Source organism: Rutidosis leptorrhynchoides, chromosome 10, assembly GCF_046630445.1.
Source record: "Rutidosis leptorrhynchoides isolate AG116_Rl617_1_P2 chromosome 10, CSIRO_AGI_Rlap_v1, whole genome shotgun sequence".
NCBI lineage: Eukaryota > Viridiplantae > Streptophyta > Magnoliopsida > Asterales > Asteraceae > Rutidosis > Rutidosis leptorrhynchoides.
In genome coordinates this window covers 152057322-152201500 of record NC_092342.1, presented here as the reverse complement: position 1 = coordinate 152201500, position 144179 = coordinate 152057322, and positions in this window count along the sequence as shown.

Genomic DNA, 144179 nt, shown 5'->3' with positions numbered 1-144179 from the left:
TATAATATAGAGGTCAAGTACCTCGCGATGTAACCAAATGTAATGTTTTCGTCCAGATGGATTAGGATGGGTCATGAAAGTTTAGATGCAAACAGGTGGTTTTGGGTCTCGTTTACAGCTGCAACCGAAGACAGAATACGGTAACAATGAAGGTGAAGTGATGGTTGTGGTTGCAAGGTTGAAGTTGATAGTTGTTCATTATCATTTGTAACAGAAAAAATACAGCAGCAAACTCATTGAATAGGGACTGTTTTGGGATCTAGTCCATGGAATTGGTTGTGGTGTTCTTGATTCGTACAGGCATAACGGGAAGAAAGGAAAACAAGCTGTAGTAAAATAGTAATAATTGCAGGTTTTTACAAGTGGGTTTCGTGGTGTTTTACGATGGTGAAGGTGATGACGGGTTTTTCAAGTGGTGGCGGTTTAATGGTGGGGTTGAGGTAGAAGATGGTTGTCACGACCCACAAAATTTCGACTAATTTTGAACCAAACTCACGATACGATTTAATATTTTTGACACGATAAGAAAAGTCTGTTAGGTTGAGTCTCAAAAATTTTGAACTGTTTCATATATTCAATTGACTTTCGACTATTTCTGACGATTCACGAACAACTATTTGTAATAGATACATATATATTTTATTATATATATAGATTGTATGTATTTAAATTATAATTTAAAATATTGTATGCTTAAATTAACTAGATAAAATAAAAATAAAATATGGTATTATGATAATTATTATTTAAAACACATCTATATAAATAAAGTATGTTAAATATATATTTTGTAATTTCGAATCTATTTAGTAAAACGACAAGAACACTCAATTGTCATTCGATTGATATTAAGCAAGTTAAATTCGAACTTATGTAATTTTAAAATAAACGGTGATACGAAAATGAGTTCTATAAATTTTAGGCTTATTAAAAATGTAATTAGGAACTATTTGTTAAGTTTTAACACTTTTTATATTTTACTCAGAATTGAGAAGGACAGTTGATGTAATTTTTGTTTAATAATTAATGATCGAAGTTTATACCATAATGACCAAAATAAATAAAGGAATTTAATTTAAAATATGGGATCTTTTCTGAATACTTAATCTGTAAGCTGTTTAGCAATGGACTCGATATATCACTCCGTGATATTATGTCAACAGAGTGAGAAAATGAGCTGGATCCACGTTGATAAATTGTTTCTTTTGATTTAACTAATTGTTTTATTGTATTATATATACTTATATATGATACATGCATAAGAAGCTTAACACACATGTTCTTTGTCTCTGCCTTCTATTTTCAAACCCACTTGTTTCATATTAGTACATCCGTGAATGTAAAGTGGATTACTTTTGAGACTATTACTGTTTCCCTCCACCTCTTTTCTCTGACAGTATAACATGATTATGATACTATAATATATAATATGAGAATATATATGTATACATATATATACATGGGATCACACTTGCTAACCCACAAATATACACCATATGATTTTGAGTTTCATTAACAATCATCTTTAACTTCTTTCTCTTCTAGCATACTCAATAACCACCTTCACCCTATCACCTTCATCAATTGTCATTAAAACCGGCCACCACCTTTTGATTCCCTCTTGTAGTCGAGCCCCAACCACTATCGCCATTCAACCACCTTTCCTACAACCACGTTCTTTCCATGATCAAAAACATCTCACCTTCCACCGAACCATCGAATAATTTAATCAACCACCATCACCATAAATCCTACTCGATCATCAAACAAACAACCATAAAATCACCACCTTCACAATCAAACAACTACCATAAACAACCGCTACCATCGAATCTCTCTCCTCTCCCTCTCCTATTTTTTTTGTGAACCCACGATAAACGTATCATTCTATTTATTGTTCGAATCCTGCAATCACCTCAAGCCACCTTGTAAACCATGAAACCTGCGATTTTATTTCTGTTTTCCTGACAACTTCGAAGGCAACCATCACCCACTATTTGATTCTATTTTCTGCAGCCACAATCGCCAACCTCGCTATCATTAAAATCACCACCTACAGCCACTGTTTCCTGCCTCTTTCCACCGTTGTAAACAGCCATCGAATCACCACTAACCTACTGTTACCGCACCTTTCGATTTCTGTAACAATTATGAATATGATACGTGTTAATTGATTGGAATGATAAATGACTTTTTAAGAGAGATGATAAAAATAAAGTGTGATGATAATGGGTTGATTTAATAAGATGTTTGAACTACTCTTGTTGTTGTTAGTGGGGCTGTCGAGGATAAAGAGACTAGAAGACAATCGATATATTTTTTTTAATGTAACTGGGGTTAACTATCTATTCTTGGATCCTATATACAAAGTATATCTTTTCCTTTAAACTTACGGCCGACATCCAATCAAAATAACCTCACTTGCTTACTAATGAAAAAGGGAAACGTTTGATATTCAGAATTCCAGCTGGGCCACTATTTTTTTCTTTATGGATGTGTATTATTTAGATTATGGGCCGTGAACCTTGATCCTTAAAAACCTGCTATTGGGCCATCAATACCTATGGCAATAACGGCCTTGTCTGTTTTATGATTGATAATGATACATGATTTCACGATTATGGAGAGGAGGAGAAGGTGAGATCATAAATCCGTGATTTCCTGTGAAGACATACGATGATTGAGTAAGATAATGATTAGGTTATGATGGTGTAAGGTGATTATGATCATGATATTAAAATGGACCGAAGATTATGATGTTCATCAATAACACGATTTATGATAAGATAATGATAATTATGAGGATAATAATAATCTGATATTGATAAGAAATTAGTTGATGAGGAAAATCGATTAGTTTAGGGAGGCTGATGAAGAGAGAAACTGGAACAAGATATATATATATATATATATATATATATATATATATATATATATATATATATATATATATATATATATATATATATATATATATATATATATATATATATATATATATATATATATATTTGGTTATAGAATTATTTAGATAAACACAGATGGATCAAATGGTTGTGTAGTGTTGGTGATTAGCAGGAGGTCGCTTGTTCGAGTCCTGTCCCGGGCAATTTATTTTTTTTATGCTTCTAAGGTATTATTGGTTATTATCATTATCATTATTATTATTATTATTATTATTATTATTATTATTATTAGTATTATTATCATTATTATTATTAATTATTATTATTATTATCATTATTATTATCATTATTATTATTATTATTATTATTATCATCATCATTACTAAAAGTATCATTATTTCTAAATTTATCATTTTTATTAAAATTTGTATTATTTTTTTATCATTATTATTATTAGTATTATTAATATATTAAATAAAGATTTTCTATATAAAAATATATTTATGACATAAAACATAATTATATCAATATTTTTGTGATAAATATTAATTATTTATTTAAAGTATATATAAGAAATACATTTATTACAAATTAACTATATAGGATAGATAAATTAAGAATAAATTTGTTTGATTACAATTATATGTATTAATATACATAATTAATTTAGGTTCGTGAATCCAAGGCCAACCTTACACTTGTTCAATGATGTTATATGTATTTTTACTACGAAATACAGTATGGTGAGTTTCATTTGCTCCCTTTTTAATTGCTTTTGCAATATATATTTTTGGGTTGAGAATACATGCGCTGCTTTTATAAATGTTTACAAAATAGACACAAGTACTTAAAAATATATTCTACGTTGAGTTGTACCACTGACATTTTTCCCTGTAGCTTGGTAACTACTATTTACATGGGTATTGTAAACGCGAATCCTGTTGATAGATCTATCGGGCCTGACAACCCCAACCGGACTGGACGACCAGTATTCAACGGTTGCACAGTACTTCGTTTCGGTGACTACACTTGGTACGGTGTAGTGAGATTTCATAATAAAGGGAATATGCGACGTGATTAAATGTTAAGTATGGTTACCAAGTGCTCAACCACTTAGAATGCTTTACATACACTTGCGAGTGTATTATGTTTATGATTATGAAATCTTGTGGTCTATTAAAATATTGAAATGATTGTTATGATAAACCTATGAACTCACCAACCTTTTGGTTGACACTTTTAAGCATGTTTATTCTCAGGTATGAAAAAAGTCTTCTGCTGTGCATTTGCTCATTTTAAGGACATTACTTGCAGTCGATCATTGCAATGGGACCAAATGTTGATGACTTCGTCCAGGTGGATAAGGACGGGTTGTTACAGTTGGTATCAGAGCGGTGGTCTTAGCGAACCAGGTCTTGCATTAGTGTGTCTAACTGATAGTTGTTTAGATGCATTAGCAGGTCTGGACTTCGACCGTGTCTGCATGTCAAAAGTTTTGCTTATCATTTCGTGTCGAAAATTACCTGCTTATCATTCTAAGTCTAGACACGTCCTACTGCCTTTATTGCATAGATAGTGTACCGACAAATCCATATCTTTGCATATCTGCTAATTCATATCTTAGCGTATCTATTACGATAAACTTTGCCTGATATCTCCCGTAAATTTCTCCGTAATTTAAGGAATCCTGGTACTATATATATCTATGCATATTATGCATTGAGAATACCATCCAACTATCAGTTGCTGTCACTAAACGTTTCATACCAAAAATATTTATCTGTGATCGCGAAAGATGGCCTCTACGAATCGTCTAAGTTCCTCTGACTCCGAAGACAGTGTGACAGGAGCACACCAACCAATCAACTACCGTGATTACTGGAGAAGATGGGGGTGAGTTCGCGACATACTCACCCTATGGAGAAGGGAAGAAGGTACTCCATATCATGTACCGAATCTACCACCTAACCTTGGAGTACTCGACCCGCTCACCGGCGAACCTGTTCGCAACACCGTTTATACCCTTTTTGCGAGAATATTTCATCTTGAGACTACCATTAACGGAACTAGAGAAGATATCCGATCTCTACCTCACACTGATAACCAACCAGGGTTAGTAGAAGAAGTTAAAGAACTTCGAGCTCGAGTGCTAACCTTGGAGAATATGGTTCAAAACTTACAAGCACCAGCAGCATCACCGGCACTAACAGTACCACTAACAACAACATCCGCGTCACCAGCTTCGACATCTCATTCTGTACCTCGAGTATAATCATCGTTCTACATATTGTTCTACATCGATTATCTTCGCTCGACATGGCGATTACGTAATTTCTAAAGTTTTAGAGATTATGTAATCTAGTATTAACGATAAATCAAATGAGTTTAATATCTTATTGACTCATTAAATCCATGATTATATCTGAAGAAAATATATATGTATATATGTTTTCATAAAGAATGTAATTAATAATTCTTTTGTACAAATTGTTAATGGTGAAAATATTTTAACGGGTAGGTAATACCCGAGGAATATTTAGATTTCACATTAATAAGTTACACTGTACATTCTTCGAATCTGATTCAACGATTATTTAATATCCTACTTACAACTACCGATATACGTATGCGTTCATCATAGAACAACCATTTTCATTCAATTTCATATTTGGATTTTGACCTATCAGAATCCAACAAGTGGCATAACGAAGAAAACATTGGACAAAATAAAATTTGTTAGAAACAAACAAATTAACTAATTAAAATTCTGTTAAGGATCCACGCTAACTGTTCCTAGCTAACTGTTCCCAGCTAACTGATTACATTTTATTTATCGCAATTTATATTATCGCAATTTATATTATCGCAATTTACATTCTCGCAATTTTATTTATCGTCATTTAATTTCTGTTATTTACTTTTACGCACTTTAAATCGGGACACATGTACACAATACGTCGGATTAATACTGAGACCGGTACACGGGTCACGATACGTATTAATTAATTCAAATATTATATATTAAACTATATACGAACTATTGGACAATTGGACTGCTAACTTTGGACAATTAAAATGAATTAAAATATTGATTATAACATATGAAACTAAGCAATTCTTCAAGTTTGCCACTTGATTTCATCTTAAACCTCACTTGTATCTTGACGATCATAATCAGCGTTTAATCATCTAAAAACCTTCATTATTCTTGAAAACCCTCGGTTTGATAATCGATGATCCAGATCCGTTAACTTTGAAAATGCTGACGAAGCAGCATGTTGTCGATGGTCTTAATGGTCAAAAGTTTGATGATAAAGAAGGGAGTGTTGGGAACGCTCGATAGAAAATTTGGTACTGAAAAAAAAACGGATTGAGCTAACCATGAAGGAAACAAAGAACAAATACAAGGACCAAACCCTATATTCAAAGAATCCAGGTAAATCTGGATCCGATGAAATCTTTAGAGAATATCTTGCTCCGTACCCACGTTAAAATCTTGCGGAAAATTTTCTTCATCAACCTTCGAACTTAGAAATTCCAAAATATCATCGATATTTCTGAGGATATTTTTATAAATATTCTTGTTCGAAATTATCACCTCTTCGTGCTATTTGTATTCCATTATATTGGAAACTTCTGCAAAATCTAAGTATAAATTATGAATGAATTGTGGAGAAGTGTTGGGAACTAAAGCATGGGTTAGTATAATATAATGACGCTTGGCCAATGTAATTATATTACAGTAGGTCATGCTGAGTTTCTAATGGAACTTGATAAAGGATCACAGATCATACGTTTATCATGAACCATATTACATAACTCTTTCATTCTAATTAATCTCTGAACATATCAAGAAAATATATTCATGATAGTTCTATCTTCCGTGATGTTGATAAATTTGAAAATCAAATCGTGCTATCACTTTCCTTCCTGCTTAGAACTTTATAATCATTCAAAACTCTATATATACGAATTCTGGAACATTATTCGCTTGATTTAGAATATGGAAGAGAAAACAAGAGCATGGAGCTCCGAAATATGAGGGAAAATATAAAGCCCGACACCAACACAGAAATTATAAACCGTGTATATCAATACGTATTGCAACGTAAAGACACGAGAGAATTAAAAACATTATAACCCCAAGGTAATCATAGAAGTAAACAAATTCCTCTGGTGATAAATGAAATAGAAGAATGACAGAAGCGATAGTCAGGAAAATACAAAGTATTAGTACTGGATTCCGCATTTCCAGAATCTTTTGGAAGTATGAATTGAGTAAAGGAACGGTGAAAAGAATGGAATGAAAGAGGTTAATTTATAACAAAATGTCAGATGTAGTAATCGAGACAGATTACCGCATTCAATTATATAGGATACTAATTCTTAATTACCAAAAATTCAAATCTTTTATAGATTTCGAAGATTATCTTTAAATTCCTTGAATTTCGGAAATCCACCGTGACTATGTCAAAAGTTAAATCTCTATCTCAATCTTTTGTGATAGCTTCACTCGTACGCTTCACCTAATCGAATCGTTTTATCTATATTAGTCAATAATGATAAAACTCCATTTATCAACTCATATTAGTCATAAAAAAAAAACATTCTTATTGTTAGCCATGACGACCTCGATCAAATTTCGGGACGAAATTTCTTTAACGGGTAGGTACTGTCACGACCCGCAAAATTTCGACTAATTTTGAACCAAACTCACGATACGATTTAATATTTTTGACACGATAAGAAAAGTCTGTTAGGTTGAGTCTCAAAAATTTTGAACTGTTTCATATATTCAATTGACTTTCGACTATTTCCGACGATTCACGAACAACTATTTGTAATAGATACATATATATTTTATTATATATATAGATTGTATGTATTTAAATTATAATTTAAAATATTATATGCTTAAATTAACTAGGTAAAATAAAAATAAAATATGGTATTATGATAATTATTATTTAAAACACATCTATATAAATAAAGTATGTTAAATATATATTTTGTGATTTCGAATCTATTTAGTAAAACGACAAGAACACTCAATTGTCATTCGATTGATATTAAGCAAGTTAAATTCGAACTTATGTAATTTTAAAATAAACGGTGATACGAAAATGAGTTCTATAAATTTTAGGCTTATTAAAAATGTAATTAGGAACTATTTGTTAAGTTTTAACATTTTTTATATTTTACTCAGAATTGAGAAGGACAGTTGATGTAATTTTTGTTTAATAATTAATGATCGAAGTTTATACCATAATGACCAAAATAAATAAAGGAATTTAATTTAAAATATGGGATCTTTTCTGAATACTTAATCTGTAAGCTGTTTAGCAATGGACTCGATATATCACTCCGTGATATTATGTCAACAGAGTGAGAAAATGAGCTGGATCCACGTTGATAAATTGTTTCTTTTGATTTAACTAATTGTTTTGTTGTATTATATATACTTATATATGATACATGCATAAGAAGCTTAACACACATGTTCTTTGTCTCTGCCTTCTATTTTCAAACCCACTTGTTTCATATTAGTACATCCGTGAATGTAAAGTGGATTACTTTTGAGACTATTACTGTTTCCCTCCACCTCTTTTCTCTGACAGTATAACATGATTATGATACTATAATATATAATATGAGAATATATATGTATACATATATATACATGGGATCACACTTGCTAACCCACAAATATACACCATATGATTTTGAGTTTCATTAACAATCATCTTTAACTTCTTTCTCTTCTAGCATACTCAATAACCACCTTCACCCTATCACCTTCATCAATTGTCATTAAAACCGGCCACCACCTTTCGATTCCCTCTTGTAGTCGAGCCCCAACCACTATCGCCATTCAACCACCTTTCCTACAACCACCTTCTTTCCATGATCAACACCATCTCACCTTCCACCGAACCATCGACTAATTTAATCAACCACCATCACCATAAATCCTACTCGATCATCAAACAAACAACCATAAAATCACCACCTTCATAATCAAACAACTACCATAAACAACCGCTACCATCGAATCTCTCTCCTCTCCCTCTCCTATTTTTTTTGTGAACCCACGATAAACGTATCATTCTATTTATTGTTCGAATCCTGCAATCACCTCAAGCCACCTTGTAAACCATGAAACCTGCGATTTTATTTCTGTTTTCCTGACAACTTCGAAGGCAACCATCACCCACTGTTTGATTCTATTTTCTGCAGCCACAATCGCCAACCTCGCTATCATTAAAATCACCAACTACGGCCACTGTTTCCTGCCTCTTTCCACCGTTGTAAACAGCCATCGAATCACCACTAACCTACTGTTACTGCACCTTTCGATTTCTGTAACAATTATGAATATGATATGTGTTAATTGATTGGAATGATAAATGACTTTTTAAGAGAGACGATAAAAATAAAGTGTGATGATAATGGGTTGATTTAATAAGATGTTTGAACTACTCTTGTTGTTGTTAGTGGGGCTGTCGAGGATAAAGAGACTAGAAGACAATCGATATATTTTTTTAATGTAACTGGGGTTAACTATCTATTCTTGGATCCTATATACAAAGTATATCTTTTCCTTTAAACTTACGGCCGACATCCAATCAAAATAACCTCACTTGCTTACTAATGAAAAAGGGAAACGTTTGATATTCAGAATTCCAGCTGGGCCACTATTTTTTTCTTTATGGATGTGTATTATTTAAATTATGGGCCGTGAACCTTGATCCTTAAAAACCTGCTGTTGGGCCATCAATACCTATAGCAATAACGGCCATGTCTGTTTTATGATTGATAATGATACATGATTTCACGATTATGGAGAGAAGGAGAAGGTGAGATCATAAATCCGTGATTTCCTGTGAAGACATACGATGATTGAGTAAGATAATGATTAAGTTATGATGGTGTAAGGTGATTATGATCATGATATTAAAATGGACCGAAGATTATGATGTTGATCAATAACACGATTTATGATAAGATAATGATAATTATGAGGATAATAATAATCTGATATTGATAAGAAATTAGTTGATGAGGAAAATCGATTAGTTTAGGGAGGTTGATGAAGAGAGAAACTGGAACAAGATATATATATATATATATATATATATATATATATATATATATATATATATATATATATATATATATATATATATATATATATATATATATATATATATATTTGGTTATAGAATTATTTAGATAAACACAGATGGATCAAATTGTTGTGTAGTGTTGGTGATTAGCAGGAGGTCGCTTGTTCGAGTCCTGTCCCGGGCAATTTATTTTTTTTATGCTTCTAAGGTATTATTGGTTATTATCATTATCATTATCATTATTATTATTATTATTATTATTATTATCATTATTATTATTATTATTATTATTATTATTATTATTATTATTATTATTATTATTATTATTATCATCATTACTAAAAGTATCATTATTTCTAAATTTATCATTTTTATTAAAATTTGTATTATTTTTTATCATTATTATTATTAGTATTATTAATATATTAAATAAAGATTTTCTATATAAAAATATATTTATGACATAAAACATAATTATATCAATATTTTTGTGATAATTATTAATTATTTATTTAAAGTATATATAAGAAATACATTTATTACAAATTAACTATATAGGATAGATAAATTAAGAATAAATTTGTTTGATTACAATTATATGTATTAATATACATAATTAATATAGGTTCGTGAATCCAAGGCCAACCTTACACTTGTTCAATGATGTTATATGTATTTTTACTACGAAATACAGTATGGTGAGTTTCATTTGCTCCCTTTTTAATTGCTTTTGCAATATATATTTTTGGGCTGAGAATACATGCGCTGCTTTTATAAATGTTTACAAAATAGACACAAGTACTTAAAAATATATTCTATGTTGAGTTGTACCACTGACATTTTTCCCTGTAGCTTGGTAACTACTATTTACATGGGTATTGTAAACGCGAATCCTGTTGATAGATCTATCGGGCCTGACAATCCCAACCGGACTGGACGACCAGTATTCAACGGTTGCACAGTACTTCGTTTCGGTGACTACACTTGGTACGGTGTAGTGAGATTTCATAATAAAGGGAATATGCGACGTGATTAAATGTTAAGTATGGTTACCAAGTGCTCAACCACTTAGAATGCTTTACATACACTTGCGAGTGTATTATGTTTATGATTATGAAATCTTGTGGTCTATTAAAATATTGAAATGATTGTTATGATAAACCTATGAACTCACCAACCTTTTGGTTGACACTTTTAAGCATGTTTATTCTCAGGTATGAAAAAATTCTTCCGCTGTGCATTTGCTCATTTTAAGGACATTACTTGGAGTCGATCATTGCAATGGGACCAAATGTTGATGACTTCGTCCAGGTGGATAAGGACGGGTTGTTACAATGGTGGGTTGTGGTGATAGCAAAACAGAAAGCCGACGGTGGTGTTAAGGTTTGTTCATGGTGGTCGAATTGTTCATGGTGTTCTAAGGTGGTCATAGGTGCTTCATTAAGAAATTAGAAATCAAACAAAATAAATGGGTTTGTGGTGAGGTTTATGGTGATGATCTTGGTCAATGGTTGAGATGGTGGATGGGTGCTCGGTTGTACAGTAAGGCCGGAAGGTGGTTGTAGGTTATTGTTGAGGTTGAACATCAATTAAAACATATATAAGTAATTCATGTTACTGAAAGTTGAAGTAATTGTTCGAGTAGAAAGATAAAAGGGAGAAAGGTGATCTAGTTGGTGTGTGTGGGTGATATGCATACTACAACACAATATATAAATAAACTCTGTCAACTTATAATTGTAGAAAGACAACAAAAACCACAGTAACCTAAATAGTAACCGAATAGTAAACTCAAATGAATTAATCATTTAAACAGTTAAGCAGCCGTTATATTTGGATTACTTTACCGATAGTTTTCACGGACTGTGTATCGAGCGAAATCAGTGGCGGATAAAAGTGTTCAGAAAAATTCCATATTTTTAAATTAAGTATATTTATTTATTTTGGTCATTATGGTATAAAATTCGAGCATTAACTATCAAATAAAAATTACATTAATTATTCACTCAAACCCCAAGTAAAATATAAAAAAATTTAAAACTCAATAAATAGTTCCTAAATATATTTTTAATAAGCCTATACTTTATATAACTCATTTTCGAATCACCGTTTATTTTAAAATTACATAAGTTTAAATTTAACTTGCTTAATATCAAATGAAACATCAAACGAGTATTATAATCATTTAATATTTATTTTTAATATACTTTATTTATATTTAGAGATATATTTTAAATAATAATTATTATAATATCCTATTTTTATTTTATTAATTTTTTTAATAACAACAACATATAATACTTCAAATTATATTTCGAATTATTATTTATATATACATACACACATATCTGTTTACAATTAATTGTTCGTGAATCGTCGAGAGCAGTCGAAGGTCAATTGAATACATGAACACAATTCAAAGTTTTTGAGATTTCAACATTACAGACTTTGCTTATCGTGTCGAAAACATATAAAGATTAAGTTTAAATTTAGTCAGAAATTTCTGGGTCATCACATATAATGCCAAATATTATTTATCACATAAGGTTCAATTTTATAACCATAAGTTTAATTAAAAGTTCGTCGGGTCATAAATTGAGCCTCGGGTGTCGGTTTTCGACGAATTTTATATACATCCTCATCTAAACAACCAACCCGACACATTAGTGAACTCAAGAACACCCTAAGGTCAGCTCATAAGTCGTGACCTACAGCCATGAATCAAACATTTTCATTAATCCGATTAAAAACTTATTTTAGCCATTCCGAGTGATCTGTGGCTTGGATTTCGATGACCCGAACATGAATGTTCATCTAATAATTAATCCTAACCCAATGGTACACCCTAGAGACTGAAAAGATGGTCACAAAGTCGGACCCCAATAGATCAAATCATTTTTACATTTTAATTTCATCAAAACCCTAAATCGGGCATAACTTTTGATCCGAAACTCGAAATAACATGAATCCAAAGTCTAAAATTATTTTCTTGATGAGAGGAACTCATCTAATCACTTTATTTAATCAAAAACATCTGTTAAGTTTACTGATTTTATCAAAAGGTCTGATGTCCAAAATTAATCAAACCGAAATCATACATAAACGAGTATTTCTACGCATTAAATCATCAATACAACAATACACGAGTACTATATTATCATAATATGATTAAAAACATTAAAAATGAATAAAAATGAAAAATCTAGGGTTAGGATTTATACTCTAATCAAGAAATAAAAGATATGATCGCGTAGAGAACGATGCGGTGAATCCGATTACACTAAAATCCCTTTGAAATGAGTAACAATTTGATGAAGATGATGATGATTTTTGATGGTGGTGGTGACAGATCCAAAAGGGAAAAGAGAGGAAGAGAGAAAAAATTTAGAATGTGATTTAGGTTGAAAATGAATTATGAAATGGTGATTAAGGTTACTAGTTACAAAAATGCACAAAACACCCCCCTACAAAGGGGTTCCGATGAATGGTGTGGGGTAGGTCCAATTTATGGGCTACCTTGAAGTATAGACTAAAAGCTTTTAGCCCAAACGCTCGAACGAAGCCCGAAAAGCGAAAACACCGCTACGCGATTTAATATTCGGAAAGAACACGCACGCGCGAAAAATAAAATATATAAATACTATATATGATCATATGATATAAAAATATCATAATTAAAATAATTTGGATTTAAAAATCTCAAAAGTCTAACCGTTGGTTTGAAAACCGAAATGATTCGCCGGATAGATATCCACGACACGTAGAAACGTATAATTTTAAATACGAATACAAATATTCATATAACACATAATAAGGAATATACTATTACTAAAATAATAATATAAGTCATAAAAATGACGTGGCATGAATATCAATTAACGGACATTAAATAACAAATGGTAAAAGATAACGGAAAAAGTAGGGTCGTGACAGTATCTTCTCGTTACGGAAATTTCGTCCCGAAATTTAAGCGGGTGTAGGGGTTGACTCGACATCTGGGAATAAATGCGGGTACTTCTGCCTCATCTGATCTTCACATTCCCAAGTGAACTTGGGTCTGCTTCTGGCATTCCATCTAACTCGGACGATAAGAATTCTACTTTGCTTGAGTGTCTTAACCTCTCGATCCATAATCTCGATAGGTTCCTCAATAAAATGGAGTTGTTTATCAACATGAAGTTCATAAAGAGGAATGGTTTCATCAGCCTCGGCCAAACACTTCTTCAAATTCGATACATGAAAAACGTCATGAACAGTGCTAAGCTCTTGTGGCAATTTCAAACGATAAGCCACGGGTCCAATTCTTTCGATAATCTCAAACGGTCAAACAAATCGAGGATTCAACTTTCTCCACTTAGCAAAATGTACCACACATTTCCATGGTGATACCTTCAACATGACACGATCACCAACTTGAAATTCTAAAATTTTCCTTCTAACATCGGCATAACTCTTTTGCCGACTTCTGGCGGTTCTCAACCTTTCTTTAATCTGTACGATTTTCTAGGTAGTCTCATGAATAATCTCTGGGCCTGTGAGTTGAGCATCCCCAACCTCATTCTAACATATAGGAGACCTACACTTTCTACCATACAGTGCCTCAAGCGGTGCAGCTTTAATACTTGCATGATAACTGTTATTATAAGAAAATTCAGCCAACGACAAATATCTATCCCAACCATTACCAAACTCAATAACGCATGCTCGCAACATGTCTTCTAATATTTGAATGGTCCTTTCACTCTGACCATCTGACTATGGATGATAAGAGGTGCTCATATCCAACTTTATTCCCAAAGCTTCCTGTAAAGACTACCAAAACCTCGATGTGAATCGACTTTCTCGGTGTGAAATAATAGATACAGGAACACCATGTCTTGAAACAATTTCCTTCAAGTACAAATGAGTAAGCTTCTCTATCGAATTTGTTTCCTTAATCGGCAAGAAATGAGCTGACTTTGTGAGTCGGTCAACAATAACCCAAATGGTATCATAACCACCCACTACTCTCGGTAACTTCTTTTTTAAATCCATCGTAATACCTTCCCACTTCCACTCGGGAATCTCAGGTTACACCAAAAGTCCAGATGGTTTCTGATGTTCAGCTTTAACTTTAGCACAAGTCAAACACTTAGCCACATACGTAGCCACATCAGCTTTCAAATTAGGCCACCAATATAGCTCCTTAAGATCATGATACATCATTCCTGAACTAGGATGAATAGAGTATCTGGACTTATGAGCTTCATCTAAAACAAGTGTTAGGACCCCGAAGTTGTATAGTGTTAATGTGAAATAAGCTTAATTGATGGTTCCTTAGAGAAGGGCTATATAAGGAACCTAAGTAGTCCTAATTAGATAGCCATTGCATTGTAACTGAGTTCTAGAAGCTGTGGAATGTAAATCTTGTTAATTCTCTCTAATACCGAATCTCCTTCACACTTACCGAATCTCATTCTAACTTGTCTTTTCTTCTAATCTCAACATGATCTGACCTATCGTTTGGTATCAGAGCTTCCAGGGAGTGATATTACATCACTAGATCGATCCAGAGATTGAAGATTACAGAATCTGAACACTCTCGGTTTATTAAATTAGATTCGGTATAATAGAATCTGATAATCTGACGTTCAGATTCCTGTGATAAGTTCAGCGAAGGTGTATTAGGTTGATTAGAAAGAGTTTTAATCATCATTACAGCTTTTTAACATCAATTATGGAGAATCAAGTTGTTTTTTAGAGTTCGTGGCTAAAACTCTCGGTATTCATCGATTACAGCTTGATTCTGTAGTTAAGTAAAGATTTGAGGTTTCAGTTGTGATCGTGAGGTATTTAATCACATTTCTGACGGTTTAATTTCATCAATTCTTCAAGTTTTGAAGATTTGATACACATTCGGTATCGTAACTGCCATACAGAATCTGCTTCAAAGCTATTAATTCTCATTCAGTGTTGCAGATTGTGGTGTGTTTGTGATTCTACCACATTCGGTTTGGTCATACCTAGCTAAATGGTGTGATTTAAGAAAGGATTCGTTTGAATTCTAAGTATTCATACTTAGACTCGGTATTGTCAACTGCTACAGTTGACATTCGGTATCCTATACATTCGGTATCTTTGATATTTTGTGTGATACTAACTTGTTTCCTTGTGCAGTAAGGTTACAAAATCTAATTCAAAGGAATTGAATTGTGTTTGATTTCAAATTCATACAGAATCTGACTACTGAGTCAGATACCGAATTAGGATCTTGGTATCACTTAATTCATTAGTTTTAAGTGTTCTCAGGTTACAAATCTTGTGGTTACCGAATCTATACCGAATCTGGGTGTGTTACTTGTATTTCTGATCAGTTTCTGATAGAGAATCTGGTTTACCGAATCTACTACAGTACCGAATCAGTTACTGAATCTGAAATTTGTGTTAAATTGTTGTGATTTTTCATCTTAGATTTGAGTAATACCGAATCTTTAACGAATCTACCTCATTTTCAAGATGTCTACTCAAGATACTTTGATCATTGGATCAGATTCCTGTCGTCCAGTGTTTTTTGATGTCAAGTACACTCAGTGGCTTCACTGTATCACACAGTACATAGACTACAAGGGTGAGAAAGCAAAGTATATATTGGCTTCCCTGAGAGATGGTCCAGTTGTAGATTATCATCCGGATACTGGTATGCCAATTCCAGTCTATGAAATTTCTGGTGATAAACGTGAGAGAGCTCAGTGTGACATAGAGGCAAAGAACATTGTTATGCAAGCTATCTCATATGAGTTGTTTGAAAATGTTGATAGCAACACGACAGCAAAAGATATATGGGATGAGATCAAACGACAGCAAGACGGTTATGACGTAACAGATGTTACTAAACTGAATAAGGCTCTGGGATTTTATGAAGATTTCAAGCAGGAACCTGATGAACCACTCAAGGATACCTACCGTCATTTCAATGGTGTTCTTAATGAGTTGGAAAGGTGCAAGATCATAAAAGTAAATGCTGAAGTCAACATGAAATTTCTCAAAAAGCTCAATGTTGATTGGCTTCCTTATAGAACCATTGTTCGATCAACCAAAGAGATTGACAAGTTGACTATTCATGAGCTTGTTGGAGTTCTTATGCATTACCAACCTGAAGTGTCTAAACTTCAAGAAGGAAGGAAAGAGTCATCTCCAAGTGATCCTCTTGCTCTCATTGCCAAAAGGAAGAGAAAATCATTTACGATTTCTAAAAGCTTGTCCAAGAAAGTACTTGTTGAAGATTCAACTGATTCTGAAGAGTTGAATCTGTCTGATGTTGATGATTCTCACCTTGAATTAGTCAAGCTGGCAGCCATGTTCACAAAAGCCTTGAACAAATACAAGTTCAAAGGCAAATCAAGCAATCAACGCAAGAATTCATCATCTTCCTCGTACTACAAGAAAGCTTATCAATCAAAACAACAACAACGTGCTGATGATACAAAGAAGGATGATTCAATCTGTTTTAATTTTGGCAAAGATGGTCATTACTCTCATGAGTGCAAGATGCCTAAGAAGAAGGATGCAGCTTACTACAAGAAGAAAATGTTGATGGCTAAGATTGTAGAAACTGGGGGAGAGCTGAAATCGGTTGATGATACTTGGTTTAACTGGACTGACGATTCAGATTCAGAGGTTAACCATGCAAATATTTGCAAGGTGACTAAGCTCATCAAAGCTACGGAAGCAATGGAGAATTCTGACTCAGCATCTGATGATGATGAGGTACAATCATCTGAAATTCCACCTGATTTTATCAAAGTGCAAAATGACATGATGAAGAATTTGGTCTCAATGTCAAAAGAAGTCATGAAATGTCCCGTTCATATTGATTATAAACGTTCCATATTAATTGATTTCCAGAAATGATAATCTAAAATATCACACTTACACACTACCAATACATATTGGTTTATAATATTAATATGTTACAACAAAGTAAATCTCGATTGCAGTTTTAAACAATATTATACAAGCATGCTGACACCAAATCTTGTCCATATTTTAGCATGCAACAGCGGAAGCTCTTAATAATCATCTGAGAATAAACATGCTTTAAACGTCAACAAAAATGTTGGTGAGTTATAGGTTTAACCTATATATTTATCAAATCGTAATAATAGACCACAAGATTTCATATTTCAATATACATCCCATACATAGAAATAAAAATCATTCATATGGTGACTGGTAACCGACCTTAACAAGATGCATATAGAATATCCCCTATCATTTCGGGACTCCCTTCGAACATGATGAATTCGAAGTACTAAAGCATCCGGTACTTTGGATGGGGCTCGTTGGGCCCAATAGATCTATCTTTAGGATTCGCGTCAATTAGGGTGTCTATTCCCTAATTCTTAGATTACCAGACTAAAAAGGGGCATATTCGGTTTAATAATCCAGCCATAGAATGTAGTTTCATTTACTTGTGTCTATTTTGTAGAACATTTATAAAACTTCATGTAATCTCATCTCAAAATATTAGATTTTAAAAGTGGGACTATAACTCACTTTCACAGATTTTTACTTCGTCGGGAAGTAAGACTTGGCCACTGGTCGATTCACGAACCTATAACAAATATGTACATATATATCAAAGTATGTTCAAAATATATTTACAACATTTTTAATACGTTTTAATGTTTTAAGTTTATTAAGTCAGTTGTCCTCGTTAGTAGCCTACAACTAGTTGTCCACAATTAGATGTACAGAAAAATAAAGCAATATATATTATCTCGAATCAATCCACGACCTCGTGTATACAAGCCTCAGGCTAGATCACAACTCAAATATATATAATATTTTGGAATCAACCTCAACCCTGTATAGCTAACTCCAACATTACTACATATAGAGTGTCTATGGTTGTTCCGAAATATATATATAGATGGGTCGATATGATATGTCAAAACATTGTATTCGTGTCTATGGTATCCCAAGATTACATAATATATTAGAATACATGTATAATACAATATGAGTTAGCTAGGATATGATTAATATAGATTTGTTACCAATTTTCACGTAGCTACAACAAGAAAAATTATCCAATCTTGTTTTACCCATAACTTCTTCGTTTTAAATCCGTTTTGAGTGATTCAAGTTGCTAAGATTTCATATTGAACTTAAGTTTATGAATCTAAATATAAAGAGTATAAGTTTATAGTCAGAAATACAGTTTACAAGTCATTTTTGTAAAGGTAGTCATTTCAGTCAAAAGAACGACGTCTAGATGACCATTTTGGAAAACATACTTCCACTTTGAGTTTAACCATAATTTTTGGATATAGTTTCATGTTCATAAGAAAAATCATTTTCCCAGAAGAACAACTTTTAAATCAAAGTTTATCATAGTTTTAATTAACTAACCCAAAACCGCCCACCGTGTTACTACGACGGCGTATATCCGGTTTTACGGTGTTTTTCGTGTTTTCAGGTTTTAAATCATTAAGTTAAAATATCATATAGATATAGAACATGTGTTTAGTTGATTTTAAAAGTCAAGTTAGAAGGATTAACTTTGTTTGCGAACAAGTTTAAATTAACTAAACTATGTTCTAGTGATTACATGTTCAAATCTTCGAATAAGATACTTATACATATATGAATTGAATGATGTTATGAACATTATTACTACCTCAAGTTTTGTAGGTAAACCTACTGGAAATGATGAAAAAATAACTTGAGCTTCAAAGGATCTTTGATGGCTTGGAAGTTCTTGAAATAGAATCATGACACAAAAACAAGTTCAAGTAAGATTATTACTCGAATTATGATAGTTATAGTTATAGAATTTGAATCAAAGCTTGAATATGAATATTACCTTAATTTAGAAAGATAAACTACTATAAATAACAAAGGTTTCTTGATCTTAGATGATTACTTGGAATGTATTAGGAAACTTGGAAGTAAACTTGTAAACTTGGAAGTGTTCTTGATGTGTTCTTGAGTAATTGTTTTTATGATGATTATAGGTAATAACCAAAGCTTATATTTGATGATTTTTGCTGGAAAAATAGTAACTTAGACGTTCATGGAAGAGTGTGTGTGTTTTGAGAGAGAATTGTGAAGAAAATTGGAAGTGAAATGAAGTAGGTGGTGAGTGGTGAAGGTGAGTGGGGTTAAAAGGAGTTCTTGTTTTTGTTTGCTTGCTCATAAGTCATGCTAGTTGTCTAATTGTTGGTTCCACATGTTTGTTGACTATCTAGAGCTGCTAAGAGCTGAATTATTATGTGTATATACCAATAGTATATACGTCTAGAAGCTGGGTATTGTACGAGTACGAATACGGTTGCATACGAGTAGAATTGTTGATGAAATTGAACGAGAATGTAATTGTAAGCATTTTTGTTAAATAGAAGTACTTTGATATGTGTCTTGAAGTCTTCCAAAAGTGTATTATTACAACACAATACACTACATGTATATACATTTAACTGAGTTGTTAAGTCGTCGTTAGTCGTTACATGTAAGTGTTGTTTTGAAACCTTTAAGTTAATGATCTTGTTAAATGTTGTTAACCTAATGTTTATAATATCTAATGAGATGTTAAATTATTACATTATCATGATATTATGATGTATTAATATATCTTAATATGATATATATACATTTAAATGTTGTTACAACGATAATCGTTACATATATGACTCGTTTCGAAATCCTTAAGTTAGTAGTCTTGGTTTTACATATGTAGTTCATTGTTAATACACTTAATGATATGTTTACTTATCATTTATCATATTTAAACATAGTGTAACAATATCTTAACATGATTCATATGTATTTAGTAAGACGTTGTTATAACGATAATCGTTATATATATATCGTTTCGAGTTTCTTAAATCAATAAACTCATTTTATGTATATCACTCATTGTTAATATACCTAATGAGATACTCACTTATCATAATATCATGTTTACTATATATATCCATATATATGTCATCATATAGTTTTTACAAGTTTTAACGTTCGTGAATCACCGGTCAACTTGGGTGGTCAATTATCTATATGAAACCTATTTCAATTAATCAAGTCTTAACAAGTTTGATTGCTTAACATGTTGGAAACACTTAATCATATAAATATCAATTTCATTTAATATATATAAACATGGAAAAGTTCGGGTCACTACAGTACCTACCCGTTAAATAAATTTCGTCCCAAAATTTTAAGCAGTTGGAGGTGTTGACGTATCTTCTGGAAATAAGTGCGGGTATTTCTTCTTCATCTGATCTTCTCATTCCCAGATAAACTCGGGTCCTCTACGAACATTCCATCGAACCTTAACAATTGGTATCTTATTTTGCTTAAGTCTTTTAACCTCACGATCCATTATTTCAACGGGTTCTTTGATGAATTGAAGTTTTTCGTTGATTTAGATTTCGTCTAAAGGAATAGTGAGATCTTCTTTAGCAAAAAAATTCTTCAAATTCGAGACGTGGAAAGTGATATGTACAGCCGCGAGTTGTTGAGGTAACTCAATTCGGTAAGCTACTGGTCTGACACAATCAATAATCTTGAATGGTCCAATATACCTTGGATTTAATTTCCCTCGTTTACCAAATCGAACAACGCCTTTCCAAGGTGCAAATTTAAGCATGACCATCTCTCCAATTTCAAATTCTATATCTTTTCTTTTAATGTCAGCGTAGCTCTTTTGTTGACTTTGGGCGGTTTTCAACCGTTATTGAATTTGGATGATCTTCTCGGTAGTTTCTTGTATTATCTCCGGACCCGTAATCTGTCTATCCCCCACTTCACTCCAATAAATCGGAGACCTGCACTTTCTACCATAAAGTGCTTCAAACGGTGTCATCTCAATGCTTGAATGGTAGCTGTTGTTGTAGGAAAATTGATAGTGCTCCAAATGAACATATATTTAGGCGTAATATCCTTCCAATATGTAAAGATTTCAGTTGCAATTGTTCTATTTACAAGTGATATTCGTTTATATTAAATAAGTGCGAAGACAAAAGGCGAAAATGAAGATTTGAAGACGCAAACGTCCCAAAAGCTCAAATGTACAAGATACAATCCAAGTGGTTCAATTTATTGATAAGAAACGTCTAAAAATGATAAGAGTACAAGTTGCGGAACGCAAAGTACAAGATATTAAATTATACGAAAGGACGTTCGAAAATCCGAAACCGGGACATGAGCCAACTATCAACGCCCGACGCAACGGACTAAAAATTATGAGTCAACTATGCACAAGAATATAATATAATATTTAAATAATTATATAAATTATTTATATATTATATATATTTAAATAAAACGTCGACAAGCAAATGGCCAAAAGTTGGTGAGCTGGAGTGCGTTACTTCGCGATCTCGGAGCTGGAAGGCACAAATGCTTCGCGATCTCGGAGCAGTCAAGACCCAAAATGCCAATAAAAGGCCACGAAGTCTGCCGAGTTTTACACACCAATTCATATATCTTTCCTCTGTAATAATATATATATATATATATATATATATATATATATATATATATATATATATATATATATATATATATATATATATATATATATAGTATAAGTTAGTTTTATATTAGTTAGTTTGGGTAATGTAACGGTTATTTACGGGTTTTAAAGCCGGAACTCTGTCCGTGTAACACTACGCGATAAATACTCAATGTAAGTTATGTTCTCCTTTTTAAATTAATGTCTCGTAATTAAGTTGTTATTATGCTTATTTGAGCCGAAGTAATTGTGATGTTGGGCTAAATATTAAGACGGGGTTATTGGATTTTGTACCATAATTGGGGTTTGGACAAAAGACCGACACTTGTGAAAATTAGACTATGGGCTATTAATGGGCTTTATATTAAATTAACGATACCTCGTTAATTTAATATAAAGGTTACAATTTGACTTATCTATATATAACCACATACGCTAATCGGATACGATGGGCGGGATATTTATAAATACAAATTATTGTTCATTTGACCGGACACGGGGATGGATTAATAGTCAATGGACTCATTAAAACAGGGGTGGATTACATTCAAGGGTAATTGGTGTAATTGTTAACAAAGTATTAAAACCTTGGATACACACAGTCGATAACCTAGTGTAATCATTAAACAAAGTATTAAGACCTTGTTACAGTTCGAATCCCCAATTAGTTGGAATATTTGACTTCGGGTATAAGGTTAAATTTGCCGAGCAATTTATAATTATGACCGATGAACTATTTTGGACAAAAACCAGATAGGTTTCAAATACATCCAGGACAAAGGACAATTAACCCAGGGTAATAAATTATAATCAAAACGTCAAACATCATGGTTACGGAAGTTTAAATAAGCATAATTATTATATTGTTATTTATTTTACGCACTTTAATTATTGTCATTTATATTTACGCTGAAGTTTTAAAATCGACAAACCGGTCATTAAATGTTAAAACCCCCTTTTACATAATAATAATATTACTTATATATATATATATATATATATATATATATATATATATATATATATATATATATATATATATATATATATATATATATATATATATATATATATATTGTACAAATATAATTGTTTAAAAATATAGTGTAAAATAAGTCGTCTCCCTGTGGAACGAACCGGACTTACTAAAAACTATACTACTCTACGATTAGGTACACTGCCTATAGTGTTGTAGCAAGGTTTAGGTATATCCCATTTGTTAATAAATAATTAAAACTTGTGTTATTTGTAACGTATTTCGTAATAAAAATATATAACTATTTCGTACCCCATGCTGCACACATCAAGTTTTTGGCGCCGCTGCCGGGGACTCGGCAAAAAGCTATATTTTTAATTTATATTTTTAGAAATATATTTTTATATAATTTTTAGAAAAATAATATAAAAGTAAAAAAAAAAAACGCGTTTGAACCTACAACAACAACTGAACCTGCATACTCCGCGATCGCGGAGACATACCGACCAAATACCACGCGATCGCGTAGGGCTCTCTGACAGGTCAAACCACAAGCATTTATTACGGGATTAGGGTTTATTATTATAATTATTATAATTATTATTATTATTAGGGTTTAATTATTACATATTTTTATTATAATTTGTATTTTAAGTTTCAGTTATTATTATTTACAAATTTATATTAATACTTTTATATAAATAATATAAAAATAATATTTTTATAAAAAAAAATTGTATTTTCATAACTTTAAGTTTTATTATTTGTATCTTTTTATTATTTAGTACGTAGTTTATAATTATCGTTCGTAATTAGTTTTAAACTTAGTTTTTGCCGTTGTTATTTTATATTTCTAGATTTTTAGGCTTTGCCGTAAAATCTCTTAAGTGTTTTTTTCTTTAGATTAAGATTTAGGCGCTTTAGAATTTTGCGACGCAGTTTTTAGATTTTAGTGCCTAATTAAGTTATTGACGTTTTGGATATAGAATTTCTTTAAGCTTTAGTACCTTTAGGCGCAACTTTTTAGATTTAATTTTTAGACTTTTAAATTTCGACGTGCTACTTTCTTATTTTTATTTTTCGACCTTTTATTTATTTTTATTTTTTTTCGACGTTTTTCGACGCGTAATCTTTTTCTTTCTTATTTCTCGACACGCTAGTTTTTAAGACATAGATTTTTTATTTCTTCTCTAAAATTCCAAACGAAAAATTATTTTAAGCGGTTAAATTGATAGACATCCAAATTTTCTGGTTCATAGTAATAGTTGGATTTGTTAGTGGCGAGTTGTGGGCTTCCGATTTAAAGGGTCCTGGCTACCTGCTGCATCTATTGGCTATTCGAAACGTGGGCAAAATCAGAAAAGTCTATTAATTTGATAACTTATATAATTTTTAGTTTTATAACTAATAGGATAATTAGTAAATGCACCACATTGTAGCTAAAATTTGGTAATAAGCGCATTATGGAAAATCTTGAGAATATTTTGGAAACTCTTTATGACATACGAAATCAATACTCTCAAACGGGTGTTGATGACAATTCGTTCGGTCAATCTTGGATCACGAATGACGAAACAATAATTGATTGTGAAATCTGTGGAGATTATCACTCAACATGGAAATGTTATTATTACGTTCCTATGAAAAATTATGCACCCATAGAACCTGAATGGAATGATTATGAAGAATACAATTCAAATTGAGATTATTCCCAAGAATATATCCAAACTCAACAACCAGATGTCGAGGTAAATTATGTGTCTGAAAATTCTTTAGATTATATTAAAATCAAACTCGAAGAACTTGATGCTCAAAATGAACAAATGAGAGAGTTTGTAAATCGGCAAGCTGAAACTCTATCAGATTACACACCTGTTGATCTGAGGAGTCGTGTGCAAGAAAATCTCATATCATCGAATTGTGATGAATTCGAGAGCTCCGAAATCACCAATTATCCCAATGATACTTTCTATTCAGTCTTACCAATTTCACAACATATCGACACATTAGCCTCTACCGATGAAATCATCAATCCATCAATGGATGAAGAAGAAATAAGGGTGACAAATTGGTACTCTTGGGAAAACGATAACGTTGAAAACTTTACCCCCGAGACCAAAGTAGTGGGACCGATAAGTACCGTTAGTGAAGAAGAATTTGCTTCGATCCCGAAATTCACCATTCCACAACCTTCCAACCCAACATTCTCAATAGACGAGTCATCTACCGAAGATGAACTACGAGCTGTAATAAATAATGACACCTCGGATTTTACCCAATTGGGTAATAGAGGTGAAAACTTTGATCCCGAGAATAAACGGAAGGAAATGTTAGGAATTTTCCACCCTATAGTACGTATGTCGGTGTATATCGATCCATTTGACCAAGAACCAGAAAAGAGACATATCCATTTACTAAAAGCTACACTTAAAAAAGAATTAAGTAGTGACGATCGGGTGAGTCTAAACTTTAAACCCATTGATATATTATATACCACCCGAGATGTAAATAACTGGCTCACTATTCTAATTCGTGGAACTTATTCTACCGACTTCACATGTCGTCAGCTAAGTGTGGGGAAGTCTAACCCCACTTAACATTAAATTCGGGGTTCGGGTTAGCGCATAACTCGTTAATAAAAATGCACGATTAGGGTAAAAGACGTATTTTCAAATATTAGCAAACAGTTCAGAAAAGTAACCGTTTTTGAAGAAAAACATGTGTGATAAAACAAGAAGGAATGAACGATGAGGCGCGCCATCTATCATTCGACGAGCTTTGTAATTAAAAACTGGTATCTTTAACTACTTTTGTACACTAATCACCCTCATGAATTTATAATTATAGTCTGATTTCATGCAAATGAGGGCATTGCATGATCTCAAATGTGGGGAAGGGTTATAAATTCTCTCGGGTTTATACTTGGCTTATTTTCTAAATTTTATGAAAATTTGAAAAATTTTCAACTAAATGAATTCAAAATCATGTTTATACATATTTATGAACGATAAAACTAGGTGTTAATGCTGAAATTATTGTTACCTCGGAAAGGACATAAATTGAGAAACAACTAAAACGCTTGAATTTATTTATTAAGATATAAAAAGACGCATGAAAAAAAAAGCCAAGTGTGGGGAGAATGTACCAAGTTATTCAATTAAAAACTATCTATCACATGTTTCTGTAAAGTTATTGCAGGTGCTTTTGTTTTGGACTAAATTAACTGTTTTACCCGATGAAAGAAAAGATGGATCTACACGATGAATCAATTCCATCATTAAAAGGAAGTAAAGTCTTCCGAAAAAGACACGCGCTTCTTGATTTAGGTCAAGCAGTTGTCGTCCAGACCTGTTGTAGAGTCTACGAAAAACCTTAAAAAGTTTTCTCAAAAATCGACTGGAAATCCACGGACCTCAGCATCAAACAGGGTCGCCATGTGGTCAGGTTTATCCTAACCATGAGAAGGATTTATCTCGTAAAATAGGAGGGCGCCGTGCAAATTAGCTTGATAAGACTAATAAATCAGACCCCCAGAAAGGATAATCTCCTTAAAGATTAAAAATCAGCTTTTAAGCCTGATATTACTCAATCCTTGAGATTGACCTTAAAGATTGAGAATTAAAAACTCATGGAATTCAATGATATCTAAACTCGAGCTTGAACGAGAAAATATTTTGATCAAAAATAAAACCGATTTGTTTTCTGAAAACCCATTTTCAATGCATTCATTACCATTGAACGTAAAATCCTGAGAATTCACAAGAATTCATTAGGTCACCTGAACCAAATCGGGTGTCAACCGTAAGAACGGTGGTTGCATAGCATGGTCGGAGACAGGACCTTGTGCCAGGCCGAAAAAATTATAGGATGATCTTTACTATTGCTCCTACAAAGGATAGTACTAGTATCCGACACGTTTTTGGACCATAATCAAATGCATGTCATTAGACATTGCCTTAACAGTTGCTTGTTCAACGCTTTCCTTTACAACCGGACGGTAGTTTGCCAAAAGGTAATATACGGAGCAAGTATACCGGACGTGTTGCTTTCCCAATACAAGGATAGCAAGTGGGTGACAAAAAACCATAAGTTTTGAGTTAAAATTTTCAAATCTGAAACCTACAAAACCCACAAAAATATTTTGCAAACACCGGTGAAGGGTTATTCCGGAAAACTTATCTAGGGTAAAAGCTAGATTGAATTTTCAAAAGATCAAATGTTTTCATAAAGATCCAATTTCCTAAAGGATCTAAATTTTCATAGTCATGTGGGACTATAAACCACAATGTTACTATCATTGTTCATACCGCTGTATCAAAATCACTGATGTATAAAGTGTGAGAATAAAGAAGTGATTTATGTGATTTAATTTCAAGTTATGTATTGCTTGAGGACAAGCAAAGTTCAAGTGTGGGGATATTTGATAGTGCTCCAAATGAACATATATTTAGGCGCAATATCCTTCCAATATGTAAAGATTTCAGTTGCAATTGTTCTATTTACAAGTGATATTCGTTTATATTAAATAAGTGCGAAGACAAAAGGCGAAAATGAAGATTTGAAGACGCAAATGTCCAAAAAGCTCAAATGTACAAGATACAATCCAAGTGGTTCAATTTATTGATAAGAAACGTCTAAAAATGACAAGAGTACAAGTTGCGAAACGCAAAGTACAAGATATTAAATTATACGAAAGGACGTTCGAAAATCCGGAACCGGGACATGAGCCAACTATCAACGCCCGATGCAACGGACTAAAAATTATGAGTCAACTATGCACAAGAATATAATATAATATTTAAATAATTATATAAATTATTTATATATTATATATATTTAAATAAAACGTCGACAAGCAAATGGCCAAAGGTTGGTGAGCTGGAGTGCGTTACTTCACGATCTCGGAGCTGAAAGGCACAAATGCTTCGCGATCTCGGAGCAGTCAAATCCCAAAATGCCTATAAAAGGCCATGAAGTCTGCCGAGTTTTATACACCAATTCATATATCTTTCCTCTGTAATAATAATAAATATATATATATTATATATATATATATAGTATAAGTTAGTTTTATATTAGTTAGTTTGGGTAATGTAACGGTTATTTACGGGTTTTAAAGCCGGAACTCTGTCCGTGTAACACTACGCGATAAATACTCAATGTAAGTTATGTTCTCCTTTTTAAATTAATGTCTCGTAATTAAGTTGTTATTATGCTTATTTGAGCCGAAGTAATTGTGATGTTGGGCTAAATATTAAGACGGGGTTATTGGACTTTGTACCATAATTGGGGTTTGGACAAAAGACCGACACTTGTGGAAATTAGACTATGGGCTATTAATGGGCTTTATATTAAATTAACGATACCTCGTTAATTTAATATAAAGGTTACAAAGTATTAAAACCTTGGATACACACAGTCGATAACCTGGTGTAATCATTAAACAAAGTATTAAGACCTTGTTATAGTTCGAATCCCCAATTAGTTGGAATATTTGACTTCGGGTATAAGGTTAAATTTGCCGAGCAATTTATAATTATGACCGATGAACTATTTTGGACAAAAACCAGATAGGTTTCAAATACATCCAAGACAAAGGACAATTAACCCAGGGTAATAAATTATAATCAAAACGTCAAACATCATGGTTACGGAAGTTTAAATAAGCATAATTGTTATATTGTTATTTATGTTACGCACTTTAATTATTGTCATTTATATTTACGCTTAAGTTTTAAAATCGACAAACCGGTCATTAAACGGTAAAACCTCCTTTTACATAATAATAATATTACTTTATATATATATATATATATATATATATATATATATATATATATATATATATATATATATATATATATATATATATATATATATATATATATATATATATATATATATATATATATATATTGTACAAATATAATTGTTTAAAAATATAGTGTAAAATAAGTCGTCTCCCTGTGGAACGAACCAGACTTACTAAAAACTATACTACTCTACGATTAGGTACACTGCCTATAGTGTTGTAGCAAGGTTTAGGTATATCCCATTTGTAAATAAATAATTAAAACTTGTGTTATTTGTAACGTATTTCGTAATAAAAATATATAACTATTTCGTACCCCATGCTGCACACATCAAAAATTCTGCTAACGGTAGATGTCGATTCCAACTATTTCCGAAATCAATAACACATGCTCGTAGCATGTCTTCAAGCGTTTGTATCATCCTTTCGCTCTGCCCATCAGTTTGTGAATAATAGGCAGTACTCATGTCTAGACGAGTTCTTAATGCTTGCTGTAATGTCTGCCAGAATCTTGAAATAAATCTACCATCCCTATCAGAGATAATAGAGATTGGTATTCCATCTCTGGAGACGACTTCCTTCAAATATAGTCGTGCTAACTTCTCCATCTTGTCATCTTCTCTTATTGGCAGGAAGTGTGCTGATTTGGTGAGACGAACAACTATTACCCAAATAGTATCAAAACCACTTACAGTCCTTGGCAATTTAGTGATGAAATCCATGGTAATGTTTTCCCATTTCCATTCTGGGATTTCGGGTTGTTTAAGTAGACCTGATGGTTTCTGATGCTCAGCTTTGACCTTAGAACACGTCAAACATTCTCCTACATATTTAGCAACATCGGCTTTCATACTCGGCCACCAAAAATGTTTCTTGAGATCCTTGTACATCTTCCCCATTCCAGGATGTATTGAGTATCTGGTTTTATGAGCTTCTCTAAGTACCATTTCTCTCATATCTCCAAATTTTGGTACCCAAATTCTTTCAGCCCAATACCGGGTTTCGTCTTCCCAAATATTAAGATGCTTCTCCGATCCTTTGGGTATTTCATCCTTTAAATTTCTTTCTTTTAAAACTCCTTGTTGCGCCACCTTTATTTGAGTAGTAAGGTTATTGTGAATCATTATATTCATAGCTTTTACTCGAATGGGTTCACTGTCCTTTCTGCTCAAGGCGTCGGCTACCACATTTGCCTTCCCCGGGTGGTAACGAATCTCAAAGTCATAATCATTCAACAATTCAATCCACCTGCGCTGCCTCATGTTCAGTTGTTTCTGATTAAATATGTGTTGAAGACTTTTGTGGTCGGTATATATAATACTTTTGACTCCATATAAGTAGTACCTCCAAGTCTTTAATGCAAAAACAACCGTGCCTAATTCCAAATCATGCGTCATATAATTCTGCTCGTGAATTTTCAATTGTCTAGACGCATAAGCAATTACCTTCGTTCGTTGCATTAATACACAACCGAGACCTTGCTTTGTGGCGTCACAATATATCACAAAATCATCATTTCCTTCAGGTAATGACAATATAGGTGGCGTAGTTAAATTTTTCTTTAACAATTGAAACGCTTTCTCTTGTTCATCCTTCCATTCAAATTTCCTCCATTTATGCGTTAATGAAGTCAAGGGTTTTGCTATTCTGGAAAAATCTTGGATGAACCTTCTGTAGTAACCAGCTAATCCTAAAAATTGGCGTATATGCTTCGGGGTTTTTGGGGTGTCTCACTTTTCAACGGTTTCAATCTTTACTGGATCCACCTGAATACCTTCTTTGTTCACTATATGACCGAAGAATTGAACTTCTTCCAACCAAAATGCACACTTTGAAAACTTAGCGTACATTTTTTCTCTCATTAACAACTCTAGCACTTTTCTCAAATGTTCTTCGTGCTCCTGGTCATTCTTTGAGTAAATAAGTATGTCATCGATGAAAATAATGACAAACTTGTCAAGGTATGGTCCACACACTCGGTTCATGAGGTCCATGAACACAGCTGGTGCGTTAGTCAACCCAAACAGCATAACCATAAACTCGTAATGACCATAACGCGTCCTAAGAGTAATCTTTGAAGCGACCCGTACTAATCCATCCGGACGAAGTCTATATCGATTACAAATGATTCACAATAGTTGGTTACATCGCGAGGTACTTGACCTCTATATGATACAATTTTACAAACATTGCATTCGTTTTTAAAAGACAAACTTTCATTACATCGAAAGTTGACGGCATGCATACCATTTCATAATATATCCAACTATAATTGACTTAGTAATAATCTTGATGAACTCGACGACTCGAATGCAACGTCTTTTGAAATATTTCATGAATGACTCTAAGTAATATCTCTAAAATGAGCAAATGCACAGCGAAAGATTTCTTTCGTACCTGAGAATAAACATGCTTTAAAGTGTCAACCAAAAGGTTGGTGAGTTCATTAGTTTATCATAAACATTCATTTTCATCATTTTAATACACCACAAGAATTTCATTTCCAGTTCTCATAAATATACGTCCCACGCATAGAGACAAAAATCATTCATATGGATTGAACACCTGGTAACCGACATTAACAAGATTCATATAAGAATATCCCATATCATTCCGGGAAATCCTTCGGACATGATATAAAACAACATCGAAGTACTAAAGCATCCGGTACTTTGGATGGGGTTCGTTAGGCCCAATAGATCTATCTTTAGGATTCGCGTCAATTAGTAGATCGGTTTACTAATTCTTAGGTTACCAAGCAAAAGGGGCATATTCGGCTTCGATCATTCACCCATATAATGTAGTTTCAATTACTTGTGTCTATTTCGTAAAACATTTATAAAAATTGCGCATGTATTCTCAGCCCAAAAATATAAAGGGTAAAAAGGCAAATGAAACTCACTTCCAATTTTTTGTAGTAAAAATATTCATACGACGATACAGAACAATGCAGGGTTGGCCTCAGATTCACGAACCTATATGAAGTATATATATTAAAACATACACTTGTATTCGAGCGAATTCATATATTATTATTATTAATAATATACTTGTCAATATGTTTAATTCATACATTATATATAATTAATACTTATCATATTAAATTTTAATATAGTTTAGTTAATAACATCTTATTTATAAAATATAGTTTTAAGCAATATTAATATAATGGTAAAGTGTTTTATATAAAGCTTTTATTTGTAATTATAACAATAATAATAAAAACAGTGATGATAATAATAATAATAATAATAATAATAATAATAATAGTAATAATAATAATTGTATTCCATTTTAATCTTACATAAAAATTTCATAATAACATTGATATACATATTTATAATTTTCTTATTTATATTTTTAACAACATCATTAAAACTTTTATTTTTATAATCAAAATAGTTTTTACAATAATAATATTGATAGTAATAATAATATAGTTATAATAATATTAATAATAGTAAAAGTAATAATAATGATAGTAATAATAATATTACTTATAGTAACAATAATACTAATATCTATAAAGTAATACCGATATTGATACATATGAAAATAATACTAATAATACTTAAATGTACTACTTAATAATAACTAAAAATAATAATGATAGTAGTCATGTTAATAATAACTTTAATAATAATAATAATAATAATAATAATAATAATAATAATAATAATAATAATAATAATAATAATAATAATAATAATAATAATAATAATAATAATTATGTCTATTGTTTACAATACTAATTATAATACTTTTAATAATTATAACACTAGTAATATTAACAATAAATAATGATAACAATAATAATATTAACAACAACAATAATAATAATAATCATAATAATAAAGAAAATGATGATAATAATAATAATAATAATAATAATAATAATAATAAATTTTTTTTGTATTAAAAACTACCTTAGAAGCCCTTTAAAAATAACAGTTGCACGAAGCAAGGATCAAACCCGAGACCTCTCGTTAACCACAACACACCTCCAACCACTCGACTGGTTTCTGTTTTTTTGAAATGTTTCAGACCCAAAGTTTATTTAATTTATTTTCATATAACATCTTCTTCTTAAACTGGATTTGGCAGTAAATCCTTAAAAGATCATAACAGTAAAACTTTAGATTAGAATTAGGACGTAAAACTATAATAGAAACGATTCGTTATTTGTTGAATTGATAAAAAAAATTATAAATTAAGCAGCAGCAGTTCATACGATGAACTTATCAACTCCATTTTTGATTTTTAATTTTAGACACAATTAGGTAACGATTGCAAAACGAAATCTATTTTAAATCATTCATAAAATCTTTGTGAATCGTTAATTTTAACAGAAATAACTTCTATAATCTCAATTTATTCATAAGACATTCGTTTGACTTTTATTTCCAAACTTTGACTCCAAAATTCATGGTTGATTTCACAAATTAAAATTTGAAAATTTACAGAAAGATTCATGATATGATTAAGAACACTTCCGCATTTTTAAATTTTTAAGATTGAATCAAAATTTAAGTTTTTGTTTCTCACCTTCATCGAACAGGGTACGAATGGTTTTCTTTATTTCTGTTTGAATTTCTTGAGTTTGCAGAAGGATGTAAAGTGTGTAATTGTGTGATTGATGATAGAGGTAAAACAATTCATCTTCTAAACTAACACCAATTGACTTATAATGGAAAAAAAATCGACAGTCACGGGTAAAAGAAAAAGAAGAAGAAGAAAAAAAAATTTGGTTTTATTCATATCAGATAGTGATTAAAAGCAAAAAAAATTACGCGTGTATATATCTGTTCTTTTTATTTTAATTTTTAATATTAATAAATAATAATTAATAATTAATAATTATATTACAATAATAATATTATTAATATTATAAAAGAATTACTAATAATTAAATAATAAAAATCATAATATTAATGATAATGATAATAAGTTGTAATATAATAATAATAACAATAATTAATACTAATTTTAATAATTTTAATAGAAGTAATAAATTTATTAACAATGATAATGCAAAAAAAAAATTAATAAAATAATAATAATAACGTTAATACTTAATAATAATAATTTTTTTTAATATAACAAAATAATATTACCACATAACTATTTACATGAACGGAATATTATAAATTTCTATATATATTATTTGCAAATTACTTACATTGCACTATTATATATATATATATATATATATATATATATATATATATATATATATATATATATATATATATATATATATATATATATATATAATTATAATTATGTATAGAGATTATATATTAGATATATTATTCTACAATTGATAATATATGTAAGTTTGTTATTAACTTCGTTAAGAAAAATAAAAAGGATTATTTCTAAATAATGTATTCACAGTTTCTAAATATATACTTATATATATATATATATATATATATATATATATATATATATATATATATATATATATATATATATATATATATATATATATATATATATATATATATATATATATAATCTTAAATACAATACTGTATATATATAAATAATTTCATTTTAATACCAAGTTTTATTTTATATCATAAATTATTCTAAGTCTTTAATTCTAAAAACTAAATCGTATAGTATTTTATTAATGTATTTCAAGTTATCATGTTATAATATATATATGCACATATATTCATACACACATAATTATTTACAATTAGTTGTTCGTGAATCGTCGGGAATGGTCAAAGGTTAATTGAACACATGAACATAGTTTTTCAAAGTTTTTGAGATTTCAACATTACAGACTTTACTTATCGTGTCGGAAACATATAAAGATTAAGTTTAAATTTGGTTGGAAATTCCCGGGTCATCACAGTACCTACCCGTTAAAGAAATTTCGTCCCGAAATTTGAGTGGGATCGTCATGGTTATCGATAAAAATGTTTTTATGACGAATATGAGTTGATAAATAGAGTTTTTATCATCATTGAGTAATATGGATAAAACAATTCATCATAAAAGAGTGAGATGAATAAATAAAGTTTCGTCTTAAATTTTGACGTTGTCTTGGTTGAATTCCGGAATTCAAGGGATTTAAAAGAAAATCTTTGGAAATCTATAAGATCTTATTCTTCGGCGAATAAGGAAATCAGGATCTCTCTAATTAAATGTGGAGATCTGACTTGATTACTCTGTCTGGCATTTTCATTATAAATTAAACTTTTTCCGTTCCATAACTTTTACCCCTCCTATACTCAATTCTCAAATTCAGAAGACTGGGAAAATGCTTAATTCAGTTCTGATCCTTGTCCTTATCCTTACTATTGCAACAATCATTCTCCTTTTCCAACTTCTACAGGAGGAATCTGTTTTCTTCTACTTCGCCCTTGGGGTTATAGTGTTTTTAATTCTCCCGTGTCTTTATGTTGCGATAAACATTGACATACACGGTTTGTAATTTATGTGTTATTATCGGGATTTATATCCTCCTTTATATTTCAGAGCTCCATGCTTTTGTTTTTCCCTTCCCGACTTTAAATCACGAGAGTAATGGTCCAGAATTCTTAGGTATGTAATTTCGGATGAACATAACAAATGTTCTAAGAGAGAGATTGTAATAACATGATCTTGATTGGTTAACTTACCAGAAATCACGGAAAGAGCTAGAACTATCAAGAAATACGTTCTTGATATAATTAGAGATCAATTAGAATGCAAGAGTCATGTAACATGGTACATGATAACGTTATGATCTGTGAATCATCACGTTCCATTTAGAAAAACTCAGCATGATTTACTGTAATATAATCACGTTGATCAAGTATCATTATATCATACTAACTCATGCATCAGTTCCCAACATTAATTCAATAACATTCATATTTTAAGCTCAAAAGTTTACAGAATATAGAAACTAACAGTTTCTATATGATGTAACACTGATAGCACGAAGAGATTAATGATTTCAGATAAGAATAGTTATGAAAATATCTTCAGAAATATGGAGGATATTTATAATGAAAGATACGATGATATCTTGGAATTTCTAATATCGAAGGATGGTGAAGAAAATTTGTCCGCAAGAGTTTGGAGTCAGAAGCAAGGTATTCGCTAAAGATTTCATCAGAAATAGAATCATCAGGATTCTTAATGTACAAGTTTAGTCCTTGTGATTTGTTCAGAGACTCCTTCGTAGTTTACTCAATTAGTTTTTTTTCATTTTCAAACTTTTTCTGAGTTTTGCCAACATACAATTCTTTATCATCAACTTTTGGCTATTGTGGTCGTTTACAGTTTTTGTTGCTTCATTTAACTTTTCAAAATTCAGAGCATTAATTCGCAGACTAGGTGCTTTTCCGAATTTCAGAATGTAAGATCATAGTTCTAAGAGATAAATGTTATATGGATACATATAAATGTTGATGTGGAAACGTTGCGAGACTCACAATACAGATTTGCTGATTCCTGGTAATTGGTATGGCAATTCTTGTTACAAAATGCGGATGAGTACATGATGAGACTTCAATAGATAAATATAGTGATTTGTCAGAGAGATTTAAGCCAAGGAGCAACGAGGTTGCTGGTACGTCTGCTGGTAATATGATGGAATATAAAAGGTTCCCCAGTAACAATAAAAGAGCACGCATATATATCAAGGTTATAGTAAGGCTAGTCCGACTGAAAAGTCGAAGTTGACTTGCTGGAGCTGTGACAAAATTGGCTAATTTTAAAAGGGATTGCAAAATTATTTTTGGTAATAACAACGCCAAAGGAGCTAGCACAGATACGTGTTAAACGCTTACTCAGGTTCTGAGTGTTATCAGGTGCATAACTATATGCATAAATCTTTCCTTCCGTAGATGAGATGTGTAGCGACCCGACCAAATCGTCATTGACGGCGCCGTCTACTTAGGTCCCGTTACGTGGTCATAAGTCTTTAAAACAACGTTTGACCAAAAGATATGTCGCATTCATTTCAAATGTAAAGATTGTTCAAGTTTACAAGAATAGTTCCACCACAAGTTACGATACAAAGTTTTAAGTACAAATGAAACTTATGCGACACAATTTAAAAGTATCCAAAAGACGCTCCATGTATGCATATATACTCGACATCCAATGCAAGTATCAAAATAATGAGCGGAAGCATGTATCATGTATCGTTCAAGGACCTGAGAAAAACATAGAAATCTGTCAACGAAAACGTTGGTGAAATCATAGGTTTAAGTAAGTAAGTACAAGTGAACCACAAGATTTGCATCAATGAAATAATAGTAATTCATTCCAAAAGTTTGTTTCACGAGCACCCAATTATCAATGCTTAACATTCCTTCCATTGAACCCCATCACTTAGTGCTAGAACATACACTGTTTCTCGAAAATATATTTCATTCGTAAACGGTAGCGAACCGTTTGAATGAGGGTTTGTTAAACCCATATGGATCCATACAACATAAGTTCTCGCTTACACCCGGCAAGTGTAACTAATGATAATCGAATTGAGGATTTTTGTTCTAAACTCGTATGTAGAATGTTTATTTTCCTGTACTTGTGTTCACTTAGTAAAAGAAATGTTTATGTTTTCTCATCCCAAATGTAAGTTCAAAAAGAGTAAAAGTGGGACTATGATCTCACCTTGAGTGCACGTACGAAAAGTACTTCACAAAATAACGTGTGCGAAGGATAGTGCTAGTCTTGACCTAAACAAATAGGTCGCATCAATAACGGTAAGCACGATAAGTCAAAAATGTTCAATTAGTCCTATGGCTCGTTACGACTCGATTATGTAGCATGTGAAATCAAATTGTCAAGTTTCATGCAAGGTACAAGTATATAAACAAGTTAGGAAGGTTGCATAATCATTTGGTTAAGTTTGACAAAAAGTCAAACTTTGGTCGGTCAAAGTCAACGAAAAAGTCAACACGTTCGGGTTGGGTCCCGAACTATTTTTCTGAGGTTTTTAATCATGTATGAGCATGTTAGGACAAGTTACATGTGAATCGGAGGTGCATAGCATAGCAAACATTATTCGAAAATTGACAAAGTTGGACAGACCAAAATGGCGCGCCGCGCGGGTATATTGCGCGCCGCGCCATTACCTGTGCAGAGAGTTCTGGCAATTTTTAAGTTTTATGCACGAACCTAACTTCAAACAATCACCATTTATGATCCGCAAACAATCAAGACAAGTATCTTATACCGTTCGAAAGGTAATTTGACGAGAAAAACAACTAAACACATTTCATCAATCAATCTACCTATTACAACAACCAAAACCGCATCTAATGCTTAACATTAACCGCATACAAGTTCATAAATGCAATTCAATGATTCGGGCAACCAATTTACATGAATGATATGCCGTTTCAAAGGTAATCAAGTATACAATCCAACTAAACACTTATCAATAATAATCCATGGCATTCAATGCATCAAAAGTCCATTTCAAGTTCATCAAACCCTAACCCAAATTCACCAAAATCAATAATCAAGTTCATGAAGTTTTCTAAGGCAACCTACACATCAAATTGAAGCTAGTGATACAAGGAACACAATTAGAACATGAACTTTTAACATCTAACAACATATAATCATCCAAAATTCAAGAACAACACACCAAAAGTCAAGTTCATGCTAGTTACACTAAAACAACGAGATCGAGCATATAAATTACACACACGACATCACAATGAGCCATAGACACTAACTAACACCATTTCAAGTCAAAAACACGAATTTAGAGAAATCTAGAGTTTTAGAAATGTTACCCAAACGAGATGAAGTTGGTACCAAAATGAAGAGGATGAAGAGAGGATCACGAATATGTAATTTATTTTGTTGTAAGCCTCCTAGATCGAATTTAGATGATGATTGAATGAATTTGGAAATTGGGTGTGTGTTCTTGCTAGAGAGAAAGAGAGAGAGATGGAGATGGTTGAATGGTGGTGATTGGGGTGGACTAGGTGACCTAGTCAACTAGTTTGCCCCGTGTCAATTTTAGTCCCTCAAGTTTGAATCGGGTGCGTGAATTACCTAATCGAGATAATTTAAAACGCGTATTAACGAAAAATGTTATAAATATATAACGGACTTTAAAATAGTTAAACGGAAAGTAAATGGAAAAAGGCGGGATGTTACATTACCTACTCCTTAAAAGAAATTTCGTCCCGAAATTTAAGTAGGCGTAGTAGTCGTTGTTTCTTCCTCGAGATCTTGTGTTTCCGAATTCACGAATAGATGAGGATACTTCCTTTGCATTTGATCTTGTCTTTCCCAAGTAAACTCGGGTCCCCTTTTGGCGTTCCAACGGACTTTAACAATCGGGATTCGGCTTTGTTTCAATGTCTTGACAGAGGTGTCCACAATTTCAACCGGTTCCTCCACAAAATGAAGTTTGTCATCAATAGTAAGTTCCTCGAGAGGGATGACGATATCGGGTTCGGCAAGACACTTTTTCAAGTTAGATACATGGAAGGTAGGATGAACGGAGTTCAATTGAGGCGGAAGATCTAAACAATACGCAACGGTTCCAATACGCTCCAAGATTTCGAAAGGACCAATATACCGTGGATTTAGCTTCCCGCGTTTCCCCAAACGGATTACACCCTTCCAAGGTGCGACTTTTAACATGACGCGGTCACCGACTTGAAATTCAAGGTCGTTGCGTCTTTTGTCGGTATAGCACTTTTGACGACTCCGGGCCGTCCGAAGCCTATCTCGGATTTGAATGATCTTCTCGGTGGTTTCGTGATTGAGTTCGGGTCCGGTGATTTGTACGTCGCCTACTTCGGCCCAACAAAGAGGTGAACGACATTTTCGGCCATATAGCGCTTCAAAAGGTGCGACTTTAATACTCGCGTGATAACTATTGTTGTAAGAGAACTCGGCGAGAGGTAAGTGCTTGTCCCAAGCTTTTTCGAAATCAACCACGCAAACTCGTAACATGTCCTCTAAGGTTTGAATTGTACGTTCGCTTTGTCCATCGGTTTGAGGATGATATGCGGTGCTCATGTCTAAACGCGTTCCCAATGCTTCTTGCAAGGTACGCCAAAATCTAGAAACGAAACGGCCATCTCGGTCGGAGATAATCGATAAAGGTACACCGTGTCGGGCTACGATCTCCTTAATGTAAAGTTGTGCAAGTTTCTCCATTTTGTCCGTTTCTTTCATGGCCAGGAAGTGTGCGGATTTGGTGAGACGGTCAACAATAACCCAAATGGTATCATAACCGCCCGTCGTTTTTGGTAGTTTGGTGATAAAATCCATCGTTATCCTTTCCCACTTCCATTGCGGGATCTCAGGTTGTTGAAGTAGTCCGGACGGTCTTTGGTGTTCGGCTTTGACTTTGGAACATGTCAAACACTTGGAAACATAAGTAGCTACATCCTTTTTGATGTTCGGCCACCAATATAGTTGTTTAAGGTCGTGGTACATCTTATTGGCACCGGGGTGAATCGAGTATCGTGACTTATGGGCTTCCTCTAAAATAAGGCTTCGTAGATCCCCATAAAAAGGCACCCAAATTCTTCCGGCGAAATATCGGAGTCCGGTTTCTTTAACTTCGAATCGAGAGGTGAGGACGTTCAAGTGTTCGAGAGAGATGTTTTCATCCTTGAGAGCCTCATCTTGGGCTACCCGAATTTGGCTATTAAGGTTGGTGTGAATGGTGATGTTTAAAGCTCGGACACGGAGAGGCACCGCTCTTTCTTTTCGACTTAAGGCATCGGCTACTACATTTGCCTTCCCGGGATGGTAACGAAGCTCGCAATCGTAATCGTTTAAGGTTTCAATCCACCTTCATTGTCTCATGTTTAGTTGCTTTTGATCGAAAATGTGTTGGAGACTTTTGTGGTCGGTAAAGATAGTACTCTTGGTTCCATAAAGATAGTGTCTCCACATTTTAAGTGCAAAGACAACGGCTCCGAGTTCGAGATCATGTGTCGTATAGTTTCGTTCATGAATTTTGAGTTGTCGAGAAGCATAAGCAATGACTTTCGTTCGTTGCATCAATACACACCCAAAACCATGTTTCGAGGCATCACAATATACAACAAAGTCATCATTGCCTTCGGGAAGTGACAAGATAGGAGCGGTGGTTAGCTTCGTTTTCAAGATTTGGAATGCGGATTCATGTTCGGTCGCCCAAATGAATTTCTTTCCCTTGTGAGTCAATGCGGTTAGAGGACGTGCAACCAAAGAGAAGTTTTTGATGAATCTACGATAGTACCCGGCGAGACCCAAAAATTGACGAATGTGAGTAGGAGTAGTAGGAGTCTCCCATTTGCTAATGGCTTCGATTTTTGTTGGATCGACTTTAATACCTTGGTCACTTACAACATGACCAAGAAATTGAACTTCCTTTAACCAAAATTCACACTTGGAGAATTTGGCATAGAGTTGTTCTTGTCTTAAAAGTTCAAGCACAAGTCGGAGATGTTGTTCGTGCTCTTCTTCATTTTTAGAATAGATCAATATGTCATCGATGAACACAATAACGAATTTATCGAGATACGGTTTGCACACGCGGTTCATAAGATCCATGAACACCGCCGGTGCATTAGTGAGACCAAATGGCATGACAAGGAATTCATAACTACCATAACGAGTTCGGAAAGCGGTTTTGGAGACATCTTCCCCCTTAACCCTCAATTGATGATAACCCGAGCGGAGATCGATTTTCGAATATACACAAGACCCTTGTAGTTGATCAAAGAGGTCATCGATGCGAGGAAGAGGATATCGGTTCTTAACCGTCAATTTATTTAGTTCACGATAATCAATGCACATTCGTAGGGATCCGTCTTTCTTTTTAACAAACAAAATCGGAGCGCCCCAAGGTGAATGGCTAGGTTGGATAAAACCACAATCAAGTAGTTCTTGGATTTGACTTTGCAATTCTTGCATTTCAGATGGAGCAAGTCTATATGGTGCACGTGCTACGGGTGCGGCTCCCGGAATAAGATCGATTTGGAATTCAACCGGTCGATGAGGCGGAAGACCCGGCAATTCGTCGGGAAATACATCGGAATAGTCACTAACAATTGGCACATCATCGATATGCTTCTCATCGGACTCGACTTTCTTAACGTGAGCAAGGATCGCAAAACAACCCTTACGGAGTAGTTTTCTAACTTTAATACACGAAACGAGGTTGAGTCCGGTGCAACTCTTATCGCCATAGACGATCAAAGGTTCACCATTCTCGATAGGAATTCGGATTGCGTTAAGATCACAAAGAATGTGAGATTTCGTTTTGACTAACCAATTCATACCGATTATTACATCAAAGCTTCCTAGTTCCATGGGTATCAAGTCAATTTCAAATTCCTTACCTAAAATGTTTATCGTACACCCTCGGTAATATGTGTCGGCACTTAATAGTTTCCCGTTAGCCACTTCAATGGTATAAGTGGTATTTAATGGAAGAGGTGGAGTGCTAAAAGAATGAGTCAAAGTCTTGGATACAAAGCATTTATCGGCACCCGAATCGAATAAACAAGAGACATAAGAATTGTTGAGAAGAAACGTACCCGTGACTAGTTCAGTGTCATCCCGGGCTTCCTCGGTGTTGATGTTGAAAGCTCGGCCGCGCGTGTTGGGGTTATCTTTCTTCTTTGGGCATGCATTTCTATAATGACCCGTTTGACCACATTCGTAACAAGTGCCCGTCTTTGGTGCATTGGGCCACTTTCGAGCAACGGGAGTGGCACTTTTACAATCGTTGGCCTTATAACCAACTCCTTGGCACCGGTGGCAAATTAACTTGCCACATTCACCAAAGTGATGTTTGTTGCATTTGTTGCAAAGAGGTAGGTTCCCGGCATAACCCCTCTTGCCGTCGGAGGTGTAAGGCTTCTTAGCAAAGTTGTTGTTGCTTGATTGGGAGGGTTCCCACTTTCTTTTGTTGCCGCCCGATTTATCCTCGGCCTTAGGTGCCGGAACTACGATTTCGTCAACCGTTTCTATCAATTTGCGGGCCATGTTCAAAGCTTCTTGATGATTAGTGGGTTTGGATGACATTACTCCGCGTTTGATGCTCTTTGGAAGACCATCCATGTAAAGTTCAACCCTTAAAGCTTCGGGGTTCACAAGATTTGGGCACATCAAGGCTAGTTCGGAAAATCGTTGATTATAAGCCTTGAGATCATTTCCGATCGCCTTTAAAGTTCTTAGCTCTTGTTCGAGCCTTCGGGTTTCTTCACGAGGGAAATATTCGACAATCATCTTTTCCCTCAAGTCGGCCCAAGAGAGGGCGTGAGCTTCATCGGTACCCACCGATTGTACATAAGTATTCCACCATGTAAGAGCGACACCGGCGAAGGTGTGAGTGGAGTATTTGACCTTGTCTTGGTCCCGACAACCGCTTATCCTAAAGACGGCTTCCGTTTGCTCAAACCATCGGGTGAGCACGACCGGTCCCCCGGTTCCATCAAAAGTGTGAGGTTTGCACCCCATGAAAGCTTTATAGGAGCATCCCTCGTTTGAGTTTCCGGCTCCATTGTTGTTGTTGTTGTTGTTGTTGTGGTTGTTATTATTATTGTTGTTGGATGAGTGACTGGCCATGGCCGCATCTACGGCGGTGGCTATCATCCATTCGAGAGCTTGTTCGGGAGTTTCATTGCGGCGTACACGATGAGGAGCCATTGTTCCTTCAAGACACAAGAATATCATTGATTAGTATTCTTAATAATACTAACCGTGATATAGAATAAAGATAAAGAGAAGTTTTTCCTCGACTCGCCTTAAATTCTTTATGTCATAATGTCGGAACGTTCATATGAGTCACCGTAATATAATCCCGGAAATTATATTACCCTGATTCATATGTGCATTCGACATCATTTCATATAGTCAAGGTGGCGCATCAATCAAATTAAACAACGTGAGATTAAGATGAACTAAGAGTAGATATGAGTAGAAGCGTTCGAGTATAAATGCACAAGTAGTCAAGTAATTCCTACTTCAAGTCTATATGCCGGTTGTAGTCTAGACTCACCAATGTACCCTATGACTCGAGGTTGACACCAATGAACTCTAAATCCCTACAACCAACGCTCTGATACCATCTGTAGCGACCCGACCAAATCGTCATTGATGGCGCCGTCTACTTAGGTCCCGTTATGTGGTCATAAGTCTTTAAAACAACGTTTGACCAAAAGATATGTCGCATTCATTTCAAATGTAAAGATTGTTCAAGTTTACAAGAATAGTTCCACCACAAGTTACGATACAAAGTTTTAAGTACAAATGAAACTTATGCGACACAATTTAAAAGTATCCAAAAGACGCTCCATGTATGCATATATACTCGACATCCAATGCAAGTATCAAAATAATGAGCGGAAGCATGTATCATGTATCGTTCAAGGACCTGAGAAAAACATAGAAATCTGTCAACGAAAACGTTGGTGAAATCATAGGTTTAAGTAAGTAAGTACAAGTGAACCACAAGATTTGCATCAATGAAATAATAGTAATTCATTCCAAAAGTTTGTTTCACGAGCACCCAATTATCAATGCTTAACATTCCTTCCATTGAACCCCATCACTTAGTGCTAGAACATACACTGTTTCTCGAAAATATATTTCATTCGTAAACGGTAGCGAACCTTTTGAATGAGGGTTTGTCAAACCCATATGGATCCATACAACATAAGTTCTCGCTTACACCCGGCAAGTGTAACTAATGATAATCGAATTGAGGATTTTTGTTCTAAACTCGTATGTAGAATGTTTGTTTTCCTGTACTTGTGTTCACTTAGTAAAAGAAATGTTTATGTTTTCTCATCCCAAATGTAAGTTCAAAAAGAGTAAAAGTGGGACTATGATCTCACCTTGAGTGCACGTACGAAAAGTACTTCACAAAATAACGTGTGCGAAGGATAGTGCTAGTCTTGACCTAAACAAATAGGTCGCATCAATAACGGTAAGCACGATAAGTCAAAAATGTTCAATTAGTCCTATGGCTCGTTACGACTCGATTATGTAGCATGTGAAATCAAATTGTCAAGTTTCATGCAAGGTACAAGTATATAAACAAGTTAGGAAGGTTGCATAATCATTTGGTTAAGTTTGACAAAAAGTCAAACTTTGGTCGGTCAAAGTCAACGAAAAAGTCAACACGTTCGGGTTGGGTCCCGAACTATTTTTCTGAGGTTTTTAATCATGTATGAGCATGTTAGGACAAGTTACATGTGAATTGGAGGTGCGTAGCATAGCAAACATTATTCGAAAATTGACAAAGTTGGACAGACCAAAATGGCGCGCCGCGCGGGTATATGGCGCGCCGCGCCATTACCTGTGCAGAGAGTTCTGACAATTTTTAAGTTTTATGCACGAACCTAACTTCAAACAATCACCATTTATGATCCGCAAACAATCAAGACAAGTATCTTATACCGTTGGGAAGGTAATTTGACGAGAAAAACAACTAAACACATTTTATCAATCAATCTACCTATTACAACAACCAAAACCGCATCTAATGCTTAACATTAACCGCATACAAGTTCATAAATGCAATTCAATGATTCGGGCAACCAATTTACATGAATGATATGCCGTTTCGAAAGTAATCAAGCATACAATCCAACTAAACACTTACCAATAATAATCCATGGCATTCAATGCATCAAAAGTCCATTTCAAGTTCATCAAACCCTAACCCAAATTCACCAAAATCAATAATCAAGTTCATGAAGTTTTCTAAGGCAACCTACACATCAAATTGAAGCTAGTGATACAAGGAACACAATTAGAACATGAACTTTTAACATCTAACAACATATAATCATCCAAAATTCAAGAACAACACACCAAAAGTCAAGTTCATGCTAGTTACACTAAAACAACGAGATCGAGCATATAAATTACACACACGACATCACAATGAGCCATAGACACTAACTAACACCATTTCAAGTCAAAAACACGAATTTAGAGAAATCTAGAGTTTTAGAAATGTTACCCAAACGAGATGAAGTTGGTACCAAAATGAAGAGGATGAAGAGAGGATCACGAATATGTAATTTATTTTGTTGTAAGCCTCCTAGATCGAATTTAGATGATGATTGAATGAATTTGGAAATTGGGTGTGTGTTCTTGCTAGAGAGAAAGAGAGAGAGAGATGGAGATGGTTGAATGGTGGTGATTGGGGTGGACTAGGTGACCTAGTCAACTAGTTTGCCCCGTGTCAATTTTAGTCCCTCAAGTTTGAATCGGGTGCGTGAATTACCTAATCGAGATAATTTAAAACGCGTATTAACGAAAAATGTTATAAATATATAACGGACTTTAAAATAGTTAAACGGAAAGTAAATGGAAAAAGGCGGGATGTTACAAGATGCAGTTGGTCCATTCTCCCGATTAAGGTGTTTTCAAGAATCATGAAAAGTTTGAACGCAGATTGTAATCGTCATGATACAAATGAGGTTTAAGATGAAATCAAGTGGCAAACTTGAAGAGATGTTTAGTTTCATATGTTATAATCAATATTTTAATTCATTTTAATTGTCCAATGTCATTAGTCCACAGTCGATAGTCCACAGTTAACAGTCCAATAATTCATATATAGTTTAATATATAATATTCGAATTAATTAACACGTATCGTGACCCGTGTACATGTCTCAGACTCGATCACAACTCAAAGTATATATATTATTGTAGAATCAACCTCAATCCTGTATAGCTAACTCCAGCATTACTGCATATAGAGTGTCTATGGTTATTCTAAATAATATATATAGATGCGTCGATATGATATGTCAAAACCTTGTATACGTGTCCCGATATTTAAAGTGCGTAAAATAAATAACAGAAATTAAATGACGATAAATAAAATTGCGAGAATATAAATTGCAATAAATAAACTGCAATAAATAAATTGAGATAATTAAATTGCGATAAATAAATTGCGATAAATAAATTGCGATAAATAAATTGCGATAAAATAAAATGTAATACGGAATTAACAGTTAGCTAGGAACAGTTAGCTAGGATTTTGTTAGTGTGGATTCTTAACAAAATTTTCTCATGGTTAATTTGTTTGTTTCTAACAAATTTTTATTTTTGTCCAATGTTTTCTTCATTATGCCACTTGTTGGATTCTGATAGATCAAAATCCAAATATGAAATTGAATGAAAAGGGTTATTTTGCGGTGAACGGATACGTATATAGGTGGTTGTAAATAGGATAGTAAATGACTATTGATTTAGATTTTAAAGAATGTACAGTGTACTTATTAATGTGAAATCTAAATATTCATTGGGTATTACCTACCCGTTAAAATATTTTCACCATTAATAGTTTGTACGAAAGAATTTTTAATTACAATCTTTATGAAAAATATATATATATATATATATATATATATATATATATATATATATATATATATATATACCTATATATTTTTTTCAGATGTAATCATGGGTTTAATGAGTCAATATGATATTAAACTCATTTGATTTACCGTTAGAACAAGAATATATAATCTCTAAAACATTAGAGATTACATAATCGCTATGTCGAACGAAGATAAATGATGTAGAACGTTATGTAGAACGATGATTATACTCGAGGTACAGAATGAGATGTCGAAGCTGGTGACGCGGATGTTGTTGTTGGTGGTACTAGTGTTGTTGGTGCTGAGGCTAGTGATGTTACTGGTGTTGGTGATACTGCTGGTGCTTGCAAATTGTGTACCATGCTCTCTAAAGTTAACACTCGAGCTCGGAGTTCTTTAACTTCTTCTACTAACCCTGGTTGGTTATCAGTGTGAGGTAGAGGTCGGATATCTTCTCTAGTTCCGTTAATGGTAGCCTCAAGACGAAAAATTCTTGCAAAAAGGTTATAAACGGTGTTGCGAACAGGTTCGCCGGTGAGCGGGTCGAGTACTCCAAGGTTAGGTGGTAGATTCGGTTCATGATATGGAGTACCTTCTTCCCTTCTCCATAGGGTGATATAACACCCCGCCAAAATACCATCTGACGGCGTGTTAATTCCGGTCCCACAGTTAACAGTTACGCCCTCTATATGAGACGTTTAAAGCAATCGCATTTAATTTTATATAAAAATATTAACTTTCAAAAACATAAGTCAAAAATCCCAAAATAGAAACACTGTTGTGATCGTAACCACAAGCCAACAGTATTTAAACAGTATAGAAGTTTTAAATGCGAAAGTAAATAATGTTCTTTAAAATCAAATGCTGACTCCACAGCCAGTCATGCAGCAAACACAGCAGAAGCATACCCCTTAAGGACCTGAGAATAACAACACGCAAAAACAGGTCAACAAATAATGTTGAGTGAATCTACAGGTTTAAAGTAATGTAACAGTATCTAAAAAACAGTTATCAGAAAAATAGTTTAATTTTATTGACCACGAGATTCTATCGCTTGCATAAACCGAGCACATGAATAGTAGCATTAACCCGAGTATAGAAACTACTACACCTGACCTTACCTCGTAAAATGTTATACACTTGTTCAAATGTATTTAATGTTCAAAGTAAATGTACCACTGCTTTTATAGTGGGTGAGGTTGTCAACCTAACGGATCCGTCCATCTAAATTGTGCTTACACCGATGGTATTAAAAGTATTCAAGCTAGAGGATTTTTGAACAAACTCATTATGCATATGTGTAGTACTCATGTCAATATAAAAGTAATTGAAAATGTAAATGTAACAGCGTGTATTCTCATCCCTGAAAACATGTAAAAAGCGGGACAGTAGACTCACCTTTGAATAAGCTCGGAATGAAAGACAAATGACTTGTACGGTTTAGACCCGATTAATGTAACCTAAGTATACGTATGTAGGTTGGTCAATATATGTATCTTAAATAAGTGTGGTTTCATAGTGTACGTTGTCTTATTGCTCGACTCGACGCGTTTCAAAGTAAAAAGTCAACTATATCATGCAAGTCAAACAAAGTCAACTGAAGTCAAACCGAAAGTCAAACTTGGTCAAAGTAGTCAACTAAAATCAACATCAGTAGGTTCATGTCAAATATTGGTCAACATGTCAAACCTAAGTCATACAATACGTTTTAGGTCATGAATAATCATTTTCACAATTTCAGTTTATCGTTGTGCACCAAATCCATGAACACGTAGCATACTTAGCATATTATCTCATAGTAAAAAATTCACATAAATATGGAAAACTCCAGATCATAAATAGACTTAAAATAGATTCCAAAAATTCTGGCCAGGGACTCATACGACAATTAAAAGTCAGGAATCAGAAGGAATACATTTGGGGTTTGCCAAGTCAGTTTCTGACCGCGCACTGATTTCATTTTGGCTATATCCGGAGTTAGGAACATGCAATTGATACAAGACCAGTGGCCATAGTTCAAAGACAAATCAAAGTAACACATATAAAAAATCTAGCCACTTTTTTTTAGCGAATTTGTACAGTTTATTCGTGCAAATTGATCTTTTAGTTTTCAGTTCAAGTCAGAATTCACATAAAGTATAGCTCTATTGTGCCCAATGCATAAGGTTTCAGAGATTAACATAAATAAAAAATAAGTCACATATCATGTTAAGTTTCATTTTCCAGAAGAATACATGCTCAATCAATATACAAAATTCACAAAGTACAAAACCGTGTTCAATTTACAGATTTGATTTCCATTTCGTTAGTCACATTCGCATACGATTATCCGAAGATCTAGATACAATTAACCTATAATATCTACATGAAAGATGAAGTAATTTTTGTCTATTTTTCAAATATGCAAAGCTTTAATCACAGAAGTTTCCACATTTTATCATATAAAGTTATTTTCATGTAAGTGCTGTATAAAACTACATTTTCACTAATTTTAGCATATCTCGGGCTATACATAAGCAAACGACATGATATCCTAGTCTAAATTGAGTGTTTTTAAATTATATTTTCAGTGGTATAAGTCTCACATGCCAATTAATTGTCTATCAATACCATATTTCTGATCAAGCAACAAAAACACAACGATAATTCAAAACGACATAATTTAATCATACGGAAACGAAATCAAGCGAATCCAAAGCCTAAACTCAATAGTTTTTCGCAAGGAATCTGATTATAACAATATAATTAACATTTGAAAAACTTAATTTTTCTGATCAAACAAATACAAATTCGTTTTTAAACCCTAGCGCATCAAACAATCAAAATAACGATTACAATTAACACGTACGCGTATAGACTTGAGCAATTGACAACATAACTATGAAACTCATATGAAAATCAGATTTTTAAGACTTAGAGTTTATGCAATTATATCTTTGATCGCTAAATTAAATACACCAACGCGTAGAGGAGATCGGGAATTACAACTTTCATGTTCAAGGTTTAATCTAAAAATCAAAAATTGATGGTATGGTGGTGGTGATGATGTCGACGGCCAAAGGGGAGGGAGGAGCCAAAAAAAGTCGACTGGAATAATAGGGTTGGGATTATGGCAGTGTTTAATCCTCACAAATTAATTTATATTAAACCCTAGTTTCACAAATTAGCACATAAGCCCTTAAACTTATCAAAAATTATAATATAAGGGGGGTATGGGGAGGGGTTGGCCGAATGGGGCCCTCAGGGGGTTCCCAGGCTCTCCTTTTGTAATCTCGTGTATTCGTGGTCCGTTTTAAGTGCTGTTTAGTCGTACCGAAGGCCCGGAACGCTAATCCGATCGTTAAACGCAACCAATCGCTTAATTTATTAAAAACCCAATAAATTAAATATTTTAAAAGGCTAATAATTAATAAAGTTAATTATTAAAATAAACCCGAGCGTTTCGTTGCTCAAAAAGCTATTATCAAAATCGTTTCATTTTTATCGTATTTCATTATCCGAAATATTTATTTGCATTAATATCAACCCATATTAATTATTGAAACCTCCAAAGGTCAAGTACGCATTTAATACACGTAAACACATAAAAGTTAAATAATCACCGTTAAATAAACTAACGGAAGGATAACGAAAGTAACGGAAAAATCAGGGTTGTTACATTACCCACCTGTTATTGAAAATTTCGTCCCGAAATTTTAGTGATCGTCCGCCGAAGTAGTTTCCTCGGGAAACAATTACGGATACTTCAACCTCATCTGGTCTTCACGCTCCCACGTGAACTCTGGTCCTCTTCTCGCGTTCCACCGAACTTTAACGATAGGAATTCTGCTTTGCTTCAACTGTTTGACCTCACGGCCCAAGATTTCAACAGTTTCCTCGATGAAATGAAGTTTGTCGTCGATACGTAGTTCCTCTAAAGGAATAATCAAGTTATCATCGGCTAGGCACTTCTTTAGATTGGATACATGGAAAACGTCATGAATACCACTGAGTGCTTGTGGTAGTTCCAATCTGTAAGCTACTGGTCCAACTCTTTCAGTTATCTCAAACTGTCCAACATATCTAGGACTCAGTTTACCTTGTTTCCCAAATCGTACAACACCCTTCCAAGGTGATACTTTAAGCATAACTTTATCCCCAACTTGGAACTCTATGTCCTTCCATCTAACATCGACATAACTCTTTTAACGACTTCGAGACGTTCTCAATCGTTCCTGAATCTGTAGAACTTTCTCAGTTGTCTCCTAAATAATCTCAGGACCCATCAACTGACTATCTCCCAACTCGCTCCAACAAATGGGAGATCTACACTTCCTTCCATACAATGCTTCAAATGGTGCAGCTTTAATGCTCTCATGGTAACTGTTATTGTATGAGAACTCAGCTAGTGGTAAATACGTATCCCATCCGTTTCCGAAATCAATTACACATGCTCTCAACATGTCCTCAAAAGTCTGAATAGTTCGTTTGCTCTGACCATCCATCTGGGGGTGATATGCTGTACTCATATCTAAACAAGTCCCCATTGCTTTCTGCAATGATTGCCAAAACCTGGAAGTAAATCTGCTGTCGCGGTCGGATATAATAGATATAGGCACTCCATGCCTAGAGACGACTTCCTTAATGTAAATCTGAGCCAACTTCTCCATCTTATCAGTTTCCATTATCGGTAAGAAGTGTGCGGACTTAGTGAGACGATCCACGATAACCCAAATGGTATCGTGACCTCCCGCCATTCTCGACAGTTTCGTAATGAAGTCCATGGAAATTCCTTCCCACTTCCACTGGGGAATCTCTGGTTGAATCAGTAATCCTGATGGCTTCTGATGCTCAGCCTTGACTTTGGCACAAGTCAAGCATTTCCTGACATAAGTAGCAATGTCAGCTTTCAAGTTCGGCCACCAATAAAATGCCTTCAAATCTTGGTACATCTTATCTGATCCCGGATGAATTGAGTATCTCGACTTGTGTGCTTCCTCCAACACTAGTTCTCTCAATCCACCAAACTTTGGTACCCAAATTCGATTAGCAAAGTACCGTGTTCCGTCCTCCTTAATGTCATACTTCTAATCCATCCCTTTGAGAAATTCAACATCAACATTCTCTTGTTTCAAAGCTTCTTGTTGTGCTTCGCGGATTTTTGTGATGTGAGATTCGTACGGACAACTATGTTAAGAGCTTTAACCCTAAGAGGTTTCTCTCGCTCCCTTCTGCTCAAGGCATCTGCCACAACATTCGCCTTGCCTGGATGGTATTGAAGTTCGCAGTTATAATCGTTAAGTAGTTCCATCCAACTTCGTTGTCTCATGTTGAGTTGCTTCTGATCGAATATGTGCTGTAAACTCTTATGGTCGGTGAAGATAGTGAACTTGGTTCCAAACAGGTAGTGTCTCCACATTTTAAGTGCAAAGACAACAGCTCCTAACTCAAGGTCATGCGTAGTGTAGTTCTGCTCATAAATCTTTAACTGGCGCGATCCATAAGCAATAACTTTGTTTCGTTGCATAAGCACGCAACCCATTCCTTGACGTGAGGCATCACAATAAACCACAAAATCTTCGCTTCCCTCGGGTAGAGATAATACTGGTGCAGTAGTTAACTTATCTTTCAACAACTGAAATGCAGTCTCTTGCGGTTCTGACCACTCAAACTTCTTGCCCTTATGAGTCAATGCGGTTAATGGTCGGGCGATCTTAGAGAATCCTTCAATGAATCTATGGTAGTAACCAGCTAGACCCAAAAATTGCCTAATCTGTGTTGGCATCTTTGGAGTTTCCCAATTCTTAACCGACTCAATCTTTGCTGGATCTACCTGTATTCCCTTGGCCCCTACAACATGGCCAAGAAATTGTACTTCTAGTAACCAAAAGTCACACTTAGAGAACTTTGCATACAACTGCTCTTCTCTAAGCATAGTCAATATCGAGCGTAGATGCTGTTCGTGCTCTTCTCTATTCTTGGAGTACACCAATATATCATCAATGAACACAATGACGAATTTATCTAGGTATGGCTTACACACACGGTTCATGAGGTCCATGAACACTGCTGGTGCATTCGTCAAAGAAAACGACATCACTGTAAACTCATAATGTCCATAACGTGTTCTAAACGCTGTCTTCGGGACATCAGCTTCTTTGACTCTCAATTGATGATACCCGGATCTCAAATCAATCTTTGAATAACAACTAGATCCTTGTCGCTGATCAAATAAGTCATCAATCCTCGGTAGCGGATACCGATTCTTGATTGTTAGCTTGTTCAATTTTCTGTAGTCGATACACAATCTCATCGACCCATCCTTCTTGTTAACAAACAGGACCGGAGCTCCCCAAGGCGAAGAACTCGGTCGAATAAATCCCTTGTCTAACAACTCTTGCAATTGACTAGACAACTCTTGAAGTTCTAGGGGTGCAAGTCTGTACAGTGCGCGAGCCACCGGTGCCCCTCCTGGCACTAAGTCTATCTGAAACTCAATTTCTCGATGCGGTGGGAGACCAGGTAATTCCTCCGAAAAAACTTCAAGAAATTCCTTAACTATAGGAATGTCTTCGGGTCTTCTTTCTTCTGGTACAATTTAGCTTACATGAGCCAAGAACGTGATACATCCCTTTCTCACATACTTTTGGACTTTCAAGCAGTTAATGAGATGTAATTGTGAGCCATTCTTTTCACCATAAATCATCATAGGTTCACCATCAGCAATAGGAATACGAATAGCCTTTAGGTCACAGACCACCTCGGCTTTGTTAATAGCTAACCAGTCCATTCCAACCACAAGGTCAAAACTTCCCAGTTTAATAGGTATCACATCAATGCTAAAAGGCTTACTTTCTAATGTCAAAGTACAATCACGATAAATCTTATCAGCTCTCATCAAGTTACCATTCCCTAGTTCTATGGAATACACGTTATCTAAGGAAGAAACAGGTTTCTTAACATTGTGACAAATATCCTTAGATATAAAACTTCTATCGGTGCCAGTATTAAACAAAACATAAACAAGTTGTTCATCAAGTGAAAACATACCCGTGACTAGCTTTGGATCATCATGAGCTTTCGCAGAATTGATGTTGAACGCCCTTCCTCGAGCATTCCCATTGTTGTTCTTAGGAAAGACCTTCTTGAAATGACCCAACTGTCCACAACCATAACAGTTCTTACCACCATTAGCATTGTTCACGTTGCTTGCAGTGTTGTTGTTGTTGGTGTTTCCGTTGAGGTTAACCTTGCAATCTTTTGACAAATGACCAAACTTCTTACATCGGTTACAATTTAGAACAGAACAATTCCCAGTATGATGCTTGCCACACTTCTGACATTGTGGCTTCTTTCCCTAATACTCGGAGTTAGTTCCTGTGGTTCTAGTGTCGCTACGGTAAGAATCTTGCTTTTTGAACGGCTGTTGATTGAAATTGTTGTCCTGACCACCGTTCCACTTCTTTTTACCATCGTTTGACTTATTCTCATTCACTGTAGTACCCTTCCCTCTCTGGGCAATCTGATCCAATAGCAAACTAGCCATGTCAATAGCTTCCTGCACATCTGCGGGTTTTGAAGTAGTGACCTCGCCTTGAATATTCTCACTCAGACCTTCAATGTACAGTTCTACCTTACGCCTTTCTGGAGTAACCATTTCAGGACACATTAACGCCAGCTCAAAGAACCTCTTGTTATAGGCGGTGAGATCGTTGCCTACTAACTTCAGCTCTCGGTACTCGCGTTCCATTTTCTTAACCTCGTTCCTCGAACAATACTCCTCGACCATTCTTTGCTTCAGAGTGTCCCAAGGTAGGGCATAAGCATGATCACGACCTAGGGATTAAGCATAGTTGTTCCACCAGGTGAGCGCACTATCTGCCAGTGTGCCCGTTGCAAAGCCTACCCTGTCGTTGTCATTACAACCACTAATGCGGAAAACCGATTCTAGCTTCTCAAACCACCTAGTGAGACCAACTGGTCCCTCAGTTCCATTTAAAGAATGCGGGTTACAACTAGTGAACATTTTGTAAGAACATCCATTACGGCCTTGTGTGCCGTTTCCATTGGTGTTGCTCGAGCCACCACGATCATTACTATTTTGAGCGTTGTTGAATTCTCTTAGTAGTTCAGCTCTTTCAGCCGCGATTCCTTCGGCGACCATTCTCCTGATTTGGGCGGCGGTTGATTCCTTTGGAGGCATCTTCAACACAGAAAAACACACAAGGTCAGTGTCAAAACAATGCTATATATGAAAATATACTAGCAACGAGTGTTGAAGACTAGTAAATAATAGTACGAAAAGATTCGCTAGTAGTGAGAAGTAGTGTAAGTAGTGATAGTAGTGTTAGTAGTAACACTAGTGGTAGTGGTAGTGGTGCTAGTGTTATGTAGTGATAGTAGTGATACTAGTAACACTAAGTAGTAACATTAATGGCAATAGTAGTAGTATAACATAACACAAGTATTATGATCATACAAGTTACTAAATACAGAATATTACCGCATGCAATAAAAGATAATAGTTACTAATAGCATAATCCACCATTAATATAAATAAAATCCGAAAGTGATAAACCAAATTCCAAAGTAGTAAACCAAACAATAAACATAATGTGCTAATAGCCCGGTTTATAACATCCGGTAAGTCTTATATAATCAATTAAAGAAGGTATGGAGGATGAAAAAGGAAAAGAAGCTCATGGTCAACGACCATTCACTTCCTCTTCTGTCGGGTACGGAAGGCAGGTCCATCATTCCTCTGCCTATTACGTTCCGCCTCTAACGCAGAAACCATGGCAGTTAAGGCTGCTATCAATCTCGCCATCTCAAAGAACCTCGCTTCTGCCTCGTACGTATAAGTATTTATACCTGTGACTCTTTCCTCCATCCTCTCTAGATCATCGGGGTGCGGATATGTCCAAGCAATATCGCTCAAGGCGTTAACACGATCAACAATATCCCGGTTACGGTTAGTATGAACCAAATCCAATGCATAAAGGTTCACCGGATGGTTAGGTATCCGATGCAGGGCAGGTGCTAGTGCTGGGGCTGGAGCATTCACCTCAGCCACACTGGAGTCGCTGTCACTGCTTCCTGAATCCTGTGACATCTAACTCATAGTATAAGAACACAAACGAAACAGATTAGTCAAGTAAATAACGTTAGTCACAAAGTACTCATGTAATGACTAAGTCACGGTCGTAGTCTAGACTCATCAAGGTGTCCTAATGACCAAATCAGACACATTAATGCAAGTCCTAGTTTCCCTATGAACTTTTAGCTCTGATACCAACTATAATAACATTATAGTTGGGGTAGAAACCCACCCAGTGCCTTTCCTGCAAATAGGGTGACCACTGAGCGTACTTCAGACACTGATTTTACAGCCAGCATCTCTCCCAAGCCGGCCAACCCTTAACTGCAAGGGACCGCAAGGGGTAAGAGCCAATGCTTCATCACAGGTTACACTGTGAGAACCCCCTCTACGATTAACCCGCCCAAAATCGTTGCCGTTAATCGAAACCGAATCCTCGGAACGTTAACCGGTCATGCTTTGGACGCAGTTAAACCAACTCAGATACCAACTATAACACCCCGCCAAAATACCATCTGACGGCGTGTTAATTCTAGTCCCACAGTTAACAGTTACGCCCTCTATATGAGACGTTTAAAGCAATCGCATTTAATTTTATTTAAAAATATTAACTTTCAAAAACATAAGTCAAAAATCCCAAAATAGAAACACTGTTGTGATTGAAACCACAAGCCAACAGTATTTAAATAGTATAGAAGTTTTAAATGCGAAAGTAAATAATGTTCTTTAAAATCAAATGCCGACTCCACGGCCAGTCATGCAGCAAACACAGTGGAAGCATACCTCTTAAGGACCTGAGCATAACAACACGCAAAAACAGGTCAACAAATAATGTTGAGTGAATCTACAGGTTTAAAGTAATATAACAGTATCTGAAAAATAGTTATCAGAAAAATAGTTTAATTTTATTGACCACGAGATTCTATCGCTTGCATAAACCGAGCACCTGAATACTAGCATTAACCCGAGTATAGAAACTACTACATCCGACCTTACCTAGTAAAATGTTATACACTTGTTTAAATGTATTTAATGTTCAAAGTAAATGCACCACTGCTTTTATAGTGGGTGAGGTTGTCAACCTAACGGATCCGTCCATCTAAATTGTGCTTACACCGATGGTATTAAAAGTATTCAAGCTAGAGGCTTTTTGAACAAACTCATTATGCATATGTGTAGTACTCATGTCAATATAAAAGTAATTGAAAATGTAAATGTAACAGCGTGTATTCTCATCCCTGAAAACATGTAAAAAGCGGGACTGTAAACTCACATTTGAATAAGCTCGGAATGAAAGACAAATGACTTGTACGGTTTAGACCCGAGTAATGTAACCTAAGTATACGTATGTAGGTTGGTCAATATATGTATCTTAAATAAGTGTGATTTCATAGTGTACGTTGTCTTATTGCTCGACTCGACGCGTTTCAAAGTAAAAAGTCAACTATATCATGCAAGTCAAACAAAGTCAACCGAAGTCAAACCGAAAGTCAAACTTGGTCAAAGTAGTCAAATAAAGTCATCATCAGTAGGTTCATGTCAAATATTGGTCAACATGTCAAACCTAAGTCATACAATACGTTTTAGGTCAAGAATAATCATTTTCACAATTTCAGTTTATCGTTGTGCACCAAATCCATGAACACGTAGCATACTTAGCATATTATCTCATAGTACAAAATTCACATAAATATGGCAAACTCCAGATCATAAATAGACTTAAAATTGATTCCAAAAAGTCCAGCCAGGGACTCATACGACAATTAAAAGTTAGGAATCAGAAGGAATACATTTGGGGTTTGCCAAGTCAGTTTCTGACCGCGCACTGATTTCATTTTGGCTATATCCGGAGTTAGGAACATGCAATTGATACAAGACCAGTGGCCATAGTTCAGGGACAAATCAAAGTAACACATATCAAAAATCTAGCCACTTTTGTTTAGCCAATTTGTACAGTTTATTCGTGAAATTTGATCATTCAGTTTTCAGTTCAAGTCAGAATTCACATAAAGTATAGCTCTATTGTGCCCAATGCATATGGTTTCAGAGATTAATATAAACTAAAAATAAGTCACATATCATGTTAAGTTTCATTTTCCAGAAGCATACATACTCAATCAATATAAAAAATTCACAAAGTACAAAACCGTGTTCAATTTACAGATTCGATTCCCATTTCGTTAGTCACATTCGCATACGATTATCCTAAGATCTAGATACAATTAACCTATTATATCTACATGAAAGATGAATTAATTTTTGTCTATTTTTCAAATATGCAAAGCTTTAATCACAGAAGTTTTCACATTTTATCATATAAGGTTATTTTCATGCAAGTGCTGTATAAAACTACATTTACACTAATTTTAGCATATCTCGGGCTATACATAAGCAAACGACATGATATCCTAGTCTCACTTGAGTGTTTTTAAATTATCTTTTCATTGGTATAAGTCTCACATTCCAATTAATTGTCTATCAATACCAGATTTCTGATCAAGCAACAAAAACACAACGATAATTTAAATCGACATAACTTAATCATACGGAAACGAAATCAAGCGAATCCAAAGCCTAAACTCAATATTTTTTTGCAAGGAATCTGATTATAACATAATAATTAACATTTGAAAAACTTAATTTTTCTGATCAAACAAATACAAATTCGTTTTTAAACCCTAGCGCATCAAACAATCAAAATAACGATTACAATTAACACGTACGCGTATAGACTTAAGTAATTGACAACATAACTATGAAACTCACATGAAAATCAGATTTTTAAGATTTAGGGTTTATGCAATTATACCTTTGATCGCTAAATTAAATACACCAACGCGTAGAGGAGATCGGGAATTACAACTTTCGTGTTCAAGGTTTAATCTAAAAATCAAAAATTGATGGTATGGTGGTGGTGATGATGTCGACGGCCAAAGGGGAGGGAGGAGCCAAAAAAAAGTCGACTGGAATAAAAGGGTTGGGATTATGGCAGTGTTTAATCCTCACAAATTAATTTATATTAAATCCTAGTTTCACAAATTAGCACATAAGCCCCTAAACTTATCAAAAATTAAAATATAAGGGGGGAATGGGGAGGGGTTGGCCGAATGGGGCCCTCAGGGGGTTCTCGGGCTCTCGTTTTGTAATCCCGTGTATTCGTGGTCCGTTTTAAGTGCCGTTTAGTCGTACCGAAGGCCCGGAACGCTAATCCGATCGTTAAACGCAACCAATCGCTTAATTTATTAAAAACTCAATAAATTAAATATTTTAAAAAGTTAATAATTAATAAAGTTAATTATTAAAATAAACCCGAGCGTTTCGTTGCTCAAAAAGCTATTATCAAAATCGTTTCATTTTTATCGTATTTCATTATCCGAAATATTTATTTGCATTAATATCAACCCATATTAATTATTGAAACCTTCCAAAGGTTAAGTACGCATTTAATACACGTAAACAAATAAAAGTTAAATAATCGCCGTTAAATAAACTAACGGAAGGTTAATGAAAGTAACAGAATAAATCAGGGTTGTTACAGGTGAGTATGTCGCGAACCCACCCCCATTTTATCCAGTAATCACGGTAGTTGATTGGTTGGTGTGCTCCTGTCACGCTGTCTTCGGAGTCAGAGGAACGTGGTCGATTCGTAGAGGCCATCTTACGCGATCACAGAATTTTTTTTTTTGGTATGAAGAGTTTAGTGACAGCAATTGATAATTGGATGTATTCTCAATGCATAATATGCATAGATATATATAGTACCAGGATCCCTTAAATTACGGAGAAATTTACGAGAGATATCAGGCAAGGTCTACAGTAACAGATACGCTAAGATATGAATTTTGTCTATACACTATTCATGCAGTCAATGCAGTAAAACGTGTCTAGACTAAGAATAATGAGCAGGTATTTTCCTAAGGATGATAAACAGATGATTTTCGACAAAATGATAAGCAAAACTTTTGACATGTAGACACGGTCAAAGTCCAGACTCACTAATGCATCCTAACGACTATCAGTTAGACACACTAATGCAAGACCTGGTTCACTAAGACCACCGCTCTGATACCAACTGAAGCTTCAGTTGGGGACACCACACATTCCACCCAGTGCCTTCCCAGCTAACTGCCTGGTTACCACTGAGTGTACCTCAGATACTGATTTTAGGGCCTGTCTCTTGACAATTGCCAACCCTCGTAAGGGATCGCAAGTAATAAGAGCCAATGCTTCGTCACGAGTAACACTGTGAGAACCTCCTTTACGACTAACCCGCCACACATGGACGGCGTTATACCAGCTCTGATACCAACTGAAGCGACCCTTTCTAATCTATCCGGACGAAGTCCATATCGATTACAAATGATTCACAATAGTTGGTTACATCGCAAGGTACTTGACCTCTATATGATACAATTTTACAAACATTGCATTCGTTTTTAAAAGACAAACTTTCATTACATCGAAAGTTGATGGCATGCATACCATTTCATAATATATCCAACTATAATTGGCTTAGTAATAATCTTGATGAACTCGATGACTCGAATGCAACATCTTTTGAAATATTTCATGAATGACTCCAAGTAATATCTCTAAAATGAGCAAATGCACAGCATAAGATTTCTTTCGTACCTGAGAATAAACATGCTTTAAAGTGTCAACCAAAAGGTTGGTGAGTTCATTAGTTTATCATAAACATACATTTTCATCATTGTAATAGACCACAAAAATTTCATTTCCGGTTCTCATAAATATACGTCCCATGCATAGAGACAAAAATCATTCATATGGATTGAACACCTGGTAACTGACATTAACAAGATGCATATAAGAATATCCCCTTTCATTCCGGGAAATCCTTCGGACATGATATAAAACAACATCGAAGTACTAAAGCATCCGGTACTTTGGATGGGGTTCGTTAGGTCCAATAGATCTATCTTTAGGATTCGCGTCAATTAGTAGATCGGTTTACAAATTCTTAGGTTACCAAGTAAAAGGGGCATATTCGGCTTCGATCATTCACCCATATAATGTAGTTTCAATTACTTGTGTCTATTTCGTAAAACATTTATAAAAATTGCGCATGTATTCTCAGCCCAAAAATATAAAGGGTAAAAAGGCAAATGAAACTCACTTCCAATATTTTGTAGTAAAAATATTCATACGACGATACAGAACAATGCAGGGTTGGCCTCGGATTCACGAACCTATATGAAGTATATATATTAAAACATACACTTGTATTCGAGCGAATTCATATATTATTATTATTAATAATATACTTGTCAATATGTTTAATTCATATATTGTATATAATTAATACTTATCATATTAAATTTTAATATAGTTTAGTTAATAACATCTTATTTATAAAATATAGTTTTAAGCAATATTAATATAATGGTAAAGTGTTTTTATATAAAGCTTTTATTTGTAATTATAACAATAATAATAATAGTGATGATAATAATAATAATAATAATAGTAATAATAATAATTGTATTCCATTTTAATCTTACATATAAATTTCATAATAACATTGATATACATATTTATAATTTTCATATTTATATTTTTAACAACATCAATTAAACTTTTATTTTCATAATCAAAATAGTTTTTATAATAATAATATTGATAGTAATAATAATATAGTTGTAATAATATTAATAATAGTAAAATTAATAATAATGATGGTAATAATAATATTACTTATGGTAACAATAATACTAATATCTATAAAGTGATACCGATATTGATACATATGAAAAAAATACTAATAATACTAATAATACTTAAATGTACTACTTAATAATAACTAAAAATAATAATGATAGTAGTCATTTTATTAATATTAACATCATATTAACAATAACAATATTTAATAATAAATTTAATAATAATAATAATAATAATAATAATAATAATAATAATAATAATAATAATAATAATAATAATAATAATAATAATAATAATAATAATAATAATAATAATAATAATAATAATAATACTTATGTCTATTGTTAACAATACTAATTATAATACTTTTAATAATTATAACAGTAGTAATATTAACAATAACTAATGATAACAATAATAATATTAACAACAACAATAATAATAATAATCATAATAATAAAGAAAATGATAATAAGAATAAGAATAATAATAATAATAATAATAATAATAATAATAATAATAATAATAATAATAATAATAATAATAATAATAATAATAATAATAAAAATTTTGTATTAAAAACTACCTTAGAAGCCCTTTAAAAATTACAGTTGCACGAAGCAAGGATCGAACCCGAGACCTCTCGTTAACCACAACACACCTCCAACCACTCGACTGGTTTCTATTTTTCTGAAATGTTTCAGACCCAAAGTTTATTTAATTTATTTTCATATAACATCTTCTTCTTAAACTGGATTTGGCAGTAAATCCTTAAAAGATCATAACAGTAAAACTTTAGATTAGAATTAGGACGTAAAACTGTAATAGAAATGATTCGTTATTTGTTGAATTGATAAAAAAAAATTATAAATTAAGCAGCAGCAGTTCATACGATGAACTTATCAACTCCATTTTTGATTTTTAATTTTAGACACAATTAGGTAACGATTAAAAAATGAAATCTATTTTAAACATTCATAAAATCTTTATGAATCGTTAATTTTAATAGAAATAACTTCTATAATCTCAATTTATTCATAAGACATTCATTTGACTTTTATTTCCAAACTTTGACTCCAAAATTCATGGTTGATTTCACAAATTAAAATTTGAAAATTTACAGAAAGATTCATGATATGATTAAGAACACTTCCGCATTTTTAAATTTTTAAGATTGAATCGAAATTTAAGTTTTTGTTTCTCACCTTCATCGAACAGGGTACGAATGGTTTTCTTTATTTCTGTTTGAATTTCTTGAGTTTGCAGAATGATGTAAAGTGTGTAATTATGTGATTGATGATAGAGGTAGAATAATTCATCTTCTAAACTAACACCAATTGACTTATGATGGAAAAAAAAATCGACAGTCACGGGTAACAGAAAAAGAAGAAGAAGATAAAAAAAATTTGGTTTTATTCATATCAGATAGTGATATAAAGCAAAAAAAATTACGCGTGTATATATCTGTTCTTTTTATTTTAATTTTTAATATTAATAAATAATAATTAATAATTAATAATTATATTACAATAATAATATTATTAATATTATAAAAGAATTACTAATAATTAAATAATAAAAATCATATTTTAATGATAACGATAGTAAGTTGTATTTTAATAATAATAACAATAATTAATACTAGTTTTAATAATTTTAATAGAAGTAATAATTTTATTAACAATGATAATGTAAAAAAAAAATTAATAAAACAATAATAATAACGTTAATACTTAATAATAATAATTTTTTTAATATAACAAAATAATATTACCACATAACTATTTACATGAATGGAATATTATAAATTTCTATATATATTATTTGCAAATTACTTACATTGCACTATTTATATATATATATATATATATATATATATATATATATATATATATATATATATATATAATTATGTATAGAGATTATATATTACATATATTATTCTACAATTGATAATATATGTAAATTTGTTATTAACTTCGTTAAGAAAAATAAAAAGGATTATTTCTAAATAATGTATTCACAGTTTCTAAATATATACTTATATATATATATATATATATATATATATATATATATATATATATATATATATATATATATATATATATATATATTCGTTAAGAAAAATAAAAAGGATTATTTCTAAATAATGTATTCACAGTTTCTAAATATATACTTATATATATATATATATATATATATATATATATATATATATATATATATATATATATATATATATATATTCGTTAAGAAAAATAAAAAGGATTATTTCTAAATAATGTATTTCTAAATATATATATATATATATATATATATATATATATATATATATATATATATATATATATATATATATATATATATATATATATATATATATATATATATATATATTCTTAAATACAATACTGTATATATATATATATAATTACATTTTAATACCAAGTTTTATTTTATATCATAAATTATTTTAAGTCTTTAATTCTAAAAACTAAATCGTATAGTATTTTATTAATGTATTTCAAGTTATCATGTTATAATATATATATATGCACATATATTCATACACACATAATTATTACAATTAGTTGTTCGTGAATCGTCGGGAATGGTCAAAGGTTAATTGAACACATGAACATAGTTTTTCAAAGTTTTGGAGATTTCAACATTACAGACTTTGCTTATCGTGTTGGAAACATATAAAGATTAAGTTTAAATTTGGTTGGAAATTCCCAGGTCATCACAGTCTTTAGAATATCATCCTCCTTCACCATCATTTGATGATACCCAGAACGTAAATCAATCTTCGAATAAACCGATGAGCCTTGTAGTTGATCAAATAAGTCATCGATTCTCGGTAGTGGGTAGCGGTTCTTGATGGTAAGTTTGTTCAACTCTCGGTAGTCGATACACAACCTAAATGTACCGTCCTTCTTCTTGACAAACAAAATAGGAGCTCCCCATGGTGATGTGCTTGGTCGAATTAAACCACGCTCTAAAAGTTCTTGTATCTGACTTTGTAATTCTTTCATTTCGCAGGGTGCGAGTCTGTATGGAGCACGAGCTATTGGTGCAGCTCCTGGTACAAGGTCTATTTGAAATTCAACGGATCGATGTAGGGGTAATCCCGGTAATTCTTTCGGAAATACATCAGGAAATTCTTTTGCGACGAAAACATCACTGATGTTCTTTTCTTCAAGTTTAACTTCCTCGATGTGTGCTAGAATGACGTAACAACCTTTTCTTATTAGTTTTTACGCCTTCATACTACTAATAAGATTTAATTTCGCGTTATTCTTTTCTCTGTACACCATTAAGGGTTTTCTTTTTTCCCGTACAATGCGAATTACATTTTTGTAACATACGATCTCTGCTCTCACCTTTTTCAACCAGTCCATGCCAATTATCACATCAAAACTTCCTAACTCTACTGGTATCAAATCAATTTTAAATGTTTCACTAACCAGCTTAATTTCTCGATTCTGACATATACTATCTGCTGTAATTAATTTACCGTTTGCTAATTCGAGTAAAAATTTATTATCCAAAGGTGTCAGTAGACAACTTGATTTAGCACAAAAATCTCTACTCATATAGCTTCTATCTACACCCGAATCAAATAAAACATAAGCAAATATATTGTCAATAAGAAACGTACCCGTAACAAGCTCCGGGTCTTCCTGCGCTTCTTCCGCATTAATATTGAAAACTCTTCCGCGGCCTTGCCCATTAGTATTCCCTTGGTTTGGGTAATTTCTAATAATGTGGCCCGGTTTTCCACATTTATAACAAACTACGTCGGCATTATTTGTTCCGACCTTATTTGTTTCTTTATTTTCGTTGTTCTTTGGTCCGTACACCTCACATTTTGACGTGCCATGACCACTTCTCTTACACTTGGTGCAAAATGTTGTGCAAAACGCATTCGGATGGTACTCTGCACACCTGAAGCATGGTTGTTTCTGTTGTTTGTTGTTATTGAGGTTGTTGTTGGGATTGTTATTGTTGTTGAAACGGTTGTTGTAGTTGTTGTTGTTGTTGTTAGGACATTTGTTGTAGTTATTGTTAGGATTGCGGTTATTGTTTTGATTGTTGTTGCGGTTGTGGTTGTAATTGTTATTGTTGTTGTACTGGTGACTCTTGTCACCATTTTCCTCCCACTTCCTCTTGAGTTGTTTCGTGTTGGCTTCTTCGGCCACCTGTTCTTTAATTATCCCCTCAATCTGATTTATGAGTTTATGAGCCATTCGACTTGCCTTCTGTATGGAAGCGGGCTCGTGTGAACTCACATATTCTTGAATCCTTACTGGTAACCCTATTACAAACGCGTCGATCTTCTCTTCTTCATATTCGAACGCACCCGGACACAATAGGCACAACTCTGTGAATCGTCGTTCATATGTGGTAATGTCGAATCCTTGTGTTCGTAACTCTCTAAATTCTACCTTGAGCTTATTGACTTCGTTCCTAGGACGGTACTGCTCGTTCATCAATTGCTTGAATGCCGACCACGGTAGTGCGTAAGCAGCATTTTGTCCTACCTGTTCAAGATAGGTGTTCCACCACGTTAATGCAGTACCTATGAAGGTATGCGTAGCATACTTAACTTTGTCCTCTTCAGTACACTTACTTATGGCAAACACCGATTTGACCTTCTCGGTCTACCGTTTCAATCCAATTGGTCCGTCAGTTCTATCAAATTCTAAAGGTTTGCAGGCAGTGAATTCTTTGTAGGAGCATCCTACACGATTTCTTGTGGAATTAGTTCCACTGCTAGATCCAGAGTAATTGTTATTTTGCATTGCAGCCTGTACTACGGCTATGTTTGATGCAAGGAAAACATGGAAATCTTTCTCGCTCATGTTCAAATTCTGACGAGTCGTCGGTGCAATTTCCTTCAAAAATAGTCCAAAAGAATTAGGTTAATCATATAGAATTTTAAGAGTAGTCAATAGTATTTCGTAGCATAGTATGAACTCATTTATAAAAGCTTTTTCTTCATATTAGCGTTTTATAGTTTTAATTCGGGTAGTACCTACCCGTTAAGTTCATACTTAGTAGCTAATATACAATTCAACTACTACAATTCTATATGAAAAAAAACTGATTATAATAAAATTTCGCGTTCAAATTTTTATACAATATTTTACAAACTTACAATACCGCTATTATACATATAGGATGAAATATAGCACATAATAACTTTGCTACTCGGCAGCTATAAAGGCAATTCTAGTTAATACGCAAGTTGTTCAGCAAAAGAAATAAAGACACGTAATTCATAAGTCCAGAAACAAGTCATGCATTCTGGTTTTACTAAGACGACTTCCCATCCTTGTTCTTGTGGAAAGTAACTGTTATGACCATTGGCTAGGCAGTATGTTGTAATGTCATCAAAAGGACGAGAGTTTCGTAATGTCCAACAGCCCCGTAATAATCTAAAAACCTTGTTTCTCACCCCAACTACTGAATCCGTCACTTGTAGGAAGGTGTTATTTAAAAGTTGTAATCCGATATTCTTTTTCTCACTTTGGTAAGAAGTGAACATCACTAACCCGTAAGTATAACATGCTTCTTTATGTTGCATGTTAGAAGCTCTTTCTAACTCACGAAATCCTATGTTGGGATATGTTGAGTCAAAATAGGTTCTTAACCCATAGCGTAAAATTGCATTTGGGTTCCCTGCATTTAACGCTTTAAAGAAAACATGGCGTAACTTACGGTCTCCCCAATGTGATATACCCCACCTATCAAAGGAAAGCCTTTTATAAACTAAGGCATTTCTGGAAAGTCTTTCTAATGTTTGACAAGTTAATTTCGCCATAACTAAATGTGCTGACGAATTCTTACCGACTCTAGACAATATTTCCTCAATCATATCCTCTGGTAGGTCTTCTAAAATATTCGGTTGTCTACCCTTAACTTCCATTTTGTTTTTATACTGTAAAATAAACAAGGATTAGATTCGAAAAAGATAATTAACAAATAATACAAGCAATTTTTATATAGAACATAAAAGTACAAGCACACTACAATACATATAATACACAACATGATTACAACCCTCTAATCCGAATCACTGGTTTCATCTTCTTCGGACTTGGTTCATTTTCCTAATTTTCTAGGGATATATGGTGTTCCTCTAATACGAGACGTCATTTTCCATAATGGTTTAGAAAAACCTGGTGGTTTAGAGGTTCCTGGGTTATTGTTACATTTTAGGAAATACGGACGTTGCCGATACATATAAAGTTCATCGGGGTTGGAATCAGTTTTCTCTATTTTTATACCTTTTCCCTTATTATTTTCTTTTGCTTTATTAAATTGGGTCGAGGTAATTTCTATAACATCATCGGAATCCTCATCAGGATCCGATTCATCGGAAAATTGGTAATCTTCCCAATATTTTGCTTCCTTGGCGGAAACACCATTGACCATTTTTGACTTTGGTCCGTTGGTTGAGGATTTTCTTTTATTTAATCGATTTACTGTAGGTATCAATATTTCTTCCTCCGGAACCTCTTCTTCTTCCGGTTCTTCCTCTTTCGGTTCCTCCTCTTCCGGTTCCTCTTCTTCCTGTTCCTCCTCTTGCGGTTCCTCCTCTTCCTGTTCCTCTTCGGGAATTTGTGAATCTTCCCAAAGTATATTCGACTCTTCATTATTATTAGGTGAGTCGATGGGATTTGTACTAGAGGTAGACTTCTATCACACAATATGAAACACGTTAAGAGATTAATATATCACATAATATTTACATGTTAATAATATATAGTTTCCAACAAAAAATGTTAAGCAATCATTTTTGAACAAAAACACGGTCGAAGTCCAGACTCACTAATGCATCCTAACAAACTTGGTAAGACACACTAATGCAAAAATTCTGGTTCTCTAAGGCCAACGCTCGGATACCAACTGAAATGTCCCGTTCATATTGATTATAAACGTTCCATATTAATTGATTTCGTTGCGAGGTTTTGACCTCTATATGAGACGTTTTTCAAAGACTGCATTCATTTTTAAAACAAACCATAACCTTTATTTTATAGACAAGGTTAAAAAGTCACCACCTAGATTATCCAGAAATGATAATCTAAAATATCACACTTACACACTACCAATATATTGGTTTACAATATTAATATGTTACAATAAAGTAAATCTCAAATGCAGTTTTAAACAATATTATACAAGCATGCTGACACCAAATCTTGTCCATATTTTAGCATGCAACAGCGGAAGCTCTTAATAATCACCTGAGAATAAACATGCTTTAAACGCCAATAAAAATTTTGGTGAGTTATAGGTTTAACCTATATATTTATCAAATCGTAATAATAGACCACAAGATTTCATATTTCAATATACATCCCATACATAGAGATAAAAATCATTCATATGGTGAACACCTGGTAACCGACCTTAACAAGATGTATATAGAATATCCCCTATCATTCCAGGACTCCCTTCGGACATGATGAATTCGAAGTACTAAAGCATCCGGTACTTTGGATGGGGCTCATTGGGCCCAATAGATCTATCTTTAGGATTCGCATCAATTAGGGTGTCTGTTCCCTAATTCTTAGATTACCAGACTAAAAAGGGGCATATTCGGTTTAATAATCCAGCCATAGAATGTAATTTCATTTACTTGTGTCTATTTTGTAAAACATTTATAAAACTGCATGTATTCTCATTCCAAAATATTAGATTTTAAAAGTGGGACTATAACTCACTTTCACAGATTTTTACTTCGTCGGGAAGTAAGACTTGGTCACTGGTCGATTCACGAACCTATAACAAATATGTACATATATATCAAAGTATGTTCAAAATATATTTACAACATTTTTAATACATTTTAATGTTTTAAGTTTATTAAGTCAGCTGTCCTCGTTAGTATCCTACAACTAGTTGTCCACAGTTAGATGTACAGAAAAATAAAGCGATATATATTATCTCGAATCAATCTACGAGCTCATGTATACAAGCCTCAGGCTAGATCACAACTCAAAGTATATATAATATTTTGGAATTAATCTCAACCCTGTATAGCTAACTTCAACATTACTGCATATAGAGTGTCTATGGTTGTTCCGAAATATATATATAGATGGGTCGATATGATATGTCAAAACATTGTAATCGTGTCTATGGTATCCTAAGATTACATAATATATTAGAATACATGTATAATACAATATGAGTTAGCTAGGATATGATTAATATAGATTTGTTACCAATTTTCACGTAGCTACAACAAGAAAAATTATCCAATCTTGTTTTACCCATAACTTCTTCGTTTTAAATTCGTTTTGAGTGATTCAAGTTGCTATGGTTTCATATTGAACTTAAGTTTATGAATATAAACAGAAAAAGTATAAGTTTATAGTCATAAATATAGATTACAAGTCATTTTTATAAAGGTAGTCATTTCAGTCGAAAGAACGACGTCTAGATGACCATTTTGGAAAACATACTTCCACATTGAGTTTAACCATGATTTTTGGATATAGTTTCATGTTTATAAGAAAAATCATTTTCCTAGAAGAACAACTTTTATTTCAAAGTTTATCATAGTTTTTAATTAACTAACCCAAAACAGCCCGCGGTGTTACTACTACGGTGTATATCCGGTTTTACGGTGTTTTTCGTGTTTTCGGGTTTTAAATCATTAAGTTAGCATATCATATAGATATAGAACATGTGTTTCATTTATTTTAAAAGTCAAGTTAGAAGGATTAACTTTGTTTGCGAACAAGTTTAGAATTAACTAAACTATGTTCTAGTGATTACATGTTCAAATCTTCGAATAAGATAGTTATTCATATATGAATCGAATGATGTTATGAACATAATTGCTACCTCGAGTTTAGTAGGTAAACCTACTGGAAATGATGAAAAAATAACTTGAGCTTTAAAGGATCTTTGATGGCTTGGAAGTTCTTGAAATAGAATCATGACACAAAAACAAGTTCAAGTAAGATTATTACTCGAATTAAGATAGTTATAGTTATAGAAATTGAATCAAAGCTTGAATATGAATATTACCTTGATTTAGAAAGATAACCTACTATAAATAACAAAGGTTTCTTGATCTTAGATGATTGCTTGGAATGGATTAGGAAACTTGGAAGTAAACTTGTAAACTTGGAAGTGTTCTTGAGTAATTGTTTTTATGATGATTATAGGTAATAACCAAAGCTTGTATTTAATGATTTTTGCTGGAAAAATAGTAACTTAGATGTTCATGGAAGAGTGTGTGTGTTTTGAGAGAGAATTGGGAAGAAAATTGGAAGTGAAATTGAGTAGGTGGTGAGTGGTGAAGGTGAGTGGGGTTAAAAGGAGTTCTTGTTTTTGTTTCCTTGCTCATAAGTCATGATAGTTGTCTAATTGTTAGTTCCACATGTTTGTTGACTATCTAGGGCTGCTAAGAGCTGAATTATTATGTGTATATACCAATAGTATATACGTCTAGGAGCTGGGTATTGTACGAGTACGAATACGGTTGCATACGAGTAGAATTTTTGATGAAATTGAACGAGAATGTAATTGTAAGCATTTTTGTTAAATAGAAGTACTTCGATATATGTCTTGAAGTCTTCCAAAAGTGTATTATTACAACACAATACACTACATGTATATACATTTAACTGAGTCGTTAAGTCATCGTTAGTCGTTACATGTAAGTGTTGTTTTGAAACCTTTAAGTTAACGATCTTGTTAAATGTTGTTAACCCAATGTTTATAATATCTAATGAGATGTTAAATTATTACATTTTCATGATATTATGATGTATTAATATATCTTAATATGATATATATACATTTAAATGTCGTTACAACGATAATCGTTACATATATGACTCGTTTTTGAAATCCTTAAGTTAGTAGTCTTATTTTTACATATGTAGTTCATTGTTAATACACTTAATGATATGTTTACTTATCATTTATCATATTTAAACATAGTGTAACAATATCTTAATATGGTTCATATGTATTTAGTAAGACGTTGTTATAACGATAATCGTTATATATATCGTTTCGAGTTTCTTAAATCCATAAACTCATTTTATGTATATCACTCGTTGTTAACATACCTAATGAGATACTCACTTATCATAATATCATGTTAACTATGTATATATATATATCCATATATGTCATCATATAGTTTTTACAAGTTTTAACGTTTGTGAATCACCGGTCAACTTGGGTAGTCAATTGTCTATATGAAACCTATTTCAATTAATCAAGTCTTAAAAAGTTTGATTGCTTAACGTGTTGGAAACACTTAATCATATAAATATCAATTTCATTTAATATATATAAACATGGAAAAGTTCGGGCCACTACAAGTCAAAGGTTTAAAATCTGAAAACAAGATTTTAAAAGATAAAATCAAACTTTTTGAGACCAAACCATCTTCATCTAAATTACAATCGGAATTGCATAGATTGACTGTCCAACTCAGCTCCACGGAAACTGATGTAGTGACCTGAAATTTTCCATGTTTATATATATTTAATGAAATTGATGTTTACATGATTAAGTGTTTCCAACATGTTAAGCAATCAAACTTGTTAAGACTTGATTAATTGAAATAGGTTTCATATAGACAACTGACCACCCAAGTTGACCGGTGATTCACGAACGTTAAAACTTGTAAAAATTATATGATGTCATATATATGGATAAACATATAGTTAACATGATATTATGATAATTAAACATATCATTAAGTATATTAACAATGAACTACATATGTAAAAACAAGACTACTAACTTAATGATTTTGAAACGAGACATATATGTAACGATTATCATTGTAATGACATTTAATGTTTACATATCATATTAAGATATATTAATACATCATGATATCATGATAATGTAATAATTTAAAATCTCATTTGATATAATAAACAATGGGTTAACAACATTTAACAAGATCGTTAACCTAAAGGTTTCAAAACAACACTTACATGTAACGACTAACGATGACTTAACGACTCAGTTAAAATGCATATACATGTAGTGTTTTAATATATATTCATAAACTTTTGAAAGACTTCAAGACACTTATCAAAGTACTTCTACTTAACAAAGATGCTTACAATTACATCCTCATTCATTTTCATCAACAATTCTACTCGTATGTACTCGTATTTGTACTCGTACAATACATAGATTTTAGATGTATGTACTATTGGTATATACACTCCAATGATTAGCTCTTAGCAGCCCATGTGAGTCACCTAACACATGTTGGAACCATCATTTGGCAACTAGCATTAAATATCTCATAAAATTACAAAAATATTAGTAATCATTCATGACTTATTTACATGTAAACAAAATTACACATCCTTTATATCTAATCCATATACCAACGACCAAAAACACCTATAAACACTTTTATTCTTCAATTTTCTTCATCTAATTGATCTCTCTCAAGTTCTATCTTCAAGTTCTAAGTGTTCTTCATAAATCCTATAAGTTCTAGTTTGATAAAATCAAGAATACTTCCAAGTTTGCTAGCTTACTTCCAATCTTGTAAAGTGATCATCCAACCTCAAGAAATATTTCTTATTTATAGTAAGATATATTTCTAATACAAGGTAATACTCATATTCAAACTTTAATTCAATTTCTATAACTATAACAATCTTATTTCGAGTGGAAATCTTACTTGAACTTGTTTTCGTGTCATGATTCTGCTTCAAGAACTTTCAAGCCATCCAAGGATCCTTTGAAGCTAGATCTATTTTTCTCATTTCTAGTAGGTTTACCCACAAAACCTAAGGTAGTAATGATGTTTATAACATCATTCGATTCATATATATAAAACTACCTTATTCGAAGATTTAAACTTGAAATCACTAGAACATAGTTTAGTTAATTCTAAACTTGTTCGCAAACAAAAGTTAATCCTTCTAACTTGACTTTTAAAATCAACTAAACACATGTTATATATCTATATGATATGCTAACTTAATGATTTAAAACCTGGAAACACGAAAAACACCGTAAAACCGGACATGCGCCGTCGTAGTAACACTGCGGGCTGTTTTGGGTTTGATAATTAAAAACTATGATAAACTTTGATTTAAAAGTTTTTATTCTGGGAAAATGATTTTTCTTATGAACATGAAACTATATCCAAAAATCATGGTTAAACTCAAAGTGGAAGTATGTTTTTCAAAATGGTCATCAAGACGTTGTTCTTTCGACTGAAATGACTACCTCTTACAAAAATGACTTGTAACTTATATTTTTGACTATAAACCTATATTTTTTTTATTTAGATTCATAAAATAGATTTCAATATGAAACCATAGCAATTTTATTCACTCAAAACGGATTCAAAATGAAGAAGTTATGGGTAAAACAAGATTGGATATATTTTTGATTGTTGTAGCTACGGGAAATATTGTAACAATTCTATACAAATCATATCATTGCTAACTCATATTGTATTACATGTATTCTAATATATTATGTAATCTTGGGATACCATAGACACGTATGCAAATGTTTTGATATATCATATCGACCCATGTATATATATTATTTGGAACAACCATAGACACTCTATATGCAGTAATGTTGGAGTTAGCTATACAGGGTTGAGGTTGATTCCAAAAATATATATACTTTGAGTTGTGATCTAGCCTGAGACATGTATACACTGGGTCGTGGATTGATTCAAGATAATATATATCAATTTATTTCTGTACATCTAAGTTTGGACAACTAGTTGTAGGTTACTAACGAGGACAGCTGACTTAATAAACTTAAAACATCAAAATGTATTAAAAATGTTGTAATTATATTTTGAGCATACCTTGATATAGATGTACATATTTGTTATAGGTTCGTGAATCGACCAATGGCCAAGTCTTACTTCCCGACGAAGTAAAAATCTATGAAAGTGAGTTATAGTCCCACTTTTAAAATCTAATATTTTGGGATGAGAATACATGCAGTTTTGAAAATGATTTACAAAATAGACACAAGTATTGAAACTACATTCTATGTTGAATCGTTATACCGGATATCGCCCTTGTTGAACTTGATAACCTAAGAATTGGTGTTTATTATAATTGTCACCAATTGACGCGAATCCTAAAGATAGATCTATGGGCCATTGACAAGCCCCAGTCAGAGAATTTGAACTGCTTTAGTACTTCAATATTTATATATGGGGATATTCTAGATGCATTTGTTAATGTCGGTTACCAGGTGTTCAACCATACGAATGATTTTTATGCAGATTGCATGTTATTGAAAGATGAAATCTTGTAGTCTATTATTACAATTTGATATATAGGTTAAACCTATAACTCACCAACATTTTTGTTGACGTTTAAAGCATGTTTATTCTCAGGTGATTATTAAGTGCTTCCGCTGTTGCATGCTAATATATGGACAAGATTTGGTGTCAGCATGCTTGTATAATATTGTTTAAAACTGCATTCGAGATTTATTTGTTGTAACATATTAATATTGTAAACCAATATGTATTGGTAGTGTGTAAGTGTGAAATTTTTAGATTATCATTTCTGATAATCTAGGTGGTGTCCTTTTAACCTTGTTGATAAAATAAAGGTTATGGTTTGTTTTAAAAACGAATGCAGTCTTTGAAAAATGTCTCATATAGAGGTCAAAACCTCGCAACGAAATCAATTAATATGGAACGTTTATAATCAATATGAATGGGACATTTCAACTGAGTTGGAAGATCTTAAAAAATCAGTTCATTCGATTAAGGTCGAAAGGACAGATAATCGTCTAAAATCGGAACGACTTGCAGAAAAGTTCAATTTCTAGAAAAAGATCTTTCTGATTTGAAAACTCAACATGAACCCAGACTTTCAAAGCTAAACAAGAAAATTATTCAATTAGAAAACACCATCATTGAAAAGAACTCTGAAATCTCTTCATTGTCAAAAGAGTCTTTTCAAATGAAAGCACAACTTGCTCGATATGAGGAAAAACTCTATCGAACAGATCAATCCAAAGCTATCATGAATATAGAACTTTCAAAACAAACGATTTTCATGAATAGACCAAAAACAATTCATGGTGACAAGTGGGGGTTGGGTTATGAAGATCCTAAGATCTTAGAAAATGCTTCCAAAAAGATTCTAGGATTATATCATTCTGATTACTTTCAAGCTGGTTTACCATATCATTTTGTGCATGCTTCTGATGCTGATTTTGATGATATTATTATTAATCGCAAATCTAGGAAATACCATCAAATTAGCTTAATGTATGAGAAAATCAATGCTAAAATGGGTAAATCAAATCCTAATTTCTTGAAGGAACTTGTTAAAACTGAAAAGAATATGCAACGTGAAAATTATGTGCCTAAGCGTAGACTGGTTTATATCTCAACACTCATGCTAGAGAAATATATTTTAATGCTTGAGAATGAAGTTTTTAACAAACCTAGTTCTAGCATTATTTCCATAGATGAGGTGTTTGATGAACCAACTTTTGATGTGAAACCAATTCTACAGCTTTACCTGCATGTTCTAATAATGTTTTTCGTGAAGACCTAGCACATGAACTAACTGTCTTCTTTGAGACAGAATCCCTAGGTCAACCTGATTTAGATGTAAAGGTAGAACCTCGAGATGAACCAAATGTTGAAAACATGATAGACTTTGACACAACAATTAATGTATTTTATGAAAACATACCTGTTGTACGAAACTTGAAACGTATATTAGGTATAGTTGAAAAGGAAAATGTTGATTTGCAACTTAAGTGTTAATCATTAGAACAAATGCTTGCTTTGTGTGATAAATTGCCTCCACTTCCTAAGAAAAAATGTACTTATGATTTTACGGAAGGTGAAGTGCTTGTTTCTGCAGAGGAATTATGTCTTGAAATTAAGAGCTTAAAACAAAAAATAATTCAACTGAAACAGGCTAACACACTTAAGCAATCATCTACTGTTGAAACCAATGTGTCTGAATGTATTGGTGGGATTTATAAGAAGGGGAAGGGAACAACAACATCTACGGATGCAAAACCCATTACTATTCTTAAAAACACATTACGTTCTCAATTTGGTAAACGTGTTTCAAAAATTGCACCTTCAACACAATTTTTTTTCAAGAAAGTTCATTCTCAAAATGGTTCAGTGTTAACTGAAAAGATTCCTATGATTCCAATGTCAAATCAATCAAAGGAAAGTCTTTTACCAAAATCAGTCAAGTCAACACAACACAAGAGTCCAAAACCTGATTTGAGTGAGTATGATGCAAAGGTAAAATCAAATTGGAAATTTTGCAAAATCAATCATCTCATGTGTCAACTGAAAAGTTTGGACGTCTAACTAACAGAGGTGTTTTTCGTGTCACAGGTTATAATCCAAATTTGACATACAAGTCTGTATGGGTTCCTAAGTCCACGACTAAGAAAGTAGCAACTAAACCAAAGAAATCTGCTAGTCGACCTAGGAAATCATCTCATATTTTTCAATTTTTGTCTGTGAACAAAACATCTACTTGGAATAAGTTGTGTGTTAAGACTTCTGATAACGATGTAAAACTTGATATTGCGTATGATGCTTCATGTAATGTGGTTTTAAATGATGCTTTATTGTCTAAATTGCATGATGCTTTACGTGATTATCTCATTGTTGATCCAAAGTTTATTGTTGGTACTAACCGTAAAGGACCCAAGAAACTTTGGGTACCTAAACTCTAGGAAGTTAACATTTACAGGGTTTTGACGTCTGTGTTTGGTATATCGATTCCGGTTGCTCTCGACACATGACGGGCGATAAATCCTTGCTTGTCAATTTCGTTGACAAATTCCTAGGAACAGTTACTTTTGGAAATGATGAGATTGCAACAATAACGGGTTATGGAGATTTTGTGAAAAATGGCATAATGATCAAACGGGTCTCATATGTTGAGGGTTTGGGGTGCAGTTTATTTAGTGTCAGCTAATTTTGTGACGGAGATCTCAAGGTTTTGTTTGAACGTCGTCAATGCTCGGTGCAATCCACTGATGGAAATGATCTCCTTGTTGGTAAACGTTGTGCTTCACTTTATACTATTGACCCCAATGATGCACCATCACATGGAACCATGTGTTTGGTCACTCGTTCAACAAAGGAAAATTCATGGTTATGGCATCACCGGATGTCTCACCTGAATTACAAGGGTATTAATCGACTCGTCTCTAAAGACTTAGTTGATGGTATTTCAAGTTTTCAATATGATAAGCATCATGTGTATCCATCATGTGCAATGGGTAAGCTAAAACAGACTAATCATTCGCTTAATCAACACCCCAGTACTTCATTGTCCTGGCAATTATTGCATATGGACTTATGTGGACTCATGAGGATTTCTAATCTTGGTGGCCGGAAACATGTGCTTGTCATTGTTAATGATTATACCCAATTTACATGGATTTTCCTTCTATGAACAAAGTCAGAAACCCCCGCCATTATCATTGAGTTCATTAAAAAGACTCAACGCTCTTTTAACAAACATGTTAAGAGTATTCGAACTGATAATGGGACGGAATTTAAGAATGACTTGCTTGATAGTTATTTGAAACACCAAGGCATTGAACATCAGTTCTCTGCTGCACGAACCCCTCAACAGAATGGAGTAGTCGAACGACGTAATCGTACTTCATCCGAAGCAGCTCGAACGATGCTTGCTTACTCCAAACTACCTTCAAAAATGTGGGGGAAGCCATTTCTACTGCATGTTATACCAAAATCGCTGCATCATTAATAAACGTTTTGGTAAAACTCCTTATGAGTTACTATATGGTAGATGCCCGAATGTCAAATATTTCCATGTCTTTGGCTGTATATGCTATGTGCTTAACGATTTTGACAGCCTCATAAAGTTTGATCCTCATGGCGATCAGGACATATTTCTCGGTTATTCTTCGAACAAAGTTGCCTATCGTGTTTATCATAAACGGAGAAAGACGATCAAGGAAAGCATTAATGTAAGGTTCGATGAGTTATCGGGAATGGCTTTTGAACAACCCAGTTCAAAACCCGATCCTAACCTCGCTATTACTTCTTCCGTACAAAACTCAATTTTCTTGAAGAAGGGTGTTCCTACGATAACAACAGAGGAACAGGATGTCTTGTTTGATAGTCTTTATGCTCTTCAATGGAATACAAATGTTCAAACCATACCGGTTATACCATCATAGTCAACTACTGTGGAGACTCAATCAAGTCTTTTTGATGAAGATTCAACACCAACTGATTCACCCGTTGCTTCTTCATCCTACCTCCCACCTTCAGATACAGATAATCTTGAACCAATTCAAGATTCATCAGTTGATACAACTCCAGTTGTTTCTCCAGATACTCAATTGAATCCATTAGATGGTGTTACATCAGATCAAATGGATCAAGGCTCAACGTCAACAATGGTTGATGTTTCAATGGATACTACTGATGTACAACCTCTTCCACATAACAATCGATGGACTAAAAGTCATCCAATTGATCTTATCATTGGTGATGCAACTGCTCCAGTCTCCACTCGAAGGGCGACTCGGAATATGTGTTTATACACTACCTTTCTTAGTAAGATTGAACCAACAACGGTTGCTCAAGCTTTACTACATCCACACTATGTAGTAGCAATGCAAGAAGAGATCAGTCAATTTGATCGTTTAAAAGTATGGCGATTAGTTCCAAGACCAACGGGTCAACGACCGATAGGGTTTAAGTGGATTTTTAAGAACAAGAAGGATTCTGATGGAATTGTGGTTCGAAACAAGGCACGTCTTGTGGCCAAGGGATATCGACAACAAGAGGGTATTGATTATGACGAAACATTTGCTCCGGTTGCTAGGATTGAGGCTATTCGTCTTTTCCTTGCATTTGCTTCTCATATGAAGTTCACAGTGTTTCAAATGGATGTCAAAACTGCTTTTCTGAATGGTCATCTTCAAGAGGAAGTTTATTTTGATCAACTAGAAGGCTTTGTCGACCCCATTCATCCAAACCACGTCTACTACTTGGAGAAAGGTTTATATGGTCTGAAGCAAGCACCGCATGCATGGTACAAGACCTTAACAAAGTATTTGCTAGACAATGGCTTCTCTCGTGGAACGATTGATACAACGCTATTCATCCGTAAAAACCACGATCACATTCTCTTGGTTCAAATTTACGTTGATGATATTATTTTTGGTTCCACATCCCCGGCCTTATGCAGCGAATTTGGTGACCTTATGGCCAACAAATTCGAAATGAGCATGCTTGACCAGTTAAATTTCTTCTTGGGGTTACAAGTAAAACAATTACCAAATGGGATTTTTATTAGTCAAACAAAGTATATCAATGATATGCTAAAACGTTTTAAAATGACTGATTTAAAACCAATGACAACCCCAATGAGGACTTTACTGGATACTGATGCTAATGGGGAACCCTTTGATGTTACGCTTTATCGAAGCATGGTTGGTTCTTTAATGTATCTGACTGCAAGTCGACCAGACATTACACTTGCTGTAACTGTCTGTGCCCGCTTTCAGTCCAACCCTAAGAAATCTCACTCCAAAGCAGTTGTTAGGATTTTTCAGTACCTTAATGGTACACCTAACCTTGGGATCTGGTATCCTCATGGATCCGATTTCAATCTCACTGCTTATACCGAAGCGGATCATGGCGGTTGCCATGTTGATAGAAAAAGCACATCTGGATCAATTTAGATGTTGGGGAATAGGCTGGTTGGTTGGTCTTCCAAAAAACAGAACTGTGTGTCTTTATCAATAGCTGAGTCTGAGTACATTGCTGCAGCTCACTGTTGTTCACAAGTTTTGTGGATGCAAACTCAACTTTTGGAATATGGCTTTAAGATTTCTAAGACCCCAATTTACTGTGATTCACAAAGTGCTATTGCAATTACGAGAAACCCAGTCCAGCATTCGAAGACTAAACACATTGATATTCGTTATCATTTCATTAAGGACCATGTAGAAAAAGGGGATGTAGAGTTATACTTTGTGCCTATCAAAGTGCAATTAGCTGACATATTCACTAAGCCTTTAGATGAACTTAGGCTAAAGTTCTTGATCAAAAAAATTAGCATGGTAGATTATAGTGCTTGACATTCCTTAAATCTGTTGGGACTTATAATTAGGATCTTGTGTTTAGGGGGAGTAGATAAATTCTAGGGGGAGCAACTACTTCTTTTGCTTTAGATAACATCTTTCAAGGGGGAGCCTTACTTTTAGAATTCTGTTAATTTCCTGGGATTAAATTTCAATGGTTACGAAAGGGGGAGGTAACTCATTGATATCATATTTCAAGGGGGAGTTAACTCATTTTCTTAGGAATATATCAAAATGGTGATTTACTTTCTTGTATATCACATTTTGAGGGGGAGAAAAAAAAAGGGAGAAAATGAAAATAAAACTGTTTTTCAATAGTGAATTTTATAAATTCCTTGTTTTTATCTGAAATAATTCACTAAGGCTTGTATACATCTTAGTATGCAACCCGTTTTAACAAATGGTATCACTGAAGATTTGTACTTTGTACATAATTCAAAATTTTCTAAGTACAAATCTTGTTTTGATAAAATTCATAAAAATTGAAAAAGATAAAATTCAAAAAGGTTTGAATTTTAATGAATAAATGCTAATTTTAGCATTATACCGAATCTGACAACCAACAGTACAGATTCGGTAAGTTCAAAATCTTCAACAATTGTCTCAGAAATGTTTTTCATCTAAAATGTGATAATCTTGAATGATTTTTGATAAAGATTTGTCAAAGTTTGAAGTGCAATGTGTCTAAATATGAAAATGGACTGCATTCGGTACTTAAGGCCCATTCGGTAAAGCTCATGTCTTCAAAACATTCGGTATCTATAAATAGCAGGGTCAAAGTCAAACTTTTTGTTACTTTTACCTAATTGCATACCGAATCTGATCTAAACTACCGAGTCTGCCTAATCTACCGAATCTGTCTCTATGTATCTTCAAATCTTTGGCATATTCTTGTTTTAATTGAATTTAAGTATCACATGTTGTAGATTTGAGATAATTGAACATTTATAAACCAGAAAATCAAGCAAATAACATGATTGTGACACTTAATTTTGAAAAATGTTGCTTATACCGAATCTGAGTCGTATTTCATAATTCTTTGATTAAACTCATCTAATTTGGTTGATTAACATGAAATCTTGTCAAATCCATGTTAAATTAGTTGATCTATCAATTGACCGAGTCTGATTATATGTTTAATTGAGTATTTGATAGATTCTGTACATACCGAATGTGTTCTTGCTACAGTACCGAGTCTGTTCAAGTCATTAACATGTTTTTCTGATTTGTTTGAGTTGTTAATTGATTGTGACTATGTTTTTGCATGATATAAGACTGGATATGCATGTTTGGGAGATAATATGTGATTTTTGAAGATACCGAATCTGTTCTTGGCATTATACCGAGTCTGCTATTTGGTACTTTCAAAATTTGAGATTTTTAACTTGATAAATCTTGCATGCTTTATTTAAGTCTTTGGTATGAAAACTCAAGCTTATTTGGTTACAGAATCTCAAGTTTTCATGACTACCGAATCTGCTTGATTTGTGCTTAAAATTGACTAAGTGTTATTCTGATTCTTTGTGTTATATAATTGACTTTGCATGATGACTTTTTACTGTGATGAATATCATATGAATGTCATGTTTGTCAATTACTTGTTCATATTTGGTATAAATGATGTTTTTAACTTAGAAAAACCATAAAAATTTTAAAATTTGAAAAATACAAAGGATTTCAAAGGCAAATAAGAATAGAGATATGTGCTTTATGTTAAATATTTTGTGGTCTTCTATTTCTTATTTATACAGCTAAATGGCGAACAATCACTTCATCAATTCTGAAACCAACATTCCTTGCAATTACTAGACAGCAATCCTAGAGAGGCATACACTATGGCCTGCTCTAAGTTCAACTGTCAGTGTACCTGTGACAGATCTGGAGCTACTCAATAGAACTATTAGGTTTGTGGAGGCTACATAACCTACTGCTGCAAATCCAGAGGGTACACATGCTCGATTTGAGTTTGAGCTAAGAGGAGTTCAATGGAGGAGGAGTATCACTAAGGCTGATTTTAGGAGGATCTTTAGGCTTCCTCTTGTACAGAATGATCCTGCTTTCCCTGCTACTCAGCAGATGATGTCATCAATCTTTGATCTTGGTTATGTTGGAGCAAACAATCTTCCACCAGCTAAGTTTCAGAAGAAATATCTGCACTCAAGGTGGTATGTGATCTTCTCAATCATCAACAGATGCTTGCTGATGACCAGGAGTGGATCCGACAGCCTAACTATGCCAATGCTGAGATTGTTCTACTCTTTCACAAGAGTAGAGACTCCTGATTATGCATAACTACTATAGGATTTGGTTCAGGTACAAGTTGATAAGCCAAGGGGTTCATACATCCCTTGTGAAAGGTTCTTCTGTTTCTTTATCCATGATGCTATCACTGCTTGCAGAAATGCAAATATATTTGTTCCAGGTACACATGGATTATAGATGAAAAGATTTGGGGAGCTGAAGATGAATACCCCAATGGTATCTGACAATCAATTCACTGCGCCGATTCCAAATTGGCTTGTGGGGCTAGCTACACCCCAAGACGTTCGAATGCATTCTTATTTTGAGGCTGTAGGAATACCTCTTCTGAACCCGGTACAACAAGAACAAGTTGAACCCGCCGCGGTTCCAGCCCCAGAGGTTGTAGAGGAACCTGTAGTACAACCACCCGGACCAGCTAATCCTCTACTTAGGGTGAACCTCAAACGTTCTAGGGCAGCACACCAAGCTCAACCCGTGAGGATCAGGGAGCCTAGTTCACCTAGGATTGAACCAACCCTTTCAACAAAACCCGAAGTGAGCAGTGACACTGATTCTTCAGCAACTGAGTCATCTCCTGAACATTCTCCTAAGAGAACTCGATTTATACCTGATGAGATGATTCAGACTCCGCCAACCCAACGAGTAACTAGATCTAGGACTTCGACACCCATCATCCGCCAAACAATTACTCCAACTGTTGGTGATACGGATCAAGACCTAGACCCAATTAGGTCACCCTCACCCATCTCCGTATCACATCCAATAATAACAGTAAGCCCTACGCTAAATGAAGCGCAAGCTTCGGTAGGCAAGAGAGCTAAACGCAAGGATGGTAAAAAGACCACTAAGCCCATCCAATCTAAACAGGACTTAATAATAAATCTTACACAGAAAGATGCTTCGGCATCTAAGGAAGTAAAGTCTTCCTCTGCAGTAAAGTCTGCGTTGACTTAATTGATTAAGGAAACTAAATCATTGAAGTCCAGAACGGCCGAAGGGGAGCCGAAAAGTCTTGAAAAGGCACCCTGCGTATCGGCTGGAAATCCTCCTGTGCCTCAATGTACAACAGGGTCTCGAGGTCCAGCTTATCTTGATGAGGGAGATCTGCCGCGTCCCATGGAAACGAGTCAACATAACAATCCTTCTAGATATTTATCAGACTTCCAGCAGACTGATCCCTTAGTTCATGAAAGTGATCCATTGGTTCAAACCGCTACTCTTCTAGATTCTGAATCTCAGGGTCTGGAGGAAGAGTCGTTAACTGAAAGAGATTTACTACCTCATGGTATATCAATGATTTCAGGAGTCGGAGATAGAAATATCTCTGCGAGATCAAAATCGACGGGTAGTTCTACTACTTTGTCAGAGTCCCATGAGACTAAAGTCATGGAGGCGGATGCTTCGAAAGAAACTTCAGCGGCGACAACTCCGGTTGTTGCCCAACCTCCATCAGAAGGGGATATCACGAATCTGACTAGTAGTATGTACAGCCCCACATATAAGTATAATACTGCACATATATCCTTACCTGCCCTCACGGCAAATCAAACACTTCCACCGACATCGCCTTCAACGGTTGATGCTGATGCTGATGTTGTTCGTGGTTACACTGTTGTTTCACCAATTGGGTCACCTTCTCAGATTTCGAATAGATATGGATTAAGATATCTCTCTGACAATGAGGTGGAGGAACAATATCTTGCTGAGTTTGCTAAACGAACTGATCTTGATGAAGTTCGCGAGACTATGATGATTTATCTTGAGCAAGCAAGGATAGTATATCATTTATCTCCATGCAAGTCACCTGGACCAATTCACATGCCTTATCATGATGATTTCGATCCCGATAATCTTCATGAGGGGGAGAATAGACAAGGTGGTTATCAGTCCAGTGGTTTTCAAAGATCAACTGAAGCTGGTACATCTAGTCAACATAAAGATCAAGATGTTGTTGATATATCTAATTCTGAAAGCGATGAAATTAAGGAAATTCATTGTGAAAGTTTTCTAGATGAATCGGAAGGTCAGAGAGAGGGTGACTCAGGGATGCTTATGATTATGGATTCAGCTGATCAAGTAGAAAGTAAGACAGCTCAAGAGGACAATCAAAACTTTGATAATATTGAAGATATTTTGAAGGGGTCGTCGAGTATCGCCAATGAATTCAATAATCATCAATTTGTTAACTTGTCATCTCCAACTGATGAATTTGGAATACACTTTGAGAAGGAGATTTTCTCTAATGGCAAGAAAGATACTACGACTCCTCCTGATCTGAATGTTCCATTTCAAATTGCAGAGATTGTTCTTGAGCATGATGCTGATTTCCAATTAAGTGAGGAAGAAGAGAAGATGATTCTTCATTCACCATTCATTGAACAACAAGCGTATAGAATCTATGGTGATTCTGATCTCGTCCTTTCTGCATCAATGAGTGTTCTAGGTGCATGGAAATATCATAAGAATCCAGAATATCTCAAAGCTTATCTGAGTGTTTGTGACAAATATAAATTGAAGAATGAAGAGAAACTTCAAGTTCAGTGAAATTCAGAGATCAAAAGCATAAATAAGATTTTGATGATTAACAAGGATGGAGTGAAGATGCCATTGTTTCAGGTAACGAGAATGGATGATGAAGATTATCAATTCTCTGAAGCAGATTTTGATAGATTGAAGATGGACGACATTATTTTCATTTACAACTACTTGATTAACTTGAATGAATCTGCAACAATTTATCATGCTACTGCGATGAAGGCAGTCTACAGATTTATTCTTGACTTGATGAGATGGATGTCAGTTCACGATTTTCAGATGGGGTTAGAATCTGGACGCAAAAAGCTAGAAATCAAACCGCCAAATCAAGTAATCGAAGAGCTAAGATATATGTACTTACTTGAAGTAAGTGACAGTCCTTATGGGTTTGTGTTTGTCAATTCTCACTATACAAAGATCTTCATCAGAGTCTCAGATTTCAGAAGATACTCAGACGGAACGTTGATGTATGCTTTCAAATATTTGAGATGGAGATTGATCAATAACTGCTATTCAACTGAAGATAATGAGATTGTCAAATAGATTCTTACAAGATTGAAAAGTTGTCTAAAGACAAGAGTGAACATACGAAGATATGAGAATCTCAAGGGATTCAAATCCAAAGTTCACTTCAGAGGAACAAAGTTGCTTTAGATGTTTTAATAGGATTATATTGTAAAAGTTCACATTTAACACTAAGGGGGAGATTGTTAGGACCCCAAAGTTGTATAGTGTTAATGTGAAATAAGCGTAATTGATGGTTTCTTAGAAGAGGGCTATATAAGGAACCTAAGTAGTCCTAATTAGATAGCCATTGCATTGTAACTGAGTTCTAAAAGCTGTGGAATGTAAATCTTGTTAACTCTCTCTAATACCGAAGCTCCTTCACACTTATCGAATCTCATTCTAACTTGTCTTTTCTTCTAATCTCAACATGATCTGACCTATCAACAAGTTGTAGCAAATCACCAAATTTCAGAACCCAAAGACGTCCCGCAAAGTACCGAGTACCATCGGTTCGTACCTCAAACTATTTACCCAAGCCTCTGACCTTCTCGTTTACGAAGTTCTCCTCCTTCAAGGCTTCTTGTTGTGCCTCAAGAATTTAACTAGCGAGTGTGACGACCCGGGAATTTCCGATCAAATTTAAACTTCATCTTTATATGTTTCCGACACGATAAGCAAAGTCTGTAAGATTGAGTCTCAAAATTATTGAAACTAGTTACATGAAATCATTTGACCTTCGACTATTCCCGACGATTCACGAACAACTATATGTAAATAAATACATATATAATTAAATGTATATATAAATAAAAATTTGAAATATTATATGATTTAATTGTTGGAAATAATCATGTAAAAAAATTTAATATATTATGTAATGAGAAATATTGTTATATATAAAAATAAATATATATGTACATGAATATTAATTGTAAATATATAAGATTAAATATTAAATTTATTCATTTAAAAATATATATTTAATATATTTAGTTATATAATAAAATCTAATATTAAAATGTATTTATATATACATATGGTATATTTAAAATAAATGAGGTCGAGCTTAAATAGTAAAGGATTGTAATACTCGGTTGGCATTTCGCTAGTGTTAATATAGATCTAATACGAGTTTATGAATATCAAAAATAAAAGTTGAACTGTAAATCGATTACGAAGATGTTAGATTTGTTAAAAATATTTTTACCTTTTTAAGTTTAAATATTAGTACTCCGTACATACAAATTAGAACAGAAAAGAAATAATTATCAAACTTTTTTTATCAGGTTTCAAACAGTTAATGAGTGATATAATTAAATATATTTAATCTAAAAATTTGGGATTTTTAGGATCACTTTTATATACTAACTGATTAGCAATGGATAACGATATACTCTTTGCGTTAAAACTGTCGGGAAGATATTTAATTAAGATGCCACGTTTATTATTATAAATATTATTATATTATATATTTTTATATTCGATTCATTGAATCCGTGAATGGAATAAGATTATACTGTGCTTAATTGATTAAAATCATTGAACTCACTGTGTTTGATTATTCTCTTTAATCCCCACTGAATTACATAGTGTTTCTACTCTTTTCCTTTATGCTTTAAATGCAAACTGTAACCAAGAAACAACCATCATCCCTTTTTCCTTCTTATTCTTATTTCATGAGAGTTATATGTACATTACATACATATTAATCAACACACCCGATTGTATTTTCTTCTTTTCTTTGTCTAAGCCAACCCACCACAATAACACCACATGAACAACTTGTGAGCCACTGTTATTGTATGCTGCTATTCCTATCTGGAGTACCATCACCACCTTCTTTCATTACAACACTAATCACCACCTTGAATCACACCCCATCACCACTGTATCACTCCATGGACACGCCATCACCAACGTGAGTATGACCACCATTAAAAACCATTGTAACTCACCACTTAAACTCAACGGTCACCATCACCCATTACTTGCTCGTTATTGTTAAGTTCTCGTGCCTGACCAGGCACCCAAAGATCTTTGGACCACCTTCGAACAACCAACGAAAACTCACTTCTATATATATAATATATACATGTTCCATATAGATATAACATTTACATATACATATGCATCACCCTACAACCACCACCATCGACCAATCACCTATGAAATGCATGAAAACTCACCACCAACGTAGACACCATCACAGAACCATTTCGACTGCTTACTATTATGTTTCTGTTTTAAGATCAATCAAGACCCAACCATCAACACCTTCACCCGATACCACGAAACCCACAAACCAAATACTAGTCATTGTTCGACCCATAATTAAAATCTCAAAACCACCTTGTTCACAATCACTTTCGAGCCATTTTTTTTTATCAAACTGCTACTGCTGTACGAGACTTTTGCTTCTTTATCTGTTGAGTCCAACACGATGAAAAAAAAACTGGAAATATTCACAGCTAATGATTTATCAAAATGATGTATGGAATATTATATTGCAATGCACTATTGATGATTCAAAATACAAAGATTAGTGGAACAAATTGCAACCTAAATGGCCAACATCACCTAAACCATAACCCCACTTGTGCATTTTGGTAATTACAAATCTCGGCTGCTATATTTTCTTTCTATACATAAAGGAAGATCACCAACCATTAATCATGTCAATGTATCCCCACAGTTTTTTTTTTCTTTCTTTCTTTTAGTCGATGGATACAATAATAATAAAGACGATATATAAAGGAGGACGATGATGAAGTCATGATTGGAGTATGCGTATTTTTTTGTTTTCGTTAATGACACCTGCCTGTTATTATTCTGTCTTACTTCACTTCATAAATCGAATCCAAATAACCTTATAGTCATTTTCCTGTAAACCTCGATATCCCACAAATTGTAATTGGATTGTGATTTTAGGCCGGGTTTCCTTTTTTCTTGTTGGGCCGTAATTCAGTTTTGTTGTTGGGTCTGTAAAACGATAAATGGATCGAGGGAATTTAGGTCATAGATGTTATCGGGTTGATTAATTTGTTTGGGCTACTCTTGGGCTGTAACAAAAGCCCAACTGATTTCTGTTTCAACCGAAACCCAGCTTATGCTTCTGTCAAAAACGAATTATAAATTAGTGATAGTATTACTTGATGATGATGAGCTGTAGTTTAAAGAAGAAGAAATAAACAGATTGAAATACGGTTAATATTTTGATTATTGAGAGTGAAATCAGAATTGAATTGTTAGCGGATTGGTTAAGAGTCATATGGGTGACCGGGAGGTCATGGGTTCGAGCCTTGGCACCAACGTTTTATTTTATGGATATCATTGGGTTAGCGGTACGTCGCGGGTTCAAACCCGGACTTGGGCATTTTTTAAAGGGCTACTCCTATGAGGTAGTCACTTATCTATTCATTTATTTATTAATATTATTATCTTATTATTATTACCTTATCATTATTATTATTATTATTATTATTAAACTAACACTAAATATTAAAATTATGATGATTATTATTACCATCATTAGAATTAATAGGATTATCATTATTATTTTTATTATTATTATTATTATCATAAGTATTAGTATTATTATTATGTTAGTTATTAATAAATAATAGTATCATTATTATTATTAGTAAAATTATTATTTTTAGAATTATTATTATTAGCATACATTATTATTAAAATTATCATTTTTATTAAAAGTATTATTTTATTTAAAGTTATCATTTTATCAGTAATATTAAAAGTATCATTTTTAACGCTATTATCATTATCATTATCTAATCATTTCTAATATTATTTTAGTATTAATATAATTTCAACAAACAAAAGATATATATACATATATACATAAAAAATATATTAAATACATATAACATAACAAAATTAATATTTTATCTATTTTAAATATATAAAATAAATATATGAAACATATAGGTTACTAATATAAAAATGATATGAATAATAAATTCTTATATATATATATATATATATATATATATATATATATATATATATATATATATATATATATATATATATATATATATATATATATATATATATATATATATATATATATATATATATAAATTTGTTCGATTACAGTTATATGTTTTAATATATATAATTGATATAGGTTCGTGAATCCAAGACCAACCCTGCATTGTTCAGTATCGTCGTATGAATATTTTTACTACAAAATATTGTAGAGTGAGTTTTCATTATTCCCTTTTTAAGTGCTTTTGCAATATATATTTTTGGGACTGAGAATACATGCGCTGCTTTTATAAATGTTTTACGAAATGGACACAAGCGATCGAAACTACATTCTATGGTTGGATTATCTAATCGAATATGCCCCTTTTTATTAAGTCTGGTAATCTAAGAATTAGGGAACACACACCCTAATTGACGCGAACTCTAAAGATAGATCTATCGGGCCCAACAAGCCCCATCCAAAGTACCGGATGCTTTAGTAATTCAAAATTTATATCATGTCCGAAGGAGGATCCCGGAATGATGGGGATATTCTTATATGTATATTGTGAATGTCGGTTACCAGGTGTTCAATCCATATGAATGATATTTTTGACTCTATGTATGGGACGTATGTTTATAAGAAATGGAAATATGAAATCTTGTGGTCTATTAAAATTATGAAATGATTATTTATGATAAATTAATGAACTCACCAACCTTTTGGTTGACACTTTAAAGCATGTTTATTCTCAGGTACGAAAGAAATCTTCCGCTGTGCATTTGCTCATCTTAGAGATATTACTTGGAGTCATTCATGATATATTTCAAAAGACGTTGCATTCGAGTCGTTGAGTTCATCAAGATTATTATTAAGTCAATTATAGTAAGATATATTACGAAATGGTATGCATGTTGCCAACTTTCGATGTAATAAAAGATTATCTTTTCAAAAACGAATGCAATGTTTGTAAAATGTATCATATAGAGGTCAAGTACCTCGCGATGTAATCAACTGTTGTGAATCGTTTATAATCGATATGGACTTTGTCCGGATGGATTAGGATGGGTCTCTACAGTTGGTATCAGAGCGGTGGTCTTAGCGAACTAGGTCTTGCATTAGTGTGTCTAACTGATAGTTGTTTAGATGCATTAGTGAGTCTGGACTTCGACCGTGTCTGCATGTTAAAAGTTTTGCTTATCATTTCTAGTCGGAATTCATCTGCTTATCATCTTTAGGAAATTACCTGCTTATCATTCTTAGGGAATCATTTGCTTATCATTCTAAGTCTAGACACATCTTACTGCAATGACTGCATGAATAGTGTATAGACAATTCATATCTTAGCGTATCTGACAATTCATATCTTAGCATATCTGTTACTGTAGACTTTGCCTGACAGATTCCGTAGATTCCTCCGTAACTTATGGGATTTTAGTATTATATATATGCATAGGTAAATTATGTATAGCAGGGTACTAATCTACATCCTATAATCTATTTCTTATCGAAAATCCTTCATCTGATCGTACGAGATGAATCCCTCCACCAGTTCGAGTCCCTCAGATTTCGATAGCTATTCCGATAGTTATTCCGACAGCTATTCTGACATGGATATTCACCTAAGCTCCGAAAGTGGTGTCACCAGAATAAATCAATCAATCAGCCATCCCCAATTCATCTGATGAGTTTGTAGTTGACTTAAACAATGGAGACGCGAAGAAGGCGATCCTTTCCATCCACCAAATTGCCCTCTTGGCGAAGAACCTGAAGCACCTACCGGCGAATCTATCCGAAACACCATTTTCAGCCTCATTTCTAGAGTAGTTCGACACGATTATATTCTATCCACAATTCTAAACCTTATTCATCCACTCGTTCCGACCGACAATCATCCCGGAATAATAGAAGAAGTTAGCGAACTTCGCGTTCGAGTAATCAATTTGGAGAATATGGTGCAAAATCTACCTGCTTCAGCAACATCACCGGCACCAACAGTACCATCAATAACAGCATCAGTACCATCAACAATCCAGGCCTCAACATCTCATCATGTACCTCGAGTATAATCATCGTTCTACATGACGTTCTACATCTTCGTTCTTCATGACGATTATGTAATCTCTAATGTTTTAGAGATTATGTACTCTAGTTCTAGCCGTAAATCCGATGAGTTTAATATCACATTGACTCATTAAATCCATGATTACATCTGAAGAAAATATATAGGTATATATATATATATATATATATATATATATATATATATATATATATATATATATATATATATATATAAAGATTGTAATTAAAAATTCTTTCGTACTAACAGTTAATGGTGAAAATATTTTAATGGGTAAGTAATACCCGAGGAATATTTAGATTTCACATTAATAAGTTACATGGTATATTCTTCGAATCTAATTCAACAATCAATTACTATCCTATTTACAACCACTGATATACGTATCCGTTCACCGTAGAATAACCATTTTCATTCAATTTCATATTTGAATTTTGATTTATCATAATCCAACAAGTGGTATAATGAAGAAAACATTTGACAAAATAAAATTTGTTAGAAACAAACAAATTAACTATGCGAAAATTTGTTAAGAATCCAAGCTAACTATTCCTAGCTAACTGTTCCTAGCTAACTGATTACATTTTATTTATCGCAATTTATTTATCGCAATTCATATTCTCACAATATTGTTTATCGTCATTTAATTTCTGTTATTTATTTTACGCACTTTAAATATCGGGACACGTACACAAGGTTTTGACATATCATATCGACGCATCTATATATATTATTTGGAGTCACCATAGACACTCTATATGCAGTAATGATCAAGTTCTCTATATAGGGTTGAGGTTGATTCTACAATAATATATATAGTTTGAGCTGTGATCGAGTCTGAGACATGTACATGAGTCACGATACGTATTAATTAATTCGAATATTATATATTAAATTATATATGAATTATTGGACTGTTAACTATGGGCTATCGACTGTGGACTAATAACATTGGACAATTAAAATGAATTAAAATATTGATTATAACATATGAAACTACACAATTCTTCAAGTTTGCCACTTGATTTCATCTTAAACCTCATTTGTATCTTGACGATTACAATCTGCGTTCAAACCTTTCGTAATTCTTGAAAACACATCAATCGAGAGGATGAACCAACCGCACTTCATCTACGTAAGAAGAGATAGATGTATATAGTTATGCACTTGAAAACTCTTGAAACCTGAGTAAACGTTTAACATGTATCTGTGCTAATTCCTTTAGTATTATTATTACCAAAAATAACTTGGTAATTCCTTTTAAAGTAGCAAATTTTGTCACAGCTCCAGCAAGTCAACTTCGACTTTTCGTTCGAAACAACCTTATTATCACCTTGATTTATATGCATGCTCTTTTATTGTTACCAGAGAACCCTTTTTATATTCCACCATATTACTAGCAGATGTACCAGCAACCTCGTTGCTTCTTGGCTTAAATCCCTCTGATAAATCATTATATTTATTCATTGAAACCCTATCATATACTCATCCGTATCTTGTAAAGAGAACTGCCATACCAATTACCGGGAATCAGCAATCAGTACTTTGAAAACTCACAGCATATCTACATCAACAGTTATATGTATAACATTTATCTCTTAGAATTATGATCTTTCATTCTGAAATTCTGAAAAGCAGTCGGTCTACAAATCAATACTCTGAATGTTGAAAAAGCTGAATGAAGCAGCAGAAATGGTAGACAACTGTACACAACCTTAACCGTCGAAAGTTTAATGATAAAGAATGGAGTATTGAAAACATTTAATAGAAAATTAAATACCGAAAAGCAGATTATGTGAAATTATGAAGGAAGCCGTGGATAAATCACAAAGAATAAGTTTGACTTCAAAAGAATACAAATGATTCAATGCCTGCTAAAGTCTTTAGCGAATACCTTGCTTCTGACTCCAAACTCTTGCGAACAAATTTTCTTCACCATCCTTCGATACTAGAAATTCCAAGATATCATCGTGTCTTTCATTATAAATATCCTCCATATTTCTGAAGAAATTTTTTTTATAACTATTCTTATCTGAAATCATTAATCTCTTCGTGCTATCAGTGTTACATCATATAGAAACTGTTAGTTTCTATATTCTGTAAACTTTCGAGCTTAAAATATGAATGTTATTGAAGTAATGTTGGGAACTGATGCATGAGTTAGTGTAATATAATGACATTTGATCAACGTGATTATATTACAGTAAGTCATGCTGAGTTTCTAATGAAACATGATGATTCACAGATCATAACGTCATCACGTGCCATGTTACATAACTCTTTCATTCTACTTAACTACTAAACATATCAAGAAAGTATATTCTTGATAGTTCTATTCTCAGTGATTCTGGTAATTTGACAAATCAAATCGTGCTAATACGTTCCTTCTTGTTTAGAACATGATGTTCATTCAAAACTCCATACCTACAAATCCTGGACCGTTACTCGCTTTACCTGGGGTCTAGAAGATAATAGAAAGGCAAAGAGCTCCAAAATATAAGAGGAAATATAAAGCCCAATAACAACACGGAGGTTACAAACTGTAGATATTAATACAAATAGCAATATAAAGACATGGTAGAATTAAGAATAATATCACCCCAAGGTAATAGTAGAAGTAAACAGATCCTTCTAGTGGAAGATTGAAAAGAAGGATGACAGAAATGATAATTAGGAAAATATCAAGGATTAGAACGGGATTAAGCATTTTCACAATCTTTTGGATGTACGAACTAAGAAAGAAAGTATAGGAATTGTGAGAATAATGAAACGGAAGAGTTTATTTTATAATGGGAATGCCACACAGAGTAATCAAGTCAGATCTCCACATTTAATTAGAGAGATCCTGATTTTCCTAATTCGCCGAAGAAGCAGATCTTATAGATTTCCAAATATTTTCTTTTAAATCCCTTGAATTCCGGAATTCAACCAAGACAACGTCAAAAGTTAAGACACACCTTATTTTTTTTTTAAATTCAAACGTGACTACGTCAAGAGTTAAGAAGAAGAAACTTTATTTCCTCAATTCACACTTTTGTGATAGCTTCACTCGTACTCTTCGAGTAATCGAATTGTTTTATTCATATTACTCAATAATGATAAAACTCTATATATCGACTCATATTTGTCATGAAAATATTTTTATTGTTAGCCATGATGACCCCACTCAAATTTCGGGACGAAATTTCTTTAACGGGTAGGTACTGTGACGACCCGGGAATTTCTGATCAAATTTAAACTTAATCTTTATATGTTTCCGACACGATAAGCAAAGTCTCTAAGATTGAGTCTCAAAATTATTGAAACTGGTTACATGAAATCATTTGACCTTCGACTATTCCCGACGATTCACGAACAACTATATGTAAATAAATACATATATAATTAAATGTATATATAAATAAAAATTTGAAATATTATATGATTTAATTGTTGGAAATAATCATGTAAAAAAATAATATATTATGTAATGAGAAATATTGTTATATATAAAAATAAATATATATGTACATGAATATTAATTGTAAATATATAAGATTAAATATTAAATTTATTCATTTAAAAATATATAATTAATATATTTAGTTATATAATAAAATCTGATAATAAAATGTATTTATATATACATATGGTATATTTAAAATAAATGAGGTCGAGCTTAAATAGTAAAGGATTGTAATACTCGGTTGGCATTTCGCTAGTGTTAATATAGATCTAATACGAGTTTATGAATATCAAAAATAAAAGTTGAACTGTAAATCGACTACGAAGATGTTAGATTTGTTAAAAATATTTTTACCTTTTTAAGTTTAAATATTAGTACTCCGTACATACAAATTAGAACATAAAAGAAATAATTATCAAACTTATTTGATCAGGTTTCAAACAGTTAATGAGTGATATAATTAAATATATTTAATCTAAAAATTTGGGATTTTTAGGATCACTTTTATATACTAACTGATTAGCAACGGATAACGATATACTCTTTGCGTTAAAACTGTCGGGAAGATATTTAATTAAGATGCCACGTTTATTATTATAAATATTATTATTTATATATTTTTATATTCGATTCATTGAATCCGTGAATGGAATAAGATTATACTATGCTTAATTGATTAAAATCATTGAACTCACTGTGTTTGATTATTCTCTTTAATCCCCACTGAATTACATAGTGTTCCTACTCTTTTCCTTTATGCTTTAAATGCAAACTGTAACCAAGAAACAACCATCATCCCTTTTCCCTTCTTATTCTTATTTCATGAGAGTTATATGTACATTACATACATATTAATCAACACACCCGATTGTATTTTCTTCTTTTCTTTGTCTAAGCCAACCCACCACACTAACACCACATGAACAACTTGTGAGCCACTGTTATTATATGCTGCTATTCCTATCCGGAGTACCATCACCACCTTCTTTCATTACAACACTAATCACCACCTTGAATCACACCCCATCACCACTGTATCACTCCATGGACACGTCATCACCAACGTGAGTATGACCACCATCAAAAACCATTGTAACTCACCACTTAAACTCAACGGTCACCATCACCCTTTACTTGCTCGTTATTGTTAAGTTCTCGTGCCTGACCAGGCACCTAAAGATCTTCGAACCACCTTCGAACACCCAACGAAAACTCACTTCTATATATATAATATATACATGTTCCATATAGATATAACATTTACATATACATATGCATCACCCTACAACCACCACCACGACCAATCACCTATGAAATGCATGAAAACTCACCACCAACGTAGACACCATCACAGAACCATTTCGACTGCTTACTATTATGTTTCTGTTTTAAGATCAATCAAGACCCAACCATCAACACCTTCACCCGATGCCACGAAACCCACAAACCAAATACTAGTCATTGTTCGACCCATAATTAAAATCTCAAAACCACCTTGTTCACAATCACTTTCGAGCCATTTTTTTTTATCAAACTGCTACTGCTGTATGAGACCTTTGCTTCTTTATCTGTTGAGTTCAACACGATGAAAAAAAAACTGGAAATATTCACAGCTAATGTTTTATCAAAATGATGTATGGAATATTATATTGCAATGCACTATTGATGATTCAAAAGACAAAGATTAGTGGAACAAATTGCAACCTAAATGGCTAACATCACCTAAACCATAACCCCACTTGTGCATTTTGGTAATTACAAATCTCGGCTGCTATATTTTCTTTCTATACATAAAGGCAAGATCACCAACAATTAATCATGTCAATGTATCCCCACCGTTTTTTTTTCTTTCTTTCTTTTAGTCGATGGATACAATAATAATAAAGATGATATATAAAAGGAGGACGATGATGAAGTCATGATTGGAGTATGCGTATTTTTTTGTTTTCGTTAATGACACCTGCCTGTTATTATTCTGTCTTACTTCTCTTCATAAATTGAATCCAAATAACCTGATAGTCGTTTTCCTGTAAACCTCGATATCCCACAAATTGTAATTGGATTGTGATTTTGGGCCGAGTTTCCTTTTTTCTTGTTGGGCCGTAATTTAGTTTTGTTGTTGGGTCTGTAAAATGATAAATGGATCGAGGGAATTTGGGTCATAGATGTTATCGGGTTGATTAATTTGTTTGGGTTACTCTTGGGTTGTAACAAAAGCCCAACTGATTTCTGTTTCAACCGAAACCCAGCTTATGCTTCTGTCAAAAACGAATTATAAATTTGTTATAGTATTACTTGATGATGATGAGCTGTAGTTTAAAGAAGAAGAAATAAACAGATTGAAATACGGTTAATATTTTGATTATTGAGAGTGAAATCAGAATTGAATTGTTAGCGGATTGGTTAGGAGTCATATGGCTGAACGGGAGGTCATGGGTTCGAGCCTTGGCACCAACGTTTTATTTTATGGATATCATTGGGTTAGCGGTACGTCGCGGATTCAAACCCGAATTTGGGCATTTTTTATAGGGCTACTCCTATGAGGTAGTCACTTATCTATTCATTTATTTATTAATATTATCATCTTATTATTATTACCTTATTATTATTATTATTATTATTAAACTAACACTAAATATTAAAATTATGATGATTATTATTACCATCATTAGCATTAATAGGATTATCATTGTTATTATTATTATTATTATTATCATAAGTATTAGTATTATTATCATGTTAGTTATTAATAAATAATAGTATCATTATTATTATTAGTAAAATTATTATTTTTAGAATTATTATTATTAGTATACATTATTATTAAAATTATCATTTTTATTAAAAGTATTATTTTATTTAAAGTTATCATTTTATCATTAATATTAAAAGTATCATTTTTAACGCTATTATCATTATCATTATCTTATCATTTCTAATATTATTTTAGTATTAATATAATTTCAACAAACAAAATATATATATACATATATACATAAAAAATGTATTAAATACATATAACATAACAAAATTAATATTTTATCTATTTTAAATATATAAAATAAATATATGAAACATATAGGTTACTAATATAAAATGATATGAATAATAAATTCTTATATATATATATATATATATATATATAAAGTTGTTCGATTACAGTTATATGTTTTAATATATATAATTGATATAGGTTCATGAATCCAAGACCAACCCTGCATTGTTCAGTATCGTCGTATGAATATTTTTACTACAAAATATTGTAGAGTGAGTTTTCATTATTCCCTTTTTAAGTGCTTTTGCAATATATATTTTTGGGACTGAGAATACATGCGCTGCTTTTATAAATGTTTTACGAAATGGACACAAGCGATCGAAACTACATTCTATGGTTAGATTATCTAATCGAATATGCCCCTTTTTATTAAGTCTGGTAATCTAAGAATTAGGGAACAGACAACCTAATTGACGCGAACTCTAAAGATAGATCTATCGGGCCCAACAAGCCCCATCCAAAGTACCGGATGCTTTAGTAATTCGAAATTTATATCATGCCTGAAGGAGGATCCCGGAATGATGGGGATATTCTTATATGTATATTGTGAATGTCGGTTACCAGGTGTTCAATCCATATGAATGATATTTTTGTCTCTATGTATGGGACGTATGTTTATAAGAAATGGAAATATGAAATCTTGTGGTCTATTAAAATTATGAAATGATTATTTATGATAAATTAATGAACTCACCAACCTTTTGGTTGACACTTTAAAGCATGTTTATTCTCAGGTACGAAAGAAATCTTCCGCTGTGCATTTGCTCATCTTAGAGATATTACTTGGAGTCATTCATGACATATTTCAAAAGACGTTGCATTCGAGTCGTTGAGTTCATCAAGATTATTATTAAGTCAATTATAGTAAGATATATTACGAAATGGTATGCATGTTGCCAACTTTCGATGTAATAAAAGATTGTCTTTTCAAAAACGAATGCAATGTTTGTAAAATATATCATATAGAGGTCAAGTACCTCGCGATGTAATCAACTGTTGTGAATCGTTTATAATCGATATGGACTTCTTCCGGATGGATTAGGACGGGTCTCTACAGCGAGGTTAGCTCTAATTGTCATATTCAAGGCTCTAAATCTACGAGGTTCAACTCTCTCTTTTCGACTTAAAGCATCAGCCACAATGTTGGCTTTTCCCGGATGGTAAAGGAAGTCACAATCATAATCTTTCAACAATTCAACCTATCTGCGCTGTCTCATATTCAACTGTTTTTGATCAAGGATGTGTTGAAGACTTTTTTAGTCAGTGTACACTGTACTTTTGACCCCATACAAATAATGTCTTCAAATCTTGAGTGCAAACACAACAGCTCCCAATTCTAAATCATGGGGCGTATAATTCTGTTCGTGGATCTTCAACTGACGTGATGCGTAAGCAATGACTTTCTTTCGCTACATCAAAACACAACCAAATCCCTGACGCGAAGCGTCCCAATAGACAACAAAATCATCATTGCCCTCGGGTAGTGATAATATCGGAGTGGAAGTTAACTTCTTCTTCTTCAGAGTTTGGAAAGCAGACTCTTGTTCACTTTTCCACTCGTACTTCTTTCCTTTATGCGTTAAAGCAGTCATAGGTTTCGCTACTTGTGAGAAATCTGAAGGTATTTTGTATGCCCGAGAGACATATTAAATTAACGTGGCTAATATGTTTTGATCCAAGTCGGGTCATACCCAATAACAATCCTACCGAAACTTTATATGTATTTAATCTTAACGATTGGATCATTAAGAAAATACGCGACACTTGAACTTTAGAAAATTGGTTTTCTAAAATATATTACTTGATGTGTATATAAATTATGGAATAATTTATATAATTAAAACTTAATTATTTATAGGTTAAATAATTAATTATGTTATATTACATTTTATAAAATTGGTTTTATATAAAATGTATACATAACAAATAAATGTACAAGTTTATAAAATGTATTTTATAAAACTAGTTTTATAAAATGTCTAGTTTTATAAAACCATTTTATAAATAAATGCAAGTGGCATTGGAGTCCATTCAAGCATGCTCTTTGACTAGCTATGTGAGTGGTTACTTCAAGACTCATGGGGCATAAGTACCAAGACATGTTGGAGACCAAAACAACATGCAAATACATCAATTACACATAAAAAAAACTGCACAAAAACCTCCTCATTGCTGTTTCTGGCCGTGGGCTGTGGGAGCTCAAAAGGAGTTCAAATTTTGGTTTTTGAAAGCTCCATTCAAGTGTAATTAAATCCTAACTAAAGGCTAGGTGTTGGTGCAAAAGCTTGGGGTATTTCTCCTTGAGGTTTCATTCTTTTGAAACTCCATTCTCCATCATCTTCATCATCATCTTTTGGATTAACCCTCAACTAGCTTGAGGAGGTATTATATCTAAACCCACTTGTAGTTTGTAAGTATATTTCAAAGTTTGATCCTTCTTGGGATTTAACTTTAAAATGGTTAAAGTTTACATGTTCCAAAATAGTAACACTTACATGCTTCCGCTTTATTTGATTCTTAAATATTTTATGTGTTATGGACTTGTTAAATCCCAACAAAATCTTGAATGAACCTTCTATAATAGCCTACCAAACCTAGGAACTGATGAACCTGAGTAAGAGTCTTCAGAGTTTTCCACTTTTCAATTGCCTCAATCTTAGCATGATCAACTTGAATTCCCTGTTTACTAACAACGTGCCCAAGGAATTGAACTTCTTTCAAGCAGAATGAACACTTAGAAAATTTAGCATACAACTCTTCTTTTCATAACAAATCAAGCACTAATTTCAAATGCTCTTCGTGCTCTTAATCTGTAGTGACCCGAACTTTTCCATGTTTATATATATTAATTGAGATTGATATTTACATGATTAAATGTTTCCAACATGTTAAGCAATCAAACTTGTTAAGACTTGATTAATTGAAATAGGTTTCATATAGACAATTGACCACCCAAGTTGACTGGTGATTCACGAACGTTAAAACTTGTAAAAACTATATGATGACATATATATGGTTATATATATAGTTAACATTATATTATGATAATTAAACATATCATTAAGTATATTAACAATGAACTACATATGTAAAAACAAGACTACTAACTTAATGATTTTGAAACGAGACATATGTGTAACGATTATCGTTGTAACGACATTTAATGTATATATATCATATTAAGAGATATTCGTACATCATAATATCATGATAATATAATAATTTAAAATCTCTTTTGATATTATAAACATTGGGTTAACAACATTTAAAAAGATCGTTAACCTAAAGGTTTCAAAACAACATTTACATGTAACGACTAACGATGACTTAACGACTCAGTTAAAATGTATATACATGTAGTGTTTTAATACGTATTTATACACTTTTGAAAGACTTCAATACACTTATCAAAATACTTCTACTTAACAAAAATGCTTACAATTATATCCTCGTTCAGTTTCATCAACAATTCTACTCGTATGCACCCGTATTCGTACTCGTACAATACACAGCTTTTAGATGTATGTACTATTGGTATATACACTCCAATGATCAGCTTTTAGCAGCCCATGTGAGTCACCTAACACATGTAGGAACCATCATTTGGCAACTAGCATGAAATATCTCATAAAATTACAAAAATATGAGTAATCATTCATGACTTATTTACATGAAAACAAAATTACATATCCTTTATATCTAATCCATACACCAACGACCAAAAACACCTACAAACACTTTCATTCTTCAATTTTCTTCATCTAATTGATCTCTCTCAAGTTCTATCTTCAAGTTCTAAGTGTTCTTCATAAATTCCAAAAGTTCTAGTTTCATAAAATCAAGAATACTTTCAAGTTTGCTAGCTCACTTCCAATCTTGTAAGGTGATCATCCAACCTCAAGAAATCTTTGTTTCTTACAGTAGGTTATCATTCTAATACAAGGTAATAATCATATTCAAACTTTGGTTCAATTTCTATAACTATAACAATCTTATTTCAAGTGATGATCTTACTTGAACTTGTTTTCGTGTCATGATTCTGCTTCAAGAACTTCGAGCCATCCAAGGATCCATTGAAGCTAGATCCATTTTTATCTTTTCTAGTAGGTTTATCCAAGGAAATTAAGGTAGTAATGATGTTCATAACATCATTCGATTCATACATATAAAGCTATCTTATTCGAAGGTTTAAACTTGTAATCACTAGAACATAGTTTAGTTAATTCTAAACTTGTTCGCAAACAAAAGTTAATCCTTCTAAATTGACTTTTGAAATCAACTAAACACATTTTCTATATCTATATGATATGCTAACTTAATGATTTAAAACCTGGAAACACGAAAAACACCGTAAAACCGGATTTACGCCGTCGTAGTAACACCGCGGGCTGTTTTGGGTTAGTTAATTAAAAACTATGATAAACTTTGATTTAAAAGTTGTTATTATGAGAAAATTATTTTTATTATGAACATGAAACTATATCCAAAAATTATGGTTAAACTCAAAGTGGAAGTATGTTTTCTAAAATGGTCATCTAGACGTCGTTCTTTCGACTGAAATGACTACCTTTACAAAAACGACTTGTAACTTATTTTTTCGACTATAAACCTATACTTTTTCTGTTTAGATTCATAAAATAGAGTTCAATATGAAACCATAGCAATTTGATTCACTCAAAACGGATTTAAAATGAAGAAGTTATGGGTAACACAAGATTGGATAATTTTTCTCATTTTAGCTACGTGAAAATTGGTAACAAATCTATTCCAACCATAACTTAATCAACTTGTATTGTATATTATGTAATCTTGAGATACCATAGACACGTATACAATGTTTCGACCTATCATGTCGACACATCTATATATATTTCGGAACAACCATAGACACTCTATATGTGAATGTTGGAGTTAGCTATACAGGGTTGAGGTTGATTCCAAAATATATATAGTTTGAGTTGTGATCAATACTGAGATACGTATACACTGGGTCGTGGATTGATTCAAGATAATATTTATCGATTTATTTTTCTGTACATCTAATTGTGGACAACTAGTTGTAGGTTACTAACGAGGACAGCTGACTTAATAAACTTAAAACATCAAAATATATTAAAAGTGTTGTAAATATATTTTGAACATACTTTGATATATATGTATATATTGTTATAGGTTCGTGAATCAACCAGTGGCCAAGTCTTACTTCCCGGCGAAGTAAAAATCTGTGAAAGTGTGTTATAGTCCCACTTTTAAAATCTAATATTTTTGGGATGAGAATACATGCAGGTTTTATAAATGATTTACAAAATAGACACAAGTACGTGAAACTACATTCTATGGTTGAATTATCGAAATCGAATATGCCCCTTTTTAATTAAGTCTGGTAATCTAAGAATTAGGGAACAGACACCCTAATTGACGCGAATCCTAAAGATAGATCTATTGGGCCTAACAAACCCCATCCAAAGTACAGGATGCTTTAGTACTTCGAAATTTATATCATATCCGAAGGGTGTCCCGGAATGATGGGGATATTCTTATATATGCATCTTGTTATTGTCGGTTACCAGGTGTTCACCATATGAATGATTTTTATCTCTATGTATGGGATGTGTATTGAAATATGAAATCTTGTGGTCTATTGTTACGATTTGATATATATAGGTTAAACCTATAACTCACCAACATTTTTGTTGACGTTTAAAGCATGTTTATTCTCAGGTGAATACTAAGAGCTTCCGCTGTCGCATACTTAAATAAGGACGAGATTTGGAGTCCATACTTGTATGATATTGTGTAAAAACTGCATTCAAGAAACTTATTTTGTTGTAACATATTTGTATTGTAAACCATTATGTAATGGTCGTGTGTAAACAGGATATTTTAGATTATCATTATTTGATAATCTACGTAAAGCTTTTTAAAACCTTTATCTATGAAATAAAGGTTATGGTTTGTTTTAAAAATGAATGCAGTCTTTGAAAAATGTCTCATATAGAGGTCAAAACCTCGCAACGAAATCAATTAGTATGGAACGTTTTTAATCAATAAGAACGGGACATTTCAGTTGGTATCCGAGCGTTGGTCTTAGAGAACCAGAAAATTTGCACTAGTGTGTCTTATCGAGTTTGTTAGGATGCATTAGTGAGTCTGGACTTCGACCGTGTTTACTTGAAAAATGATTGCTTAACAAATTTTGTTGGAAACTATATATTTTTAACATGTGAATATTATGTGATATATTAATCTCTTAACGCGTTTGATATTATGTGATAGATGTCTACCTCTAGAACAAGTCCCATTGACTCACCTAATAATAATGAAGAGTCAAATGTAAATTGGAATGATTCGTGGACTGATTCACAAGTTCCCGAAGAGGAACCGGAAGAAGAGTCGGAACCGGAAGAAGAATCGGAACCGGAAGAAGAATCGGAACCGGATGAAGAAATAGAACCGGTGGGGGAAATAATAAAACGGTTAAGTAAAAGAAAATCCTCAACCAACCGACCAAGGTTAATTATGGTCAATGGTGTTTCCGCCAAGGAAGCAAAATATTGGGAGGATTACCAATTCTCTGATGAATCAGATTCCGACAAGAATTCCGATGATGTTATAGAAATTACCCCAACTGAATTTAAAAAGGCAAAAGAAAATAATAAGGGAAAGGGCATAAAAATAGAGAAATCTAATTCCAACCCCGATGAACTTTATATGTATCGTCAACCCCCGAAGTCCTTAAGTTTTAACAATGACCCGGGAACCTCTAAACCACCGGGTTTTTCTAAACCAATGTGGAAAATTACGGCTCGTATTAGGGGAACATCATATATCCCTAGAAACTTGGCAAAACGAACCAAAACCGAAGAAGAAGAAACGAGCGAGTCGGAATAAGATAGTTGTATTCGTGTGGTGTAATATATGTAATATAGTGTTCTTATTCTTTATGATATATGTAAAAATTGCTTGTATTAATAAGTATTTTTTTATGAATCTAACTCTTGTCTATTTTACAGTTTAAAAACACAAAATGGATAGACAACCCAATATTTTAAGAGACCTACCCGGAGACATGATTGATGAAATCTTGTCTAGAGTCGGCCAGAATTCCTCGGCACAACTATTTAAGGCGAGATCAGTTTGTAAGACATTCGAAGAACGTTCCAAGAATGTCTTGGTTTATAAGAGACTTTCGTTTGAAAGATGGGGGATATCACATTGGGAAACCCATAAGTTACGATGTGTTTACTTTGACGCATATATTGCGGGGAACCCAAATGCTATTTTACGCAACGGGTTAAGAAATTATTTTGACTCAATATATCCGAATATTGGACTTCGTGATTTAGAAAAAGCGGCTAACATGCAACATAAAGAAGCATGTTATGCTTACGGATTAGTAATGTTCGCTTCTCACCAAAGTGAGAACAAGAACATCGGGCTACAACTATTAAACAAAATGTTTCCACAAGTGACGGAGTCGGTAATTGGGGTAAGAAATGAGGTTTTTAGATTATTACGGGACTGTTGGACATTACGTAACCCTCGTCCATTTGACGACGTTACAACACGCTGTCTTATAAACGGCCATAACGGTTATGTTGCACAAGACCAAGGATGGGAAGTAGTCCTAGTAAAACCACAATGCATGACTTGTTTCTGGACGTATGAATTACGTGTCTTTATTGCCTTTGCTGAACGACTTGTGTACTAGCTAGAATTATCTTCACAACTATCTTGTATCAAAGTTATTGTGTGCTATATTTCAAGCTTTATGTAAAATAAGCGGTATTGTAAGTTTGTAAAATATTGTATAAAAGTTTGAACGCGAAATATTATTATAATCAGTTTTTCATATAGAATTGTAGTAGTTGAATTGTATATTAGCTACTAAGTATGAACTTAACGGGTAGGTACTACCCGAATTTAAACTTATAAAACGCTAATATGAAGAAAAAGCTTTTATAAATGAGTTCATATTATGCTACGAAATACTATTAACTACTCTTAATATTCTGTATGATTAACTTGTTCCATTTGACTATTTTGAAGGAAATGGCACCGACTACTCGACACACCGTGAATATGAATGAAGAGGAATTCCGTACTTTTCTAGCTTCAAACATAGCCGCAGTACAGGCTGCGCTACATACCAACAATAACCTTGGATCTAGCAGTACAGGAAATCGTGTAGGATGCACCTACAAAGAATTCACTGCCTGCAAACCTTTGGAATTTGATGGAACCGAAGGACCGATCGGATTGAAACGGTGGACCGAGAAGGTCGAATCGGTGTTTGCCATAAGTAAGTGTACTGAAGAGGACAAAGTGAAGTACGCTACGCATACCTTCACAGGTTCTGCGTTAACATGGTGGAATACCTATCTAGAGCAAGTGGGACAAGACGATGCGTACGCACTACCGTGGTCAGCATTCAAGCACTTGATGAACGAGAAGTACCGTCCCAGAACCGAGGTCAATAAGCTCAAGACAGAACTTAGAGGGTTACGAACCCAAGGATTTGATATTACCATGTACGAAAGACGATTCACAGAATTGTGCCTATTGTGTCCGGGAGCATTCGAAGATGAGGAAGAGAAGATCGACACATTTGTGAAAGGATTACCGGAGAGAATCCAAGAAGATATAAGTTCACACGAGCCCGCCTCTATACAACAGGCATGTAGAATGGCTCACAAACTAGTGAACCAGATTGAAGAAAGAATTAAAGAACAGACTGCTGAAGAGGCCAATGTGAAGCAAGTCAAAAGAAAGTGGGAGGAAAACGGTGATAAGAATCACCAATACAACAACAACAGCAATTACAACAATAATCGCAACAATTATCCCAACAATCGCAACATCAATCGCAACTACAACAAACGGCCCAACAATAACAACAACAACAACAACAACAGCAACAGCAACTACAACAATTATCCCAACAACAATAATAACCGCAACAACAACAACAATCAGAAGCAGCTATGCCAAAGGTGTGAAAAGTATCACTCGGGGTTCTGCACCAAATTTTGCAACAAGTGTAAAATAAATGGTCATAGCGCGGGGAAGTGTGAGGTCTACGGACCAGGGGTTAATAGAACGAAAGGAACAAATGGTGTCGGAACGAGTAATGGCGGAGCAAGTAGTGTCGGAGCAAGTTATGCCAATGTAGTTTGTTATAAATGTGGAAAACCGGGCCACATTATTAGAAATTGCCCGAACCAGGAGAACACGAATGGACAAGGCCGCGGAAGAGTTTTCAATATTAATGCGGCAGAGGCACAGGAAGACCCGGAGCTTATTACGGGTACGTTTCTTATTGACAATAAATCTGCTTACGTTTTATTTGATTCGGGTGCGGATAGAAGCTATATGAGTAGAGATTTTTGTGCTAAATTAAGTTGTCCATTGACGCCTTTGGATAGTAAATTTTTACTCGAATTAGCAAATGGTAAATTAATTTCAGCAGATAATATATGTCGGAATCGAGAAATTAAACTGGTTAGCGAAACATTTAAGATTGATTTGATACCAGTAGAGTTAGGGAGTTTTGATGTGATAATCGGTATGGACTGGTTGAAAGAAGTGAAAGCAGAGATCGTTTGTTACAAAAATGCAATTCGCATTATACGAGAAAAAGGAAAACCCTTAATGGTGTACGGAGAAAAGGGCAACACGAAGCTACATCTTATTAGTAATTTGAAGGCACAAAAACTAATAAGAAAAGGTTGCTATGCTGTTCTAGCACACGTCGAGAAAGTACAAACTAAAGAAAAGAGCATCAATGATGTTCCCATTGCAAAAGAATTTCCCGATGTATTTCCGAAAGAATTACCGGGATTACCCCCACATCGATCCGTTGAATTTCAAATAGATCTTGTACCAGGAGCTGCACCAATAGCTCGTGCTCCTTACAGACTCGCACCCAGCGAGATGAAAGAACTACAAAGCCAATTACAAGAACTTTTAGAGCGTGGTTTCATTCGACCAAGCACATCACCGTGGGGAGCTCCTGTTTTGTTTGTCAAGAAGAAAGATGGTACATTCAGGTTGTGTATCGACTACCGAGAGTTGAACAAACTTACCATCAAGAACCGCTACCCACTACCGAGAATCGACGACTTATTTGATCAACTACAAGGCTCGTCTGTTTATTCAAAGATTGACTTACGTTCCGGGTATCATCAAATGCGGGTGAAAGAAGATGATATTCCAAAGACTGCTTTCAGAACACGTTACGGTCATTACGAGTTTATGGTCATGCCGTTTGGTTTAACTAATGCACCAGCTGTGTTCATGGACCTTATGAACCGAGTGTGTGGACCATACCTTGACAAGTTTGTCATTGTTTTCATTGATGACATACTTATTTACTCAAAGAATGACCAAGAACACGGTGAACATTTGAGAAAGGTGTTAGAAGTATTGAGGAAGGAAGAATTGTACGCTAAGTTTTCAAAGTGTGCATTTTGGTTGGAAGAAGTTCAATTCCTCGGTCACATAGTGAACAAAGAAGGTATTAAGGTGGATCCGGCAAAGATAGAAACTGTTGAAAAGTGGGAAACCCCGAAAACTCCGAAACACATACGCCAGTTTTTAGGACTAGCTGATTACTACAGAAGGTTCATCCAAGACTTTTCCAGAATAGCAAAACCCTTGACTGCATTAACGCATAAAGGGAAGAAATTTGAATGGAATGATGAACAAGAGAAAGCGTTTCAATTATTGAAGAAAAAGCTAACTACGGCACCTATATTGTCATTGCCTGAAGGGAATGATGATTTTGTGATTTATTGTGACGCATCAAAGCAAGGTCTCGGTTGTGTATTAATGCAACGAACGAAGGTGATTGCTTATGCGTCTAGACAATTGAAGATTCACGAACAAAATTATACGACACATGATTTGGAATTAGGCGCGGTTGTTTTTGCATTAAAGACTTGGAGGCACTACTTATATGGGGTCAAAAGTATTATATATACCGACCACAAAAGTCTTCAACACATATTTAATCAGAAACAACTGAATATGAGGCAGCGTAGGTGGATTGAATTATTGAATGATTACGACTTTGAGATTCGTTACCACCCGGGGAAGGCAAATGTGGTAGCCGATGCCTTGAGCAGGAAGGACAGAGAACCCATTCGAGTAAAATCTATGAATATAATGATTCATAATAACCTTACTACTCAAATAAAGGAGGCGCAACAAGGAGTTTTAAAAGAGGGAAATTTAAAGGATGAAATACCCAAAGGATCAGAGAAGCATCTTAATATTCGGGAAGACGGAACCCGGTATAGGGCTGAAAGGATTTGGGTACCAAAATTTGGAGATATGAGAGAAATGGTACTTAGAGAAGCTCATAAAACCAGATACTCAATACATCCTGGAACGGGGAAGATGTACAAGGATCTCAAGAAACATTTTTGGTGGCCGGGTATGAAAGCCGATGTTGCTAAATACGTGGGAGAATGTTTGACGTGTTCTAAGGTCAAAGCTGAGCATCAGAAACCATCAGGTCTACTTCAACAACCCGAAATCCCAGAATGGAAATGGGAAAACATTACCATGGATTTCATCACTAAATTGCCAAGGACTGCAAGTGGTTTTGATACTATTTGGGTAATAGTTGATCGTCTCACCAAATCAGCACACTTCCTGCCAATAAGAGAAGATGACAAGATGGAGAAGTTAGCACGACTGTATTTGAAGGAAGTCGTCTCCAGACATGGAATACCAATCTCTATTATCTCTGATAGGGATGGCAGATTTATTTCAAGATTCTGGCAGACATTACAGCAAGCATTAGGAACTCGTCTAGACATGAGTACTGCCTATCACCCACAAACTGATGGGCAGAGCGAAAGGACGATACAAATGCTTGAAGACATGCTACGAGCATGTGTTATTGATTTCGGAAACAGTTGGGATCGACATCTACCATTAGCAGAATTTTCCTACAACAACAGCTACCATTCAAGCATTGAGATGGCGCCATTTGAAGCACTTTATGGTAGAAAGTGCAGGTCTCCGATTTGTTGGAGTGAAGTGGGGGATAGACAGATTACAGGTCCGGAGATTATACAAGAAACTACCGAGAAGATCATCCAAATTCAACAACGGTTGAAAACCGCCCAAAGTCGACAAAAGAGCTACGCTGACATTAAAAGAAAAGATATAGAATTTGAAATTGGAGAGATGGTCATGCTTAAAGTTGCACCTTGGAAAGGCGTTGTTCGATTTGGTAAACGAGGGAAATTAAATCCAAGGTATATTGGACCATTCAAGATTATTGATCGTGTCGGACCAGTAGCTTACCGACTTGAGTTACCTCAACAACTCGCGGCTGTACATAACACTTTCCACGTCTCGAATTTGAAGAAATGTTTTGCTAAAGAAGATCTCACTATTCCGTTAGATGAAATCCAAATCAACGAAAAACTCCAATTCATCGAAGAACCCGTCGAAATAATGGATCGTGAGGTTAAAAGACTTAAGCAAAACAAGATACCAATAGTTAAGGTTCGATGGAATGCTCGTAGAGGACCCGAGTTCACCTGGGAGCGTGAAGATCAGATGAAGAAGAAATACCCGCATCTATTTCCAGAAGATTCGTCAACACCTTCAACAGCTTAAAATTTCGGGACGAAATTTATTTAACGGGTAGGTACTGTAGTGACCCGAACTTTTCCATGTTTATATATATTAATTGAGATTGATATTTACATGATTAAATGTTTCCAACATGTTAAGCAATCAAACTTGTTAAGACTTGATTAATTGAAATAGGTTTCATATAGACAATTGACCACCCAAGTTGACCGGTGATTCACGAACGTTAAAACTTGTAAAAACTATATGATGACATATATATGGTTATATATATAGTTAACATTATATTATGATACTTAAACATATCATTAAGTATATTAACAATGAACTACATATGTAAAAACAAGACTACTAACTTAATGATTTTGAAACGAGACATATGTGTAACGATTATCGTTGTAACGACATTTAATGTATATATATCATATTAAGAGATATTCGTACATCATAATATCATGATAATATAATAATTTAAAATCTCTTTTGATATTATAAACATTGGGTTAACAACATTTAAAAAGAACGTTAACCTAAAGGTTTCAAAACAACATTTACATGTAACGACTAACGATGACTTAACGACTCAGTTAAAATGTATATACATGTAGTGTTTTAATATGTATTTATACACTTTTGAAAGACTTCAATACACTTATCAAAATACTTCTACTTAACAAAAATGCTTACAATTACATCCTCGTTCAGTTTCATCAACAATTCTACTCGTATGCACCCGTATTCGTACTCGTACAATACACAGCTTTTAGATGTATGTACTATTGGTATATACACTCCAATGATCAGCTCTTAGCAGCCCATGTGAGTCACCTAACACATGTAGGAACCATCATTTGGCAACTAGCATGAAATATCTCATAAAATTACAAAAATATGAGTAATCATTCATGACTTATTTACATGAAAACAAAATTACATATCCTTTATATCTAATCCATACACCAACGACCAAAAACACCTACAAACACTTTCATTCTTCAATTTTCTTCATCTAATTGATCTCTCTCAAGTTCTATCTTCAAGTTCTAAGTGTTCTTCATAAATTCCAAAAGTTCTAGTTTCATAAAATCAAGAATACTTTCAAGTTTGCTAGCTCACTTCCAATCTTGTAAGGTGATCATCCAACCTCAAGAAATCTTTGTTTCTTACAGTAGGTTATCATTCTAATACAAGGTAATAATCATATTCAAACTTTGGTTCAATTTCTATAACTATAACAATCTTATTTCAAGTGATGATCTTACTTGAACTTGTTTTCGTGTCATGATTCTGCTTCAAGAACTTCGAGCCATCCAAGGATCCATTGAAGCTAGATCCATTTTTCTCTTTTCCAGTAGGTTTATCCAAGGAAATTAAGGTAGTAATGATGTTCATAACATCATTCGATTCATACATATAAAGCTATCTTATTCGAAGGTTTAAACTTGTAATCACTAGAACATAGTTTAGTTAATTCTAAACTTGTTCGCAAACAAAAGTTAATCCTTCTAACTTGACTTTTAAAATCAACTAAACACATGTTCTATATCTATATGATATGCTAACTTAATGATTTAAAACCTGGAAACACGAAAAACACCGTAAAACCGGATTTACGCCGTCGTAGTAACACCACGGGCTGTTTTGGGTTAGTTAATTAAAAACTATGATAAACTTTGATTTAAAAGTTGTTATTCTGAGAAAATTATTTTTATTATGAACATGAAACTATATCCAAAAATTATGGTTAAACTCAAAGTGGAAGTATGTTTTCTAAAATGGTCATCTAGACGTCGTTCTTTCGACTGAAATGACTACCTTTACAAAAACGACTTGTAACTTATTTTTTCGACTATAAACCTATACTTTTTCTGTTTAGATTCATAAAATAGAGTTCAATATGAAACCATAGCAATTTGATTCACTCAAAACGGATTTAAAATGAAGAAGTTATGGGTAACACAAGATTGGATAATTTTTCTCATTTTAGCTACGTGAAAATTGGTAAAAAATCTATTCCAACCATAACTTAATCAACTTGTATTATATATTATGTAATCTTGAGATACCATAGACACATATACAATGTTTCGACCTATCATGTCGACACATCTATATATATTTCGGAACAACCATAGACACTCTATATGTGAATGTTGGAGTTAGCTATACAGGGTTGAGGTTGATTCCAAAATATATATAGTTTGAGTTGTGATCAATACTGAGATACGTATACACTGGGTCGTGGATTGATTCAAGATAATATTTATCGATTTATTTTTCTGTACATCTAACTGTGGACAACTAGTTGTAGGTTACTAACGAGGACAGCTGACTTAATAAACTTAAAACATCAAAATATATTAAAAGTGTTGTAAATATATTTTGAACATACTTTGATATATATGTATATATTGTTATAGGTTCGTGAATCAACCAGTGGCCAAGTCTTACTTCCCGGCGAAGTAAAAATCTGTGAAAGTGAGTTATAGTCCCACTTTTAAAATCTAATATTTTTGGGATGAGAATACATGCAGGTTTTATAAATGATTTACAAAATAGACACAAGTACGTGAAACTACATTCTATGGTTGAATTATCGAAATCGAATATGCCCCTTTTTAATTAAGTCTGGTAATCTAAGAATTAGGGAACAGACACCCTAATTGACGCGAATCCTAAAGATAGATCTATTGGGCCTAACAAACCCCATCCAAAGTACCGGATGCTTTAGTACTTCGAAATTTATATCATATCCGAAGGGTGTCCCGGAATGATGGGGATATTCTTATATATGCATCTTGTTATTGTCGGTTACCAGGTGTTCACCATATGAATGATTTTTATCTCTATGTATGGGATGTGTATTGAAATATGAAATCTTGTGGTCTATTGTTACGATTTGATATATATAGGTTAAACCTATAACTCACCAACATTTTTGTTGACGTTTAAAGCATGTTTATTCTCAGGTGAATACTAAGAGCTTCCGCTGTCGTATACTTAAATAAGGACGAGATTTGGAGTCCATACTTGTATGATATTGTGTAAAAACTGCATTCAAGAAACTTATTTTGTTGTAACATATTTGTATTGTAAACCATTATGTAATGGTCGTGTGTAAACAGGATATTTTAGATTATCATTATTTGATAATCTACGTAAAGCTTTTTAAAACCTTTATCTATGAAATAAAGGTTATGGTTTGTTTTAAAAATGAATGCAGTCTTTGAAAAACGTCTCATATAGAGGTCAAAACCTCGCAACGAAATCAATTAGTATGGAACGTTTTTAATCAATAAGAACGGGACATTTCATAATCACTGTTGGAATAGATAAGAATATAATCGATGAAAATGATAACGAACTTGTCCAGATAAGGACTACACACACGGTTCATGAGGTCCATGAACACTGCAGGTGCGTTAGTCAATCTGAACGGCATAACCAGAAATTCATAGTGACCATAATGGGTACGGAAAGCGGTTTTTGGAATATCAGTTTCTTTAATGCGTAATTGGTGATAACCAGAACGGAGATCGATCTTAGAATAAATAGATGAACCTTGGAGTTAATCGAAAAGAACATTAATTCTCGAAGGAGGGTAACGATTCTTAATAGTAAGCTTGTTCAACTCGCGATAATCAATACATAAGCGGAATGAACCATCTTTCTTTTTAACAAACAAAACAGGAGCTCCCCAAGGTGACGAACTGGGACGAATGAAACTTTTGTCTACTCATGAAGTTGACTTGAAAATTCTTGAAGTTTAGAAGGAGTGAGTCTATAAGGATCACGTGCTACAGGAGCAGCACCGGGTACAAGATCAATTAGAAATTCTACCGTGCGATGCCTCAGGGAAATCTCTAACGACATGAACATCATCAATTCTCTTCTCTTCTTTGTCAGATTCTACCACATGTGCCAGAATAGCATGACAGCCTTTGCGAAGATATTTATGAATTTTTAAACAGCTAATAAGATTTAACTGTCTGCATTTCTTATCTCCGAAGATCATTAACGATTCTCCATCTACTTAAGGAATATGAATGGGTTACTAAGGCAAACGATACCAGGTATATTCTTCGATAGCCAATCCTGACCAATCACGACATCAAACCTTCTTAGCTTTATTGGTATGAGGTCATCTTTAAATGACCTTCCCATTAAATTTAAAGCACAACTTCAAATCATTCATCCACCTTCATCAGTTTACCCTTTACTGGGTTCTATAGAATTTTTAATGTCCATGGTTGTTGGTGGATCATATGTCGCAACACCAAATTCCTCGGATATACGGCTTCTACCATACCAGTGCTAAACAACTTCGAAATCAAAAAATCTTGAGAAGGAATACACTATCATAGAAATCAGTATCCCTGTGAGCCTCTCTAGTTGAGATAAATATTGTCCTATCACGAGCAAGTCCGGTGTTTATTCTATTTAAGCACGTGTTCCTTAAGTGCCTAGGGCGTTCGAATCTATAACAAATTTCCAAGGTTAACGAATCTTCAATAAAAGTCCTTTTTGTGTAGTCCTTGACTACGTGGTCATTCTTTCTCAAATTTCCAGCAGGCCACCATTCAAATACACAAGTAGTGCTAGCTAGAATTTTCTTTGATTCACTTGCTATTCCTCATGAAATAATATTGAAACTTCTATATGATTTACTGTAACATAATCCCGTTGGCCAGGCGTCATTATATTACACTATTTCATACTTCCATTTCAATATCATCCCATAAGGTCAGGATACATGATCAACTTCAGTTTTCTACATAATTTTCTCTAAAACAATTTCTTAAACAGTGTGCTAAGGATAGCACGAAGGGACAGATATATCAAGAGTAATGAACATGAATTATGATGGCATAAAATGTCTTTGAAGTATCGAGAATCTTTAAAAGTCAAGAACGACGTTACTGGTTCGTAAACCAAAGCACAAAGGCACAAAGGCACGTAATAGAACAAGAATGTTATATATATATATATATATATATATATATATATATATATATATATATATATATATATATATATATATATATATATATATATATATATATATATATATATATATATAATAGCTGACATTGGAAAGTCCTAGTATTCTAGAAGTCATGAATGACATCCCTTGATTTCACTTACCAAGGTGATTTTATATAAAAAAAAATATTCAAGCATGAGTCGGAGAATACGTTTAATCAAAATGGGAGTTCCTCCCGGAGTCAGAACATAACAAAGATGTATGTATAAGGAAATAGGTCTATGAAATAAATAAATCATCTACGATTATATCATATCACATCTTCTTGGAGCGGGTATGATAAGCTGGTCCAGCATGAGGCTCCTCGGGAGTCTCGTACTCTCTCAACTTATCCTTCACTACCTCCATCTCGCCTTTGATGCCATGCATCTCACCCTCCAACGCCTCAAACTTCGCCTCCACCTCGCGATTACACATACGGATCCCGAAAATCAACACCGTTCTTGAAGCTATCGAACCTATCCATATCATGCTTAACTTCATCAAGCACGTCCACATGCAGCAGAACATGCATGCAGTCACTTAGAGCATCAATACGAGTCTCCGGCTGGAAGGCTCGGGTCATATGGGTAACGGTGGACATGTAGTAGTTCACCGGGTCATCCATATGAGGCTGACGAGCACGACATCAAATGGCAGACGGCGAAACAGGAGCAGAAACCGAATTATTACTTGAAGCCGACATCTGCAAACAGAAAAATCACATACCACATACAATAGAGAAATAACATAAGCACTAACTTATAAATATTCCTCATATGAATGGAAGTGGATTATAATGCTATATCAAGAAGGGTCGGGCTGTAAACTAGACTCTAATGCACCCTAAAGACCAAGGGTGAACAACATTATGACCGCCTAGTTCCCTACAACCAGGGCTCTGATACCAACTGTAACGGTCCGTCAAGTACCCTTAACGGCTCCGTCACTTGGTCCCACAGTTTGATCATAACTCTATATGAATTTAATAAATAACATTGCATTCTTTATTTAAAAATAATTTCCTTCAAAGGAAATCTACCAAAATATGTAAGTTTAAAAAAACCATACATAAATACTTAACCAAAAGTTGACCAAAACAAAGTCAACAAACACCCACAAATTTAATGTATCAAAACAGAATGCAATTTAATGTTTAATAAAATCTGCCAACATACATGCAGACTCTCTAGCACAGCGGAAGCCAAATAATCAAGAACCTGAGAAAACATGCAAGTAAACTGTCAACAAAAATGTTGAGTGAATTATAGGTTTAAATAACGTATAAACTTTAGACCACAAGATTTCAAATGTTAGAAAACATAAAAATATTATTCCATTAATTCATGAGCCACCTGGTAACCATTGAACCATTTCCATACCCTTACCAAACAACAATATACACTGAACAGGTGCATCTTCAAAAATAACGAAGTACTAATACATTCCGATTATAAATTGCTAGCGCGACTAGCTCGAAATGGGGTTGTCAATCCCGATAGATTTATCCATAGAATTTGCATTCACCAGTAGAAATCAGTGATTACAGTTACCAGACTAGGCAATATTTTAGTTCAACTCATAATGAATAATTTAAATTAATTTTCACTTGTGTCTAAACGTAACACAATAAAATAGTATGAAAAGTAGGACTATAACTCACCTTAACGTAAACGAAGTAACAACACAGAAATGTGAACATCAAATGGTAAAGTGATCAAGAATGATTACAACGCCAACCTATAAATAAAACAGGTCGATATAAATAACTAACTTAGGTCAAGTCTTAGTGTGATAGCTATAGTACTTGTTGCAAATAAGCATAGAACAACACTCAGTATGTTTTGGTATGAACATGACAGCGTATAACACGTACTTTCTATTTTTAGCAGGTTTCCATTTTTGAAAAGTTTCTATCTTTAGAAAGTTTCTATTTTAGCTTAGTTTCTATTTTTGGAAAGTTTCTGTTTTATGAAAGTTTCTATTTTAGGAAAGTTTCTTTTTTTTGAAAGTTTCTATTTTAGGAAAGTTTTTAACTTAGGAAAGTTTTCTTAATTAGAAAAGTTAACAAAAGTCAACTGAAAGTCAAAGTCAACTGAAAGTCAACGCAAAAGTCAACCTTGGTCAAACTTAGCCAACATTGATATTAAAGTGTAATTTATATTAATAATATAAGTTATAATGTTATTTAAATTCATACATGTATAATCATGTCATTACATAAGTTTAATTAAATTAAATTGAATTATTAAAGTTAACATAAGTTTAAATGATATAGTTAATATAACATAAGTATTTAATTAATTAATTAAATATTAGTCATAACCTAAGTATTATTAATTAATAATAAATTTTTAATCATGTCATAAGTATTATTCATTAATAATGAATTATTAATCATATCATAGTATTTTAATATAATTATGAAACCATAAGTATTTAATAATTAAATTATAATTAAATAATAACTAAGCCTTATAATAAATAAATAAATAATTTATCTTTATTATAAGTCTTGATATAATAATCTCATAGCATAAGTTTAATACTTATCATAAGTATTTTCATTAATAATAAAATGAATTATTAATCATAAGTTTAATTATAAGAATAATTAAATCATAATATATTTATTAACTGATATAATATATATATATATATATATATATATATATATATATATATATATATATATATATATATATATATATATATCATAAGTCTTAATTAAAAATAATTACTTTTATATCATAAGTAATTTAATTATAATGCCAAACATTATTTATAACATAAGGTTCAATTTTATAACCATAAGTTTAATTAAAAGTTCGTCGGGTCATAACTTGAGCCTCGGGTGTTGGTTTTTGACGAATTTTATATACGTCCTTGTCTAACCAACCAACCCGACACATTAGTAAACTCAAGAAAACCCTAAGGTCAGCTCATAAGTCGTGACCTACAGCCTTGAATCAAACATTTTCATTAATCCGATTAAAAACTTGATTTAGCCATTCCGGGTGATTCGTGGCTCGGATTTCGATAACCCGAACATGAATGTTCATCCAATCATCAATCCTAACCCAATGGTACACCCTAGAGACTCCAAATATGGTCTGAAAGTCAGACCTCAACTGATCAAATCGTTTTTACATTTTAATTTCATCAAAACCCTAAATCAAGCATAACTTTTGATCCGAAACTCGAAATAACATGAATCCAAAGCCTAAAATTATTGTCTTGATGAGAGAAACTCATATAAACACTTTATTTAATCAAAAACATCTATTAAGTGTACTGATTTTATCAAAAAGTCTGCTGTCCAAAATTAATCAAACCGAAATCATACATAAACGAGTATTTCTACGCATCAAATCATCAATACAACAATACACAAGTACTATACTATCATAATATGATTAAAAATAGTAAAAATGAATAAAAATGAAAAAGTTAGGGTTAGGTTTTATACCCTAATCAAGAAATAAAAGATATGATCGCGTAGAGAACGATGCGGTGAATCCGATTACACTAAAAGCCCTTTGAAATGAGTAACAATTTGATGAAGATGATGATGATTTTTGATGGTGGTGGCGACGGCTCCAAAAGGGAAAAGAGAGGAAGGGAGAGAAAAATTTAGAATGCGATTTAGGTTGAAAATGAATTATGAAATGGTGATTAAGGTTACTAGTTACAAAAATGCACAAAACACCCCTACAAAGGGGTTTCGCCGAATGGTGTGGGGTGGGCCCCATTTGTTGGACACCTTGAAGTATAGACTAAGAGCTTTTAGCCCAAACGCCCAAACGAAGCCCGAAACGCGAAAACACTGCTACGCAATTTAATATTCGGAAAGAACACGCGCGCGCGAAAAATAAAATATAAAAATACTATATATGATCATATGATAGAATATAATCGTGGAGAGATATTCGAGCAACGAGAGTGAAAATTGTGTTTCGAACAGGTTTGCCGGTAAATGATTCAGGTTCTTCTCCAAAAGGTGAATTCGGTTGGTGGAAGGGATCGCCTTCCTCTCGTCTCCATTGGTTAAGTCGACTACGAACCCATCAGATAAATTGGGGATGGCTGATTGATTGATTCATTCTGGTGGCGCTGCTTTCGGAGCTGGAGTGGGACTCCATATCGGAATAGCTGTCGGAATCCGAGGGACTTGAACTATTGGTGAGTTCCATTTCGTATGATTGAGTAAAGAATTTTTCGATAAGAAATAATTTTCGGATATCGGATGATATTCTAATTACATAGAATACCTATACATAGTACAGGAGATCCCATAGATTACGGAGGGAATTAAGGAAACGTGTCAGATAAAGTCTATAGTAACAGATACGCTAAGATATGTATTTATCTATAAACTATCTATCAAATAAGTGCAGGAAGTCATGTCTAGACTTAGGAATGATAAGCAGGTAATTTTCCACTAGGAATGATAAACAATACTTATAATATGCAGCTAAGGTCGAAGTCCAGACTCGCTAATGCATTCTAACAACTATCAGTTAGACACACTAATGCAAGACCCGGTTCACTAAGACCAACGCTCTGATACCACCTGTAAAGACCCATCCTTATCCACGTGGACGAAGTCATCAACATTTGGTCCCATTGCGATGATCAACTCCAAGTAATGTCCTTAAAATGAGCAAATGCACAACGAAAGACTTAATTCGTACCTGAGAATAAACATGCTTAAAAGTGTCAACCAAAAGGTTGGTGAGTTCATAGGTTTATCATAACAATCTTTTCAATATATTAATAGACCACAAGATTTCATTATTTATAAACATAATACACTCTCAAGTGTATGTAAAGCATTCTAAGTGGTTGAGCACTTGGTAACCATACTTAACATTTAATCAACGTCGCATATTCCCTTTATTATGAAATCTCCCTACACTGTACCAAGTGTAGCCTACAAAACGAAGTACTGTGCAACCGTTGAATACTGGTCGTCCAGTCCGGTTGGGGTTGTCAGGCCCGATAGATCTATCAACAGGATTCGCGTTTACAATTCCCATGTAAATAGTAGTTACCAAGCTACAGGGAAATATGCCAGTGGTACAACTCAACGTAGAATATATTTTTAAGTACTTGTGTCTATTTTGTAAATATTTATAAAAGCAGCGCATGTATTCTCAGCCCAAAAATATATATTGCAAAAGCAATTAAAAAGGGAGCAAATGAAACTCACCTAATGTATTTTGTAGTAAAAATACATATGATGATATTGAACATGTATAGGGCTGGCCTCGGATTCACGAACCTATATCAGTTATATATATATATATATATATATATATATATATATATATATATATATATATATATATATATATATATATATATATATATATATATATATATATATATATATATTAACACACATAATTGTAATCAAACAATTTATATATATATAGTTATGTAATAAGATTAATATTTATATAAATTTTATTTATTATATCTATAATTATATGTTATCTATATTTATTCTGGATATATATATTTAAAATAATTAATGTTTATAGTTATATCAATATATATACATACATAATTAGTATTTTATCAGTAATTTGTTATATGTATCATTTATATATATAAAATAAAAAAAAGGTTTAATATGTAATTATATTTAAAAATATATTTTATATGCAAAATATTTATTTGTCATAAAAATAATGATAATAATAATACTAATAATAATAATAATAATAATAATAATAATAATAATAATAATAATAATAATAATAATAATAATAATAATAATAATAATAATAATAATAATAATAATAAGAATAATAATAATAAGAATTTTGAAATTGAAACTACCTCATTAGAAATGAATTAAAAAAAAATAGACCTCTACATGTCTCGAACCCATGACCTCCTGGTAACAAGTAACACCCATGACCACCCAGCTATGTTAATTTTACAGATTATATTCAAAACCGAATTGTTTTAACCCGATTCTGTTTATCTTCTCTTCATCATTCCTAGTATGTTTCGTAGTCTAACAGAATCACAAGTTGGGTCGGCCCAATAGAACAGTCCAACACACAAATCATATATGGCCCGATTGCAAAACCCAAAAAAATAGTCCATTTAATATTACCAAAAAGGGTTTTCGGTTGCTGTGATAGAACAAGAAAAAAAAACTTGAGTTGCAGCTGCATTCACAATCGATGGAAACAGGATCAACCAACAAGTATTCACCCTTAAATCTCGCCATCATCATCCATATCATCATTATCATAATCGATTATTATTATCATCGTGAGCATAAAATTATCGACATCTCCTTATATATAATCATCGCGTTTTATTGTATCATTACCATCATCATCATAATCACGTACCTCTTCTCCAAACGTCATCACCACAGTATAAAAAAAAATAAACGCCATATATGTGTGTTCATATTGTCGGCCATAAATTGCCCCACTAGTATATTTCATCAGTTTCTTTAAATAAATCAAATAGGGTTAAATGATTAGGTAGGTGTTGGCCAATATGTAAATCAATATAACACAAGGACAACTGTATTATTCGATTAATTATTATCAAGTGGGTTGTTGAGTGGAAAGTAAATCGTACAGTTGTAGCAAATAAGCAGGCGATTTATGATGATATTCACGTCGGTAAAAATAAATATAAAGGTAATATCAGTTGGAGGGGATATGGGTGATGGAGTGATGGCCTTTAAAAGATGAAGGTGGTGGTTTGTACATGGAACAGAAGTATTTAGCTGCAGCAACAATGGGGTCGCACATAATCATAAAATAGCAGCAGTCGTAATAGCGATAAAGTGATGGTTGGGTGGTGGTTTTGGTGGTTTCCTGACTGCAAAAATAGAAACATTCGTAGTAGTTTACAGTGGTTTGGTGGTTGTTTTGGTTCGGGCAGAAATAAAATGAAAACAGTGCAGCAGTAGCCATTATCTGATGATGAAGGTGGTGATTTTTAAATGGGTTTCGAACAAGATTAGATGAGAGAGGGAGAGGAGAGAGAAAAGATGGTTGTGTTCTTGAGTTGTGAAGGTGGCGACGGGTTATGGTGGTGATGGGTTGTTGATGTGGAGCTTCGGTCATTATCAACACAACAAGGAAGTTTCGTTCTTGATGGTATTCGAGTGCAAGCAGAAAAAAATGATCTTTGTGGGTTTCTATTTGGTGATTTAATGATGATTTAAATGGAGTCCGAGGGTTGTCGAAACTCAATGATGGTTTGTGATGGTATAGGTGGCGGAGGATTGGTGATGGATTGTTAGAAGGGTGAAGAGAAGTAATGGTGATTATATGATCACTGAATTCTATAGGTGCATACTACATTTACATACATCCAAATACAGTAATTGATTTTTAATAATATATATAATTTAATAATAATACTTTTAACATATGTAAATTAAAAACGTGGTAACACAGTTTAGAAGCCCCTAACTTTGGCTCTTTCTACCGACGATTTTAACATGTAGATTATATCGCGTCCATTGCTAAACAGTTAACATATAAAAGTGTTCCTAAAAATCCCAAATTTTTAGTTTAATTGTATTTAATTATTTCACTCATTAACTGTTTGAAACCTAATCAAAAAGGTTCTGTAATTATTTATTTTATGTTCCAATTATTATGTACGGAGTACTAAAATTTAAACTAAAAGGGTAAAAATATTTTTGTCAAATCTAAAATCTTCGTAATCAATTTATAGTCTAACTTTTATCTTAATCCTTCATATATATATATGTATTAGATCTATATGAACACTAGCGAAATGTCATCTGAGTGTTACTGATGTTTACAAATTAGGCTCGAAATCCTTTATTTTCCATATACTATATGTATATATAAATACATTTTAATATCAGGTTTTATTATATAAATAAATATATTTATATTTTCAAATAAATATATTTACAATTAACATTCATGTATATATATATATATATATATATATATATATATCTATTTACAAATAGATGTTCGTGAATCGTCGAGAACAGTCGAAAGTCAAATGAATATATGAAACAGTTCAAGATTTTTGAGATTCAACCTAACATGCTTTTCTAATTGTGTCAAGAATAATAAATCATATCGAGAGTTTCGTTTAAAATTAGTCAGAATTTTCCGAGTCGTGACATATATTATTACTGAAATAATAATATAAGTCATAAAAATGACGTGGCATGAATATCAATTAACGGATGTTAAATAACAAACGGGAAAATATAACGGAAAAAGTAGTGTCGTGATGATCAATCCTATATTAAAGAGTTCTTAATTAAGGATCGAGTGCAATGATATTAAGATGGAGAATGGGATGTTTGATGATTTTTTTGGGCCCTGATGATCATCTTTCAGTTTATCCATTAAGTGATTAACCACCCCGACCTGGTATTGATTGTTAATTAGCATGATTCACATTAACTCAATGTAAAAGTTCCTTGGGCAAAGTCACAAATGAAAATTACAAAGGTCTGGGCAAATGGAAGGGAATCAACAACCTATAAATGAGTGGTCATGCTCTCTATTTATAGCTTCCAGAATATTCGCAGTATGCAGATTGTCTATTCATCCGCGCTGACTTAGCGAAAATAACCCGCAGTCTTTTATTAATGCGCCGTAATCCGCAGACTTAACTTTCAGCGGATATGTAAAGCCTTTCGAATATACTTCGAGTAACTTCTGTTTTTAGCCTTATTAATTAAAATATACATATACAATGCTATGTATTTGATCAAGTCCACACAGTTTATTATGATACATTTTGCATAGTAAATGTATCATGATAAACTCTGTAAATAAAGTTTGGTATTAATAAATATCTTTGTAAAAAATCACCATGATTTTTATACTGTTTATTTTTCTTGAAAAATGCTCTCAACGATTATGCGTAATAGCGGTTGAAATCCTGACAACCTGTCAAATCAAAAATCGCTGTAACGGCTATTTAATTACCGTTGCACGTTGCAGTAATTCAGACCGTTAAAAAGTAATTATTACTTTTACGACTTCCTTGCCCAAATTTTAATTATAAATAGCACAATAATTTCTTTTCGATTGAAGTTTACCAAATTCCATACTCGCCTTTTAGCGATTCACACTTGTAAATTTAGCGATTCACACTTTGCCTTTTTCTAATTCATTACCAGATCCATTCACATAATCAAAAAACGGCATCATCATCATCTGCGAACACACCCAACGCCTTTATCTCATATATGACGGCGGCAAAGGTCGAAACCCTAAAACAGCACTACCCATTGTTAGCTCAATTTTCTCCTACTGCACTGTCAGCAGAGGATAGGGCTAACGCTCCTCCTAAGGATATGATCACCATCAACGAGGCTGCTATTTCTCACGACAATTTACGATTGCCACTTACACCTTTCTTTCGCAGCGTATGTGAGCATTATAAAGTTGCAATTGCTCAATTGCATCCGAATGCTATCAACAAAATTGTGCTGTTTGGAATGTATTACAACGTTCTTAATAAGCAACCACTGCTTAACGTTTTCGCGCTTTCAACAGCCTTACTCCACATGATGCGGGGTGGTATTCATTCTACGACCGCCTTGGCGTCATGATTACTCTGAAATATTCGATTGGGAACTGGCGCGGTTTTTTTCTTTATTAACAACACCGCCCACGTCGACAGCAACATCGCGAAAGCCTGGTGTACCGAAATGGATGCCCAAGCAAATGATAAAATTACCCCGGATGACCTCGAGCATGAAATCCTCAACTAAATCAAAAATGCTGGCTTGATTATGCGAGCATACTCCAACGTGCCGCTTTATATAGGCGGAGTCTACATATACTGGCTATGGGGCGATCATAATGGACTGTTGATTGATGAAGCAAATAATGGTATATCGCTTACACTTTTCTTTTACGTATAAATGCTTTTTATTTTATACTATATTTGTAAAACTTTTTGCTGTATAATTTTGCAGAAATTGGTCTCGATCAGCTGATGAGAACAACGGATGTTAAGGTGATTAGGCCCGTGCGCCGCGCGATAGACGGCGATGGTGAAATCATTCCTATTGATGAACCTATTCTTAACACTTTTACTATTCCTGGTAGTGAAGACCGTGGAAAACGTAAGGCTACAACGGAGGAGACTGACACTCCCCGCAAAAGACGCATTCGCTCTATTGCCGAGCAAGAAGCAAGTAAGTTGGCAATATTCTACACCACTGTGTATATTGCGCTAATATTATTTCTAGATTCATTAACTTATTTTATTTTCTTATTCGCTTTTAGTTGTGCTTTCAGATTCTACGGAGGGGCCAGAGCAGTTGTACAATATTGGTGGGGAGATCCCCGAAGGCATTTTTGAAACCCCTGGGAATGAGGACTTAAACCTTCCCTCCGACACTGAAATTTCAAACCGTGAAGAGAATGCCGAAGAGGCTGCAGAGGAGGAGCATGCAAACAGACTCTACAGCAAACTCTACAAGTTTGTGCCAAGAAGCGTGCAACAACAATATCGCGAACTTAAATTCACTGAGGCTGAGAAACAGCGGATAAACAACTGCTTTAATGCCATCTGTTTAACCGTTGATAATGTCGAACTGTTCATTGAAATCTCTAATCACTATGATAAACGGGTCAAAATTGTTGCCTCTCAGTGCAGAAAAATTCAAAGGCTTGAAGCTTAGCTGAAGAAAACTGAAGATGAAAATTCCGCACTCAAAAATAGAGCAGAATACGTAGAAAAGCAGTTTTCGCAGCTTGTCAAGTATCTGCCTGAGCTTGGCGATAAAGTAATGGATTCGGCGCCAGTGACAGAAAAGTTTAAGGCGTACTCTCAAGCATCAAAGCTCGCTAATCGCTGTGAGTGGTATGATATTCTGTGCCAACTTGGCGATCTTTCCCAGCCTCTTCCCGCTGATATTACCAAAGAAATATGCCCGACCAGAGAGGCGCAGGAAGCATTGGCCAAAGCAAAGAAATAGGTTGAAAAGGTTACCATTCTAGCTTTAGAGGAGATTAGCCGGAAGGAGAATGTAACCTTTGAAGACATTAAGGCACTCGAGCTTTAGCGTGTTTGTTTAATATGTACATTTGTAACCGCAAACTTGTATTGCCCTTTTTTTGTATTTTAGCACGCTTCACATAGCGCATTATTAATGAAACATTTACATTTCGCAGTTGCAACTTATTTTATTTATATAGCGCTTTATTCAATATATTCATAATCTAGACTTGTCCTTTGCAATTTCCAACTTTTATTATTGTGCACATATCAAGTATGTACTTTCGCGAAACAATCTGTACTTGTATAATCTTATACATTATGAATCTTCTAAGTCTGTCAAAATGATCCTTAGGTAATTTTACTAGCATTGCGAAGCATCTAAGTATGGAAAGATCAAATACTTAGGAAATTTTATCCTTTCGCTACATTTATCATTTAACACAAGTGGGCAATTTCATCACTTGGCTCTAAATTTAAAATTTCATGAAATATCCATATTATTACTGCATAAGTAGGCTGTATCATTACTTAGCGAAATAATGTCATGCATTTTAAAATTTCTGCGAACACTTAGTTGCATTTTTCATAAGAATTCATTCAGTGTTTTTAAGATTCAAGCGTTTGTATTCTGCAAAATTATCACTGAGCGTGGCCACACGCAGTGTTTTCTGCTTTATATAGAAACAATCGCTAAAACACAAACTCATTCCTTCTTATTCATAATTTTCGAGCAGTAACAGTCCATAAAAACAACATATCTTAGTACATACTCAATAAAAACATGATTAAACACTCAACGAATGTTTTTCCATTACAAACTTTTTAGACTACTCAGCGAGCACCGCATGTCCTTCAATATCTAATGACCCGTACTAATCCATCTGGATGAATACATTACATTTGGTTACATCGCGAGGTACTTGACCTCTATATGATACATTTTACAAACATTGCCTTCGTTTTTAAAAGACAAACTTTCATTACATCGAAAGTTGACGGTATGCATACCATTTCATAATATATTCAACTATAATTGACTTAGTAATAATCTTGATGAACTCGACGACTCGAATGCAATGTCTTTTGAAATATGTCATGAATGATTCCAAGTAATATCTCTAATATGAGCAAATGCACAGCGGAAGGTTTCTTTTATACCTGAGAATAAACATACTTTCAAGTGTCAACAAAAGGTTGTGAGTTCATAGGTTTATCTTAAAACAATAAAATTCATCATTTTGATAGACCACAAGATTTAAATGCTGCATGGTACAAATGGGCCCGAATCCTATACCCACATGTAATGTACATGCGATATCCTTTAAATACAGTACACCTTTCTCGTGTATGAAACCATTTTCACAAATCTTAGTAACCGTACACATATCTCGTGCACAAAAACTAATACACATAATCTGTGTATAAAAATCATTTTCTCGATACATAACATTCACATCAATTGGTAGCAATTATCATGTCCACATAATTCAATGGTGGCAATTATCATGTCCACATAATTCAATGGTGGCAATTATCATGTCCACATAATTCAATAATAATCAACAGAACTTCTGTCTGTATAATAATTCATTCGAGGAATGTTTTGCTTAGGTCTATCTCGTCAAACATTTATAAAAGCATCTCAGTACAGAAATATAGATTTCAGAGGCATTTAATAAAGCAGTTGCAAAACAATTATAAAGCAGCACATGTATTCTCAGTCCCAAAAATGTAAAGAGTAAAAGGGAATCAAATGAACTGACAATATTGTATTTTGTAGTAAAAATACATATGACGAAACTGAACAATGCAGGGTTGGCCTCGGATTCACGAACCTATATCATTTGTATATTTATTAATATACATAGTTGTAATCGAACAAATATATATAAACTTATTAGTTATATTCTTTTTATATCACTAATATATATATGTTTCTTATATTCATTTTGTTATATAAATATTAATCTTGTTATGTTATATGTATTAAATAAATTTTTAATATATATATATATATATATATATATATATATATATATATATATATATATATATATATATATATATATATATATATATATATATATATATCAATTGTAATTAATAATAATAGTAGTCAAAATTATATTAATAGTGGTAAAAATGATAGTAGTTATAATACTTAATATTACTAATGAGATAATAATATTAATAATTCTATTAATGATAATAATAATAATTATATTAATAATTATATTTGTAAAATATTAATTTTTCTGTCAATAATAGTTATGTTACCGATTTTAGTAATTTACATAATAATACTTGTGGTAATACAAATAATAATACTTATGTTAATATTAACAATTCTATTATTTATAAAAAGGTACTAATACTAATATTTATAAAAATAATAATAATTTGTATTATTTTTATATTGATGATAATCGTAATCATAATCTTAATGTTGATATTAATACTAAAATGATAAGATTACTAATAATAATAATGTTATTAATACTTTTAATTAAACCCGCGGAAAGTTAAACTCCCGGTACATTGGACCTTTTAAAATTTTGGAGCGTGTTGGACCCGTTGCTTACCGTCTAGACCTTCCAACACAATTGAGCTCAGTTCATCCTACCTTCCATATATCAAATTTGAAGAAGTGTCTTGCTCCACCAGAACTTATCATACCATTGGAGGAACTTACAATTGATGACAAGCTCCACTTCATGGAAGAACCTGTCGAGATTATGGACCGTGAGGTCAAGGTTTTGAAATACAACAGGATTCCGATCGTTCGAGTCCGATGGAATGCCAAATGAGGACCTGAGTTTACTTGGGAGCGAGAGGATCAAATGATGCAGAAGTATCCTCACCTTTTCCCAGCTCCTCCATCTCCCTCAGCTTAAAATTTCGAGACGAAATTTTCTTTAACAGGTGGGTAATGTAACGACCCTAATTTTTCCATCTTTAATTAATAATGTTCATTATTAATACTTATGATTTAATGAATGTATATTATTACATTTACTTGTTACCATGATTGACTTTAAATGCCCGATTCGTGTTTGTGACACACGAACTTTTCACGAATAATATTTTTTAATATTATTTACATTCATGATTAATTTTTATTAATCATTTTAATTAACTAAGGTTACTAGTTAATTACTTGGGCTTTATAGGATTAATTTGTTAATTACTTGAACTTGGGCTTTTGTTAATGTTAATGGACTTGGAAGCCCACCCTACTTATCTTAATGGACTAATTAGCCCATCTTTCATGTAAGTATTACTTTAAGGCTTAACTAGTTAGTTAGTGTCATGTGGAGGCTAGTTACTTATACAATTACACACCTTTCCCATGCAACTTAACTTTGTTACCATTTTAAGCTAATTACATGTAAGTAACTTGTGGACACTTCCCTCCCCCCCCCCCCTTTGTTGAAAACCATCGGCCATGGTATACATGGGGAAGTGTTTTGCTTTCAAATTTTGTTCACTTACTTACTTGTATTCCATCTCATTTGTTCACACACACTTACTTACTTTTTCTCTCAACTTTCTCTCATTTCTTATACTCTCAAATATTGTAAGTAACCAAGCTTTATGTTCTTCTTTTCTTGTCCTTGAAACCGTAGCACATAAGCATCATCATCATTCTTTTACTTGCTTCTTGTTGTTGTTTAATTACTTGAACTTTGTTGTTGATGTTTACTTACATGTTGTTAAGAACCAAACTTTCTAGTTTGTTCTTCATTTTATGTTGTTCATACAAGAACATACAAGAACCTAACTTTCTAGTTTATGTTCTACACTTAATGTTTTAAAAGATTGTAAGTTCATGAGTTAAAATCATACTTGAGTTAATGTTGTAAACTTAAAGTTTACTTCCTTAAAGATCAAAGCCTTGGCTTGAATCTTTAAAAGTATGAACAACCATGAACTTGTTACTTGTTTATTTAGCTTATTACTTCATTTCCTTGCATTTTCAATTCGTGATTTGTAGCTTTGTTGGTCAAGAATTACTAGTTAATCTTGATCTCATTTTTCTTGAACAAAGGTTAACTTTATAAGTTCAAGAACATGGAAGTATAACTTTCTAGTTATAACTTCATATACTTATGAAAGATCTATGTTTCTATAACTTATGGTCTACTTATTTTGTTGTAAACAAGAGCTTATATGCTTACATACACTTTACAAGATGAGAATCTAAGTTTCATAACTTATGGCTTCATGAAAGTAAAGATTCAAATGTTATAACTTAGGATTTAACTTAGTAACTTTAGATCTAGACTTTTGGGTCTTGGATCTTCAAGATCTAACTAAGAACTATGTTCTACAACTTAAAGATCTTGATTATTTAGTTTACCTTCAAGTTTGTAGTTTAATATTACTTTTAGAGTTCATGTATGTGTCGGATCTAAGATCTTGATGTAACTTTGGTTCATCAAACTACTTGCAACACTTAATTGAGTTGTGCTACTTATCTTAGACTTACAATTGTGTTATGATGGTCAAAACTTGGTAAATATGATGTAAACACATCAACGAGTTGTACACTTGAAGCTATATGAATCAAGGATGAGAACCGGGATGAACATCAAGCACCAAGAACCCACTGGAACACACTGTTTACTGTTTTCTGGAACTGATCAGAATACCTGGGCTACTGTAAAGTTGATTTTCAGTTATCTCGGTTCGAGTAGATAATTTTTTGTTAAAGACTCGTCTTAATCCGAGTTACGGTTTAGGATCTATGGCCCTCTAAACATCACTATGTCCTTTTAACGTTGTGCTGAAAAATTCTGACCTACTCGCACTTAAACCATCGCCACGGTCAAATAAAGAAGAGTTTGCTTCTAGAATTTTTACAACAACTAAAGGACTCATATACGGATCCATGGCCACTGGTCTTACCTAATTTCCGTAGGTATAAAGGCCGTGGCAACTGATCGAATTCAGCCTTTGTTTTAAACTCTTTTCTAGAATGAAACTTACTTTATACTTTTTGTTTGATGATGAATGATGATGATACTTAAGACCTAATTTACATACATTTAAACCTTTGGGAACGATTTACTGACTTAGTAACTTTTGACTTAGGTTGAGGACCTTTTCGAACAACCATACTTGCTTACTTTTCCCGTGTTAACTTTACTACTACTTTATCACTGTGAGTTATAGCATCCCTTTTTACTTTAACTATTTTGGGAACTGAGAATACATGCGTATTTTATGTTTTACATACTAGGCACGAGTACTTAAACTTTATATATGTGTGGGTTATACAACGGCATAAACTTTCCCCTTAGCTCGGTAACGTTTAGTCATTGGTCTTTGAACCGGTGAACGCGAATCTTAGATATGGATCCATAGGGTTTAACATCCCCACTCAGGCTAGTAGCGCTAGCATTTAACAGGTGTTTAATACTTCGTAAACATACGCACTCGCCAAGTGTACTTTTAGGGGGTGATAAACGTTAAGTTAGTTACCAAGTGCCCATGGTTAAACATATACTTTACATACTGTTTTGAAAAGCTGTTGAAACACTGAAATCTCGTGGCCTACCTTACATCACTGTTATACTTAAACTATAGCTCGCCAACCTTTGTGTTGACATTTTTAAGCATGTTTTTCTCAGGTGCTTAAGGTTGCTTGCTTTCGCTGTTGTACTAGTCATGCCTTGTAGACACCCGCTGCGCTTGTTATAGTTGTCACCGCATGAAAAATTTTATTTGCATTCAAACTATGTTACCTTTTGAAACAATGATTTGTAACGACCATTGGGTCACGTACTATTACTAATTGCTTCTGTTCATTGAAGCATACTTTTATTGTAAGATATTTGATGTTGGTTAAGACATCACCTATATTCATGAATGCAAACTTCTTTTGAAACCGCATATAGTATTTGACCTTGTAATGATCCTATTGTTGATGATTCGTACACGATGGTTTTGTACGGGGCATCACATTTGGTATCAGAGCATTGGTTGTAGGGAATTAGGTTACATTAGTGAGTCTAAGAACGACCCGAGTAGGATTCACTAATAGGACTAATCTACAACTTGCTAGTTTACTTGTTTCCGCTGAACTTACTGCATGCTACTGCTTACTTTTACTGCTATATGCCGTATGCTACTTGTTTTCACTACTGCATGCTATTATTTACTTTCGATTGCCTGCTACTTCTGTATGATTCGTTATTATTGCCATGCTATTTACTGCTATGCATGATTTAGACTGTCGTAGTTACTTTGCCTAATACGTGCTTGCTTTATGACTTACTGATGTGGAAAAGGTTATTTTTCCTTGTTCAGATGTTGGATATTCTACCTGTCATCATTTTGGACAGTGACTCAGACTCGTCCGCCACTTCACCGACCGTTGTTGCCGATTCCCAGATGCTGTCGTCGACACCCACCAGTGACCCTGGTGCTTCATCCTCTGGTGCCAGTAGTCATGCACCTGCCCCAGTGGTTACCTCTAACGAAGCCGAGGACCTCCAGGAGATTCCAGCTCCACTTGCCCCCAGACCCTCGGAGCAACAGCACCATCCCGGTGGTGCTGTGATTCCCGCGAATCTTGGGGAAGGTCCAGTCCGTAATGAGCATAACCATTGGTGCTGACGCGCTCCTGATGGACGTCTCGTGCTGATCGGACCCGCCAGATACCAACAGATGATGGCCGCCCGAGGAGAGCCAGTACAACCACCCATACAGCCACCTCCACATGATTCGGACGACCCATCCTCCACTGACTCTTTATTCGACGACACCTCCTTAGACGACTCCAGTGACGATGATTCTGATGAGGACCCTGATGATGCACCTGTACAGCCACCCTCCACCCCTCTGAAGAAGCGGTACCATTTTGTTGGTACCGTCATTCCAGGGATTAATGGAGGTCGAGCATTCACTGACGCATATGGTCAGCGTCGTAGGGTTACCGCCCGTAAGCAGCTTGTACCGTACCCTGCTGATCCTTTTGTGCGTAAGCCTTACCGCTTTGTAGCCTCTACTTCTGGAGCCGGACCGTCTGCACCGCCTGCCCCACCATCTCCTACTGTCGAGGAACTGACAAGGGAGGTGGAGATCCTCCGTGCTCGGATCACTGAGCTCGAGGAGCAGATGTCCCACGTCTTGCACATCCTACACTCACCATCACCATAGGACATTTGTAGTAGATTTCATTATGTAATCTCTTTTGTAGTTTCATGTATTACTTATGTATTGTACGAACTTATGCGGATGTATGCAACTTATTATTAATGAATGGAACTTTGTGTTGTTTACTTTTTGCACAAGTGTTCTATTTACGTTACTGTATGGTGATTTTGTGATATCAGTATCAAGTTGCTCTACTTAATTAACATGTGTTGTGCTGTTTCCATGTTGGTTGTTATATTCTGTATTATTACTATTTGAATACTGGATTTTGACTTGAGTCAAAATTTTTGTTTAGAACATCATGGCCAACGGACGATCAACACCCACCGCAGCCCAAATCGAGGAGATGATCAATGACGAGTCGCCGCAGCTTTAGCGGAAATGAACCCCCAAGCTCCACCACCACCGGTTATCCAGCCCATTCGTAATGGGTGCACATACAAAGAGTTTCAAAGCTGCAAACCCCACAACTTTAGTGGAATGGAGGGGCCAGTTGTTCTCACTAGGTGGTTTGAGAAATTAGAATCTGTGTTTCGAGTTAGTAACTGCTCAGAGGCGAACAAAACCAAGTTTGCTTCATGTACGCTGTCTGAAGGTGCACTAACATGGTGGAACACGTTGGCTCAAGCAAAGGGTATTGATGAGGCGTTTGCTACCCCATGGGAGGAATTCAAAGGGGCCCTGATTGAGGAATATTGCCCTAGGACAGAGATCCAGAAAATGGAGATGGAGTTTATGCAGTTGAAGGTTGTGGGGAACGATCTCGAAGGTTATAATCGTAGGTATTTGGAACTAGCCCTGATGTGTCCTACCATGGTTACCCCGGAGTTTAAGCATATGGATAGGTATTTGTGGGGACTTCCTAAGTCCATTAAGGGATATGTCACCTCGTCTAAGCCACCCAATGTCCCGAAAGCAATACGCATGGCGCATACCTTAATGAACCAAATCATCGTCGATGAACCAAAAAAGGCAAAATCTGAAGCGGGTAGTAGTGATAAGCGTAAGTGGGATAACAACAAGGGTAGAGCCTATGATCAAAACCCGGTGAAGCGACATGAGGGTTTCAAAGGAAACAACAACAGTGGGAACTCCAACCCGAACACTGGCTCGAACCCCAACTACAAGGGTACTCTACCACAGTGCAAGAGGTGCTACAAGCACCATACCAGGTACTATAACGTTGTTTGTGAAAAATGCAAAAAGATCGGGCATATTGGCAGGGACTGCAAGATCACCACCATGACTGGGAAGCCGAACCCCACTCGACCGAGAAAGTATTATGAATGAGGACAAATGGGCCACTTAAGAAATGAGTGTCCCAACAAGCAAAAGGATGGCGGACCACCGCGTGGCAGAGCTTTCAATGTAAATGCAAGGGATGCTCGTGAGAACCCCGACTTGGTCACAGGTATATTCACTATCAACAATTTATTAGCTTCTGTCCTATTTGATACTGGTGCTGATAGAAGTTATGTATATAGACACTTTGGCGATAAGATAAATTGGTCGTTAGTTCCTTTAAAGGAGAGTATGCTTGTAGAGGTAGCCAATGGAAAACTTGAGAAAGTTGACCATATTAGTCGAGGAGCCATTATCAACATAGCTGGTGTGGATTTCGAGATTGACCTAATATCCATTAAGTTTGGAAGCTTTGATGTTATTATCGGTATGGACTGGTTGACCAAGATAAGGGCCGACATTATCTGTGGAGATAAAGCTCTTCGTATACCACACGAAGACGGAGAGCCACTGATCATTTACGGAGAGAGATGTACCTCGAAGCTGAACCTCATTAGTTGCGTGAAAGCGTAAAAGATCATGAAGAAAGGACGTCTTGCTGTGCTAGCACATGTGAAAACATTAGAAACCGAAGTGAAGAGCGTGGAAGACGTACGCATTGTGAACGAGTTTTCCGATGTCTTTCCCAAAGAGTTGCCCGGATTACCGCCATCAAGAGCAGTAGAGTTTTAAATCGATTTAGTGCCAAGAGCTGCACCTGTAGCTCACGCACCTTACCGACTTGCACCTTCCGAGATGCAAGAATTACAAAGCCAACTACAAGAACTGCTTGACCGTGGATTTATCCAACCGAGTTTCTCGCCTTGGGGAGCACCTGTTTTATTTGTGAAGAAGAAGGATGGATCCTTCCGTATGTGTATCGACTACCGTGAACTCAACAAATTGATGATCAAGAATTGGTATCCACTCCCACGAATTGATGATCTTTTTGATCAACTACAAGAATCGAACGTTTACTCAAAGATCGATTTGCGATCCGGTTATCACCAGTTGAGGGTGAAGGAAAGTGATGTGATGAAGACTGCATTCAGAACTCGTTATGGTTATTACGAGTTTCTCGTGATGACATTCGGATTAACTAACGCACCTGCCGTATTCATGGATCTCATGAATCGTGTCTGCAAGCCATACCTGGATAAGTTTGTTATCTTCTTCATAGATGATATCCTCATCTACTCCAAAAGCGAAGAAGAACATGAGCAACATCTTCGTCTAGTGTTGGAACTCTTGAGACAAGAGCAACTTTATGCAAAATTCTCCAAGTGTGAGTTTTGGTTGAAGGAAGTCCAATTTCTGGGTCACGTTGTGAGTGATCAAGGTATCAAAGTTGATCCCGCAAAGATTGAAGCTATCAGCAACTAGTAAACCCCCACTACTCCGACGCATATTCGCCAATTTTTAGGTCTCACCGGTTACTACCGAAAATTTATTGAAGGTTTTTCTCTGATTGCACGTCCTTTGACTGCGCTGACTCACAAAGGGAAGAAATTCATTTGGGAACCCGCACACGAATCAGCATTTCAAACTTTGAAAAAGAAGTTAACCACCGCACCTATCTTATCACTTCCTGAAGGTAGTGACGATTTCGTCATTTATTGTGATGCTTCGAAAAGTGGTTTTGGTTGTGTACTGATGTAATGCACAAAGGTTATCGCTTACGCCTTCCGTCAACTGAAGATTCACGAGCGGAACTACACTATGCACGATCTCGAACTTGGAGTCGTTGTCTTTGCGCTCAAATTGTGGAGACACTATTTGTATGGAACTAAAAGCACTATTTTCACCGATCATAAAAGTCTCTAGCACATCTTCGATCAGAAACAACTAAACATGAGATAGCAATGATGGATTGAGACGTTGAACGACTATGATTGTGAACTCCATTATCATCCTGGTAAGGCAAATGTTGTAGCCGATGCCTTGAGCCGAAAGGAGAGGATAGCACCTCTTCGTGTTCGGGCACTGAACATCACCATCCATTCAAATCTCAATAGCCAGATCCGAGCAGCCCAAGATGAGGCTCTCAAGGAAGAGAATATATCTCATGAACGCTTGAACATACTCGTCTCTCGATTCAAGGTTAAGGAGACTGGACTTCGATATTTTGCCGGAAGGATTTGGGTACCTCTTTACGAAGATCTACGAAACCTTATACTAGATGAAGCCCACAAGTTGAGATATTCGATTCACCCTGGAGTGGGCAAAATGTACCACGGTCTTAAGGAATAGTACTGGTGGCCGAATCTTAAGAAGGATGTTGCAACTTATGTTGGGAAATGTTTGACTTGCTCGAAAGTTAAGGCCGAGCATCAGAGGCCCTCTAGACTACTTCAACAATTGGAAATCCTGCAATGGAAGTGGGAAAGGATAACAATGGATTTCATTACGAAGTTACCAAAGACGGTAGGCGGATACGATACCATTTGGGTTATCGTTGACCGTCTTACCAAATCTGCACACTTCCTAGCTATGAAGGAAACGGATACGATGGAGAGACTCACACAACTATACATCAAAGAGATTGTATCTCGTTATGGTGTACCTTTATCAATCATCTCAGATCGCTATCCCCGTTTTACTTCTAGATTTTGCCGTTCTTTACAAGAAGCCATGGGAACCTATCTCGACATGAGCACCGCATATCATCCACAGACCGACGGTCAGAGCGAACGAATGATTCAGACTTTGGAAGACATGTTGAGTGCATGTGTCATTGATTTCGGAAAGGCCTGGGAAAGGCATATGCCACTAGCTAAATTCTCTTACAACCACAGTTATCACTCGAGCATTAATACTGCACCTTTTGAAGCGTTGTATGGCCGTAAGTGCCGGTCTCCTATTTGTTGGGCCGAAGTAGGCGAAAAGCAGATCACTGTACCCGAGGTAGTCCATGAAACAACGGAGAAGGTCGCTCAGATTCAAGCGAGACTTAAGATGGCCCGTGATCGTCAAAAGAGTTATGCAGACCTCAAACGTAAAGACTTTGAATTCAACGTGGGCGACCGTGTAATGTTGAAGGTCGCACCTTGGAAAGGTGTGATTCGTTTTGGAAAGCGCGAAAAGTTAAACCCGCGGTACATTGGACCTTTTGAAATTTTGGAGCGTGTTGGACAGGTTGCTTACCGTCTAGACCTTCCAACACAATTGAGCTCAGTTCATCCTACCTTCCATGTATCAAATTTGAAGAAGTGTCTTGCTCCACCAGAACTTATCATACCATTGGAGGAACTTACAATTGATGACAAGCTCCATTTCGTGGAAGAACCTGTCGAGATTATGGACCGTGAGGTCAAGGTTTTGAAACACAACTGGATTCCGATCATCCGAGTCCGATGGAATGCCAAACGAGGACCTGAGTTTACTTGGGAGCGAGAGGATCAAATGATGCAGAAGTATCCTCACCATTTCCCAGCTCCTCCATCTCCCTCAGCTTAAATTTTTGGGACGAAATTTTCTTTAACAGGTGGGTAATGTAACGACCCTGGTTTTTCCATCTTTAATTAATAATGTTCATTATTAATACTCGTGATTGTTATTACATTTACTTGTTACCATGATTGACTTTAAATTCCCGATTCGTCTTTGTGACACACGAACTTTTCACGAATAATATTTTTGAATATTATTTACATTCATGATTAATTTTTATTAATCATTTTAATTAACTAAGGTTACTAGTTAATTACTTGGGCTTTATTAGATTAATTTGTTAATTACTTAAACTTGAGCTTTTGTTAATGTTAATGGACTTGGAAGCCCACCCTACTTATCTTAATAGACTAATTAGCCCATGTTTCATGTAAGTATTACTTTAAGGCTTAACTAGTTAGTTAGTGTCATGTGGAGGCTAGTTACTTATACAATTACACACCTTTCCCATGCAACTTAACTTTGTTACTATTTTAAGCTAATTACATGTAAGTAACTTGTGGACACTTCCCTCCCCCCCTTTGTTGAAAACCGTCTGCCATGGTATACATGGGGAAGTGTTTTGCTTTCAAATTTTGTTCACTTACTTACTTGTATTCCATTTCATTTCTTCACACACACTTACTTACTTTTGCTCTCAACTTTCTCTCATTTATTATTCTCTCAGATATTGTAAGTAACCAAGCTTTATGTTCTTCTTTTCTTGTCCTTGAAACTGTAGCACATAAGCATTATCATAATTCTTTTACTTGCTTCTTGTTGTTGTTTAATTACTTAAACTTTGTTGTTGATGTTTACTTACATGTTGTTAAGAACCAAACTTTCTAGTTTGTTCTTCATTTTATCTTGTTCATACAAGAAAATACAAGAACCTAACTTTCTAGTTTATGTTCTACACTTAATGTTTTAAAAGATTGTAAGTTCATGAGTTAAAATCATACTTGAGTTCATGTTGTAAACTTAAAGTTTACTTCCTTAAAGATTAAAGCCTTGGCTTGAATCTTTAAAAGTATGAACAACCATAAACTTGTTACTTGTTTATTTAGCTTATTACTTCATTTCCTTGCATTTTCAATTCGTGATTTATAGCTTTGTTGGTCAAGAATTACTAGTTAATCTTGATCTCATTTTTCTTGAACAAAGGTTAACTTTATAAGTTCAAGAACATGGAAGTATAACTCTCTAGTTATAACTTCATATACTTATGAAAGATCTAAGTTTCTATAACTTATGATCTACTTATTTTGTTGTAAACAAGAGCTTATAAGCTTACATACACTTTACATGATGAGAATCTAAGTTTCATAACTTATGGCTTCATGAAAGTAAAGATTCAAGTGTTATAACTTAGGATTTAACTTAGTAACTTTAGATCTAGACTTTTGGGTCTTGGATCTTCAAGATCTAACTAGGAACTATGTTCTACAACTTAAAGATCTTGATTATTTAGTTTACCTTCAAGTTTGTAGTTTAATATTACTTTTAGAGTTCATGTATGTGTCGGATCTAAGATCTTGATGTAACTTTGGTTCATCAAACTACTTGCAACACTTAATTGAGTTGTGCTACTTATCTTAGACTTACACTTGTGTTATGATGGTCAAAACTTGGTAAATATGATGTTAACACATCAACGAGTTGTACACTTGAAGCTATATGTATCAAGGATGAGAACCGTGATGAACATCAAGCACCAAGAACCCACCGGAACACACTATTTACTGTTTTCTGGAATTGATCAAAATACCTGGGCTACTGTAAAGTTTATTTTCAGTTAGCTCTGTTATAGTAGATAATTTTTCGTTCAAGACTCGTCTTAATCCGAGTTACGGTTTAGGATCTATGGCCCTCCGAACGTCACTATGTCCTTTTAACGTTGTGCTGAAAAATTCTGACCTACTCGCACTTAAACCGTCACCACGGTCAAACAAAGAGGAGTTTGCTTCTTGAATTTTTATAAAAACTAAAGGACTCATATACGGAGCCATGGCCACTGGTCTCACCTCATTTCAGTAGGTATAAAGGCCGTGGCGACTGATCGAAGTCAGCCTTTGTTTTAAACTCTTTTCTAGAATGAAACTTACTTTATACTTTTTGTTTGATGATGAATGATGATGATACTTAAGACCTAATTTACATACATTTAAACCTTTGGGAACGATTTACTGACTTAGTAACTTTTGACTTAGGTTGAGGACTTTTCGGACAACCATACTTGCTTACTTTTCCCGTGTTAACTTTACTACTACTTTATCACTGTGAGTTATAGCATCCCTTTTTACTTCAACTATTTTGGGAACTGAGAATACATGCGTATTTTATGTTTTACATACTAGGCATGAGTACTTAAACTTTATATATGTGTGGGTTATACAACGGCATAAACTTTCCCCTTAGCTCGGTAATGTTTAGTCATTGGTCTTTGAACTGGTGAACGCGAATCTTAGATATGGATCCATAGGGTTTTACATCCCCACTTGGGCTAGTAGCGCTAGCATTTAACGGGTGTTTAATACTTCGTAAACATACGCACTCGCCAAGTGTACTTTTAGGGGGTGATAAATGTTAAGTTAGTTACCAAGTGCCCACGGTTAAACATATACTTTACATACTGTTTTGAAACGCTGTTGAAGCACTGAAATCTCGTGGCCTACCTTACGTCACTGTTATACTTAAACTATAGCTCATTAACCTTTGTGTTGACATTTTTAAGCATGTTTTTCTCAGGTGCTTAAGGTTGCTTGTTTCCGTTGTTGTACTAGTCATGCCTTGTAGACACCTGCTACGCTTGTTATAGTTGTCACCACATGAAATGTTTTATTTGCATTCAAACTATGTTACCTTTTGAAACAATGATTTGTAACGACCATTGGGTCACGTACTATTACTAATTGCTTCTGTTCATTGAAGCATACTTTTGTTGTAAGATATTTGATGTTGGTTAAGACATCACCTATATTCATGAATGCAAACTTCTTTTGAAACCGCATATAGTATTTGACCTTGTAATGATCCTGTTGTTGATAATTCGTACACGATGGTTTTGTACGGGGCATCACAAATACATTCGGATGTATGTGGACCCTTTAAGCCCATGACTAGGAATGGTGAAAGATACTTCGTTACTTTCATTGATGACTTCAGTCGTTTCTGATAAATGGTGAAAGATACTTCGTTACTTTCATTGATGACTTCAGTCGTTTCTGATATGTCTACCTATTAAGACATAAGGATGAAACTTTTGAAGCATTCAAGGAATATCAAAACGAAGTACAAAATCAACTCAATAAGACAATCAAGGTACTTCATACCGATAGAGGAGGTGAATACCTGAGCGATGCTTTCCAAGATCATCTTAAAAGTTGTGGGATTATCTCGCAACTCACTCCTCCCGGAACACCCCAACTTAATGGAGTATCCGAAAGGAGGAACCGAACCCTAATGGATATGGTTCGATCTATGATGGCTAGAAGCTCGTTACCTCTATCATTTTGGGGTTATTGTCTAAGCTCTGCGGCTCGTATTCTAAATATGGCCCCAACCAAGAAAGTGGAACGAACTCCTCATGAGATGTGGTTTGGAAAACCTCCATCTCTATCATACTTAAAGGTGTGGGGATGTGAAGCTTATCCTAAGCGTTACGTCCCTAATAAGTTGAATACTCGATCTACGAAGTGTATCTTCATAGGATATCCCAAGGATGATATGGGATATTATTTCTATGATCCTTCCGAGCAGAATGTATTTGTTGCTCGGAAGGCTGAATTCCTTAAACTAAGTTCCTAATGGAAGGCAATAGTGAAAGGAAGATAGATCTTGAAGAGGTTCAAGATCAAGTAGATGATACACAATTGGTCGACACTAGCACTCAACATGAAAATGTTGAGAATGATCAAATGGATGATCAAAGTATACATGACGTTCGCAGATCTGGTAGGATTAGTAATCCTCCTGAGAGATATGGGTTTCTCATGGATGGTTTCTATGTGGTTGATTTGGATGAACCAACAAACTACCAAGATGCTTTATCAAGGATTGATAAAGATAAATGGCAGGAAGCCATGAACGCTGAGATGCAATCCATGTATGACAACCAAGTTTGGGAACTTGTTACACAACCTACTGGCTCAAGGCTAGTTGATTGTAATGGCTTTTCAAAATGAAAACCGACATACATGGAAACTTGGATACATATAAAGCTAGACTTGTAGCAAAAGGTTTCACTCAAAC